We start from the raw sequence: 103,706 nt of genomic DNA on the forward strand, positions 1-103,706 counted from the left end.
AGTGGGGTGGGAGCAGCAGAGAGGTGTCTGCAGACAGGCAGACAGACAGACAGACACGGATAGCTGTGTGCTGCTGCCCTTTGGGAGGTCAGAGCCGGTTCTGCAGCTCTGGGCTCAGTCCTGGTCTGCAAAAGGGCAGTGATGGCACCATAGGAGTTGTGTGTCTCATCCTAGCAGGATCTCATAGACCCCCTCAGTTAAAACCTGTGGGCTTTGGGAAAAAAAAGGCTCCGTCTGCTGGAAGTGCTGGCACGCATCTGAGCACTGCAGAAATCCCAAAGTAGCCCCAAACGCTGAGCTGTTGTGAGTGAAAGGGAAAGAGTTACTGGTTGTAACGCTGTAAATCGTCCGCATTTGGCAGCCGCAGCAAACATGCATTCCTGGAGGGTCTGCAGCAAGGCAGAGCTGGAGCGGGCAGCTCTGACATTTCAGCTTTGTCAATGGCTGCCAGTGAGCCAAAGGGCAGACGTGGATTGTGCTCTGTGCAGCCATTGAGGCTTCAGACAAAGAATCCCGCACCTTGCTCTCTTCGGATACAGCAATTAACCAGGGCACCACGGCAGGACTGCAGCACGCGTTGAGGTTAAGCCTTCAAACAGACGGGAGGAAGATGTTGGAATCCGGCAGGAGCTGCTGCTCCCAGGGAAAGGTTTCACCTCTGCCATCTACCGGCACACAGCGGAGATCTGCCACCACCTCACTGCTCATGCTGTGCACACAGCTCCTGTCTGGAGCTGTACGCTGGAAAAACACCTCGGTAATCTTTAACCCCCCAGAAAACCATCGCAGGGCTCTTGTCGGACTGATGAGCCCAAGGGAGGGCAGCTGAGATAAATTGGGATCACTCCAGCTGCACCCATCAGCTGAAGGTCAGCTTTCAACAGCTCAACCTGCAGCAGAAACTTGTCCTAAAGGAGCATAGGAAGGTGTGAGAAGCGATTCAGGTGGAGAGGAACCATCAGTAATCAGACCCAGAAAATAACTGCGATGTAAGCAGTGCACAGCAAAGCGCTCTTTATTTTGTATCACACGTTTTCTTTGAAGGCAATAGAGCAGAAAATCAAAGGTTTTTGTAAGTAGCAAACGTTTACATATTTAAATGAAATGGTGATCTTAGTGTGTTCAACGTGTTGTTAACTTAGTAATGGTTATAAATACCTCAACAGCTTTCTTACCACGTAGGCAGGGGAAGGACCTGAAGGCACCTTCAGTTTTGGGAAAGAGAACAATGAAAACGCCTCAGGTAGTCAAAGCAGTTCAGTTTCTTTTGGGAATCACCTATTTCTGCCACACTGAACATACGAGTGGAGCTCTTCTGTTGTACAATGCAAGAGTTACTCAGAGGGACTGAGGCAGACTGGAAGAATGTGGCTGTGCTTCTCTAATTCTATCTTTTTTTTTTTCTCGCCGGATTCCCAAGAGAAAACACAACTAAAAGATCAAAATGCTTTTAGTTCTGACCTAAGATAACATTCTTTGCTTCATGCATGTGCATCAAATGTGAAAACTGTGCCATTTTTATTGCAAACATACACAGTGGGAAAAGAATGTGGTTTATGTTCCCAATGCTAAGGGCCCTGACCCACTTCCTCAGTGCTGCTGAGTGTGAGGGGCAGAGCTCCAGAGGAGCAGAGCGAGAGTCTGTGAACTCCACAGCATCAGATGGTGCTGCTGCCACTTCTCATGGTCAGGTAGAGTATTTCCTTGTGGAAGTTAGCTTGTGCGTTTACAAGGTGGAACAGATTCAGAAAGCTGACGTCCTCTTGGTCGCGATTCCCTGTCAATACAAAGGAAAAACCAACTAAGTGACTTCTCTGAAGACAAATCTTACCCGTCCTGTGTTTATTGCAGAGGCCAAATCAGCAATTTCCACTTAGATTTATGAGGCATCAGCTACGCTGCACCTGATGGTAGGACAGCTGTGAAATAACATGGGAGACTCTCTCCAAAATTCCTTTGCTGGCTCATCCAAAGATGGACAAACAGGAACACTTGTGTGCTAGGATGAAAACCTTCCTAACCAAGCTTCACAGCTCACTGTCAGAACCAGTGCTGAGCTCTTACTGGGGCTGACAAGATGTGCACAGGCCGTTGTGCCACACGGAGCTGCTCAGTGCCAGCTCCTGCTGAAGGAGCTCATCCTGCAGGCTTACCGGCCAGCACTGCCTGCAGCATGTCCATGACCATGTGAGCAAAGGCGTTCTCCACGCTCTGCAGGAAGATGTTTCTCTCTCCCGGGGTGCTGAAAACTTTGCAGACCTTCTGCATCATTTTTACTGCCCAGTCCATGCAGTACAGGTCCTTCTCACAGACCTGACGTACACATGAAATATCAGAAACGTGGTTTTTTTGTGACAAGAATGACACTAAAAAGGCAAGATTACATCTTAGCTTTAACAACTGACTCTAATGAATGACTGCACTGGTTGCAACCAGAGCTAATTGTGGGGACATACAAGTTATTGTTGGGGAATCTCCTCTGCCTTTTGCCAGAGGTCCCTCTTCTCAGGAGCAGGCTTGCAGGCTTGCTGCCTTGCAGAGGTGTGCTGGACGTGTTGCAGAGGGACCAGAGAGGGACAGAGGACCAAGTCTCCTGCTGGACTTCTCAAGGATCACAGGAGTAGATGGGGAAACAGATTTCAAGTCTAAGAAAGCGAATCTGGGAGTAAAGAGACAGAAGGGGCTGCTCAGCAGTACTCACTAAGGCCAGGAAGACCACAAGTCTGGCTAATTCCACAGCTCTTCCATTCACAGCTTTGCTGGCCATGAAAGTGAAGCAAATGTTGTTTCCACTCAGAATGAGGAGCCGAGCGTTGTTCTCCAGCAGCCACTCCCGGGGAACCACTTTGTAACAAAATTGGGACAATCTTAGTGAGCTTTAAACAAGGGGGAGCACCTTTATGGGCTGTTCTGGAAAGTGTGAATTTATAAATTGCTGGCTTTGGTGGCTAAGAAGAATTTGTGGGGGGCTGCCCTCAGAAATACAGTTAGCCAGGGCTTGAATTTTAAAGGACTTCACAGATTCTTAAAATACTTCACAATGGGGAAAGACAGCCTGGGTTTATAAGCTGGGTTTCTCTCTTCCTCAGCTTCCAAACCTAATGACTTTTCCAGCTACCCCTCAGCTACTGCAAGGAATATTGCAGTCAGTTTCCCAAGGCACTGTGCGTCTGGAATGCAATTAATGCTGGGAGATGTGAGCATGTAATGCCATGGATTAATGAGAAAGGTAAAAACACACCTGACAGCTCATCCACAAGGCTGATAACATCATCTGCTGTCCATTCTCTTGCTTCTGCATCGTACAGGAGCTTAATGGCATCTGCTAAACCTTTCAGACTGGTCTCATCTGTTGGTCCTTCTATCATTTTCTGCCAAACCACGTGTCCTGAGCAATATTAATCACAACTGCTTGTAAGGGACAAAGTAATTTTTTTAACCAATGAAACTGGGCCTTGAAGAGGAAGGGAGTTCAGGTAATGTAATTCAGCCTTGGTGACAGTGAGATTTTTCTTCCATCATTTTGTAGGGGTCGTAGCAGCAGCAGTGTGAATCATGGGGTGATTTAAAGAAAGTCTGGTTTAATAGCAGTGAAAAAGGTTGTTTTTCCTCAAGGAAGCAAGATGCTTCTTTGAGGTGTGTTCAATCTAACTCTGCTCTAAGCAGGGTGCAGTTTCCTCATTTAATTGTAACTTAATATCTACATTTGTCACGTCAAGCTGAAGATTTTTCTCTAGGTGATACGATTACATTTGATTGGCACAAAGCCTGGGATCAGAAACGCTACACCCTAAAGGAAATCTGGCTCTCGAGGAACACATTTTGAACAGTGACCCCCCCAAAAAAAAAAAAAACTACTTGCCATCAAGAGAGGACACTGGCCCAAAGATGATGTAGAGCAGGCGAGCTTGGTTGACCATTGGCCACGGCTTTAAAATCCGAGTCAACCAAAAGGCAGAATCGCTGCGATGAACCCAGTGGTTCAGCAGGACGCTCCTGCAGAACAGCCTGATCCTCAGCTCCAGCTTCCTGGCACTTCCTGGGGGAACAAAGACAGATATCAGCCCCCTGTCCTTCCCACATCACAGGGATCATCTTCTAGGAAGAGAGAGAAGGGATTTCTGAAGGAGGGGGCATTAATTCTCAGCTGTTTCTTGCTGAGTTTGGCTCCTTTGGATAAATTGCAGTAATTCAGTGCCCCCTCTGGGTACCCCTCTGCAGCATCTCCTGTAAGTGTGCATTCAGCTCTGCTGTTTGATTGCTCTGATCTTTTCTCTCTGATGAAATCAGTAAGTGGAAACGGGAGGAATTGTGTATAAAGTGTTCCACAGGAAAAACCAGAGCAGTGCTGGCCAACAGGAAAGCTTCTTCAAAGTGCATTTCAGAAATATCAGATCTAATTATTACTGCATCACTTCTCTCTTGGTTGATTTCTCTTTGATTTCCCTGGCAGTGCTGTCCAGGAGATACTCAAGCCTATGTTTTGAGTTCTGTGTGTAACATCTGTACTGCTTTGATAATGCAATGATAAAATAATCTAAAAAAAAAGGGATGGCTCTCAAGAAATCTCTCTCAACCAACCTTTGGTTTTGGTGGGAAAAGAAATGTATCTCTATGAAGGCAAAGTGTTTGCTTTAGAATGCCCACTGTGTGTGACAGCAGGGCTGCTAACATACATGTGAGTCAGGATCAGTGCTTCAGCTGAGTTAAATTGCTCTCTAGTCTTGATGAGTGCTGTTTGCAGCCATCAAGATCCATTTTCTGGCTTCTCCATGGTGCACTTTGATTTCGGAGGAGCTGCTTTGCTGTTACCTGGCTTGCAGCTGACAACTGCCTGTACTTTCCTGGGTAAACTACTGAGCTCACAGAGGAAGTTGAAGACCCGGTGACATTCCAACTCATCCCAGCCTGCTATGAGGATCTGGAGATCACAAAAAAGAAAACAGGGGGAAATAGATGGATTGAACTGCAGGTTTAGACACAATTGCAACTTCTCATGTGAAATAAATCCAATCTGTCCCCTCCCATCCCAGCCAAGGCTTAAATATTCTTAGGCATCTAAACATATTGCAAAAGCACAGATTAATTGGTAGAACAAATTCTTTTTGGTGATACTTGCCTTCTCTCCAGAAAGGTACCATACCTGCAAAAATACCCCATAGCATTGTAATCCCACACAGTGCAAAGGACTCGGACAGCCGTTGAGTTTAAAGCAGGAAACCTGTAAGCACAGACAGAACAGCAGTAATTAGCAGTAAATAACAGAGGTGGATTCCTGGGATTGCAAACGATCATCTTTCCTTGTGTACTGATCAGAGGGATTCAGAATTCAAACTCATTGTACTGTGGGAATGACCTCCAGCATAGAGACAGTAAGAGACCATTCCACCACAAATTACTGTAAAGAAATTCAGGTGAGGGTTCAGAGCAGGTGGGCTTACTTCAGAGAGAACCTTGTGTATGTACTTCAGCCTGTCTTTGGTAGGCAGCAGAAGGGTGCACCTCTTAAGCAACAATCCTGCAAAGGAAATAAGCACAGCTGTGAGAACCTCACATGGCACACAGGTTACTGAATTGCCTGAGCTGTTTGTTCAGAAGCATTTTTTAGCAGCTTGCTCTTCAAAAGCTTCTATTGGAATAATATATAGAGTGGTAGAATTATTGAGGTTGGAAAAGACCTTTAAGATCATCAAGTCAGAATAAGGCATGGATAGTTAATTAACCAAAGAAATCTGCAGAAAATCTGCTCTGACATGGGGCTCACACCCCCATTTAAACAAGTTGCCATTTCATTTGTGGTTACTATGCCTGAGCCAATTTCAATTAACAACAACAAAACAACAACTTTAGGGTATCAGACTCATTTTAAAAACAAGTCAAGCACTGAACTTATTTTAAGATACCTTACAATCTACGTGGCTTGCTTACAATGAGATGTCTTTGATCTAAGTAACTGTAACTGCATTCTTTTGCCCTGTGTATGCCTTCAAACTTACAGCTGTAATCCTACATCTAGCCATCATGTCATTTTATTTCAAACGAGCAACAACTTTTTTTAATCAGCTAAGTTAATATGGGTCAAATTAAGTTTTAATTTAATTTGTTTGTCTGATTGATTAATGCTTGTAGTGGATGGGTGAAGGAATTTTTGGATGCTTTATATGCATAAGAAAGTGTTCCATTTCTCAGTGGTGGGCTGAGTGAGTTAGAACAAATGCTTTAAAAAACCAGCAGAAAAAGTGAGAAAGCAAATCCTAACACAAGGGTGTACAATGCTCCTCATTACCATCAACTCTATGTCATGTGGATCTTGGTTTCTACCAGGTTATGCTAAAAGAGGTCTGAATAAAGAATTAATGAGCTTTTCCACCCAGCAAGGCTTTGGTTAACACCCTGTGTGCCATGACAGCCAAAATGCAGGCATTGCCCATAACTGGGGTTGAGGATAAACTCTTTGTGCCCATTTCAGCCTGTGAACTCTGTTACAAGGCTGCCAAAGAGAAAGCTCATCATTCATGGTGAGGATACTTCTCTTCTAGGAGGAGGGCTGTGATCTGCAGTGCATCTCCAGCAGGCTGTCAGCCCCTCTGGTGGCAATGGCTTTAGAACCAGGCTGCAATTAAGCACAGCAGCAGCATTTCCCAGACTGAGGAATGCAATCTCCTCCAAACTGACACAGGAAGGCAGTCTGAACAGCCACATTCCTCCTGTGAGCGTGGGGCCTGGGAGCCCTGCAGCTTTCTGCTGCAGTTTCCAGTTGTGGTGTCCAAATAAACTAAATTTGGAAAAAACCTGCTGTTGAGAACAGAGCCAGCCCCTCTGCTTTCCATTTACTATGAAAAAAAAAAAAGATAAACATTGTGGAGGAGGCCGAATATACAGTATTTTATCCAGCACTGAGGGGTTTTGGCATCATTTCAAGCAATCCCCCCCCAAGTTAATGGTATCTGTGTGGGCCATTTGGCACAGTGAGGAACTTTACTTCCATAGGGAGCTGCACAAATGTTTTGGGCTGTACCCTCAGCGTTTTGCTAACCAATGGATAGAACAGAAGAACTCTTTTAACCAGGTTTGGGTCCCCTCTAATTGTTACCACTTGCATTAAAGGATCACCTAGAGATTTGTAGTGCTCTATTATACAGGATCCATCTCTCTTGCCAGGCAGTTTGATGTTATGGAAGTCTTGCAGTAAGAACCTTCTGTTTCCTGATGGGGTTGAGATGTAATTAACGAGGCGGTTGCTGATGGCTTTTGACACCATGCTCAGCACGCTGATGTCCTTCACTGAAAAAGCAAAACCAGGTGTAAGTCTTTACTGCAAGAGAAATGCTGATCAGCAGTCAATAACTTCCCCTTCAAAAGCAGGTCAAGAAATGATGTTTGTAATTAATTCATTAATTTCCGTTTAACTCATTTCCCAACGGACTGTGATTAATTAGAAATGTATTGATCTAAGGAATACTTCTCACACAATAGGCAAAAAGTAGTTCCAACAGTCTGCAATGATATTTTACTTTTAGTCACGTGGTTCTTCATAGACCTAAAAGCTGAAAATTCAGATAATGAGTCACATAAAATGTCCTCAACTCACCAGAAAGTAAAACATCTTAAATAATAATAGCTTTTTAAGTGGTAATGCTCAGGTATTGGAAATAAAGCCTCTTTTATCAGAGTCTCACCTGAGAGATAGCTCAACAGCATTTGAAAGATCTCTAATGGCAATGTTTTAAAGTATCCAAGTGTAGACAGAGATTGGGAATCTGTGTCCATAGTGCTGCAGCTCTGTCTGCAGTGATGGTTACTGCCTCTGTGCTTCTGGTTTGGGACAGAGGTGCAGCTGCTCCTTGCAATGGATGTCATTGTTCTGCTGGTCTCACACATTTATCCTGGGGAGAAAACAGGAGAGTCATATTTTCAGATGAGGAAATTATATCCAAATGTAAGAAGAGGAAATAGCTGTTGGCACAGCAATGGAGTGTGAAAATGTTGGTCGGGGTACACTGCATAAATTTTAGTTGGAAAATAGACAGGTTGCAGTAATCAGCAACATTCCTTTGCCTTATCACACAGATTATTCAACAGAATAAATAACAATAAAACAGTGGTAGTGATGTTACGAGAAGTATTCCTGCTTGCTTTAGAGCAATAACTCCATACATGCATGCTTGCATCCGACCAAACCAAAAGATTACAGGTACAAAGTTGCAAACTATCTATCTTCAGCAGCATTTAAGCTGATAGGTGGCTTAATTCAGTATAATAACTATGTGTGGTATACAAAGAAATGGTGGAGTATTGGCTAATTCAGTGACACAGGTCTGGAAAGTAATGAGCTTTTAAAAAGAACTGTGTTTTTGGTCTGCCTTCTGGTCTGAGTCTCGAGGGTGGGTGCACTTCAGGCTGTCAAACAACAAGATTTAGTGATTCACTACATCTTAACATTTAACTTTTGTGTGTGTGTGTGTGTGTGTTTTAACACTGTGTCTTGATTCTGACAGATGAGGATTCAGGGAAACTGCCAAAGAGAATGAGTGCTGCTGTGTAATTAGAAGAGCTGGCAGCACTGGTAGTAACACAACTGGAATCTGTCCAAGCTGCAGCGCAACATCCCAGTTACTATCAGTGGGAAACGTGCTCGGAGAATAAGACTTCATTGTTTGAAAGATTAAAAATTTAGCGAAATTACAGAAAACAAGTTCCAAACATCCCTCGTATTTATTGCTGAAGCATGCAAGCCAGGCCTCTCTGCTACACCACGTCCACAATGGAAGCTCTGTTCGCACTGGAGGAACACGGGGCATTCGGTGGCAGTGTTACAGATGGGTTCCGCTGTCAGTGTGAGGAAATCCTATTCTGCTGGAAACATTTTTAGTTGAGCTATGTTACAATCTTAGCGAAGACAGCTTATATTTTGTAGCCCCACAACCGTCAGAAGCAAATGTATCTGCACCGGAATGAATGTTTCGCTTGGCTTTGCTTAAGCAAAAGATAGAAAATTGAGGCAATTTCCAAGAATCCTGTAAGAACCTTCAAGAAATCACCACAGATAAACAGAAAAGCTCCTCTTTGCTTCCTCTCTGGCTCGACTTGGTTTTTATTTCTTAGGGAATTCAGCCAGAGTGGTGCAATGGTCTGTGTACCTCCATCTGCTGCTGGGACTCTGCTTGTTTAGAGAACTGCTTAATGGAGACTGGAAATTGAAAGGTAAACGTTAAACATTTAACAAGCTCAACCCATAGCACTGTCCAGGCAGGTTCACCTTATTTGTTGCTATAACCTAATTTGTTTACAAGGCAGAAAGCATCAACTTCCTATCTTCTATACAACCTTCCTGGTCCGTTAGCAGTCGCTAAATTCCTGCTAATGGACGCCCCTCGGATATTTTCCTGAGCCCCCCGTTAGCCTTTGGCAAACACTAATTACAAAAGCTTGTTTACTTTTGGGATTGCTTTGGATCCTTTCCCTTCCCCTCACTCACAGCGACATAAAACCGATCGCCTGAAATATTAGCAGGAATTTACTGCTTTTCCCCGTGTGGAAGTGCGTGAATTCAAGTGAGGAAAGGCAAAAAAAACCCTCTTGGGTGTCAGTGCTGTTACCCAGCGGCCCAGACTGACGGCTCACAGGTTCGTATTGGTGCTGTTTGAGCACTGCAATTAACACCCCAATTAGCGAGCGGCTGATGAGAACTGTGAGGGCGGCGATGTGGAGCGACAGTGCGGGAATCGCTACGGGAGCAAGAAAACACCCACTTCTCTCATTATTATTATTACTGCTGTTGGTACGGGGGTGAATTTTTGTCCGTTTGCTGTGCTGGCTGGGTTTTGCTCGGCCTTTTATTGCTGCTCCTCAGGGCCCCGAGGCGCAGCGCAGGCCGCAGGGCTCCCACAGCGCAGAGCTTCCTCACACAGCTGGCGGGGAAACGAACCGCTTTATTCACACATCTAAAGGCGTTCTGTCGGAGCCCTGGGCCCGGTGTGGGGCTGTGCTACACGGGTTGTGCCTGCGTGCTTCGGTGTTTGTTTATTCGTAAACACAAAGGTAGATTTGATGTATCTGTAGGCCCAGCTCAAACACTTCCCATCTCAGGGCGCCGGTTCTCTGTAAGGCCAGCTTTGTAACGCCAGGCGTTTCAGAGGGCGCTGAAGCGTTTTATTGTAGCTTTTCGGAAGCGTTAGCCATAATCCTCCCCTCCTAATTGCGCTAATTGCAGGCGGGGATGACTTTCCCGCCTTTTCCCCTCAGCAGCGCAAACCCCTCTGGAGCCCTTCCCGCCCTTTCGGCCCCGCCCTCTGTTTGATTCGAGGCCACGCCCCCTCCAGCAACGTTCCCGCTTGACCACGCCCTCTCATGAATAAGCAAACATTTCAATACATAGTCCTCTCGCGTGGCCACGCCCCCTCATGAATAACCAACACCCAGCAACTCAACGTCGTCTCACGTGGCCACGCCCCCACTCTCATGAATATTTAATACCATGTAGCGCTACGTCGGCTCACGTGGCCACGCCCCCTTATGAATAATCAATACCCCGTAGCACGACGTCGCCTTAGGTGGCCACGCCCCCTCATGAATAATTAACGCCGGGCTGCCGTTGAGCCTCCATTTCAGAGCTCAGCGCCATGAGGCGGCTCGGTCCGTGCGGTTCCCGGCTCCCGCAGCGGGCCGAGGAGCCCTGCCAGGGTTTTCTGGTGGCTGCGGATGCGTGCTGCCCTCGTCTCGGCCCCAAATTGCAGCGGGTGGCTGCTGTGAGGCCCAGTTGCGTCCCCCAAACGCACCACGTGCGTCCCTCGCAGGCGGTTGTTGGGTTCGGCCGTAGCAGCAACGCGGCACCGTCCGCCCCTGCTGACAGCTTTCCCTTCGTTGGGGCTGCAGGGGTTACAAACCGCCCTGTTGCGTGTGCCGCAGGGCACGGTGCTGCTGCGCGGACGGGGAGCCGCATGAGATGCTGTTTCGTTGGAGCAGCGAGCCGTGCTCAGCGACAAACTGATGCTTAGTGTTATTTCTTCTTAGGGCCGTCTGGAAACCCGCATCTCTCGGGGGGGGAGGGCGGCTGGAGCCCTGGGGAGGCGCCTTGCTGCTGCTCCTTCCCATACGATGGCAGCAGAGGGCTGCGGCTGCTTTAGTGCTGTTCTCCCAACGTGCTGACACGGTTACGTGTTGTTTTGGGTTTTTTTTGGGGGGGGGAGGTGTTGGTTTGTTGTTTCTTTTCCTCTAGAACTGTATTTGAATCGTAATGGTTAGAAAAGAGCTCTGAGATCGACCACGGGACCCCCAGCCCCTCACCGTCTCAAAGCAGTTCTAAAATGGTGGCTGTTCTCCAGCTAAGCAGGTCCTGACTGCGAGATAAAGAGAACCGAAGGGTTAAAATAGTGACACAGCTGCATTTGAGGGATGCCGGGCCACCAGCTTGCCCCACGTGTCCATTTGCACCGGTGCTGCTCGGGGTGGATACGGAGTTCCTTTCTTCTGCTGTGTCTTTCTGGAGCCTGGCAATGGCTTAAGGGCATCTTATGTCCAGCTATTTAATGACTGGCTTAATTAACGATAGCAACGGTGGCACCGGGTCTGGAAATGAAGTCGTGTTGTGTGGTGACGGTGTTATCTTGTGTTTGTTTTACTCTGGTTGAGTGAGTCACGGCGCTGTTGGTTTTCCTTATTATTTGAGGTTCTGTAATCCCAGCCCGTGTTTGTAAGCTGCTTTGGGCTGACGGGATGAAAGCTAATAAGGAAAAAGTACAGCTAAGCTTTGGAAAGGAGGGTAACGGTGCTGCTGGAGTCATGGGAAGCTGCGAGGCGGATGGGAATGCTGCGTTCAAATTGTTAAATTCCTTCATCCGTGGTGGGCATGGTCTGAATTTTTGGCCCCAGAAAAACAGGGCAGTTCTCCATCACTGCACGTTCAAGGCAAACGCCGCAGAGCCTTTGATAATATCAGTATTTAAACACATAACCAGGTGCAAATCATCTGGTTAGCTGGGGATCCCTGAGCAGGAAAGCGTTGGTGCTTCAGGGTGGGATGATAGAAGCAATTAGCAGGGGGTGGTTGGTTCATGCAGCTCTTCTGTGCGGTGTGCAAGGATGGGGGGGGGGGACGGAGGCCCTGTTTTGTACAATGCCTTCAATGAATTCACATTACCCGTCCTCCTGGGTCTGCGGTTCTCTTTGAAGGCAGATGAATGGCACATGTCTGAGAGGGGCAGTGCTGTGTGCGTATCCCAGGGTCCTGGCCCAGACCTCTGGAGCTGTTGGATCTGCTGAGAAGATGAATTCTGATAATGCAGCGTCCTGTTTTCATGTTATCTTGCTTACAGAACGCGGCAACATGGATGGGATTTGTGCAGAGGAATTTAAAGAAACAAAGAGAAATGGAAACACGACAAAATAGGTAAACAGAAAACAAGTTACGAGTATTTACTTAATGCATTCCATGCACTGAGTGGTGGAGGTGACACCTGGCCTGGTGCTCTGTGTGCTGCATCATCCACGTCCTCGCTGCAATGTCAGAAGAGTGGCATCCTGTTGACACTTAGGGCTACAGAAAAGCATAACAGAGCCTTCTCACTGCATGGAATTTCCATCTGTCCTTGTTCGTTGCTGGGTTTTAGGTGCCTTAGTCTTGGGGCTTGTGAGGAAGGAGGGCAGGAATGGGTTGAATGCCAGGACTTGCCATTTTTTTCCTCTCTTCTACCTCGCTTTGGACAGTGGTTGCAGCTGAGAGGAGTTAATAATGCTCTGTCCCCCTACAGTGCCTTTCAGCCAAGGGTCTGGAGCTGCTCTGTGTGCCTTAAAGCACGGAGCTGCTCACAGAACCTTTGGAGGAGAGATTCCCTCACCCAAACAGAGCAGGCAGGAGGGCTGAGGGTTTCCTCGGGGTCACTTGGAAGCAGCGTGGCAGCCCTGAGCTGAGTGTTCAGGTAGAGGAAACGGGCTGAGAGAGGACGAGGTGGATGCAGAAGGGCTCAGGTTTGTCCCCTCTGTGTGTTGCTCATCCTTGGTTGGATATTTGGGATTCGCCTCACACCTCAGCTTTCCCTGAGCTGGTCCCTAAGCCTTCCAGTCTGCTCCTTCCCTAGAAATAATCTTTATGTTATTCCCATCTTTGGCTTTTCTGCATCTTCTCTGTTTGCAGAGAAAAAGAGAAAGTGCACAAAAAAAAAAAAAAAAAAAAAAGAGAAGTGGATTACCAGGAATTAATTAGCATCTCCAATCGTGTTCCTTGGGTTTTCTGAAGAGCTGAGCAAACCTGTCAGTGTGTAACTGGTGCTCTTCCTTTCTGTTTCTTTTTAAGATGCAGCGTTCAGCCCCAAACAGATGGGAACCTGTCAGCACAACATGGAGATAATTATCCATTCGAGCCATGGGAAGCTTCACGGCTGAGAGGAAGTTATTGCAGCCAATACAGCTCTGCTTTATCATCTTAGCAGGTTTTTTTTGGACAGAGCACGTTGGTGAGTTCCATTATTCCTTTGAAGAAACACCAAGAACATCCTTGTTTCCATAGGGGGTGCATTGGTGATGTAGGAAATTGATCTTCTGTGGGTGTTTGGGTGGCATTTCAGGAAACGCTCCATTATGGCAGTGCAGTGCTGGGAGGTTCTTGTCCTCCCTCTGGAAATGAGAAACAGAACCCATTTGCTGGTAAAGAGAAGAGAGAGTGTTCTTCAGACCCAGGAGGAGGTGGTGAATCTCAAAGTTCCACATTACACCTCAGTCTGGAAGGTTACCTTGGTCACACCTAGCTCTGTTCTTCGCTTCTGAGCCATCTCTGCTGCCACGTTAAATTACTGCCTCGTGTCTCTGCTTCATTAGTGCTGCTGTGCTCCGTGGCAGAGCCCAGTGCAGCTCCCCAGGCAGCAGGGAGATGTGCTACAGGCATTGCTGATACAGGAGCCTGGCATCTTTCTGGGTGAAACACGCAGCAGAAATATAACAGCTGCGGTGGGAGTGATTTTTGTGTGAGGTGGGTGTGAGAGAGGTCAGCATCTTTAGTGATGCTCTTCATTACTGAAAACAACCCCTACCCATGCACACGTGTTGATCTCTGTTTAATCTGTTGGTTCCCTTTTGTGGGGGTTTAGAAAGAGCTGAATTCCCAGTGGGTTTTTTGGGGTGATGGAAACAGCCACCTTCTGAGATGGGCACACGAGTGATGCTCGCTGTCACCTAAGCAAGTAATACTTTTCCCCTTGAAAAGCAAAGTACTGACAGGGGTGGTTTTATGTTAGTATTACTGCTAGCAAATCTACCATTTGTGAGAAAGGAAATTATTCCCATTCCTGCTTTCTAGATAAGGAAACTCAAATCACAGGCGTTTGATACGAAGCAAGGACCTCAGGAGCCCTAATATTCCCAGCTGTAACCAGAGCTGAATTCTGTGGCTCTTGCAAAGTGCAGCTCCAGATCTGTGCATCTATTCAGGGTTTCATTCCCCCACCCACGGGCCCTTTTGTAGCAATCTGCTCCCTGCTTGCTTCCAGAGCTATTAATTATGGCTCAGCCTGCTCAGTACCTGAGCTGACATTTGCATTTCCAACATACGAACCCTTGTTTGTTTGTGGAATGGCTGAAGTATTTTTTCCCTGCTTTGGGGGTGATGCTTGGTGTGAAAGCTGTTTGTTTAGGAGAGCTGATTTTTTTTACATTTCCCCCTTATTTGCATATTATAAAGTATTTGCTCGCTGTCTGTGTTCCAATTATAAATCTGCTACTTCTCTGCTCATAAAAATAACCAGGATTGGTGGAGTTCTTTGATCACATTTAAGCTCCCTGATGGCTGTATTGTGTGAGCACTGTTCTCCCAAAGCTGGAAAAGGCACCTGGGGAGGGGGATGAAGAGGATGGGGGGCATGGGAAGGTTGGTTCATAGCCTTCCTGTTAATCCACGGTGTTGATTTGTTCTCCTGTGCAGCAGTGAAGGGAGCCCAGAGCTGGAGGTGGGAACCAGAGCTCTCAGGTAAGGGATTTTTAAGGTGATTTGCATTTATGGAATCGTTTGGTGCTGGGGCAGAGATCAAAACACTAAACCTGACTGGAGGAAGTCAAATGGAACAGGCAAATCTCATTGTTTGAGCTGAAAAGGCTTCTAAAATCCTCAGCAAGTTGAGCAGATAAAATTAGAAGAAAATTACAGCCTTGGTTCAAACCTCAATTACAGCCCTTGTTATCCTTGATATGTCCTGGGAACACCTCCTGATAAGATGTGTTATTACTGAAACCCAAATGCCTTTAGAAAAAGGTCTTTGCATTCTTACAGTGGCCTTTAAGAGCACACAGGATGAAAATAATTCAGGCTGCGCTTCAAAGTCTGCATAAACATAAGCAATAATCCTTAATTTGAAAACAAAGCAGTCCAAAAAGGGAGATTTTTTTTTTTTAATATTAAGACTATATTCCATGCAGATAATCCACAGTAAATACATTGCATTGAAAGACAGATAAAGTGCCTTTAGTCCCCCTAAAGAGTCCGACTGTGCTGTAAATTCAAGTATGTGGAAGGCAGGCCTTCAGTTATTGAGAGAAGCCGTGATGGGAAGGTTCTGGTTTTGCTTTTCCTGGTTATCCTCCTGTGTTTTTGCTTCAGTACCTGAGGGCAGGATGCACCCCTATCCCAGAGTGGAGATGGGATGCACAGGGCCAGCAGGAGAGCAGTGCTGGTAAAGACATTTCTCTCTTTCTTCTAGGCAACAGCAACATGAGAGCTGGGTTTGAATGGAACAAACCAACTCTTCCATGGCAAAGCCACGTGCAAAGGAAATGCAGGAGATCCCTGCTGACTCATGGGTGTGAGCTCCGAGCACCCAGAGCTCATGGAAGGTAGGATGGGTGGCACAGCACGGCGAGCTGAGCGCTCCCTGCCAGGACCCCAACCTCTGCCCAGGGCATCACTGCAGGCACAACCTCACTGCTCTGCCCCACACTGACAACACAGAGCACAGCCTGCTTGGTTTCTTTGCTTTAAGGAGGAAAAAAGAAAAAAAAACCCATAAATAAACCCCTCAAAATAAAGCCTTTCTGACTGCAGGCACTCAGAACTTGACGTCTATCCCGCAGTGCACTGCACGTGTCTCAGTCATTTCTATGCTATGGCACTTGGATGTTGTTTTTTCTCCACCTGAGTATCTGATCCTCTTTGGAACCCTTTTAAGATTCTGGCTGCAGCGATGCAGCAGTGATTTATACAGCTCCATTGCACTCTGTTTAAAGTCTCTTTTCTTTTAAGCATGCAGCATTGCGGACGTGTTGGATGTTACCTCGCATCTTAGAGACTGTAGGGGAAGAGGAACACCTATAAATCTTCTTGTTGTTGTGTATGCATATCAAGAAAATCACTAGAAATAAGGCCATTATTTGAAAAGGTGGAAATGCAGAGAAAATTCCTTACCAGCTCATAACCATCCGGGGCAAAAAGTAAATGACAGCATTCCTCTGAATTGTTTCTACTTCAGGGAAACGGGGGAACAAACCACCTTCCCATCGAAAGCTTTACTTGGAAATAAGGTTTATCTTCAAAATATGTCTAAAGAGAGACTGCCTGGGTCATAACAACTTGGCACGACCCAGCCTGACTTACCCTGTAAAAGCATTTGCTGCCTTTATGCCATAATAAGATGCAGCGAAAGTCTCCCTCGTGGCTACGTATGAGGAAGTATAATCTAGGGTCTAAATGCCACAAAGCATCCATATTTATCTTTAATGGCTATATAAATTCAGCAGATGAGAAGGAAAACATTAATTAGACAGACCCTGCCTTTGGCAGCGATCACCACCGGTGACAGCTGAACCAGCCAGTGGATGAAATATGCTTCAAAGATGATATCAGAATAAATAACAGAGGATCAAAAGATAAGGGAAAAAAATAAAAATAACCCATATAACCAATGCTCTTTTTTTTTTTTTTGGTGGGAGGAAGAAAACTTCACCTGACGTCGGACATTGGCTCCTCTCTTTTTTCATGCCACCTCTCCCCAGTTTGGGACCCAGTCCTGCACTGATGGCTGTGGAGGCAGGGTGAGCATTGCTGCAGCTTGCCATGAGCTGGATGAGAGCAGAGCTGCCTGGGAGGCGCAGAGCTGAGCCCCTGAGTGAGGGTCGGATTCTGGAATCATGGTGTTGGTGTCAGTGCAGACCAAGGGCCCATCGCTGACACAGCAAAGAGAAGTCATAGGAAATGCACTGACTTCAGCAGACTTGAAATACGAGGGTGTTAACGAAGCATTTCTCAGATTTTCAGTGATATCAAGGCACGTATGCCTTCATTACTTATTATGGGAAGCACCCGTGAGTGAGCCTGGGTTTTCCTCTGGGTGTCAGCATGGCAGAGCTCTGTCCCCATCCTCTGCCTGCAAAACCTCCCCTGCTCCTGCTGGACGTGTGGCCGTGCCATGAAGATGTTTGGAAGGAACAGAAGATATTGTTGTTTTTTCCCTCCAGCCTCTGGTTCCTTTAGGGTAGGAGTCACAGCTTGTAACTAATCGGATGGCAGAAGGTGCCTCAGAGCCAATGGCTCACAAACATTCTGAAGGTGAATCCTTAGGAAGGTTTTGCTCTTCGAATAAAACAGGTTTTCCTTTCTTCCAGAGCAGAGAAGAGAAACTGGTGCTTGGTTGAGAGAGAAAAGAGCCCCGACTGCTTTTCCTCCGTGCTCCATTGGGTCTTTTTCCTCGACTTGCTGTTTCTTTTCCACCGGGGGAAAGACTTTGCAATCAGATAACAGAGCACTCGAGTCATGGCAGGTCAGAGGTGCAGGGAGAGAGGTGCTCAGCACTGCTCTGCCTCCACGAAGCCCTCCTTCTCATGGCTGGCTGCCTCCACCTCGGCGTACGTGGCGTGGTTGGTGTGATTGCGGAATTTCATGGCAGGCCAACGATGTGGCCTTCGCTGCGGATGGGAACAAAAAGCTATCAGAAGCTGTGAGCAGCATTTGAAGCCAAGCCTGCTGGAAATTCAAAGCTCAGCCCCGAAACAATGCTATCTTTGTGAAAGTTCGGAAAAGGGGGGAGAAAAAATGATTTATGCTTGAAAGAGTTTGTTACAGTGCATCGGTCTCGCTGATAGGGTTAACAGAGGGAGCTGGGTAGAAATGGAAACTGGAAGGGAGATCCCACATCAGTGCCAGAACAAGGATGTGCTGTTATGGGGAACAGATGGGGCGGCCACAGAGGGTCACCCCTGCACCTCTCCCCCATCTGCAGCACAGGCACTGCATCCTGGTTGGGTGCTGCAAGGATAAATGCACCAAACGTTGTAATAAAGGCCACGGAGATTGATCCTTTGCAGCTGGGACGGATGGAGGAGAGATGAGTGCTTGAGGAAAAAAGGCAGTGGGTGACAAGGAGAGGTGAGGGCTCTGCATCGCAGCTCCCATGCCAGGACTCAGCCTGCTGCTGCCCTGCACCGCGCACTCCTCGGGCTTTTAGCAGCAGATGGAGATTGTCAGACCCCCCATCTTCCTGAGAATTAAAATCTGCCATTTCGAGCATTCACACCACCACTGCCACAGCAGCTGATGGCACGACATCTATCAGCAAAGCCTGACAGTTTTAGTCGACAGAATCCAGCTGGGCAACCGAAAAGGCAGCAATCCCAGGCAAGGGAGCTGCTGGTGTGAGCAGGCAGGAGAGGCTGAGATTGAATGGGGAGAAAAGGCAAGGTGTGAATGGGTGCACATGAGAGCACAAAGCACAGCAGTGTGGGTGGGAACCAGCCTAAGTTTAAAGCGTTTGGGACGTGGCTGTGACTGCAGGACAACGCAAAGAGCCTCGGATGTGCAATCTACCCACATCCTCTCCTCTGTGCTCTGCTCTGGAGGGTTGGGATGGGGCCAGAGGAAGGTTCCCTGCTCACCTCGATGAAGAAGAGGGCGGCGTTGGAGGTGGGGTGGCTGTTGATGTAGATCCCAGCGAGGATGATGGCTGCAATGAGCAGCACAGCCAGCACGATGCCCACGATCGTCCCGGTGTGAATCGGGGCACCCACTGCATTGGGAGGAAGGTCACTTCCCACACCTGCAAAAAGGGTTCAGCTGGGCTTAGAAGTGGGCTGAGGGCTCAGGAAAAGCAAGGCAGGATGCTTGGAGACCTGTGTGTAGGGCTGAGCACCGAGCCTGGCTCAACAAGAGGGCGAGATGCATGGGCTGAGCTCCAGCATCCCTCCTAGATGATACCAATAGCTGGCAAAGAAAGAGGATTAAACGATGACCACATAATATTTCACCCCTCCATCCAATCCCTATCCCTTATACATTGGCTGCTCACTCACACAGAAAGCCATTAGCCATATGCTGAGAGCTCCTCAGCACCTCACCCACAGCCCTGCAGCTCACCCCGGCCCTCAGCTATGGACACAGAGCTCCAGAGCTCTGTACATGGCATAGATCAGCAGTGACATTACCAGCCATTCGGGGAGCAATTTGGCTGAGCCTGGGAAGCTCATGCATTTCAAAAGCCCCGTGCCTGCACTGGCACTGATGCTGCACCCACTTGTTAGCCAATTTAACATCCAGGAGCTGCTTGCAATGAAGAGGGCTGGGCTCTTCGGTTGCAATTCAGGGGAGCAGAGATGGAAGAGGCAGAGCTGGGCTCACAGAAAGGACACCTTGTGTTTGAACTTCACAGCTTTAGCACAGCTGGGGAAATTCAGAAGGAAAAGGACCTGGTGTAAAAGCTGCAAAGAAAGGGAATTGCATAGAAAGAGAAGGTCCTCCTTCACCAAGAAAAGTGGGAAGTGCAGACAAAGGCATCAGGGTAAAACAGATCAGCCCCAGCTCTCACATTACACAACCTGAAGCAGTATTCATCAGAGGAAGGACAATCAGATTCTTATCTTGATTGCATCTTTCCAGTCCCCATTTCACCCTGCTGACTGATCACAGCTCCCCAGGCAGAGACACGACGGTGCCTTACCTTCACTGCCTGCGTGCTGGTTGAGCTTCGTGTCGTCTGAAAGAAGAAACGGAGGGCAAAAATAGCTAACAGCCTGCTGAGATGCTCTCTGTGCTTCCCCCCTCGCTCCTCTCCATACTGCAGCACTGCCAGCACCCACCCCCAGCATTTTCAAATGAAAGGACAGAAGGACCCCCCAAGCAATAAAACACCACCATAGGCTCACACTGCTTGGCATCCCTTCCTTCACAGAGGTGCCACCTGCAGCACAGACACCTGGGGAGCAGCCCTTGAACCCAGCAAGGCAGAGCAACGAGGGGAACTGGGCTGACTTGGCTGCACTGCTGACACTCCCCACCCAAGCTGGGGGGCTCTGCTGCCCCACAGTTGTTTCTCATGGGGGTCCAACACTCAGTCCCGTTTTCCCTCTCATTCAGGAGCCACCAGGCTGCACAAAGACGGGGCTCAGCCCCCCGTGAGCTGTGGCTCAGCACTGCAGATCTGGGACTCTCCAAAGGACGCAGGGTGGGAGATGCAGAGGGGTGGGGACCCATCCTCATCATCCCTCCGCTGCGCTGCTCCCATGGAATTCGCTGCCCGACGCAGCTGGCTGTTTGTTTGCTTCCAAGATTACAAATTAACTTCATGCTTGACTATGTCACAGAAAGGCTCTTGTTCCTTTTCCAAGAATCGCCGTGGAGTTGGAAAATAACCAAATAATCTCAGTGCTGGGGTTGCGTTCCCCCCTCCTTCCATTGCTCCTATCAAAGTCAGCTCCATCAGCCCCACACTCCACCCCCCCCCCCCCTCAGCTCCTTCCCCATCGCTGAAGGACAATTACTAATGTTCCTTTCTATTTATTCTAATTAGCAGTTTGCAGTTAGGGACTATTAAGCAGCAAAATTGAAGCGATACCTGCGGAGGAGCGAGCCCTGCGTTAATGGGATTATCAAGCTTTAGCACAGGGGCGTCTCGGGGGAAATGGGGGGCCTTTATTTGGAGCTTATTTGAGTGCTCCCAAGCAATCACACAGCTCTGCTGCACCACTGCCAGCCCCGACCCTCGGAGCATCATCTTCCCACCTTCTGTAGTGAGGCTGTCGATGAAGAGGGAGGCTGTGGGGGTGGTGATGTCCTCATCCAGCGGCGAGGAGGAGCCGTCGGGGGGGGGCGAATAGTGATTGTCCTCTGCTAAGTCCTCACAGCTCTTGGCGTCTGCCTGGGGGGGACACAGCAGGGCTGGAGGCATCGCCGTGGGGCTGGAGAAGGATTGGGAGGATGGATAGAGGCCAGAAGGGGCAGAAATTGGGGTGTGGGAGAGGTTTGGGGGGCAGCGGTTTGGGGGAGGTGGTGGAGGTTTGGTGGCAGCCTGTCCTGCTTGCATCACAGGCCCTCAGCATCCCGTGACCTCCTGTTCCCTCTCTCTTGGTAAACAGAGAACGAGGATGAGTGTTCATTGGGGGAAAATGGAAAAAATATATATTATTAAAAAAAAAAAAACAAAAAAAACCACCAAAACGACAAAACACCAAAGCAGAAACAGATGTTTGGTTAGATCTTTCCAAGAGAAAGAAACAACGTGGAGATGTGCTGACAGGGACACACACACACAAAATATCAAATCCTAAAGGCCGACTCCTCCTTTCTTAGAGGGGATCAGAGTCACAGAATCACAGAATTGCCAGGGTTGGAAGGGACCTCAAGGATCATGAATCTCCAACCGCCCTGCCACCAACCATCCCACCTAATGCTAGACCAGAGTCACATGTAGGGAGGTGAGGAGCAAACAGTGTTTGCTTGGGGGGGTGGGCACAGCTGGGGCATCTCTGGGCTCTGCCCATGGAGGAAGGGGGGATGTCTGCTATGCATGGACATCCTGTACCAGGGCAGGGCAACCTGAAGGGATGCTCTGTGCATCCTGGGGCCAAGCAGAGCTCAGAGTGCGTTTTGGCACTGGGTTGTGCCTGCTGTCACCCAGCCCCATTCCCAGCACGGAGCCCCAGCCCTACCTGCTGGGCGCAGCCATAGGACAGCCACTCCTCACGGTGCCGGTCGAAGCCACTGGAGCACCTGCAGTGAAAGGGGACATTAAATCCCAGCAGGTGGGATGCAGAGCAGCAATGGAGTGAACAGCAGTGCACATCTGCTGCTCTGCTGCAGCCCCTGCGAAGCCCAGCAGTGCCACAGCAGCAGTGAGAGGAACGGCGCAGTGGAAGGGTTACATGCAAGCTGTTGGGATTCCAGTGCAGCTGTGCTGGAAGGACCCAAACGTTCCTCCTTACGGAGGTGGAAAATGGTCAGCGCTGCTTCTCCAAGGAAAACAGAGAAGCGGAGAGATAGGAAAAAGATACAGAGACAGTGTGAGTTTCCATTCCCTGCGCTCTGCGCCAAGGCTGCGAGCTCCAAAAGGGTTTGTTTGTGGTTGTTTTTTTTTTTTTTTTTCCCTTTCCCCAGAAACATCTGGGCAGGAAAAGCACATTAAAGAAGTTATAAATGGTGTGAGGGAAGCACCAGCCACAGAAACAAGGGCTGAGCCCTTGGGAGCCCCTGGGCAGCGAGCTGTGTCACCATCCCATGGGTGATAAGAGCAGAGCCAGCGAACTGCACGAGGTGCCCCCAGCCCTCCCCTGTCCCTGCTGAGGCCTCATGGAATCACTGCACGTGTGATGGGCGCACAGCCAGGATGCAGCCTGAGCAGGGCTGGGTGAAGCAGCCCCTGCAATGTGCACGAGGATCTGTGTTAGTGGGTCCCCTCCCCTGCTGCCAGCTCTACATTCCAATGCTGCACAGCCTCGTTGTGGCTCTCCTGCTGTGGCTGAAGGAGGGCAGAGCAGCGTCCCAAGGGTTGGGGGCTGTCCCCATGGCCGGGGGGCACCGCAGTCCCTCGATGTCTGGGACCTGAACCCCACCTGGTCAAAATCCCAACCCCAGCATGGAGTGGATCCCACCCAAACCCCACTGACATCAGCGTCCATCCATCCCACTGCTGTCCCAGCTCCGCACCACCGCCCTGGGACTGAGCCCCACCCTCGGGAAGCGGCTCCTCTAAGTTGTGCCCTGAGCTCAGACCACCACCAAACCACTGACCGTGAGCCACTGCCAGCATCACTCCAACAAAAAAAGGAAAACCACTAAAAACCCTTCAGCAACAGCAGAGATCGGCCCTGCAGCTCAGAGTGCTCTCCTGGCTACAGGAACATCTCCAGCAAGAGGAGAGGCAGAAGTGACCCATCCCAGTACCTCTGCAGGACGTGGCACCAGCTGCAGTTGAAGGTCAGCGTGGAGCTCACACACAGCTCACAGCTCCGGTGCTGGAGACAAGCTGCAGAGAGAGCACAGCAACAAGCTGGAGGTGTCTGCAGCACACGGTGGGACCGGGCTGCTCCCAGCCCAGCAGTAAGCATCCTCCCCTCCGTGGTGACCCCAGGACAGACGTACTTCCTGCTCCATATTCATGGACTGCTCCCCCCCACGTGTGTAGATGTGAGCACTAAGAGCGTGTCTGCTCAGCAGGATGCTGGAGCCACACAGCACCCACAAAGCGCCCCGTGGGACAGCCCCAGTGCCACCCTGCCCCCATGGCTTACTGGGCAGTGGGGTGAACTCCACAGCAGACATGTTGGTGATCTTGCTGGTGTCCAACTCCACTCGGTGGTACTCATAGATGGTCCGGCGGCGCGACTCTGCAGCGGGAGCTTTGCTTTAGGTGTGAGCCCCCCCTCGGCCACCCCCTGCCACTGGGGTTCTTCCTGTGGGACAGGGCAGCAGGGGAGGCCGAGTGGCAGCACTGTGGGGTCAGGGTGGAAATCCCCTTCCTCACTTCTCCATGAGCAGCTAAGAGCTCTCTGCTCCCTCTCCCCAGAGGACTCCAGGGGGGATGCATCCAGCCCCGCACAGCCCATCCCCATCCCTGCCTCCCTTCCAGCTCCGTTCCCTCCCGCATCCCTCAGTGCTCCCCAGGAGCCCACGGGAAGGGGGGGCAGCATCCCCTGAGGCTTCCATGCAAACTGCTGTGAATGGGTAATAAACGAGGGCCAGATGGTTGGCTCCAGAAATAACGAGCAAAGCGTGGCGCGGGGCGCAGCACGAGGAGCGTGGTTGGGTGTACAGGAGGGGAAGGGAGAGGATGCAGCAGCCCTTCCATCCCGCTCGCCCCGTGCCTGGAGCGTGTGTCACGTGTGGGACACGTGTGCAGACACGTGTGTGTGCTGCGTCCTGCTGGCACTGGAGCTCACATCACGTGCAACAAGTGTGCACACACATGCATGTGCTGCGTCCTGCTGGCACATTTCCCAGCCCAGGGCTGCATGGTGCATGTGCTGTGCTCGGGGCGGGCAGCACCCCAAGCTGCTCATCTCATCCCTCTGCACTCCTGTGGGTGCTGCTCTGCCCCAACCTCGCAGCTGGATGCCCGCAGGGTGATTGCAGCTCACATGCAAGCAGCACAGGGTCTGTGGAGCACAGCGCCCCTGGGCCAGGGCTGCAAGCTGGGGAGGAGCACAGTGCATTTAACCAGGGGATGTGGGACGCAGGGGAGGAGATGGCACTCACCAGGCACCTCGGGGGATGGGTTGAGGACCATGAAGGCATCAGACAGCCCAGCCTTGACAGGGTGCTGCGCAGCACTGATCTGCAGGACGGGCACTGGGATCTGCACAGGGTGAGGGTGAGATAGAGACGGCCCCACTGAACCCCACAGCACCTCAGTCCCCAGACCCGATCTTCTCTCTCACCTCCTTGTACCCGAAGACGATCCTGCCGCTGCTGTGCAGGGCAGCCTGGAAGGTGAAGCTGCCCACGTCCTCCTTGCCTTGGAGGTAGACCTTGTCCCACTGTACCACAAAGACCGTGCCTGGGGGGACACCACAGTGGATCACTCCTCTCACCTCTCCTCACCCTGCGTTGATCCCCAGGCCGTTTCCCCACACCCTCACCCCTCTCTTTGCTCCAGGAGGTGCTCACCATTATCCAGGTACTGCACGGTGGAGTTGCGGGAGTAGCTGGGGTTGAAGTTGGCCATGAGCGGTGCGATGTACTGCGTGGCCGTCAGCATGCGGTGGATGACGTCCCCCATGAAGATGAAACCTGAGCGAGCAGAGCAGAGGGGTCAGCTCAGTGCCTGTGCCCAACCCCGGGTCCCTGGCCCCACTCACCTCCAGTTGCTATCGTCACCTGCCGCAGGAGATGCCCGTAGAAGGGGAAATCGAAGGAGAGGACGATCCTCTGCAGGAGGGAGACGGGGTGAGGACAGCATCCAGAAAAGGGGAAAGCTGATGGGGGATGCTGGGCACCCCCAGCTCGGAGCAACCACCGAGGCTGGCACACGGAGGGCTGGGAGGGAGCACCCCACCCCCACGGCTCATCCCCTTCTGCCCCACAGCGATGGGGCTGGGGAGAACCAAATGCCTCCCCTAGGATACGGGGCAGCCGCTGCCGCCATGGGAAGGATGGATGGCAGCTGGGACCCTCCTGGCTCACCGAGGCCTGCCGGTGGGTGTTGGAGAGGATCCCGTGGACCTTCACGTGGCTGCTGTCAGCTGCTGCCATGTCCACCCACAGCCCCTGGCGGCGTGCAGCCCCCGGCCCGTAGGTGCGGGACACGTAGTAGCTGTGGTTGTCCTCCTGCAGTGGGGAACAGGGACAGAATCAGCAGCGTGTAGCTCAGCAGGGATGCAAAACACACGGGCACCATCTCAGTGCAGAGCGATGGAACTGGAACAGAAACGCCCCGTGCGAAGCAGTGCAGGAGCTGAGCAGTTGGAGAGGAGTGGAGGAACCACGAGTCCGACGCAGCGCTGGCAGGAGGGAGATGTGACTCATGAGGGACTTCAGCACAGCAGATGCAGCCTTCCTGGGAAGGAATAGCTGCTTTGGAGCCAGGGGCTGGGAGCTGTGGCTGCAGTGACCGCAAGAATAGGAGCAAATAAAGGCACCAAAGTCTCCAAAAGTTTCCAACAGCCAATCCTGGTGCCAGGCAGCTCAGGGATGGGAAACGGAGGCACAGGGATGGCTGTGCTGGAAGCTCTGTGTCCCAGTGCATGGGACGTGTGGCTTTTGGGACCCCAGGATGTGGGGTGTCCAGGGGCTGAACCCCCCACACAGAGCCCCATAGCCAGCAGATTCCAGTGCATTTCCAGTAACCCAGGGGGAAGGAGCTGGGATGGAGCGGAGGAGCTGGGGCAGCACAGAGCATTTGGCTGCTGAGTTCCTGAGCTCATCACTGAGTCACCAGGATGCCCGAGCCCACCACCTTGCTTTGGTCACAGCAGCAATTAGGAGGGAGTTTGGATGCTCAGTCACATGGAAACTCACTGAGCCGCTGCACCCAGAGCCTGCATTGCTTGGGGTGAGGTGCAGTGACCCCAAACCCATGCAGCCCCAGGAAATCCCCTTTCCAGAGCCACGCGAGCAATCACACCCTTCCCAGTCAGGATTTGGTGGTTTAGGGTTTTTTTTTTCTTTCTATTTTTTTTAAACACTTCCACTCCCTCTGTCCCAAAGCACAGAGCTGCAGCCTCAGCAGGGGTTGGTGGGACCCTGCAGAGCTCCCCCTGGGGGTCCCTTTCCCCAGAGCATCTCCATGCATGCTGAGAATTAATCCCCCCGAATCCACACTCAGCTGCCACAAAAACACCGGAATCACTCGCAACTCAACAGAGTAGGAACCCTCATTGCAGGGAATGCACCCCACACCCCCGTGCCCCCCACAGACAGCAGTGAGTGCAATGCGGGCAGCAATCAGGTGCAGCCAGGAGGTGAGAACTGAGTGCCACCCCCAGGTGACACCGCTGCCATTTGGTTCCAATAGCACAACGGAGTCTTCCCCATAGAGCCCCCCCAGGGCCCCCCCAGCACAGCAACGTGGCGCAGCCACGAGCAAAGCATCCCCAGTGCTGACCCCCAGCTGCCCCTGGGCACGGCCGCTTCTGCCCAGGCTGTAATTACCCCCTGTGCTGCCAGGATCCGGCCCCACAAAGTAAACCAGAGCCAGAGGTTCCACCAGAATGGAAAAATGGAAATAGTTCTGGTTGGTGCAGGGTTGGACCCCCCCCCCCCAGCTCACCACAATGCGAGTCCCGTTGTCCAGCAGTGTGTCGATGACCAGACTGCGTCCCACCAGGTCCTGGCTGATGTGTGTCCCCTGGGGCTGCCCGGCCCCACGCTGCCCCTCCGGGGGTCCTGGGGGGAGCGGGGAAAGTGTCAGAGGGGGCCCGCAGTGGGATGTGACCCCAGCAGTAACACAGTTGGTGACATGAGTGTCCCAACCCCCAGTGAGCAGCGCTATGATGGGGTGCAGGGAAGGGATGTGAGGTGGCCAAAGACACGGGGACAGCCCTGGGCAGGGGGACAGCTGTGCCAGAAAGGTGAATGGAGGCAAACCACCCCCAAACTGCCCCCAGAGCAACTCAGAGCCCCACAGCAGTGTGCAAAGAGGAGCACGAAGCTTTGGGAATGACAGCAGCCGCAGGGCTTCAGCAATGGGGCAGCGGCACAGCAGCGTCCTTGGACGAGCAGGGGGTGGTCCGAGCTGGGAACATCCCCGACCGTGGGACCCCTCATCCACTCGCTGCTTCTGGGGCACCCGCTCCAGCGGCTCCTTCCCCATCCCTGCCCTGGGACGGAGCATCAGGGGGTGAAGGGGGGGTTGGGGCCGAATCCGCAGCTCCCCGAGGTTTTGGGTTTCTGCTCCCAGCGCCTCTGGAAGGGGAAACTGAAGCACGAGGGAGCGGGGCTGCGCGCGGGGATCCCCGGACGGGCAGGGAACGGATTCTGCAGCTCCGCGTCGCGCTCCCTTTGGGTGCGGGAGCCCCACGCCGCGGGCGGGTTCAGCGGCTGCGGGCATCCCACGCACCGGGGGCTACGCGGACCCGACCTCACCCCCAGGATAGGCACGGCCGGAGCCGCACTCTGCCCACGGCCACGCGAGACCGCGGCCACGAAGCCCCCCGTTCCGGCAACCCCCGACCTCACCCCCCCCGCCCCCCCCCGCGCCGGCCCCTACCTGCGCCCCGCGCCCCGCGCCGCCCGCACAGCGCGATGAGGCCGAGCAGGATGAGGCCCCCCCCGCGCATCGCGGTCCCCCCCGCGGCCGGCACCCGCCGGGCCCCCCGCCGGGCACGGGGCTCCGCCACCGGAGCTGGAGCGGAGCCGGGGGTGGAGCCGAGGGGTGGTGCCGGGGGTGGGGATGGGGCCGGAGGCAGAGCCCGAGCCGGGGGGTGCTGGGCCCGGTTCTGCCGGCGCTGTGCCCTCATCCCTCGAGCGGCATCCTCTCATCTCACGTGCAGCGATCCCTCATCCCGCCTGCGGTCACCCTTCGCCCCACGGGCGGTTCCTCCTCACCGGCATCCCGCAGCCCCAAGGCTGCTCACCGCACCCCCGGGCTCCCGCAGACCCCCCCGGGCCGGCACGGCTGTGCGGAGCAGCCCGGACCCCTGGGAAGGGCAGAGGGGTTTCACCCCAAAAACGCGCAACCCACACCCTGAGGACCCTCCGGGGGCGGCTTTGGGGTCCTGACCGAGGGGCGGAGGCAGCGGCAGAGCCCCGCATCTCATCCCCACCGCCGGGACTGATGAAAGCGATGAATGGCACCGGTGCTGCAATTAACTAACGAGCCGAACGCGTGCTGCCCGGCCCGGTGCCCGCTGCCCTCTCCCGCAGGCATTTCTGTGCAGGGACAGCGGGATGCGAGCGAGCACCGCGCGACCACCGCTGGTGGGGGGTGGAAGGGAGATAAAAGGGGTCCAAAAAAGAGGAAACCCCCCATAAAGGAAAAGAAAAAAAAAAATGAGGGGGCACCCGGATTTGAACCGGGGACCTCTTGATCTGCAGTCAAATGCTCTACCACTGAGCTATACCCCCGCCGCTGCACTACGGCGTCGGAGCGCCCAGGGATGTCCGCGGGCTGCGCTGTGCCGGCTGCAGGGCGCGATGCGGGTGCGGGTTTGCACACTTTTGCACACCCTTGCACACCCTTGCACACGCATGCATGCACTCTTTTCCTCATCGCTCCAGCAGTGCTGCCCTCACCGTAGATGGAGACCCATCCCCAACCCTCAGTGGCTGCAGTTTCGAGGCAGCAGCGAAGCGGAACCGAATCCCGGAGCCGTGGCGGAGCTGTGCGGGACCGGGGGGAGCGCCGGACCACCCCCCCCCCCCCCCTCGGGGCTGTGGAGGGGGGGGATTAACCGGAGCCAGCGGGGGGCAGATGGGGGAGTACGGACCTGAGGATGGCGGGTCAATATTTGCTCCCTGAGCCGCTGCGCAAACACGCGGGGGTGGGATGGCGGGGGGGGGGGGTCCGGCTGAGCCCCGGGGAGCTGCAGGTGGGATCAGCTCGCAGCGCTGTGGCTCGGGACACCCCTGACCGCGTCAGCCGTCAGCGTCCGTTGTGTGTGGGGCGGGGGGGAACTGAGGCCCCGGGTAGAGGGACGGGGGTCACCAGGAGGACGGACGGCCCGACGTGTCCATGAGTCCGATGGAGGGGCACCGGAGCGCAGCACCGCACCGGGACGGGCCCCGCACCGCTCGTCCCACTGCAGAGCGGCTCTGGCGGCGGTACGGCCCGGCACTGCCTGCAGCACCAGCGGAACCCGTCTGAGGTTTGCTCACGAGACGAGAGCCGGGCAGCGGACACCTCGTTAGCAGAGCCGTTAGGGAAGGTGCAAAGCTCGTCACCCCCGTGGGCGCTGGGGGGGCTGCACCGAGCGCAGGGACAGCGCCGGAGTCGCGCGGCGCCGGAGCCAGACTGCTCCGAGGGGGCGGTTTGCTTTGGGGCTGTAGCACCCAGCGAGGGGAAGGCTGCAATTACGTTAATCCCTTAAACCCTGATTGCCTCCTCCTTCCCCATTAGGCGTGCAAACATACGGAGCAGCGGGGGGCAGCGGGGGCCGCGGGTTACAAATAGGCAGCGCCCACCGGGAGCCCCTCAGTGCCACCGCCGTCAGCGCCATGCAGCCGTTCCCGGCGCTCCTCTGCCTCCTCGCCGCGCTTCTGCCCGCAGCCGCCGCGCACCTCTGGGCATGGATGTACGCTCTGCCCCAACACCCGCCCGATAGAGCAGAGCTGGGCAGAAGCGCCGGTCCGGGGGGCAGCGCGGAGGAGGTGAGCGGGGGGAAGGACGGAGAAATGCAGAAGCGACGGAGGAAGGATGGAGGGATGCGGAAAGGATGGACGGGGGGAGAGGGATGGGGGGAGTGGATGCGGGGGGGATGCGGGGTCGGGTCGGGAGGGGGCGCGGGCGCGGCGGGCGGCAGCGGGCGCTCCAGTGGCGCAATCGGTCAGCGCGCGGTACTTATAGGGCAGTACGCGGAGCAATGCCGAGGTTGTGAGTTCGAGCCTCACCTGGAGCAGGAATTTTACGGGCTGCCAGAGCGATGATGCTGGGACCCCCGCCCCAAATACCGTCACGCGTGCGGTGGGCGTTATGCTCGGGGTTTTCTTTTCCTACGAGAAAACCGCATAGAGCGGCAGTGCCCTTCTTCCAGGGATGGGTCCCTGTGAGCCAGCAGCCCCTTAAAGCCCCCTGGCACCCGAGGCTCCCCATTGACCATCCTGAGCAGCCCCAGCTCCATTGCCTGGGGAGCTGGGGTGGGGGACAGACAGACAGGCACACAGAACCCAAACCCAATCCCACCCCGTGCTGCCCTCCAGAACCATTTCTGACTCATCCCAGAGGTGGGGATGGATCTGGGCCCCCCTGACACCACGCTGCTCTTCCCCCCATGCAGGTGACACCGTGTGGCCCCACCACCCCCTGTGGCCACGGACACTTCTGTGATGAACACTTCGGGCTGTGCCTGCCCACACGGCCTGCTGGGCAGTACTGCCGCCGTGACACCCACTGCACCCACGGCCTCCTCTGCACCTTTGGGAAGTGCCAGCAGCCCGTGCCTGACGGGCAGGAGGGTGAGCAGCAGATGGGGGTGGGCAGCCCCATAACCACAACCCCGGAGGGATGTGGTGGAGGTGGGGTTGGTACCACCATCCTTCATCAGATCCATTGCAACCCCAGCTGCAACATGCATGAGGCTGAGTGACTTTGCAAACTGCACGGGGTTGGGGGCCTTTAATCTTTAACCCCTCTCTTTGTCGTCCCCCCCCAAAGGAGCACGATGCCAGCAGGATGAGGACTGTGGGCCGGGTGGCTGCTGTGCGCGGCGGCACGGCGAGATGCTGTGCCAGAAACGGCTGGAGCTGGGGCAGAGCTGCCATGTGCCCCCCGGGGGTTTGGCATTCAGCATCAACCAGGTGTGCCCCTGCCAGGCTGGGTTGGTGTGCCGAGCATCGCCTCCACCACGAGAGTGAGTACAGGCCCTGAGCAGCCCTGTGGGGAAGGGACTGATGTCCCCATGTCCTGGGGGGGGCTCAGGGCAGGGACTGATGTCCTCGTGTCTCCCTGCAGGAAAGCATTTGAGTATTGGCCAGAGAAGAGCGAGTGGAGATGCCGGCAGCCCTGAGCCAGCAGCGCTGTATTTATTGCCTGTAAATAGCATGTACAGCCCCATTGCAGGACGTGTCCCTCCCCAGGAGCCAGGCAGGTCCTGGCCATTTCCAACCCCCTCCAGGAGATGCTGCAGTCACTGCAGAGCAAAGCTGTGCTTGGTCTCAGCCCCCCACCCTCCTTGTGCAGCCCCACCAGGCACAGCCACGGGGAGATCTCACCGAAATGTTTATTACAAAGAACCAAGCGAGCGGGGCGAGTCCCCCCACACACCAAGGAGAATAAATAAATAAAATACACTTTGTCGGGGTCTTTAAATAAAGTTTGTGGGATGACATAAATATGGGACGTCCCTCTGCCCTTCAGGAGAGCTGGGGGGTGGGGGGGGCCCAGCTGCCCGGCCCCGGTGGGGGCAAGCACCGGGGCAGGCGGGTCTCAAAGCACTTGGCAGGCAGTGACACTGAGTTCCCCCCAGCAAAAAAGGGGAAACTGAGGCACACAACGGGCGGAGGCGGTTTGGCAGCAACAGAGCTGAGCACCCTGGAGCCCCCCCCAGCCCGGGCTGGCAAGGCTGGTGGTGTGGGTAAGGCAGCGACCCCAGGGCCCCCCCAGCATCACCCCAAGGTGGGGGGCGAAAGGTGAGCCCAGCCCCGCTGCAAGGGTTGGCCACGGGGTGTTCCCACCCCAGTGCTGTGACTCTCATGGGGGCACAGGGATAAGGGACACCCCAGGGTGGGCACAGGTGAAGGCAGTGCCCTGGGGAACTGGGGTGGGGGACAGACAGACAGGCACACAGACAGACAGACACAGCTGGATGGGGAAAGAGCAGACAGGCAAGGAGAGGAGGTGGCACAGAGGGGGTTGGTAGGGGCCAGGGCCTGGTGCTGCTCGGTGTGTTCCCATGGTCCCAGGGAAAGAGGAAGGGGGAGGGGGTAGCACAGGACCCCCCGGGACCTGCTGGGCACTGTGGCAGGCCAGGGCTGGGGCAGCTGTTAGCACATGTTAGACACCCCCCCACCCCAATTGGCTCAGATTTCCCCCCCACCACCAAAAACAGGCAAAATCCTCCCCCACTCCAATGCAAACACATGCAAAAACCATGCCCCCCCCTCCCCAGGCAGGCAGCACTCAGTGGGTACCCCAAAACCCTGCACACACAGCACACGCATGCACCCCTCCCACAGCTGTGGGGCAGGCACTAGCTGGGGAGGGGACAGCTGGCAGGGAACCCCTCCACCACCAGCTCAGGGGTTCCCCTGCAGCAGGGTGGCAAAGAGCACCATGGAGAAGCGGGTGCACCCTGGGGAGGGGGCTGCAGGCAGCAGGCAAGGGCTGGGTATTGGGGAGAGCGCAGCCCCCAACCCTGTGCCGTAGGGGATGGGGATACACCAGCCACAGGCACGTCCCCTTTGGTCACTCGCTCTCCCTGTGGGACAGGAAAAGCCCGAGGCACCGCAAGATGCTGGGGGGGCTGCGGTGGGTGGGAGACTCCCCCCTTAATACCAAGAGTGGGGTGGGGGACACCCCATGGCACAGCTGAACAGGCTTTGGGCACGTGGCCTGCAAAGACACCCAGCTGGGTGCAACCCCTGGCCCTAAAGCCAGCACTGGGGTTGGGGGGGGGGGCATCCCTGCCTACACTCCCCCACCCTAGCGGATGTAAACCTCCTGGCCCCAGCCCTCTGTGTCACTCTGGTCCAGACCCAAAGGCTCCGGTGGCTCTGGGCAGTAGCGGTCGTGGCCCTTGGCACGTCCCCGTGGTCCCCGGCCCCGCTCCTCATCCCATGCACCGCGGGGACCAGGGGGGGCACGGGGGTCCTCCTCACCGGGATCGGTCTCGACGTCCATGCAAGAATTGCCAGGCTCTGTGCAGGCTGAATCCCGGCTGCCGGGGGTCTCCGAGTCGAAGGTGTCCTGGCGGGACAGGCGGCGGGGGGGGGCCGAGCGGGCAGGCGGTGGGATGGGCCCCCCCTCCCGGACGTTCCCCTCGCCCGGCGGCTCCCCGTGCACCAGGTATGGACCCTGGTTGGGAGAAGCAACCACACCGTGCAAGGACAGATGGACGGGTTAGTGGGGGGAAGGGGGGGGTGTTAGCTGCACGCCGCGGGGTTTGGTGAGTAGGGGGGGCACATGCGCTCCCGCCCCAGCCCAGTCTGCACACTCCGTGCCATGCAGTCCAGATGTGGGTCTCATCCAGCGCCGGGGGGGGGAGGGAGGGGGGCACCAGGGCAGGTCCAGAGCAGTGGGAGGGCATGGGGGAAGACGGAGCGGGGAGGTGGTGGGGTCAGGGTTGGTGCAGAGCAGCGCCCTGATTGCTGAAGGAAGTAGCGACAGACAACACAGGACACACGTCCTTCCTCTGCCTGATGTCCTGGGGGGGCTGTGGGCCCCCCTCGGCTTGGACACAGCTGGACCCAGGGGGGTCAGGGGCGTCCTGGAGCTCAGCCCCCCCAGGGGCTCCCGTAAGTCCTCGCTATAACCCAGGAGAGCTCTGCAGAGCTGTGTGGAGGGGACATGGATCCCCAGAGAGACCCCAACCCCAGGGGGCAGATCCCAAAGGGCGGCCCTGATCCACAGAGAACAGAACCTCACCACAGTGGGATGGCCCCAAACCCGGGGTGGGGATTAGATCCTGGGGTAGGGGGGGGGATGACTTCAGGGGCACAGGGCTGGCATCAACCACAGAGCAGGGAGCACATCCCCAGAGGAAGGGGCAACCCTAGGGAGGCAGCTGTTCCCCGGGGTGTCCCCAAAACCCAGGCTGTCCCTGATCTTTGGGGGTGTCCCTGATCCCCGGGGGGAGGTCCCACGGGTGCCCTGCCGCCACCTCACAGCGCGTGCTCCTCCTGAGGGCTGGGGGTGGTGTCAGTGCCCCCTCGGCCCCAGAAGCCCAGGTTCCTGCGCAGGGAGGTGAGCACCTGTACCTGCAGGTTGGAGACGGGCGCAGGGCTGGCGGCCAGCGCGGCTGTGGCCATGGTGCGGTTGAGCAGCGGGTTGGGGGGGTTGCTGCTGGGGGGGTGCGTCGCCTTCCAGTAGGCCTCCAGGTACTCGGCCAGGTGCTCGCAGGCCTCCTCCAGCTGGTTCTCATCCAGCACGATGTCAAACATCTCCTGGGGGGAGGAAACCGTGGTGGTGGGGGGCGTATGGACACGGAGCCTAAAGGCCAGGATGGTGGGAGGGCGGGGGGCGGAGCCTACGGATGCAAATAAGGTGAAGGGCGGAGCTTGCACACAGGTGGGTGGGACCTATGTGCCCATATAAGGAAGTGGGCAGAGCCTGTGGTGCATGGGGCGGAGCCCACATGCCCATATAAGGTCGTGGGTGGGGCATGCGCACCGAATAAGGTGGTGGGCGGAGTCTGTAGCACACAGAGGGGTGGCCCATGTACCCATATAAGGTAATGGGTGAGGCCGGTGTACACAAATAAGGTGCTGGGCGGAGCCTACGACACGCGGGGGTGGGGCCTACGTAACCAAATATGGTGGTGGGCGGGGCCTACGTCACTCGGTGGGAGGAGCCTACATAACCAAATATGGTGGTGGGTGGAGCCTGGGGCCAGGACAGGTGGAATCTCTATGCAAAGAGGAGGCGGTGGGAGGGGCTTCTGCCGGAAGGGGAGGAGCCAAAGGCCGCAGGGTGGTGGCAGGGGTTGGGTTGGGGTCACTCACAGGTGGGCACTGCGCCAGCTTGTCGGAGGCCACCATCTGCACGTTGAGGTGCTTGGCCTGAGACTTGCCCCGGGACTTCACCAACCGCTGCAGCACCTGGAGCAGGAGGGAGGGAGGTGTGGGGTGGGGGGCACAAGAACCTCAGCCCCATCGCTGCCACCTGCCCGCCCCACAGCCCCCACTCACCTTTGGGGAGGCGATTTTGATGTAGACGATGATGGGTGCCAGGGAGGTCTTGGCCAGCTGGGCCGGGTGGTTGATGGTGTCAGCATCCAAGGCCACCAGCTGCAGGGTCCGGGCCAGCTCAAAGATGCGCTCCGTCTCGCTCTGTACCTCAGCTGCCAGAGTGGGGGGACAGAGGGAGTCACAAGGGCACGGAGACAGCAAGGGGGGGCTGCAGGGACGGCTGCTGGAGATGGGACGTGGGGAGTGGGACAGGGCCAGGAGAGGCTCAGCCACACCAGCAGCACCCCAGTCCCACAGATGGGAGACAGTGGGCTCTCAGTGCTGGGGGAGGAAGGGAATGAGAACCCCCAGACACATGCATTGGGTGGGTGCTTGCAGAGGCTGCACTCAGACCCTGCAGTAGAGCACAGCTGGGGGGACAGGGACCCGTGGGGCTGCATCCCCTGCTGTCTCCCACCCCGCGCTACCCGAGAACACGCTACGTACCCAAGACATCTGTATCAGGAGCAGGGGAGGAAGGAAGCGGTGCAGAGGGGAGGAACCCCAAATGGGAAAGGAGAAAGAAAAAAAAAAGAAGAAGAAAAAAAAAGAGAGAAGGTAAAAGGGAGGAGGGGAAGAGAGACTGAGTCAAACTGACAGTGGGAGCTAAGGGTCCCAGGTGCCCTTCGCCCCATGCACTCATCACCCCACAGAGTGGAGGGGCTGTGCAGGAAGGAGGGACACGCTGAGCATCCCAGGAGGGAGGGGAAGGGAGCAGGAGGCTGCTGGGCTGATACAGATGGGAGCTTGGGGTGGCCGAGGTGCTGCAGCCGCCTTACCCAGGCTGGAGCGTGTGCTGGAGCGCTCGATGATGGTGTGTTTGCTGGGGTTGTTCAGCACAGAGCGCTTGGCGAGGGAGATGTCGGCCGTCACCCGCGTGATGGAGATCCTGTGAGAAGGACACAGGCTGGCGGGGGTCCAAACACCCCCATCAAACATCTGCTCCCCACAAGAGCCTCCCCCCTCCCCTCCCCAGCCATTCCTCCCACCCCAAGCATCAGGATGAAGTGGAGATTCCTTCTCCTTGGGGGCACTCAAACCAGGGGGTCTCCAGAGAGCTAAGAGTCCTTCATGGGAGTTAGAGGTCCCCTGTGGGGTGAGGGCCCCTCTCGTGAGATTAAGGGTCTCCCACGTGCTTGAGGGCTCCCCCATGGCTTAAGAGCCCCCCATGGGGTTGAGTGCCCCCCACCAAGGGGCGGAAGCCCCCGCTGCCTCCTGCCTCACCTGCCATCAAAGCGATGCTTCAAGAAATCAAACAGTGCTTTCTGCATCATATCTGTCACCTGCGGGAGGGGAAGAGGAGGGCATGGAACTGCTGGGGCCTTCTGTGTGTTCTCCCACCCTGGGGTCCCCTCCCAGCCCCGCTCCTCACCTCATAGCCCTTCAACGATGGCCCCACCAGGATGATGGGCCTCATGGAGGGAACCACATCGTAGGGTGGCACGTGCTCAGCCTGCAGGGCAGCATTGGGGTCAGGGGGCTCACGCTGGGCCGGGGGGCACAGCAGGAGCCCAGGGTGATGCCAAGGGACGGGGAGGCCCCAGGAGTGGCAGCAAACCTATTCCCCCCTCCTCCCCTGCCCCAAACCCAGGGGTCCTGACGCTACTCACCGATTTCTGCTTCTGCTTCGCTACATCCCGAGGCGCCGGGGCGGGCAGGGGGAGACAAACAAGGCATGCGTGTTACTGTGGGAGGGGGATTCAGGCCCCAAACTGGGCTGGGGGGTTACCAGGGAGCCCAGGGGGGGCACAGCTCCAATGGCAAAGGGAGATCGTGCCAGTGGAGCTCGTTCTGTATTAATGCTGCCCTACTCTTGATTAGCGTTGGGGTGTGAGCAGGGGCTCTGCGAGGCTTTGGGGGGGCGGGCACCTCAGCACCCCCCTACCCACGCAGTGGTTGCACCTGAGCCCCCCAGCACCGTGCCCAGTTTGGGGGAGGAGGAATGTTCCACTCTCATTTGCGGGGGAGACAAACACAGCTGTGCCACACACCATGCGCACACCGGGGGGCCCTGAGGGGGGGAGGGGGGGCACGGACTGATCCATCCAATGGATCAGGGGGCACACAGCCATGGACTGAGCCATCCCATGGACCATGGGGGGATACAGCCACGGAATGATCCATCCACGGACCATGGGGGGATACAGCCACGGAATGATCCATCCCATGGATGACAGAGGGATACATCCATGGAATGATCCATCCTCTGGATCACAGGGGGAGCAGCTATGGACCAATCCACCCCACGGTGCCCCCGCAGCCCCCGGCAGTGTTAGGGCAGGCAGGGTGCAGCAGGCAGGCGTGGGGCCAGATTGGGCTCTGTTACCTTCCTAAAGAAGGGGATGCGCTTGGAGTGGGCGGGGGGGGTGGTGACACTGCTCACACTACTCTTAGGGGAGCAGTGGGTCTCCGCAGCCTCCTCCTCCTCTAACTCATCGGGCTCAAAGGCAAAGCTAGGTGTGTCCAGGGCACCTGGGGACACGCCGGGGCCGGAGGGGAGAGAAGAACAGCGATAACGGTGGTGAAAGGGGGGATTGGATGGGAGCAGGGGGTGTGAAGAGTGCAGGGACACAGGGCTGGAAGGGCACCCCGTGCACTCTTATTTGGATGTGTGCATGAGTGTGCAATGTGGGGCTGCACTTCGGTCCCACACGGGGACCAATGGGGCTGCACGTCCTTCCCGGTGCTGGGGAAGTAGCAGAGAGGACCCAGCTGCAGGAGGGGCACTGGGAGGGGTGTCCAGTACCCAGCAGGACAAGGCCCCCCCCCCGTGCTGGGCCAGCCCTGCTCCCCATGGGGAGCCCAGACATCCTTACCACTGGCTGGAGGGGTGGGCCTGCGTGTCCCTGTCACCACGTCACCAAGGCTGGAGCTGGAGTTGTCACCTGATTTGCTGGGAGGGGAGAAGCAGAGAGGGGTAAGCATGGGGCTGTGTGAGGATTCCAAGGGGCTGGAGAGGGTGGGAAGAACCTGGAGCTCAGTCGGTTCTGCCTCATCTTCTGCTCCTGCAGCAGCCGCATGTTCTCCAGTTTGACAGGGCTGGGGATGAAGCCGACCTCGCAGCCCTCCTTCACCAGCCGCCCGATCCACCAGTCGTTGTTGTACTTCTGCACCAGGGGAGGAACACAGAAAACACCTCAAAGCCGGCAAATGGACGGCACACAGCAGCCCCACACCCTGCCACCCTCAGCCCCACACCCTGCCAACCCCCACCCCCAAGCCCGTGCCATTCACACCCTCCTCCTGCTCTGCTCCCCCCCAGCAGACCCTCACCTCCTTGATGTGTAAGAAGTCTTTGGGCTCGAAGCAGATGGCCATGCCCTGCACGGGCACATCATCATTGGCCGATGGGTTGTAGCCGACATTTGTCCGGACAGCAAATGCTACCGGCTTCGTCTGCAGGTGGGAAGGGATGAGTGGGGGCAGCATCCCCCTCCAACCCCACAGCGAGAGCCAATGCCCCAGGGAAGGCTCGCAGTGATGAGGGTCCCAATTCCCCTAATCCCACCTTGGCTTTCTCCAGCTGTGCCAGTGCCTGGCGCTCAGCCTCTTTGCGCAGCGCCTCGCGGTCCTCCTCCAGTGACACATCCGAGTCCGAGGGGCGGCTGGTGTAGGACTCAGCTGAGCCCTGTGATGGTGTGGAAGAGGCTCAGCCCCAAGCCCCACAGAAGGGAGAATCAGCCCCAGCCTCAGCCCCATGCTGAGCAGCCCCGGTGCCGACCCCGGTCCCGGCAGGCAGCCACCACTGCAGCACTGAGGCATCCCCAAAATCCCGCACAGTGGTGCCCACCTAGGGGACACCCCGTGGCTGAGTTCCTGAAGGACCCCATGCGTTGCCCCCAGCCTGTGCCTCAGTTTCCCCTGAGCCAGGGGGGCCGTGCCGGGGTTACGGCAGGCCGAGCGCCGGCGCAGCTGTTCCCATTGCTCCGGCACGGAACGTGACACCCCGCTCCCGTCCTGCTGTCAGTGGGCTCCAGGCCTCTCGTTAAACTGTGAGGGGGATGAGGACCCCCCCAGAGCCGGCAGCACCCCAGCTGTCCCCCCGTCCTGCACCAAGCTGGGGGAAGTGCAATAGTGACAGCTCTGTTCCAGCCGCCCAGGGGTCCTGCAGCAATGGGGCTGCACGGTACGGGGGGCTGGGGGTCACCCCAGGACAAGGCTGCAGCTGGGGCCTCTGCTCACCCCCCACGGCCCCTCACTTCACCCCATGCTGCAGTTTGAGCCACAGAGGGGGTGGTGGGGAGACCCTCAGGGCCGTGACTCCCATGGGAACAGCAGAGGCACCAACGCTGCAGGGTGCTGTTCCCCACCCAGCTCCTCCGTAATCCTCGCATTGAGGCAGCCCCCACCCTTCCCACAGAGCAGGGCAGCCCCTTCCCAAACACCATTGCACAGACACTACCACCGTCCATGGGGCAGCAGACACCCAGGAAACCCTCCCCCCAAAAAATCCACAGGGGCAGAGATCAGTCACCCCCCATCTGAGCCACCAGTACATCGCAGCCTGGGGTCGAGGGGGGGCAGAGGAGTGGGGACTGTGGGGCAGCAGCCCCTGGGGTGCCAGGCTGGAGGGGCTGCTGGGGGGTGCTCACCCTGCAGCTCTTCTAAGTCAAGGGGGACCCCAAACCCTGGGACAGGGAGGAGGGGCAGAAAGGGGAAGCAGTGGTGGGGGGGGGGGATGCTCACCGGGGCGGCGAGGTGGTCTTTGCCGGTCATCTCCATGGTGGCAGGGCTGGGGGCAAGTGGGCCGGGGGAGGGGGGGGGGGGCCGGGCGTTGCGTGCTGGGGCGCCCGCGGGTCGGGTTTCAGACACCCACAGCCTGCCGGGGTATATTTAGCCTGGGGCGGGGGGGTGGGGGGGACAGTGCCAAGCCAGCGGTGGGTGGATGGGGCTGGAGAGGGCGGGGGTGATGCCAGGTGGGCTGCGTGCCCCCCCCCCCAGCATCAAAAGGGGCAGGAGACGCCCCAGGACCCCAAAGGCTCCTGATACGAGGGGGTGGATGCCCCCAGCCCCACCCTCGTGCAGGAGAGAGGAGGCACAGCCTTGGCTGGTGACCCCTGGTCTCTGCTTCGATTGGGGGGGGCACAGATGGATCTGGCTCAGATATTACAACAGCTGTGTCCCCTCCCCCCCCCCCAGTGCTCAGCTGCAAACCAGGACCCCCTCACATGGCTCCCTGGGGGTCAAAGGCCACCAAAGAGGCTGTCCCCATTCAGCCTCAGAGGATACCTGCTCTGGGGGGTGGGAAGGAGCCAAAAGGGGGGTCTGTGTCCCCCCCCCCCCCATCAAGACCCTCCCGTGCTCACCTGCCGGACGAAGCTGTTGGAGGTGGTGTCAGACGAGGTGCTGCCGTCGGAGCGCTTGAAGCGGCTCTTGCGCTTGCTGTACTTGCTCTGTGGAGTGGGGTGACAGGTTGGGGGGGGGGGGAGGTGGAATTATGGGCATCACTCCCCCCCCAGCATCCCCAGCAGCATCGTTTCAGAACAGAGCACTGGGAGCTGCTGAGATCTGCCCCTCCTGCAGCCACCACCCAGCATCCCCAGACCTCCACACACCGGGGGGGGGGAGTAGGATGCTCTGGGGATGGGGGGGCAGGGGGGCTGGGCCCACAGCAGCAGCAGCAAGCACCCCCCTTCCCCCCCAGTCATCCCAATGCCACCCCCTCGCTGTCACATGCTCCAGCCCCACGCACATGCAAGCTCCCTCAGCAAGAACGAGCCCCCCCCACTGCATCCACGGTGTCCCCCATGGGGGCTGACAGTGCCCCCATAAAGGCTGTGGGAAATGGTGGGGGGTGAAACACCGCAGCACACCGGGGGGGGGGGGGTGCTGGGTGTGAGTGGCTGGGCTATGACCCCCCCAGAAAGGACAGCTGGGCTCAGCTGCCACCAGTGGTCCCCAGTATTTTTAGGTTCTTCCCCCCCCCCCCCCGCAGCTCCATCCCTCTGTGCTGCAGGAGGTGAAGGCCCCCGTGTGGGGCAGCACCACAGAGCCCCCCCACAGTGATGGGCAAAGCCTTCACTGCCCCCCACCACCCCAGGGCCTGGCTGTGCCCCCACACACGCTGTCACCACTGCCTGACCCTCCCCAGCCTGGGGGGGGGACATGAGATGCCCCCACCCCAGAGGATGCATCCCCCCCCCACCTCACACCCAGCAGATGGAGATTTTTTTTTTGGGGGGGGGGGGGAGTGGTTCCCACTACACACTGACTCTGCACAGTTTGCCCCATCCCCAAAAGTTTCCCTGTGCCCCCCTGGCACTGTGCACCCACCCCTGGACCCGGGGTGCTGCGGGGGGGCAAACGGGGGGGGCACAGCCGTGAGGAGGTGATGCAGTAAAGGGGCTCGCTGTCGTCCCCCCCCCACCCCGACTTGGGGGCTGCACCCCCCCTTCCCACTGTCTGCTTTGATTTGGGGGAGCAGTGTGGCTACGGGGTGGGGGGGAACCGAGCTATAGGAGGTGGAACCTTTACTGCTAGGACGTGGGGAGGGGATGGAGGGGGGGGGGTTCTAAGCACCCCCTCCCCCCAGGGCTTTCTCTGACCCCTTCTCCACCCCCAGCCCCCCCCCCCAACGGTGGTGTCACCTGGAGGGCTGCGTTGTCGAAGACGTCCATCTGGATGTCCTGAGCTGAGCTGTAGGGCGGGCGCGCCATGCCCCCCTCCCGCACCATGGAGCTTTCGGGGCAGCGCGGGGCCCGAGATCGGCCTCCGCCGCACCGACCCCCGCGGCGACGGGCGGGCGGCCCCGGCGTGCGGAGAGGGGAGGAGGAGGAGGAGGAGGAGGAGGAGGAGGAGGAGGAGGAGGAAGGAGAGGGGGGGGGCGGTCGCTGCCTCCGCCCCGGCCGCTCCCACCGCGCTGCTGGGAGGGATGCGGGATGCTTCCCTCCATTCTCTCCCCTCCTTCTTTCCTTCCTTCCCTCCTTCCTTTAGAAGAGGGCACCCCCACAGGGGCCCCCAAAAGAGGGGGAGAGATGAAGGATTTCTCCCTCCACCCCCAAAATAAATAGCTTATATATATAAATATAAATACAGTGGGAGGGGGGGCAGCAATGACCTGCACGCAGCCTGCACCTCGCTGCGGGGAGCTCCCCGAAAATAAAAAGAAAACAACATGGGGGGGGGGCACAGCTCTCTCCCCAAAGTCTGGGGCTAAACCTGGCTTCCAAGCCATCCCTGGAGTGGGGGGGGTCCCAGCTGAGCCATCCGTGCCCCTTCCTCCCCCCCCCAGAGCCCACCTACCCACTGTGGGGTCCCCCCTATGGCTCCCACACCTCCCCTACTGATCACACAGCAGCCACCAGCTGTTGGAAAGTTCCGAATTCCTGGGGGTGCCCCCACCCTCTGCGCTCCCAGACAATGTGCCCAGAACAGCTGACGCCACGTTTTCCATTCTTAGACCCCATCCATCACTGTAAGGTGCCGACGACGGCACCTGTGCAGCCGGATGGGTGGCACAGCCCCAAATGCAAACAGGGACCCATCTGCAGCCCCTCGAACTGGGGGTGCAGCCCCGAGAGGGGGGGCTGTGGATCAGCTGGGAGCTGGAGGTGGCTGTGCTGGGGACAGCGTGGAGGTGGTGGGGGCAGAGGATGAGTGCTGCATTCATCCCAGAGCTGCGTGGGAGCAGAATGCAAACGCGGTGTCACTGCTGGAGCTGCAGTGAGGGAAGATGGGAACGGGGGCTGCCTGGCCCCAGCACCGTGCTGCGATGGTCCAAATGTGGGGTGAGAGCTGTGCCCTCAGCACCACGGGAAGCACACCGTGTGGGGCTCAGGAATGCACCCCCAGGTGGGAGGTGTGAGTGACAGAGGCATGGGCTCCATTGGTATGGAATCCGCAGAGGTGTAGGCTCTACAAAGATACACGATCCGTAGGGGTTGAAGCCTCCTCACCATCTCCACCCCAAACATGGGCCCCAAAGCCTTACGGGACATCGATTTGCAGCTGCAGGTTCACAGAAACACAGATGGACAAAATCCCGCTGCAGCTCCAGGGCAGGTAATCAAACAGCAGCCGCTCTCCTGCCTCAGGAGCCTCCAGATTTTGACGTTTTGTTGTAGGAAAATGATGAGTCAGTTTTTAAACAGCAAAAGCCTGTGTTTATCCGTGTTTGTCTCTCAAAACGAACCCAAAATCTGCCGCCACCAGCTCCCTGTCACACACCATATGCCGCCTGCGTTCGGCCGCCAGAGCCACGCATGGCAGCAGCACAGACTGAGCGCGGAGCCGGCAGCTGCAAGGGAAGGGGCTGCAGCAGGAGGGCGGGTTTGGCGTAAGGCAGGATTCCGCTGGGGCGGGTTTGCAGCCAAGCAGAAAGGCGCACCGTGCTGCTGGGGGAGCCCTTAGCAAGGAGCGTGCTCTCCTCGGGTGTTTGAGGCCGCAGGGGGGGACGTGCTGCCTGGCGCTGGGCTGCTCCTCACGGCACACAGTGGGTGCCCGGCCATCTGCAGGCCTCCAGGCCTCGCAGCCCCCCCAGGCCTTGCAGTGACCCCAGGCTTCACAGTGACCCCAGGCCTCGCAGTGACCCCAGGCCTCGCAGCCCCCCCAGGCCTTGCAGTGACTCCAGGCCTCGCAGTGACCCCAGGCCTCGCAGCCCTCCCAGGTCTCGCAGGCCCCCACAGGCCTCAATTCACACCAGGCCCCATATCGGCCCTAGGCCTCACGCTGACCCCAGCCCTCACACGACCCCCTGTATCCCTACAACAGCCCCACAGCCGTACCCCCACACCACACCCCCTCCCACCCCCAGGCAGACCCCGCCCCGCCGCCCCTCGCCGCACCCCCCTTCCCAGCCCCCCCCCCCTTCCCAGCCGCCATGCACTCGCGCTGCCCACGCCGTGCCACTGCGCATGCGCACACCACCATCACAGCCATTCCCACTGCGCATGCACTCACCTCTCCCGACTGCCACATCGCGCATGCGCAGCTTGGACTGTACCACTCCGCGCGGGGGGGGTGCGAGGTGACGCGCGTCCGCCTCCCCAGCGCCTCGAGTGCGGCTCGGCGCTCCCTCCCCGCTTCCCACCCGCGAGCGGGGCTCGGCGTTTCTCTCGCCGCGTTTCGATCCGCCGTGAGGCCGCAGAGCCGCGTTGTTTCGGGGCGGTACGGCGGTGGTACGTTCCGCTCCCCGCGGCTCTGGCGGTGGGCGCGGCCACGTGCGCAGTCCTTTCCGCCCGGCTCGGCCGCAGCCGCCGCCATGAGGTGAGCGATGTGCGCCGCCGGGAGCGGCGAAGGGGGACCGGGGACGGGGATGGGGACGGGAACGGGCCGGGGCTCGGCGGCCTCAGGGCGGGGGACGCGGCCGGTGCTGCTCCATCTTTCGCACATCGCGGGGATAAGGGGGAAAATGGCGGTGGGGAGGAGGAGGAGGTGGAGGAAGGGGGGGGAAATGGCGGCGAGGGACGGGAAACGGGGCGGCTGCGTCGCAACGGGAGGCAGCGCGGCGCCGAGCGCTGAGCCGCCCGCCCGCCGCCCGCAGTATGCTACGGCTGCAGAAGCGCCTGGCCTCCAGCGTGCTGTGCTGCGGGAAGAAGAAGGTGTGGTTGGATCCCAACGAGACCAACGAGATCGCCAACGCCAACTCGCGTGAGTGGGGCGGGCGGGGACGCGAGGGGGGGTTTTGTGCTCGTTTGGTGTCGTTGATGCTGGCTGAGGTGGAGCTGTTTGATGGCTGCCCGGGGACGCCGCGGGTTTTGCTTCTGTGGAGATATTCCAGACCCACCGGTGCTGCCGTGGGGCTGCTTTGCAGGGGTTGGACGCGATGATTTCTGGAGGTTCCCTTCCAACCCCTTGAATTCTGTGGTTCGTTGTGTTTTGGAGCTGACTGGGCTCCTCCATGCCCTCGCAGTGTGGGCCAGTGCATGGTGCTTTCCTGGGTGACTAATAAGGAAAACATGGGATGATGGGGAAAGAGCAGCAGCAGCACGAGGGGGGCTGGGGGTTTTCCTTCTTACACAAACAGATTACAGCCCGCACTTGGCTTAACGCAGCCTCATTCACGTGAAATACTGAGCGAAATACTGAACGTGGTTTGTTTTGGTTTGTTTTTCCTTCCAGGTCAGCAGATCAGGAAGTTAATTAAGGATGGTCTGATCATCCGCAAACCTGTGACCGTTCACTCTCGGGCACGATGCAGGAAGAACACCCTGGCCCGTCGGAAGGGCAGGCACATGGGCATCGGTGAGAGCTGAAGGCAGTGCTGCACCCACAGCTTTGTGTGGGGCAGAGTTTGAATAATCCTGTTCCTGAAGTAAAGAGAAGGATTGGACGCGAGCAGAAGCCAGGCCACCTTCTTACCATGTTTTCTCTCTCCCTAGGTAAGAGAAAGGGTACAGCCAACGCTCGTATGCCAGAGAAGGTGACCTGGATGAGGAGGATGCGGATTCTCAGGCGCCTGCTCCGCAGATACAGGGAGTCCAAGAAGATCGACCGCCACATGTGAGTCTGCCAGGCCAGCCTGCAGCTTCAGGTGGTGGGCAGGCAGTGGGGAATGTGTGCGTGTGCTTACCTGGCTCCTGCTATGTGCAGCTTCTCAGCCAGCTCCTTGGCGTAGAGCTTGGTGATGGAAACAGATCCTCTCCAGAAAGCACAGCTTAGCCCCTGTACTCCTACAGTCGGTCCCATTGCCTGTGCCACTGCAGCAGCTTCAGAGCTTGGGGGTCAGCTGCTGTCACAGCACTCACGATCCGTTCTGCTCCTTTAGGTACCACAGCCTGTACCTGAAGGTCAAGGGTAACGTGTTCAAGAACAAGCGGATCCTGATGGAGCACATCCACAAGCTCAAGGCAGACAAAGCTCGCAAGAAGCTCTTGGCGTAAGTCACACTTCCATTTTGCAGGCTGGGGAAGCAGTTGTTTTTAAGGAAGCGCACGCAGATTTGGGGTGGCTCTACCCAGAACCCTGGTGAAGAATCAAAACAAAGCTGGGTAGGGCTGGCTTGAAGCAGAGATGCACGTAATCCTGGCAGACCAAATTGCTCATACTGCTATAAACTGACCCAGTGATGCAGCCATAGTAAATGATTGATAAGGAGAGCTGTGAGTCATTGGTTCTCAAGGCTCCCAGTGGTGGGGGGCAGGAGCAGCTTTGTGCTGCACCCAGCAGTGCAGGGAGCTGCACGTGGAGCACGGCTTGCCCGGCTCAGCAGCTGGCATGGCAGACCAGTGGAGCGAGGAGAGCAGGGCTGGCAGGGAAGGCTTTCTCTGGGCTGTTTGGAACAAACCCCAGGCATTCACAAACTCTTCTTGCAGTGACCAGGCTGAGGCTCGCAGGTCCAAAACCAAGGAGGCTCGGAAGCGCCGTGAGGAACGCCTGCAAGCCAAGAAGGAGGAAATCATCAAGACCCTCTCTAAGGAGGAAGAGACCAAGAAGTGAACAGTGGCTGGCTTGTGTACATAGTGCTTTCCATCCACGAGGACTCAATAAAGCACATCCAGAAATAACTCCCACCTGTTTGTTTTCTTCTCTGGGGTTGGATTGGGGATGAACTGCTGATGCCCAGCTCTGTGCTGGGTCTGCTCCACATGAGATGGGGCTGTGAAGCAGTGGGCAGGTGGCAGAGAACAGCTGAGAACAAAATGCAGACCCTTCACAACACTGAGAGCTGTTCCCTTAATGCTGGACCCCAGTTCCACCCCTCACCTTGCTGCAGCTCTGATCCCAGCATGGCGAGCTGCCACTGCACGCAGGCTTTTCTGCTTTATAAGGATGTTCCTCCAGTAAGACAAGGTTTGGAAAATGGTCTTTATTGGTATTTATTTATAAATACAAACATAAGGAAGAGTCCATTTAGAGACGGATAATTGACTTAAAAGGACACTGTCAAGTAGTTTGAGCTACCTTACGCTGTTACCCTGTTTGAAAACAAACAAAGCTTTGGGTTCTATACTCTGAGTTATCTCTTAAACTCAAACCTGTTAAAAGAAATCAGTCCGTCAACCACACCCTGGCTCATAAATCAGTTTTGGCTCTCTTGTGCCTCAGCATGAACTGAGTGCTCTGCCAGAGCTGTGCAAACCAACACCCATCACTGGTGGGACCCCTCGGCCATCATCTGCCACCCTGAAAACTGGAGGAAGGAGTTCTGCAGGTGAAGTATAGGAGCATGCTCACCGAGGAGAGAGAATCCACGGATTTGAATAAATAGAATGCATTAAAAGCCATCTATAGGAAAGGAATTGACAGTATCCTTTTAAACACAGCATACGTTGGGTTTCCTCCCACCAGTCAGTGCATCTGCGAGGCGTTAAATGCGCACCGACGGGTCGGGGAATCTGAGTTGGAGGGGAAGGGGAGACGGCTGCTGTACAGCCCTTGGGGTGGCTCTGGCCTCAGGGCAAACCCGCAGCCAAAAGCTGCAACCCCTGGGGCCACACAGGCAGCCCTCCCATATCAACCTGCAGCAGGAAGGTGAAGCCCCGCTCCCAGGGCTGTGGGCAGCTCAGCTGCTTACCAGACCCGCTCCTCTCAGGTGAGATCCATCCCATAAATGTGCCCTCTCCCTTCCATCCCGGGATGCAGGCGGCAGGAACAGAGCCGTGATGGACCCCTCAGCTCATCCCCACCAACCTGCTCTGCTCTGGCCATGCTCTGCCCCATGGCACCCCTGCGTTCTGCCCCAGGAACGGGGAGCTCACTGTGCCCCTGCATCAACCTCACCCAAACCACCACTGCTCCCAGCACAGCCCGACTGCTGCGAGGGGCACAGTGCAGCCTCTCTGCCTCCAGGTGGTTCTTCCAGGGCAGCACTTACCTGTGGGCAATGCAGCAGAACTGCCCAGCGCTGCTGCACAACAGGACAGCGATCGGCGACGAGCTGCGGCTGGCCCTGCTGCTCCTCCTGCTCCACGGGCACAGAGAGTCAGCAGCTCTTGACCAGGACAACCAGCAAAAAGGTTCTGTGTTTATTTTCCTCACGGGAAGGGGGTGAGGGATTGGAGGGAAAGGGCAGCAGAAGCGCTGGAGCAGAGGCTATAGCTTGTCCCCTACAGCAAAGAGTTACGTTCTCATCACTGGGAGAAAACCTGGAATTCCAATCAGTTTTTCCATCAGCTCATTGCAGGCTCAGGCTGCCAGCAGTTAAAAAAAAAAAAAAAAAAAAAAATTTAAATGGGTTTCCCTAAACTTTTTTTGATTTGGTAAATCTCAAAGTTACCAAATGACAATCAGGAAGAAAAAAGAAGAAGGGGAAAAAAAAAAACAACCAAAAACCAAAAAGTGGGGTGTGGGAAGGGCAAAACCAGAGCCTGATGGTACAGATCCCAAGCTACAGCACAACCACCTCCGCAGCCTCTGAGCTGGATGCTACGGGACACAGAAGCAACAGCTGAACCTCCGATGTGAGCATGCTCAGGGGGTCAGCAGGGGGGGCTCACATCTCACACGCTGCTGCTCCTCCATCCCCTCACTCAGAAACGGACACACAGCTTGGGGGCTGTCAGTTTGTTTCTTTGCCTTTTTGTTTTTTCACCTGGACAACGGATGCAGGGATAAAGCACGTCCCTTTCTCTCCCTATTTCCAAGGGTTGCAATTACTTCTCTAACCTCTACAGCAGCAACAGTCGTTTTGGGTTTGCAAACATCTCCCCTCCTCATTGCAATGACTTCGTCTGAGCATGCCCAGCAGGAATGGTTCAGAATGATACCAATCCACCTACAGAAAAGCCAACAGAGCTCCAGCTCCAGACCGCAGAGTTCATCCTGGAACAGGTGGGGTGTGAATATGGATGCGTATGGGTGGCTACAGGGGCTGGCATTGCTGCCCGCTGGCTGCCCCTTGCAAACGACACTGCATCGCCCTCCTCGAAGGTACAGCTGTCCACCATCACTCTAGAGGTGTAATTAAATACTCAGTTTGCAGGGATGGCTGCTTCCAGTGTCATAGGATGATGCAACATCTGCAGAAACGCTGTCGGCTGCCCCCGACCGACGGAGGTGGTGTCACCGGTGCGAAGTAGGCGTGGACTTTAATGTTGGGTAAATGGGTCTGGAAGAGAAACACAGCAGATGAAGGGACAGCAGCAACGGCATCAGCAGCAGGTAACCCTCCTGCACAGCAGAGCTGGGTGGTTTTGGTTCAATCGCTGTGAGCTGTCTGAGTGTCACAGCACAGGGTGCGGCGCACGGTGAGGAGTGTTGTGCTGCACTGCTGGGTGCTGACACACAGCCCTGGTCTCCAAAAGCACAGCCAGGGGTGAGTGCTCGTGGAATGGCACTGCACACTGAGTCCCCTCTGCCTCCTGCTACCACTGAGCAGGCAGAGCAACAGGTGTAGAATGAGAGCAGATGGCCTCAAGTTGCAGGTTGGACTTTAGGAACAATTTCTTCCCCAAAGAGCAGGCAGACACCAGCACAGACTGCCCAGGGGGTGGGCAGGGGGGGGTCACTGTCCCAGGAGATGCTCCAGCACTGTGGGGTTGTGGTTCGTGGCATGGAGGGGGTGGGTTGGACGTGGGGGTCTCAGAGATCTTTTCCAACCTTAACGATTCAGTGATTTCTTTCTTTCCAATCACACATGAGTTAGGGCTCATCCCACATTCTGAACGCAGGACTGCCATGCATTTTGCAGGTGATGGCTCTCAGGATACTTTAAAGAAGGTATCCACCAGAGCACCAGCAGACCACAAAGAATCCCACGCCACAGCCCTCTCTCTTCCCCCCAGAAGCCTCCGAGCCGCCCAGCTCCAGCCTCACACTCCTACCCTGAGTCTCTTGATCCCCGCCCGCGTGATCTGCTGGCAGTCGTACAGCTCTATCCTCTCCAGGCTGTGGCAACTCTTCAGGTGCTCCAGGGAAGCGTCGGTGATCAGGGGGCAGTTGTCCAACTCGATCACCTCCAGGCGGTCGTGGGCGCAGGCGCCGTTCCCCAGGTGGCGAATGCCATCGTCCGTGATCAGCTCGCAGTGGGACAAACTCTGCACCCAAACACAGGCTGTGAGCCCCCGGCAAGAGGCAGCCAACGCTCTGCTGGGGGGCACTGGGGATGAGAGAGAAGCTGGCCAGTGCTCTGTAAGCACACGTGGGTGTTTGGCACAGATCTGGGCTCGCTCTGCGCGCCGGAGCCGCTGCAAAGCTCCAGGTGACGCAGCAGCGCCTGCGAGGGGGAATTTGTGTGGCTGAAGGGGAGTGGAGAGGCGGTGACAGGAGAGACCCAGGAGAGAGGGCAGCAGGCACTTACTGCAAGGAATGGGATAAATACCTCTGCTATCAAAGAAACCAGCTTTGTAAAATCTCTGTGGCCTTGCACATCATAGCCATGGCTCTAAACACCTGCAGAAATAGAACGTCACCTGCTTTGTGCACTTCTGGGGGCTGCGTCCTAAAGGTCCTGGGAAAGGAAGCAGGGCTTGAGCTGGGGATGGCATCAGCCCGCAGCTCTGCAGGGGCACAGCTGAGGGGAGAGCCCACGGGCTGCACCCTGTGCCCTCCACCACGATGGCAACGAGGCAGAGCTCATGGGGTGGGGGGAGGAGGGGGAACAGAGATGGAGACAGACTCAACTCCCAGAAACACAGCCCAGGAGAAGCATTGCTCTCCGGAGCCTGTGAGCTCTGCAGCCCTCAGGCGCCCAGCTGTGTCAGAGGTGAGAAGGGCTCTGTTCCTCCAGACAGACTGACGTCCACCTTAGGGACAGCTCCTATTGAACAGGTGGGGAAAACCCTACCAGGAGCACCCAGCATCCCAGAACTCACTGCCTGGCAGCTGTGGGTGCCTGGAGGCCAACTACTGCCAGCAGCAGCAGCAGAGGGACAACGGGTTCCTAAGGGTCAGGTGTTCAGCTTTGTTCTTCATGACGTGTCCACAAAGTCAAAGAGACAAATTCCCACAGGCAGTGCATGAAATCCCTCCGTTTAGTGGAAGAAAACACTGAGAGTGTCACTCTACTCACCAGAACCTGGAGCCGTGGACAGTGTATGGAGAGCTGGATTAGCGTGCTGTCTGTTATCTGCAAAAAGAACAGGGCCTCTTCACGCTGTGTGCTTTGCATGAGGACCTTTTGCCCATCCCTACCAAGGAACAATGGCAAATAGGTGCCCAGTTTGCACCTCCCAAACCCCTCCTGTGTCTGAAATGTCTGTGTGTGAGTGCAGGAGGTGTTCAGATCCCTTCCACCAGGAGGGGCACAGCAGCACTGAGTCATACGAAATACAAAGAACTCAACTACAAAGGCAGCATTTCCTCATCCAGATTCTGTACGATCTTTTTTTGCCCAGGATTCAAAGGGAAGCTCCATTTAGACACAACCTGCTGCTTTTTCACCACCCTTCTGCACTGCTGCCATTGTGCAGTAAGTGAGGAACCAGCAGTGTGACTGCAGAGCAGCAGCTCCTACCTGGACACACTCCTCCAGGTCCATTTTTTCAAGCTCGTGGCAGTTCTGGGAACAAACAGAGGAGCAAACACAGCGAGTGAGTGCAAAGTTCAGGCAGCAAAACCAAACACCTACAAACACAGACAGCCCTCGGCAGGAGCAGAGGTTTTTCCCCACGGAATAGCAGGAGAGAAAAGAAAGTTTGCTGCTTCTCAATGAACACCATTAGAAGAAATCCAGCAGAAGTCACTCATTTCAATGAGTTTTTGTTAATTCATGGAAAGAGAAGGAGGTTAAACACAGGGTTGTTCAGCCCTGAACAACAAACAGCATTTGGTGATGGTGATGCACCCAACGTTGCCCTCAGTTGGCTGTGAGGTGTGTGGGATGCACAACACCACACTGCACACACACTGCCTCCCACCCACACCACACAAAGCTGTGTTCAGAGACAGGGCCACGCAGGAAGCAAAGCTTCCCCTTCTATGAAGGAGCACTCACCCTGGCCAGAGTCGTGAAGCCCACATCTGTCAGCTGGGAGCACCTGGCGACTTCTAATATTCTGCACAGAAAGAATGGAGAGTGACTGTGGTGGAGATCCGCCTTCAGAGCACCCACCCACAGTACCTGGATATGAGAAACACCTGAACGCACAGAAATACCCCAACATACAGAAATATGGGTGTGGAGGAACAGAACTGAATCACAGCAAAGTCCTCCAGGAGGAACCTGCCCTGATAAAAAGGTTTTAAGCAGAAAGCAAGAGGCTGCGGAGCTGGGAGCCCACTCCTTCAGCACAAAGCCATAAAATGTCAGTCACACCAGGAGGAAACAGTGGTGTTTAAATGTGTTCTCAGCACAGAACTAACCTGACCTCAACTGTTTTCCACTGAAAAAAAAAAACAAAGCAGACACAGACGTGCAAAGGTTTAAAGACAGACTGCTGCAGCGCACCGCCGCGGCACGGAGCTCTCCTCCCACTGCTCTGATTGAGAAAGCAGAGCTTGGTGCAATCAGAACCAGCTCCAGTAGCACCAACAGCAGACTCAGTGCAATCAGGAGCAGCTCCAGCAGCAGCCTCAGCACGGAGCAGCCCCACACAGCCCTCAGCTCTGCAGCCAGGTCTTACCTGAGCCTCGGGCAGTTCTGTCCCAGGGCGTTCAGGATGGCATCTGTAATGTTGCAGCAGCCCGAGGCACACAGCGACTGCAGCTTGTGGCATCCTCTGCATATTGTAATGAGACCATCATCTGTTATTTGCTACAAGAAAAACAACAACACCATCACAAGGAATAACAGAGGAGTGGAGATGCGCTGCGCTGCATGTTTTCCTCTTGGGTTTCCAACCAGGAACGGAACTGATGCCACGCTGTGCTTCTCAAAATGCATTCAGCCCTGCAGCCCAAAATGCATTCAGCCCTGCAGCTCAAAATGCATCCAGCCCTGCAGCCCTGTTGCCCTGCTGTTGCCCTGCTCTGCCTGCAGCAGGCACACAGTTTGCACACAGCCCACCCCAACCATCTCTTGGGTGCAAACAGACGTTTGTTCTGGCACTGCACTGTCACTGCCTGGAATCCTGCACAGGGATCTGCTGCTCTTGGAGCAGTGCAGGGCTGGCTGAGCACCGCCAGCATTCCAACCCCATGGAAAGAATGCTTCCAGCACAGGAGCTCAGCAGCCCTGCAGGCAGGGCAAGGAGAACAATGCTTCCTCCACCAAACCCAGCGCTGCTCCTAGGGCTTATGAGCACTCCCAAAAAGCTGTTTCAAATCAGCTATTTTTAAAAGGTTTGGCAGTGCACAGCTGTGTGCACCACGGCTGTGTGCTGGGAGCACAGTGTGGTACTTACTAAGCATGTCTGGAGGTTTAATGTCACCAATTCAGGACAGTTTGCACCGATGTATTTGAGAGCTTCGTCCTCGAGCTGGGAAGAAAAATCAGAGAGTGAAAATCAGAGAGTGAAGCTGCAATGCTTGAAGCAGTCCTCCAAAGGAAGATTTGGGGACAAAAAAATGCAGGGATGGGGGGGCTGTGTTGGGAGGAGGGCAGTGCACTGCACAGGAGGAGCACAGTGCCACTTCCACTGCTGCAGGAATGGATGCAAAGACCCACAGCCCAGTGCTGACTGAGGGAGAGGCAGACCCAGGCACACACGTGGCAGGAACAAAGTGAGCAGTGGGGTCACAAACCCTGGGAATGTGGGCTGTGCTCTGCCAACGGGGGACACAAGGGACACCACGTCTATATCGCAACAGGGGAGCTCTCAAAAAAATCAAGAGTATTATTTCAGTTTGAGGAGCACAAACACACCCAGGGTTCCTAAGGATGATTAAAAAAAAAAGATAGCTTGCTATTCTTAAATCCATAAGAACAGATGGCAAAGCAATTGATTACGAGGATGTATTGCCATCAATATTACTCGTGGCTCCGTAAATGAGGAGAAACTCAAGCTGTTCCTACGACCTGAGCCCTGCAAACAGGCTGAGATGCCACCAGCTCCAGCCCTCGCTGCTGTCTGTGTGACACACGAGGGTGTCTCCCTGCACACACCACGTGTCAGTGCTGCCCTTATCATGGTCACCCTTCAGGACTCGGCGTCCTTGCGTGGAGAAATGCGCTTTTTGTACCTACAGCAGTTTATCTATAGGCAGCAGATGGAAATGGCAGTGACTCATGATTGAGGAATGCACACCCCAAGAGAAAAATAAATGCAAAACACAGAGCCTGGGCACCAGGAGGAGTTTGGCCCAGCTGCCAGGTCTACCCAGCAGGTAACCCCAGCCCCAACCCGAGCTGCCAGCAGCTCTGGGGCAGCTTTCAGCCTGCTGTGGTCACTGCTGCTCTCCTTTCCCAAGGCTGAGACTGAGATGTGACAAGGTGCAAACCAAGAGGCAGCTGTAGGAGCTGGCAGGGCACTCACACATCCCGAGGGAGCAGCAGAAGTCCCTGCCACCCACAGCCAGGGACCAGCCAGCCGTTGTCCCTCGGTCCCATTGCCCCATACCTGTGTGCAGCCCTTCAGGGACAGCGCTTTGAGGCCCCCGCAGCCCCTCACCAGTGCCTGGACACCATCCTTGGTCACTTGGTCACACCAGGAGATGTTGAGCTGCTCCAGCAGCAGGCAGCCCTCGCTGGAGAGGTGAGAGGAGAAGGCTGGAAGCTTTTGGCTTTGTGTTAGAAGAAAATCCTTCAAGCCAGAATCCAGGAAAACCCCATTTCTGAGCACCACCTGCACCCCGCAGCAATGGGGCCCCTCCACCAATGCTCAGAGCCCACAGGGGCAGCAGCAGGAGCTCAGAGCAACAGGGCCAGCCCTGAATGCTGTACCTCATTCTGACACCTCCTGGCTCCTGCACAAGGACAGCACAGCCGTGTGCATTCTGCACCTCAACACACCCTCAGCCAAAACCCAACGCTGGGCTGATTTCCACCAGCAGCTCCCATCCAGGTGGACTGCTGCAGCACAAACCTGCCCACGTGAAATTAGGGATGCAAATGAAGACTCCCAAGGGGGGGCTCCAAGTATTTTTCATGGAGCTACAAAGATAATTTAACTGTTAAGTTATTCTTTCAAATCTGCCTTTTCCTTTTGGTGTCCAGACTAATCTTCAGCTTATGTCCCCTGTAATGCTGTTTTCTTGTGTTTGATTGCTGGCATATCAGTTCAGACTTTTTTGGTAACACCTCAGCCCCTGTTGTTCCCTTTGGGAGTTTTGTGCCTCCCAACACCTCCCACCAAAGTCTGCCTTTCCCTTCCTTTCCCAGGCCACTCAGCCACGCCATGCAGCAGATTGGGCAGCGCTGTGTCTCCTAAGCAGTTCAGAAAGACAAACAGTCACACGTTCACCTCCCAGCTATGTAAACACTCAGCAGCACCCTGACAGAGCAGGAGATGGCTGGAAGCACAGGAGGAGCATTTAAGAAAGGCAGGGTGACTTTTTGGGTTCAAGTCCTGAACGCAACGTAACACTTCTGCTAACAACCACCAGGACAGACAGAGTCAGCTGGAATCCCCAAAACCCTGCAGGGATCTGAACTCTGCACAGCCACAGCTCAGCTCCCATCTCCTCTGCAGGACCACGCAGTGCCACCATCAGCCCCCTCTGCCCTCCCACCCCAGCACCTTTGGGTCAGGTTGGCCGTGCCCTCCTACCTGAGAGCCTTCAGGGACAGGTTGGTGATGGAGGTGCAGGATGCCAGGTCGAGGTGCCGGAGCTTGGAGCAGAACTTACTGAGGCTGGTGCACGTGCTGGAGGAGAACAGCAGTGTGATGGGTTTACCCCGAGCCCTGCACACTCCTCGTGATGCACAGTACAGAAAAGGATAAGGGGGAAATGGAGAGGAGCTGGCACTCACGCATCTGTGATTTTGGTGCAGCCGTTCAGGTTCAGCACTTCGATGTTCCTGCAGTTCTGTGCAAACGTCCTTTAGGAAAGGCAAAACAAAGCTCTTGTCAGCCAATGGGTTTCCCAGTGTTCTGCTGCGTTTAGTGAGTGCAGCAGCTACGACTCGACCAGATGGGCTCAAATAAAAGAAATAAACACAGAATGAAATGGATAATTTGTGTTGGCCCATAACTCGCCCTGGGATCTCCCACTCTTCGTCATTCAGCCCTGAGGACAACGTGTGAAGGTGAGGTGATCAATGAGGAATGCAGACATCACTGTTCTGAGTGCTTTATGTCAGACAAAGCACTGCAGATCCCCTGCTCTGCTGCCCCGAAAACCCACCCCCAGGGCTGCAGGGCCCCTCTGTGCCATGACTCTACCTCAGTGCGTTGTCCCCAACTCCCTGGCAGCCACGCAGGCTCAGCTTCCTCAGGAACCCCCCACACCTCTTCGAGATGTTCTCCACCACTCGGCCCTGGTGAGGACAGAAGGAGTCACGTTAGCATCCCAAAGAGCCCACAGCACCAATGGAGAGTTGTGTACATTAAGCAGTTTGTCATTCTAGCTAAAATGGCACATGGAGAACAAAGCTCCCTTAGGACAGCCTGCAGCAGGGAGAGGGGAACCACTCAGCTTCTGAAGATGGACAGAGCACAGCCCACAGGGCAGTGATGGAGCTCGGGAGGCTCCCAGGGCTGCAGGTGGGCTGAGCAGGGAAAGCCTGAGAGAACATGGGTACAGCGTGCAGCAATCCCAGCTGCTGTCCCCTGCTTTATCCTACAGCTGGTCCCCACAGAACAGGAACCCTTCTCCATTCCCCAAGCACTGGGAGGCACTGAGGAGCCTTGCAGCACTGAAAATGTTTTCCTAGAATCTTTTTTCAATCAGGGAATCAATCAAGAATCCAACACCAGGCCAGGCGCACAGCTGGAAGTGGGACAGCAGCTCCAGTGCAGCTGTGTGTCAGAACATCTGGTGCCCACCTCTATGGGATGTGCAACAGCTGGGGGCACAACTGGGGAACATCTGGGGCTCTGGGAACAGCTGGGGCACAGCTGGGGCGGCGTGGGACTGAGTGCCCTATGGCTCCAGGAAGGGCTGAAACAGGACAAGCATCTCTGCAGCTCCTCTAGCAAGCCTATGAGTTCCTGCTCTTCAACAGGAGGATCAGAGTAAGTCTGACTACAGATGGAGTTTGTGTCAGAGGACAGAGTGACACAGCTTCAGAGCAAACATAATTTAGGCCACCATTAAGCCCAGCAGGTGCCTTGAGGTTCCGTGCCATGCGTGGCAGTGTTTTGTCTTAAAAGGGGAATTTGGTGCTCATGGAGGAACACATCTGACATAGGGTGCTGGTGGAGATGTTCACAGCACCCAGAAGGTGAGCACCCTCCCCCTGCCCCACGGAGAGGGCAGCTCTGGCTGTGGGATGCAGTGCTTCCATGGGGCAGAAGGCACAGGGCACCTGGGAGATTAGGATCTGTTATCAGGAACAGCAATCACAACGTGTGCTGCACAGTGTGTGCTTCCTGCAGCACTGAGGGGCTGAGCCCAGCCCTGCAGGGACAGCACAGGCTGCTTTAACTCCTTCCTCCACAAACACCATCTGCACCTCCCCACTCACCCACGCTGCTGTTACCATCCACCTGATACCAGCCTCTGCACAGAGTCAGAATGAGACACTCCTTACCTCCCTTCTCTAAAAGGTTTTCAAGGGAATATAAATGTTCCAGGAAGAAAAGAGGGATTTTGGTGCTGCACTGGGGTCTTTTATCCCTATAAATGCAACTTCTCTGTTTAAAACAGCGTGACAACAGCACCCCATCCACATCCAACAGATCAGAACAACAGCAGGGGAGAACTAACACTGCACCTATGGGGAAGGGCTCTGACCCCAGGCAGCCTCCCAGCACTGCAGGTTTGGGTACTGGAGACAGGGAAGATGTGCAAGTCGTGCTCCAGAAGCAGCACAGCTCTCCCAGCAGCACAGCTGCTCCACCTCTGCCTTCACAACGTCCCTCCTATTGCCATCCTTTATGCTGTGATACAGATATGGAATTCCATCCATTTTCAAAAGCTGAATGGGTTGTGAGCCCATAACGACTCCCCGGGGCCACGAACTGAAATTAATGATTTCTGTCTCCGGGGAAGGCAGGAAGGGCTGTGCTGGGAGCATTAATCTGTGCTAGGCTGTAATTACATTTCAACAAGAAAAATGGGTTTGTATGTCACTTAATTATACCTCAATATCCCTCTGGAAATCAAACAGGTCAATTCGCTGCCAGTTACTGCCATCCAGGGCCAGAACATTCCATGCCTTTATTGGAGGAAAAAATGTAAATGTCTGGTTAATACGAAAAATACCAACAACCCAACAGGGGGGACCCAGTTACAGCTTGTTCCTTTTAGAAACAACCGTTCTGCCTCAGATGACAACACAACAATTAGAGCCAACAGGAACAGCTCGGTCAGTGCTCATTGTGAGCACAGTGTGTGTGGGACCTCACAGCCCATGGAACCACCAACAGGTTTGGGTTGGATGGGACCTCAGAACTCATGGAACCACCAACAGGTTGGGTTGGATGGGACCTCAGAGAACCATCAACAGGTTTGGGTCGGATGGGACCTCAGAGCTCATGGAACCACCAGCTGGGTTGGGTTGAAGCCCCCCATCCTGCCATGGGCTGGCTGCCTCCACCAGGTCAGGTGCCCAGAGCCCACCCATGACCTCAGGCACCCCCAGGGATGGGGCACCCACAGCTCCAGGGCTGTCCCACCCCCATCTTGCCCATGCAAGAACCAGCAATCAGTTATTTTACCCTTAGTAAACCAAGAAGGTTTTCAGCACAGTGCCATATTCAAAGTTGTAATTACATCAGCAAAGTCAACAGCTGGATCTCATCACAGCCATCAGTCCGTCGTTAAGAAAGAGTGCACCAATGTTTGTGCATAGGTGTATCTTTGTAGCACACCCATTGTGAGCACTGGGCTGCACCTTCAGCACAACAGCAGCTCTTGTGCAAGCCAGGCAGGCTTACACCAGCAGAGAGAACTGTGAGAGCCCATTGACTCCCTGCAGTATAAACCTGTTACGGGTGTTTGTTTTAAGGTCTGGTTATTGCCAAAAGGACGCCCAGCAGCTCCAGAGGTAAAGGGCACTTATCAGTGGGTGCAAATCTCAAGGCATTTCACTGCGTGACGGAGGGAACACGGAGTGCTGCAGCTCTGCACCGACTTTACAAGGCAGCAGTTGGAGCAGTCAGTGTGCAAAGCTCCCCAGCACAAAGCCCTGTGTGGGTGCTGGGGTGGCCCTGCAGCAGGAGGAGGTTCTTACCCGGGAGACCTGAGCACAGCGACACAGGGTGACCACGTCCAGGAAAGAGAAAATTCTGCAATGGAAATGGAAAAGAGATCTTTGTGGTTACCTGCATTTACAAGGCAGAACATGTGGGAGACAGAGGGGGAAAAAAAAAAAAAGGGGGTTGGAGCGAGCAGTAATTTCCTGATAACACAGCATCCAAGGGGAACTCTGAGAGCAATGCCCCACTGCCCCAAAAACTTAACTCCTCACCCAGCCCTCCCTTGGATTAAATGCTATTTGTGTGTGCCCACTGAGGGTGCATTCAGCACAATGTCAGTGCACAACAATACAAGGAAAGCTAAGGGAAATGGGAGAAGCGAGGGAAAATTCCTGCTTTTACCCCAGATTCCCACCAGAGGAACACAAAAACCCACCCCAGGTCCACGGGAACAGCAGCAAAGCCAATAACAGGGCTCAATTTCTGCACTTTCATAAAAATCACTTTCTCCATGGAAATCCCAGGCTATTAATAACCTCCTCATCCTCCTGTCAGTGCTTTGGGTCCTGGCCCAACTCCTTCCTGCTTCCTGCTCCTCCCTTCCCAGCCTACGCCCAGCACAGGGGATGCCAACACAGCACTGCACAGCTTCCCAGTGCAACACCTGGGAGCTCCAGCAGGGCCCAGGGCTCCTCCTTTTGGGGATGCAAACCTTTCTGCCTGCTCCTCGTTTCAGGGATTCACAGCCCCTCCATCCTCCCTGCCCTTCCCCTCCGAGCCGTGTGCTCACAGACAGAGCTTGGGGACTCCTGCCTCCGAAAGCACTCAGGGAGCATTCCTCTGTGTTTTCTGCACTGCTCTGACGTTGGCTCAGGAGTGGAGCAGTGACTCAGCAAGCCCAGCCTCACACATTGCTCCCAGCAGCGGCCGTGGCTCCGCTCTGCACTTTGGTCAGTTCAGCCTCAGCCATTGGCACAGCCCCAGGAGAGCAGCAGCACAGCTCCATCCCGCAGCACAGCGCTGAGCTGAGCTCCTGGGAGCACTGCAGGGACACAGCTGGGGCGTGCTGCAAAACCCCCAAAACCCCACCAAGGAGCTGCACGTGGGGCTCAGCAACCACTGAGCTGCAGCCCTCCTTCATCACAGCTACGGCGTGTGATAAGAGCTGGGTTTCTTCCCAGCAACCTGCATGGGGTACAACAAGCAAAGGGAACCTTTGTGTTCACTTGAACTCAGCTCAAGGAAAGCCAACCTGGCGAGTGGCACTGGGGGTGGAAGGGAGCCTGCATGGCACTCTGCTGAGCAGCTCTGGGTGTTGTCATAAGGGTGGGACAGCAGAATTCCTCCTGGATCATCCCAAGGCAACTCCACCATCGGATGGGGATCGGAGGGGAGGGCTGAGTGCTCCCAGCTGGGACTCAGCTCTGGTGCTGTATCAGGTGAACTATATAATGGTGAAGCAGCTCAGCATGGTGAGGATGGCTCCAGCAGCACAACCAGAATGTGATGCAGTCAGAACACTTTTCAGCCCCTTCATCCATCAGGGACTGCCTGGGACTCCTCACTTTCCCACCGCAGCCAGCTGAGGGTCAGCACCTCCCTGGCAGCAGGGAGAGACCCCAGCCAGGAGCAGGAGCTCCTAACCCAACCATAACCCAGGCAGGACCTGAGGGGTACAGAGAGGGGCTGGCAAGGTTCTGGAACCCCCCACACTCCTCCCACACCCAGCCCAGCTCCCAGGCAAGGAGCCACTGCTGGAGCCACACATTTCTGGAGCTCAGGGTGGGACAAAGGCCACTGTTCCCCTCTTTCACATCCACCCCCTCTTTATTTTGCTCAAGCACAGCTTTCTTCCTTTGCAACCACATACATGAGGCATCGATGCCATCTGCAGAATGAACAAATTGGGGAACAAGGCACCACGCTGTAGTGCTGCTCAGACACACACGTCTTTGTCTCACAGACAGTGACACATTTACAGGAGATTCCTGCAGATAAACGCATCCAAGTTTCTCTTTCAAAGGCCGCACTGTCAATCCACGCTGATTAATTTGCACAGTATGCTAACAGTGGATTCCAGCTCTCCAAACCATTACGTATGAACCTTAACGTTTATAAACTCCATCTCCTCCTATTGCCCAGGTGCCACATGTGGCACAGCAGTGCCACAGGGCCACCAAAGCCACCCCTACACTCCCACCTCCTCACCCCATTGACTCCCTGTGCTCCCCATGATGCTGCTCCTCTGTCCCCATCCCAACCACATCTGCTCCCCATCCCTGCCTGCTGGGTCAGAGTGCCACACTGCTCCCTCCATCCACTTTCATTAAGGAACCCGTTCAGCCCTACACCTCTCCCACCCACAAAAGAGGCACCCAGCAAACCAACACTCAGCACAAAGTGCTGGAGCACACCGTGCTCTCTTTGCTTGCAGCTCTGCCAGGACCTGAGCTTGGCTGGTGCATCACACTGACAGCACTGAGCACTGACCCAGGGAGGGTCTTACCGCAGCAGCAGCTCTTTGGGAAGCTTCTTGTTGATCACAGCTTCATCATTGTTTGAGAACATCTGTAAGAAGAACAACAACAGCAGGTTGGCCATACATTTTCCTCGTGGAAACAAAACCTGCTGCACTGCAGGGAGGGAGCTGCTGGGACAGCCCAACCAATGTGCTCAAGGGAAACTTTGTGCATGAGTTATCAGACTCTCAGGAGGGACCATGACTGGATGGAACACTGCACCCAACGCAGACCCTCTGTGGGTCGATGGGGGAAGGGTGAATGGGGAGATGCTCAGCACCCCCCTGTCCCAACCCTGCACAACTGCTTCCAGCCACGGGAAATTGAGTAATCAAAAAGTGGGCTGCGATCATTAGAGGGTAAATAACACATTCTGGAATTTGTTTTTAAGCAAGGAAAGGTGGAGGGCCAACAATTGCCATTATAAATTAGGGATTACAAGAACAGCTGCATGCTTTGCCTCTTACATCCCCACCCAGCCCGCACGGAGATGTGTCACAAATCCACCTCCCCAGCTCAGAAAGAATCTTTTGCTGCTCTGAAATGGAAGAATCAGAAACATCAACGTGGATTCAGCCTTGGCTGTGCTGCACCCATGTGCTTTGGGTATTTGGGCTCAGCTCTGCTCCCAGCAGAGATGCACAGAGCCACGGTGGGAGCAGGGAACGTCCCCACAGGGTGCAGAGCAGCAGCTGCCTGTGCACACAGGGGTTTCCTGCAGCCTTACAGTGAGGGCTGTGCATGGATGCCACGGAGCCCCGCTGCTGCTGTGTGCACCTCTGTGGCACCACTGACCCTGGTGTGACTAAGCAGGGAGAGGAGAATCAGCTCCTGACCGGCCAGGCTGATTATGGGCTTAATATCCCTAAAAATAGCTCTGTGTGTGATGTGCCCAACGTACACCATCACACTGCTGCTTCATCTGCCTCGGAGCAGCTCTGCGTGGAGGGATGGGGTGAGGAGCTCCCTTCCTGCAGCCCAACCACGGGCTGCATCCGTAACAAAGTCAGAAGGAGCAGTGGGATTGTAGGGCACACTGAGATGCAGCAGCCCATAAGGGCACAGCTCTCCCCCTGCAGAGGGCACACAGTGCCTCACACAAACCACACAGGGAACCCAATGGGAACCACAAGGACCGCCCCGTGCTGCCACCAAACGCAGTCCTGAGCACCCATTATTTTGTGTTTTTTATTTAACCCAGTATTTTTGTGCTGCTTTTTCTTTTTTAGCTCCATCAAAAGCCCCCAACGTTTGGGCCCATAGGGTTTTTCATCACCCATCAGATCTGATTCAAAGCGGTGCCGCCTCTTTCCACGGCCTCCAGGTGCTGTGCTGGGCTCACATCCGGCTCTGACTGCCAATGATGATGATGATGATGATGGTGATGCTATGGGCGCAGATCCTCACGGACACATCCTCACCCCACCTGCAATGGGTGTGGGATGGCCCAGGTGGGACCGGCTCTGCTGCGCGTCGCATCAGCTTTCCCAATGCAGTGACTCAAGCGCAATCCCAGGCAAGGCGATCCAGCAGTGAAAACAGTAATTAGGCAGCAGAGCCTGGGCCCCAATTAAGACTGGTATCTAAACCAGCACAAGGCATGGCGACACGCAGGCCAGCCCTGTGCCTGTTGGGCAGGCTGGGAGGCACAGCACGGCCAAACCCAACAGTGGCACGGGGCTGGGAGGTCAGGCTGAGCATCCTAAGAGCAGCCAGCAGCAGCACAGGGGGGAATCACTGTGCCCAGAGATGTTCCAGCACTTGGGTAAGTGGGCACAGTGGGACGGACCAGGGTTGGCCATGGGGGTCTGAGGGCTTTTTTCCCCTGACCTTAATGACCCTGTGGTTCTCCCCCTCTTCTCTTGCCCAATGATCCCAGCTGGGAACAAACAGCCCACACTTGCGACACAGGCAGCTCCTGCAGGTGACACTGCGAGGTCGAACAGCTGCTCATTTAATCCATGGCTCGTAAAGCTCTCCCTAATTACGGTGGGGCACAAAGCACCGGGAGGCCGAAACCCGCCCCAACCCCACCGAACAAAAGGATGCAAATGAAAAGCAGCCCAGGTTGGTTTCCGTGCTGATAAAGAGAAGGCAGCTCGTTTCCCAACACTGCTCCCCAAACACCACCTGCCCCATAGCACAGAGGGGAGCACCGGGTAGCTGAGCTGCACCCGACCCTCCTGCAGCCCAAAACCCCCCCCCCAAACCCCCCCCCGGCTGTTTGCAGCTCAGCTGCTCAATGAGTGCCACAGGTGGAGCCACCAGGTTACATTCACCACTCCTTATCTCCACTGCCCAACCACTCATCTGCAGATGGATCCTGTAGGAACTTTGGTTACTTCTCTGCTGCTTTCAGGAGTGTGGGCTTACAGCAAAGCACAGCACGAGGCAACACAATGGGGATGACAAATAGGAGAGCAGGGAAACGCTCAGCTTCCAGACCCCCACCCCAACTTTGGGCACTGACTGCCCTCCCCACTGCCCCCCTCCACCTCCCTGCTGTAGGAAAGCTGCTCTGACCCACGAGCCCCACACTGCCTTCACCTCAGCAGGGCTTTCTCTTCTCTTTTGCCACTTGTCAGACACGATGGGTTCTGCTCCATTCCTTCTCTCCCAGCAAGCAGAGGCTGTGGGATGCCCAGTTACACACCCTGCTCCTGCTGTGCTCTGCTCACACAGCCCCAGCACTGCCACAAAGCCCAGACTGGAGCACAGCAAACAAAGAGCCCCAAAACGGAAACACGGGAAGCACGTGGAGATGGGAGCCCTGCACTCCAGATGGGATTAGGGAAACTGACATAACCCTGAATGCAGACAGCACTCGTTACTAAGAGGCAATTCGATTCCAGAGCATTTTGAGCTCCCCATCCTGCTCACAGCTTACCTCGTCCCAGGGCAGCCCTGAAGTCAAGCGAGCCCCAGGAGCTGCGCCAGCCTGGTCAGAGTCCTCCCAAAGTCAGCATCCTAAATCCCAGCTGAGGATGCATCCGTCCCAAGGATGGAATCTGCACGGCTCCCACTCCCTCCCACAGCTTTTCTTTTTCCACAGCACAAACTGCCCCATAAATGCTCCGCAGCCCAATTCGGCTGCAGTTAATTGGAGGTTTCGAAGGCTCCTGCAGGAAGCCGGGACGGCTGCTGCTGGTTTTTTTTTTTTGTGTGTGTGTGTTTTGTTTTGCTTTTGTTTGAGGATGTAGTGGAGACTTACACGTATTGCTCACAGCCTGGAAATAAAACAGCTGTAATTACTCCGGGCTGACGACGTGGCTCAGCGCATCGCAGGGCAGCGCTGCTCACACTCCCAGCCCCAGGCCTGGTACCCAGCACTGCTCCTGGGTCTGTGCCGTGGCACAAACAGCTGCTCTGCTCTGAAAACAGTGCTGGGAGAGAGGGGGGATCTGAGTGCCTGAGTTGTGTGCACCCCATGCAGGTGTGTGAGGTCAGAACAGGTGCAGGAAGCGATGGGAAGCAGGGGCTGGAGGAGCTCAAAGCTGCTCCCCTTCTGTCCTCCCCCCGTCTCCCCTCTCACCCGCTGTGCTCTGGGAAGCACAGGAAACCCCACATGAAATCCAGATCACGATCTGCTCCAGATTCAACCAACGCCACTGAAAATTCAGAGTCAGTCTGGGCGAAGCTCACCCCTTTTGTTTGCTTTGTTGGATTATTTTCTCTTTGTTGTCCATGCGTTCAGGACGGGCTGTGCTGTGCTGGGCACTCACAGCTCCTGCTCTCCTTTAATACCAACCCCCCGCTCGTGCTGCACACACAGAATCCACACACACCTCGCAGCAAAAGGCGCTCAGCCCATCACCCACCACCCCCCTCTGTGACTCCAATAAGAACCCATGAGGACCCCCAGCCCCCCCAGCAGCGCCTCGCTCAGCAGATTTCTGCTCCATTGTCCCTCATTGTCCCCACATCACATGAAACAGCGGCTCTTTGTCAACAAACAGCTCTGGAAGCAGCACGGCGTTGCCTGGAAGGTGCCACCAACTCCAGCTGTGCACCCTTCTGACCAAAGGGGGGGGGGGGCGGAACGTTTCAGCCCTTCAGCCCCAAACAACCGCAGCACAAAGGATTTGTTTAAAGGTGAGGAGCGCTCAGCTCCCCCCAGGGCAGATTTGGACACGTGGGGTGGGGGGGGGGGTCAGGGCTGTCAGCGCACACAAACCTCACTGCTCTCAACACAGCCGATAGGGAAGGCCTCGGGCACTGTTTGGGTGACGGCTGTCAGCACAGACCCCCCCCCCCCCCCACCGTCCCCATCGGAGCATCTCGCTCAGCGAGCCGTGCGGGGGGGGGGGGAGCGCTGGGAAAACAACGCTTCTTATTTTCTGAGCGTGTTGTGACCAAAGGAAAAGGACAACGCAGCTCCGGCCCTCAACCACCCCCAACCAAAATTAAAACCGGAATAACAAAAGAAATCAAATAAAACCCACTGCCCTCCCCCCCCCCTCCCGCAGCGATGGGATCCATCCCCGCAGCGCAGCCCCCCCCCCAACCCCCCCACCCGCAGCCGTCACACCGCACCGGTGAAGGCCGCGCCGCCCCGCGCCGCCCTGCAGCCCGACGGAACCCCCGGGGCTGCGGGGGGAACGGAACCCCCCGCCCCCCCCCACGCAGCCCCGCTCCCCCCGCGCCGCTCCCCCCCCCCAGCCCGCAGCCCCCCGTGCCGCGGCCTCACCTCGAAGCGGCTCTTGGTGACGCCGTTCATTTCCCTACGCATGGCGAGGGGGGGAAAAGGGGGGGGGCAGGGGGAGGAGGACTGGAATTGGGGGGGGGGCCCGGTGGGAGCCGAGCTCCTACGGCCTCAACTTCAACCCCAAACAAAAACACGGGGCACCTGCCAACAACGCGCGCGCTCATTGGTCGGCGCCGGGGCACGGCTGGTGCTGCGGCGGGGGGAGGGGTGCGAACGGAGGAGAGTGCGCGGTTCTCATCGCCCCCCCCCCCCTCCACCAACCCCTCCCTTCCTCCACCCCCCCCCCCCCCCCCCCCCCGGTGCCCACCTACCCCGCAAAGCGCCGCCGCGCCCATCGCGCCCAGGTGCTGCCGGGGGGCTTTGGGGGTCCCCACCCCTTCCCGGTACCGGGAACCGCGGGGTGCTCCCCTCCCCCCCCCCCAATACACACACAGACACCCCCGGGGGAGCGCTGCAGCCTCTACGCGCCCCGCCGCACCGGGGGGGCTGCAATGGGGGGGGGGGAGGGGGGGTTCCCGGGGGCAGAGCCCCCCGCCCCGCCGTTCTCTTCCGGGAGGAGCAGACGGGGCGCGGGAAGCGGCCAATGGCGCGCCGAGTTGGTGCTGCGTCACAGTGACGTCATTCGCGCGGGAAAATCGAGCATGGCGAAAAGCGCCCCCTGCCGGCAGCGCCACGGGATGCGCGGGAACCCCGAACACAATTCAACACCCCTCCCCCCCCCCGTTCCCCCCCGAACGCGGATTTACAGAACGACCACTTAGAAAAAGAACCATTTTCTTTTAATCTCAGCGTACGCTCTTCCCCTTGAGATTAAAAGGCTTGGCTTTTATTCTGTGTACACACTGATCTTTCCAATACTGAAAGACGTATCGTCGAGAATAAGCAAAAATAGTTAAAAAATAAACCATTTGTAAGAGACCAAGCATTTACACATCACTCTGCTGTCTGTGGAGCAGTGACGGTGCCCTCACCTCACCCCGGCTCCCCTCCCCCAGCACCCTGCATGGCGCTGGGGGTCCCGCTGCTCACCCCCTCCCTCGCCCACAGCTCGGGGTCACACTCAGTGCAGCAGAGGCCGAGGGGCAGAGGCGTCGCCCCCCCGTGTCTGTGTGGGTGTCACAGCACCCACCTCACGCAGGAGATGTTGAATTTTGAACGTTGAACTTTGGTCTTGGGCAAGCGGAGAAGGAAACGTGTTCAGCTCGTTGTTTTCTCACTCACTGCTGTAGGAATGCTGCAGCTGAATGCTGTTTCCTTTTAACTTTTTCAGGTTGGTACACCATGACTCCCATCAACAAGTCCAGCCAATCGTCCTGTGGAACCCCCAGCCCTGATTTGACTTTTAAAAGCGCTTCTTTTACCTCCACACAGCCCAGGAGGGACCAAAGGGCTTTAAAAACAAAACGATTTGAAGATGGAGGGGCAGAACTCAAACAGCTGTCGGCCTGCTGAGCTGTGCAGGCATCGCTTCCAGAGGCAGCTGCCGCAGCAGGGGCTCAGAGAAAGTCAGCTGGTGCTGTATTTCTTACATCCTCTTCAGGGACAGCCCTCAGTCACACGATTCTGATGCTGTGTAAGATAACGTCATTGGCTCCACGTTTAATTACTGCTTTTTTATCATCTCAGCACAGGAAGGTGGGAGGGGGGAGCTGTGGTTGGAAAATACACTGGACAGCTCTCCAGTTTGGGAGCGGGGTGGAGAAACTCTTGGTTCCTGCATCCTACAGGAACCTGGGAATGAAGCTGAAGGCAGAAGGAACAGGTGGGAAACCCCTACTATCAACTGAGTAACTGCCACCCTACTGAAAGGCATCTGCCTCGCCATGGCTTTGAATGAGCCAGAAAAGAAACTGCTTGCCTGGAATATCACTGGGGTCAGAGTGCCAGCAGAGCTGCAAAGCTCTGTGGTTTGTGAGAAATGTAAATCCTTGACATGCCATCCCCAACTGTGAAGCGTAATCTCATTCCCACGGGTGGAATCCTGGCCTCCAGGAATCACAGGCAAAATCCAATGGGAGCAGGATTCTGTCCAGTACAGAATTCAAAAGATGTGTTCACATAACACTTGGTTTCTTCTTCAGCATATTCCATTTCACTGCTTTTAAAAATAAAACCCTCTCCTGTGTCTCCTTTCCTTTCAGGGACCACAAGATAAGACCGTAGAGGATGCCTGAGTCACGCTCTTAATTCCAGCCAAAAGGGGCAAATCCATCATTTAAGGAAATCACTGCTCCTGCTGCAATCATTACCCAGATGAACCAGCTAGGGTCTGTTTTTCCAGCAATGTAAGTGCAACCACGAGGACAGGAGTGACTCACACTGCTGGGCAAGCGCCTCCCAGAGAGAGGAGGGAACGCATTTGTGCATTACCAGAGAACCCTTAAGTGCTTCAGAATCAGAGATTGAGACAAGGCCCATTGTTAACCATGAACACACAGCAGTTGTTCCATCAACACGAAGGGAAGCATTGGGTGTGGATAAAGCACAGTTCGGAAGTGTCTGCAGGGCTGAGATGCGTGTGGCTCACAGCCTCCCTCTTTACCAGCACAGCTCAGTGGGTTCTGGGGAAGTTCTGTTCGCTTGGTTTACAAGGAAGCAAACCTCCAATTAAGACAGTTCCTCATAAGCTTAGATTTGCTCCAACGCACACCAGAATTTCACCAACATCACCAAAGCTGCGTGGTGCAGAGCTTTCCAAACCCACGGGCTCTATCCAAATCCAAGTTACTTTGGACTCTATGTCATACCATTAAAACAAAGATCGCATGAAGACAAGCATCACAGTGCATTCAGCTATGGACATAAATAAATAACTAAAATGAAAGGGAGGTGACAAATCATACAGCAATCTTTCGTCACTTTGACCTGGAATAAAAATGCTGATGTCCACCTGAACACAGAGCCTGATCCTGCGGCACACACCGGAGGAAGATGAAGTTCCTCAGCACCGCCCTGAATCAGGCACTGCATGAAGAAATGCCAGAGAAATAATTAAAAAGCACTTCTTCTTTTTCTGCCAACCACCCTTTAAAAAGGAATAAAACCCAGCCCTAAAACGTACCCTAAAATAATTAGCTTAAAACTTCCTAAAAGCAAAAGCAACTTTGTCTGAGAGGGAAGAGGGGCAGACGAACTCAGATCCTCCCAGAACAGCCTGCCTCTGTTGCATCACTTTGAGGTCTGCTCCCGCACTTACACACATACTTAGCTTCACACCCATTAAGTCTAATGGGCCTATTAATACTTATAAATTAAGAATGAGTGTAAGTGTCCATAGGATGAAGGCCACAGTCAGGAACCTGGCTCGCACAATGAGCTGCTGGCACTCACACATATTCCATGTAGTCTTTGGAGATCCTTGGAAACACCCTTTTTCTTCCTCTTAACACACCTCATAAAGGTCAGTGTGTCAGGCTTGCAGCGAGCGGTTCCTTTCTTTCCATCCCTAGAACCTGCAGGTCCTGTGTACAGCTCATCTTCTGAAGATACTGAGAAAATTAATTGCCAATTAGAGCCACATCCATCAGATCATCATCTTCTTCCCCAATGAGAAACTCAGGGCTTGGCCGGGACGGCCGCTCTGCCGAAAGGATGGCACTGCTCGCCATGGAGAGGGACTGGTCAGCTGAAATGGGGGATTTAGACCAGCTCTCTGGCTTCATGCTGTGAGATTTCTTCTTGTCTCTGTCTTTATCCCGATCCCGATCTCTGTCCCGGTCCTTGTCTTTCACTTTTTTCTTCTCTTTTTTGTGCTTCTTATGTTTTTCTGAGCTGTATTCAGGCAACGGCCTAATGCCATCATCAGAGCTGGGGCTGTTCTGATAGGACTTCTCTGCTATGGAAGAGCCCGACTCACTCTCACTGTCTATGTTTTGGGGAGTGTATGCTGGTGACTTACTGTGGCTGGGAGAGCAGCGTTCATGTTTTGGAGTAGATCCACTGATTAAAGGGGATCCATAGCTTTTGGACGAAGCCATCTGAGGCCTTAAGCTATCCCCGCCTCCTTCCCCAGGTTTCTGCAAAGTTACTTTGGCTTTAATACTAGGGGAACCGCCATCATGCTTGCTGATGATAATTTTGGCCACTCCAGTGCTTCCAACATTTTTGGAATCTGAAGTCTTCTTGGAAGAGTCAACGGATCCTCCAGAAACAGAGACTTTAGATTTTTCTTTGTCGCTCTTCTCTCGCTTGCCCTGGAACTCACCCCCAGACATATTGTGTTTGGAGGACATAGTATGGCTTGAGGAATTGGAACTTGGCCCCATTTGTCCATCCATTGGGTCATCTCCACCAGGCCCGCTAGTGACAACCCCATGTTTCAGTTTGTCTATGACTGCAGTCAGAGATGGCTTCTTATTTCTGCTAGGAGACTTGCCTTTGGAACTTCCATGCTGGTTTTGAGATGAAGACATGGAAGACCCACTGGATGAAAAGGAAGATGAAGATGCCGTGGAAGAATTTGATGATGGAGGTGGCTTCTGTGACATAGACCCAGAGGATCCCATTCCTGAAGACGATTTCATACTCGAGCTTGACCCAGTCCCAGACATATGAGAGCCTCCAGAACCCGAACTGATAGGTGACTTTGCTTTAGATGATGGGGGAGTACCTGGAACAGGCTTCATGGGAGAAGCAAGCTTGTCAGAACCTCCTGAGGGTCTAGAATGAGATGGAGAGATGTTTGGCTTACTCATGGAAGGGTTCATAAGTGATGATGGCTTTCCTTGAGGTTTCATCTTGGTACTCCCAGAACCGCTGCTGAGGCCGTGTTTGGTGATGGGGGAGGATCCGGGTTTTCCCACTGACTGAACTGAGCTTTTGGACGGACCTGAACTTGAGCCACCCTGGCTTGAGTAGAGGCTGCTGCTCATCTTTGAGCCAGAAGATCCTTCTGATTTGCTGCTTTTAATTTTGCCTGAGGTTGAAGAAGAGGAAGAAGAGGAGGAGGAGGAAGAATGGCTATGATGGCTTTTGCTGCTGGAGGAGGTGACAGAGCCGCTGCTTGTATACTGGCCATGAGAAGACGGTTTGCCAACAGTCACGGTTCCTTTTGGGATCTGGATTGTGATTTTTGGAATAGGAGGAGTAGCTACACCAGGAGGAGTCTGAGATCTGCCTGAACTCCCAGGAGATTTGGACCCACCAGTGCTTGCTGGTGGTGTGAAAGGCCTGTTGGACGAACTGTGGGACGGAGACTTCCCATCTGTCTCCTGCTTCTTCCTCTTTGGAAGCTTCTCTTTACTTTTGCCATCACTGGAGGGCGTCCGGCTGCGCTTCCCTGGCTTCCCATCTATTCCAGAACCTGCCATGTTACTTCCTGAACCATTGCCTTCTTTTACCCGTTTCTGAGACTTTTCTTTCCCTAAATCCCCTGCATTCAGTAAGGGGCTCTGACCTCCACTGTGATGCTCCATGATGTCAGAGGACCCCAGTGCTTTGCTTGCAGCTGCTATAATGCTAAAATCTACTGTATCAGATGGATTGCTCCCCTTAAACTTATTATCCCCCCCATCGCCCCCCAACACTTGGACTCCCAAAGTACTCAGAGCCTGAGATGCATAGCCCTTGAAATCATCCGTGTCCCCGCTCTGACTACTCTCGTCAAAGTACTCCTCCGCAAAACCACTTTGGCTCTGACTGTTTAGCAAGTCAGGATTGAAATCTACCCCATCTGGAAAAAAATGGTTTGAAGAATCACTGTTGGGGCTCACAGCAGCATCTGCTATCAGGTCTGCTGGATCTGTGTATGGGTTCTCGCTATTGTTCGTCTGAAAAACATCTGGGTCAAAGAGGGCACTTTGTGAATGTCCTGAACTAGAAGAGTCTCTTACGGGAGTGCCAATGGGTGGACAATCCTCGTTAGTGGCAGGTAGCTTGGAAGCCTCCTCTGCTATATCTGAAAGGATATCAGTAACATCGGCTCCAATGCTGTCCGAACTAGAAAGTCGAACCATTCTCTGAATACTGGGCTGCGAGTGAGGTATAGGCTGTGGGTATGTAGTAGGAGGAGTGCTGCATTGACTGGGTGCTGGAGTAATATGAGGGGTGTCCAGGGTATCTGCAGTCATGTTGACATCAAAAATGGGATTCTGGGAGTCAACATCCATTGAAAAAAGCTCCCTCTGGAAATCATCCTCAGTCTGATGCTTGGGCTTGTCGGCAGGCATGCGGGATTTTTTTTTCTTTTGCTTACTCCCCCCAGGGCCCACTTCCATTCTGGGAGAGCCAGAGGAAGAGTTCTGCCTTTCAAGAGGGCTGCTCCCATACAGAGTGGAGAAATCCTGAGGAGGATTCTCTTTAAGAAGATTCATGAGCATGGGGTGGTTCTTGGTGTTGCCTGCTGGTGAGGATAATGGTGGTGGTGTGTGATGGGGAGGGGTAGGACTTGAGCCAATGGCAGACCCCACATTCCCTGTGATCTGTAACAAACTAGTAAGAATTGGGTTCTGAGACACTTTGCTGAAGTCCTCCCCGTGGCCCACCGAGTCATGCCTCTCTTTCATGCTTATGCTCATGTTAAACAAAGTAGTGATGGGCCCCCCAGGAAAAGTGTTGGTTGGGGTAGTGGTACCACTCATCGGGTTGCTGCCTGTGGTCATGCCATACCCTGGGCTGCTGGCTGGGGGAAGGTTTTTCTTCACCATATCTTCTACTGTCTCTGCAATGAGGGACAAGGCCGGTGTATCTGCTTGAATTGTTTCTGCTTTCCTACGAATTGCTCTCATGGTCACGGGAATGGACATACATCTGCAAGACACAAAACAAAGGGTTTAGCATGTACCTTGCTGCCTCACAGCAATGCTTTCTGAGCTAGTTTTAATGACTTCATCACACGTAAGGCAAGCAGTAAGGCTGTTGGGCACAAGAGAGCAGCAGGTCCAGCCTCTGATCCCATGTCTCACTGCTCTGAGATGGGGATATAACGATACTCTTTTGGAAAATGCTCCAGATAGAGACCAATTGTCCTGATCACTACATAGGAATACTGGAAAACTATTCATTTTTAGCTGTCCAGCCACTGATTTCTAGCTGCTGCTAGGTTACTTTTGGAGCCTGTTTTCACATTGCCAGTTCTTCCCCTCAAAGTTGAGCTTTCTGTAGTATGAAAAACCGGGTGTGATGCCATCAAAGGCACTTACATATAACTGTACTTGCTAGTTACTGCATACTGGCTTACAGGCAACACTCAAAGCAACACCAAATGACAGAACAAAAATATCCAGCTTACCTTTGAACAACTTTGGCAATGAAATCATCTGTACAGATCAGAGCATCAGATAGCCCTTTGTATAGCTTACAGTTCACATGAGTAGAGTCTTGCACATCCATTACCACTGAAAGAGAGAAGGCATTTAGAAGAAATCAAAATCCTGGTTACAGTGGAAGCAAGTGCTGCCATCCTCCCTCTAAATACATTATGCTCTTACCACACACCAGGGAGTCATTCACAGGATGCTGAAAAGATACACTAAAACAGGAGTCTGAGAGAGGACAAACTTCAAACTGCAGGATCCCAGGAGAATCTGAAAGACATAGGAACTATTAAATCAGGGAACACAGGAGATGAACCAGAGGTACTGGCTCAATACACTTCAAAAAGGGGAAAAAAAGAAATGGAAAAACCCAGGGTTCTTTATTATTTGCACAGTATATTCCACTTGTTGCAGTACCCACCTTCTTTTAAAACTGTTCGCTTGACACAGCTGCCAATCAGTGTGTTGTATGCCACTTGGTGTCTGATCAAATTGAGGATAAGAGGAACCCGGCCGGGGTGCTGGAAGGCGATTTTGCTAATCAGTGTTCCTTGAAGGCTTCTTCCATCTGGGAGAGGAGCATCCTTGTTCAGAAAGTAACAGTGCTGCTGTCCTGGAAGAGCCTGATAAACAATTTGTGCTTTATTCCAGCTAGTACTGAGTGCAAGGCAATAAAACTGCTGGAAGGAAAGTGCAGTCTCCAGAATCAAGTAATGCCAAGCCACCTTTCTGGCAGAAAATGTACCAGAATTCCAATGACTGAATAGCACAGCCTTTAACTATGAATAAACGCTGTTTCCTTTATCCTGCTTGAAGGACACCTGAAACAAACAAAAACCCCCACGCTGCTCGTATATAAGCATAGCACCCTGATTGTAACAACATACTTACTGCATAGAAGCGCATATTGTGGTTTAAAGGGATGGGATCAGCCTCTTTAGATAATTCAAACTGCGTGATCAACTCATACAGGGGTACAAACGTTGGCGCTGTGTCAAACAATGGAATACCTGGAAAAAAATGGCAAAGAACAATAGCACCTGGGAGCTGGAAAGAGGTGAAGGGCCAGGGGAGTTGCTGTCTAGGAAAGGAAGTCTAGTGGGTTCTTACTGAAAACAGGGCTCAAAACCTTAAGTAGCTTTTATAGCACACTTTAAAAAATAGCAGCAATTTATTAATAAAAACCTAGGGAGTATCTGTCTCGCAGATCTGCAGCTCACCTGTGCAGCTCTGAAGTTTCTGAATGAAAGCTCGGGACACGGGAATGGGACGTGGGAATTTCAAGAAGAAGCAAGCTGGTAAGTCCACGCTGTTGGCACTGGTGATTGATGAGAAAGATGGAGTTCTGGAATATTGAGTTAATACAAGGTCTTATTAGATGCAGGGCATGACTCTGGTTCCTATGAGTGCCAGACTTGCAATTTATTCTTTTCTCAAATACAAGCAGATCATTATACTATCTTAAAAAGTAAAAGATGCTCCTCAAAAGTAAACCAGGTGCCTAACACACACATTTCTCAGCTTCATAAAATGCATTCATGCAGTCTTCTCCCCATCCTAACTTCACAAGAAGGCTGAAAGCTGGATTTGCATCAAGACTACCGAGACAGGCCTGGCTGACAGGCCCTTTGCTCACCCTTTGCTGTCCACTGGATGAGAACCCATGATCAGCGGTGCGATGGGAAGTTTGTACATCGCCATGGTTCCCTCAACTGTCACTGACACGTTCATACCCAAAGATCGAGGAACTGTAAGACAAGGCAAGAAACAAAGAATGAAGGAAGCTGATGAAAAAAACAAAGCAAACTTTATGAATGATCCCAAGTGGGAATACATCACTTTCTCCACGTAGCAGAGTAGTCTGCAGTGGTTTTGACAAGTGACCTACCATTGCTCTCATGCAAAATAACAGGGGCTCCAGTGCCATCTTCAAATAAATCATAGGGCGAGACGTAATACTTGAGATTCATAAGGAGACCTGAAGGAGAGAGGCTTATGAACAAGCATCTGGATGATGTAACTGAACCCAATCGTTAACCCTTGTAAGCACATAACATATGCACTGTAACTCAGCACATGCTGCACGGAGCTTCTAAGCACCCTGAAAGAGCTGTCAAAGGCCAGACGTGGCCAACTGCCACAGTATTGCTATGCATGGCTTTGTAAAGGAGAAACAGCTTTATGGATCACGTGGGACTTACAAATACTTCACCACCTTGTCCTTCTCTGAGTTGCATTTTTCATCATTAACATTAACTGATGATAATAAAGGGAACCCTGGACAAAATCATCTTTTCCTTTCTTTTTTAAGTGTTAATCAAAGATACCTCCACTCCTCGGGGTGAGATAGCCAACACTGCCATGAAGAATCTTGTCCAGTGGGTTTGCGTTGGTGGCTTGCCTGCAAGAGAGGCCATCACCAGTTTGTAATGAGCCAAAACCACATCTGAAGCCACAACTCGTGCTGATGGAAGTCTGAAGATCTTAACTCAATATATACTCAATGCTCAGCCACTTATCTTAAACTTCACACAGTTACAGGCAAAGCAGAAGTCACTTCTTATTGCTACAGCACAGATGGTTTATCTCCTGATTCTACAGCAGTAAAAGATGAAGAAATGCAGCTCCATTTTTGACTGTAAAATATCATTATCACTAATTCATCTAGTTATGAATATTTTTTTTGTTTTCTAGACTTTTTTCAGTTGAATTCTGTAGTTAAAAAGGATACTGGTAAATTCCAGAAAGCTCTGAGCAATAATTTCAGTCTCTCTTTATCACTCTCCTCTACTAGCACAGTCTTTCTTAAACTTCAGTGTTGTACTTGTTAGCAATAGTGCCACAATATATAGGCATTGGTACGATACTTCATGGATATACAGTGCCTAGCATGATTAACAATCAGCCAACGTGATACAGCAGTACAACAAAACAAGCAGCAAATCATAGCAATGTGCTTACCAATACATCCCTGCCATTTTTGAGAGATCTAGCTCCAAGGACTGAAGAGCCAAGTACATTTTAGTTTTGAGTTTGCTGAAAATAAAATAAGGAAAAAGAAGAAACCGTAAGAAAAATTAAAAGGAACCGTACAAAAAAATGGAACTCCCAGAAGTGCTGGCTGAGAAGCTGCAGCACATTCCATAGATAAAGCATTCTGAAATGTTAACTTTTCAATCTGCATTCCCACTGTGAGATCAATACTCCTCATCCACTGTGTACCATGCAAGACACAGGAATGAAGTCAGCACGATCAAGGAACAGCAGGAACAGCGAAAAGTTACACACAGAACTACAAGCTTGAAGGCTTGTTCACTTTTACACATGTGGATGTAAATAAATACATCGCATATTCTAGACTTACTTGTCTCCTGGCAGCTTATACAGGTTCACAAGCCCCCTTAGATGTTTAGAAAATTCATCAAAATTTTTCTCTCTGAAAATAAAAGGGAGAAAAAGTAGCATTTATTCAGATCTGTTGCAGATAAGGCTTTGTTTTTAAAAGTTACATTAATACAAATAGTAGGTCACTTCAGAATAGATTTTTGCCATGTGAAAGCTAAGTGACGCATTCTTTAAATGATCCAGCTTTAATGACTCTGATGAATATTGTGCTGTGACTTCCAAGATATCATGCACAGCAGTCAGGATGAGAAACATCTGAACCAAAGCCAGAAGACCTCCTGGAGAAGGGGAGAGTCTTTGTGGGGAAAGAACAGTTGAGAAATGTTTGGTGTTTCCAACACAAAACCGCATCAGATCAAAATCAGAACATGCAACAGCTCTTGTTGCTCACCTCAGATGTTGCACCAATTCTGGACAGCTCTGAAAAGGAAAGAACACACAGCAATATCAGTGTCAAATGCATCAGTGTAAGTGTTTGTGCAGCACAGCAGCTGTAAAATATCAGCACAGTGAAGTCTGTGAGCGTCAGCTTTTGATGAGAAGCAACCAAATGCTCACAACTACACAGTGCTATGTTTCTAGCTCTGCTTTTCAACCCTCTTCAGGATGAGAGCAATGCTATTTCTTCTTAAACTACTAATTTAGAATAAACTTTTGAGGATTGTGATGCCTAAGGTTGAAAGCCCATGATTTTATAACAGACATTACAAGCAGTCTGATTTCAGAAGAGCAGCTACATCAATGAAAACTGCCAATTCAAACTTCTACACCTATGGAGGAGGGAAGTAAAGCCATTTTCTTACAGACGTTTTCTTAACCACAACACTTCACACTTTAGTATTTTTCCATTCATAGAGCTAAGTTTTGTAAGACTACTTTCCCTATTCTTCCCCCAAAAATGAAACTTTCAGAAACACACCCGTAACTTCCTCAAATAATTTTTTCAGTTGTAACGTTACTCAAAGAAAAAGAGAAAACCATCAGTAAAACTGTCCTTGCACAAATAAACATTAAACCAAGAAACAGGTTACTCCATGGGAGCTTTGATCTTCCACCAGAACAAGCAGCAAAGGTATAACATTAGGTTTGGTGGAATGTTCAATATAATCCATTTTCTCTGCTCAAGCAGAAGGGGAGCAAAACTGCAGTTCCAAACACAAAGGCATTTTTCTTGTCTCTCTCAGTAATACGTACCACAGGGTTTTCTCCATGGTGAGCCACCTTGACATCACACAGCAGCCCTGTAGGATCTAACTGGACTTCCACATAGAACATGTCTGAAGTGATGTAACATTCAGTGCCGTTAGCACTAAGGTGAGATCCAAGGCTTACATACAAAACAAAACAAAAATTGCTATGAGATGCACACAAGAAACAGTCAAACCAGCAGTGAGATTACGATGTACAGATAAACAGGAAAGGCTTCTGCTGTAAAACAAAGGAGAAGCCTTACCCGTTTTGTCTGGCTATGGACTCCAGGCGATCTGTCATGGCAGGCAGAGAAGACACTGGACAAAGAAAGCAAAAATAAGGCTTAGTGAAACAACTGAACATCTCTCCATGAACGATATATCAGCAATAAAAGCAATCTCAACTCCCCACTCACACCCACTCCACACTCAAAAAACAAGCAGAATCATTTTGCGTAGAGAAAAACAAACATTCTCAAAAGAAATGAGAGAGAGTGGATTTTCATCCACAAGTGGAATTCAGGTATGGGCAATAAGAATAAAAATAACACAGGCAAGCTTCACTGATAATGACTCATGAGAAATAAGCACATAATCGTGAGCACCACGAACACAGTGAGCTGTGCAAGCAATAACCTTGCAGGTTCTCTAATGTAGAGTATTTCACTGTATATCACTATTAAGCATTTCCTAAGTGCAGGCACAGGATGTACCAACCTTTTAATGCTTTTTGCAAGGTCTCCAAACAGCTCACCAGATGTTGGTGCCCCCCAGAGTTCATCACAACTCGCTTTTCCTACGTCAGAAAGAAGAAAAATGGTCTTTTAAAATTTCACTCCATGAGAGAAAATTACTGCAATTTTCCTTCAGTCGAGTGAGGTTTATTCAGGTAATTAAAGGCAGATTAGATCCCAAAATTACATCCTCATTTTGATTCATGTACCAGAATCATCTCCATATTGGCAGCGGGTAACAAAGGCAGGTCTGGAATTGATTTATTTTTTTTAAAGCAACTTGCTCATGTGAAAGACCAGACCGTAACAACTTCTTCATCCGTACAAGCTAGGAGTCATATGAGAGCAGACAGAGAAATAAAGAGAGGTTAACTTTTAACACCACAATACACACAGCAGCCCTTGATGATGCTCTTCCCTGCCTCCCGCTCCATTCTACCCTCACCAAGGCCAGTATTTCAAAGCCACATCTGACTGAGCCAACACTGAGTCGTGAGCATCACTGAAAAGGAAACTCCAGAGCCCTCCTGCTCAGAGCCCAGCGCTTCTCACCATGACTTGACGGACCAGCTTCATGGTTTCTGTCCAAGGTCTGTTCTGGCTGTACTTTGTGTGAAGCCTTTCTAAGAGAGTGCTCATCTTATTCAGCTTCTCTGCCTCTGTCAGACAAACCACAAAGAAAATGTAGAAAAAAGAGAATATGAGCTGATAGCACAGCCCTACCAACCCAGGACCCGCTCAGCCTTTACAAATGCTTGCCCTGCCCCACAGATTCCCATCTATACGGTGTGGGGCTCTACAAACTCATTCTGGTGTACTTTAGAAATTCCCACTGTTATGGAAGATATCTCCCTGATGAAAGGGGACACGGGGCAGAACTCTGGTGTTGAATGGATCAACTACAAGAGTCCCGTGGGGAAAGAGTTTGTTTTTCTGGCAGTGCGTACACAAAGGAATGTGAATTTCAGCAGCATTATAATCCAATGCTTTTTCGCCCTTTTTGCCAAGGATTTTTTCTATAGGTGCATTTGACCAAACAGCAGACATCACCACCACCACAAACTGCTGTAGTTCTGACTCCAAGGCAAACGTGAGCCTGCAGCATCATAACTGCCACAGCAAACGGCCCTGCAAGCCCTCACCTGCAAAACCCGAAGGGTTTGCTTTCTGACACACACACAGTGTCACGGACTTAACGCCGACCCCAAGCGCAAGAAACAACCAAACGTTTATTAAACGCTTTTGGACACTTCTCGCAGCTCCAGCACAAAACAGGCTGTGGGAGGTCGCTCCGGGCCCAGCGACGTGCCGGCAGGACGGGGCACTCGGCGCAACCAACGGCGGCGGCGGTTTCGTGCGGCGGCTCCGGCTGTCCCGGCACGGCGACATCGATCTCCGGAGCCGCGCAGTGCCGCCCTCTCGCTGTGTCCGCACACAGCTCCCCGCAGAGCCTCGCACGTCGCGACGTGAGGAAACCCCCCGGCCGGGCCGGCCCGCCCAACGCCTCCACACAGCGGCCGCGCCCCGCTAGGCGGCACTCACCCTCAGCGCCTCCCGGCACCGCCTTCATGCCGCGGGGAGGGGAGGGGCGGCCCGCGGCGGAGCCGCAGCGCCGGGATCGCCTCGAGAAACGGAAAGGGGACGGGGAAGCCGCGGCCGGGCCGCTCCGCTCCGGCCTCACACGGCGGCGCCCGCCGCCGTCTCTCCGGACGCGGCTGCGCCGAGCGCGCGGCGCTCCCACTTCTCGCGAGAACTTCCGAGTCTCGCGAGAGGTAGGGAGTTCGTGGTGGAGAGGCGGGGCGTTCCGTTCAGGCCCCGCCCCCCCGCTCCGAACCGCCTTCCGAACGCCGATTGGCGCGGAGAGGCGGAGCGCGCGTGCCTCGATAAAGAGCCGCTTGTACGGAAGGGGCGGGGCTTTGCCCGCTCCCCGTGCCAGAGCAAAGTTCGTTCGCAGCTCTCGCGAGACGACGGTGCGCGCGCGCACTCCCCTCCGCCTTTCCTCTTCTCGCCACTTGAAATCTCGCGGGGGAGGGCTCGGGTTGATTCTCGCGAGAAGCGGCCGTCATCTCGCGAGACTTGGCGGGTGCCCCCCTTGGCCGCGGAGCCGTTTCGCTTTGGGAAGTGAGCGGGGGGCGCTGGGGCCGGGCCGGGCCGGGGCGGCGCGGCGGGGCCGAAGGGCCGCGCGGTGAGGCCCGGTGCTGAGGGTGGGAACAGGGCGGGCGGGGACAGGACAGGACGGGAGGGGAGGGATCGTGGGCCCAGGTCCCGCCTTCCCGGGGCTCCCCCCGCGGCGGCGCTGCCCTCCGGGCCTGGGCCCCTCGGATGAGGCGCTGAGGCCCGGTGCCCTTCCCCGCCCCTCCCGGTTCCGCTCCCCCCCCCCCTTCTCTGTTCTCCCCTTCCGCCCCGCGCTCTCCGCCCCGCTCCCCATGCGGCAGGGGGTGCCGGCGGCAGGGGGGCGGTGAATGGTGCGAACGGAGGGCGCTGAGGGAGTTTGAAGTTCGGGGGTTTCGGAGGAGCGCCCCCCCCTCCCCCTGTCCGAGCACAGTGGAGGAGGAATGCCAAACCCGGAGAGACATGGGGGCAAGAAGGATGGGGGCGGCGGGGGGGCCTCGCAGCACGCGCCGGGCAGCTCCAACAGCAAGGAGAGGCACCGGGTGGCTTCCAGGCACAAGAGGCACAAATCCCGGCACTCCAAGGAGTCACCGTTGGCCGCCCAGGAGACGGCGGCACCTCTGGGAGCTGTGATCAAACCGCTGGTGGAGTACGATGACATCAGTTCGGATTCGGACACCTTCTCGGATGATGTGGCCCTCAAATTGGACAGGAGGGAGAACGAGGAGAGGAAAGCGGATAGGAGCGAAAGGACGCAGAAGCACCGGCACCACCAGCACAAACGCATCCGTGAGCTGATGAAGAGCAAACAGGCAGAGAAAGAGAGGAAGTTGGAAAAGAGCCTGGAGGCCTCCAGCAGGTCCGGGTCTACCAAGGACAGGGTATCGGGGTCCTCCAAGAGACTGCTTGAAAGCGGGGAGCACCCGAAGGCGCTGTCCTCAAAGAGTAGCAACAAGGAATCCCGCTCAGCCAAAGCGCACAAGGAGAAGTCCAGGAAGGATCGGGAGCTCAAGTCCAGCCACAAAGAGCGCAGTAAAAGCCATCGCAAAAGGGATGCTCCCAAAAGTTATAAAACCGTTGACAGTCCGAAACGGAAATCCAGAAGTCCCCACAGAAAATGGTTGGACAGCCCAAAATTGGACGACAGCCCTTCTGGAGCCTCCTACGTCCAGGAGTACGACCTCAGCCCGCCCCGCTCGCATACGTCCAGTAACTACGATCCCTACAGGAAGAGCCCCGGCGGCTCGTCGCGCCGGCAGTCCATCAGCCCACCCTACAAGGAACCCGTGGCCTACCAGTCCAACACACGGTCTCCCAGTCCCTACAGCCGGAGGCAGAGGTCCATAAGCCCTTATAACAGGAGACGCTCCTCGAGCTACGAGAGGGGGAGTGGATCGTACAGCGGGCGCTCACCGAGTCCCTACAGCCGAAGGCGCTCCAGCAGCCCTTTTGCTGCCAAGCGCTCCATGAGCCGAAGCCCCATAGCCAGGTGTGTGCTCTCAACAGTGACTTCTTCCTCCTGGGGAATGGGGGAGGGAGTGGGGGGAGAGGATGCCTTGGGGTGGCTGGGTGTTAACCCCCCTCTGTGTCTGCTCTGGAGCAGCGCCATGATTTGGCAGCACGGCGCTCGGTGTGCAATTGCTCTGGGGCAGGTTCGTTGCTGTTTCCTGCAGAGTGGTGTTCACACTTGAGGAAACACCTCCTGGCTGGCACTGAGCAGCATCCATGTTGGCTCACAGCAGTGGCCAGGGAAGGAGCGAGCCCCGGGGATTGAGTTACGCTCACCTCTGGAGGTGGCCCCCTGGCAGGGGGGGAGCTGAGCTGTGTGCAGCACGGGGCCCGGATGCTCCTCGCTGCTGTGCAGCTCAGTGGGAGGAATGTGTTCACCTCTGCTGGAACCCTTTATCTGTTTGCTGCGTATGGAAATCTGATCACGCTCTTCAGGAGGGTTGTCTGTGTTTTGCTCTTTCTGAACTGACTTTTTTTTTTCTCTCTCCCTGAATTAGATGACCACATGTAAACTCCGTCTTTTCAGCCTAAACTTTCTTTTCTCAGTACTAGAGTTACTGCTTTCCCTTCTGAAATTGGGGCATTCTGGAAAAGCAGGTAGAAATCCATCTGCATTTTGTCTTTCTTGAGACAGTAATCTTGCTACGGAGGGAAGCTATTATTTGAAGGCAGTGTTAACTCTGTTTTATTTCAGGTGTTCATTAATCTTCCTGTTATGTACACAAATATGTGGTCTAATGTTGTTTTTTTCTTTCTAGCTTCAGATTCTGTTAAGTGAGTTTCCTGTTGTCACCGTGGGTGCTGTGGAGCTTTGGTTGTAGCTCCATGGCAATTAAGATGTGACCTGGAATGTAATAACTATAGAACTGCTCTGCATTGTGCTGCATCCTCTGCTCCAAATATGAGCTGTGCCTGAGGAGGCTGCTCCAGGATGTGCTTGTGAGCAGTGGGTTTCAACTGCTTGGGGTTTCTTGAGTTGAGCCTTTACAACTAAAGCTCTTCCGTTGAGGAATTTTGTTGTCCATGGGGCAGTTGAATTACAGCCTTTGTCCTCACTGTGAGAGATGTACTGTTTCTAGCTTCCTGGAAGCTGTTAAGTAAAATCTACCTCTTCTCCTATGATTTTCTGAAGCAGAGGTTATCTTGGGCCTCTCCTAAATCTCAGAGGTAATGAGGGATAGTCCTCAACATCTCTTTTCCCTCCCCTCAGTCCTTTCTGCTATGGTGGCACAGCTCTTGGAGGCTCTTTGCTAATGCTTTTGGAAGAGTAAAACCAGCAGGTATCCTTCCTTCATGGTGTGGTTGTGTGTTGTGGCATGTGTTAAATGTCTACCCTCAGTCCTGTGCAGGAGGAAACCCACCTGGAAACTGAAGTGTGTATGAGAGGCTCTGTCCCCAGGTTGTTCTGTTGCACTTCCCAACCCGGAGCTTGCTCTTTCTGTAAATGGCTGGTTGCATCTGTCTTGAGAAATCAAGCTGTTATCTTTTCCTGATCTTAATTATGGGAACAACTTTGAAGCACTCTGTGCTGCTCCTCTGTACTTGCATACTGATACAAGAAACTTTTCCAGGGTATCTTTGATTCACTGACGAAATGCTTGGAACCCCCAACCACAACAGATTCCAAAGGTTGCTTACTGTTTACTCTTGGCTTGTATCAAGTTCTTTGGGTCTCTGGCTTCAGTTGGTAACCTCCTGCTCTTCTCCCTTTCCTGAGCTGATGCCGCTTTGTATGATGCATCCTTGTGCAGCAGAACGAAAACTGATGTATCACACCTTCAGAAAATACTCTTCTGAAGTGAATCCTAGTAAAGGACAGAGGGAATTTAACATGTTTTCCATATGTTAGGCAAATTGTAAGTTGTAATTCACACGTTGGTTTTGCTTTGTTGAGCTCATAGCCTGTGTGCTGAAGCAGTTGGTGTAAGTTTATGGTCAGACATCTGTGCCAGAAGTCACAGATGCTCCCAGCTGCCTGCTGCCACCCCTGCAAGGCTGCTCAGGAGCTCACCTGGAGGTAGAGATCAGCTGAGCTTCCTTTCCACCACCTCTGAAGTTGGCTTTGGTTGGCTGCTGCAGATGAGTGGATAGAGGCAGCTGAGTACCCCAGGCAGCTGGTGCTGACCACTGATCCTGTGGAGGGACAGGAGTGGTTTGGGAGGAGAAGCATCTCAAATTGGCACACTCATGCAGTGAACACCTGACTGTGGCTTAAGTCCTTCAAAGGAGGTAACACAGGCTTTTCTGGGGCACTGCATTATTTCTGCTGGCTGAAAATACGAGTTGTTTTAGTTTGTCTTAGCACATTCTGTGTTTTCTTTAATCTCCATGTCCAATCTACAGTGTTAGGAAACTGAATCAAAGTGCTGTGCTGGTTGGAGAGAATACAGAATGTTTGCATTTCAAATGGCTATGCAAAACAACTTGCTTTCAATTTAGGAGAAAATAGGGATGATTTGGTCAGCAGGGAAAATAACAGATGTGGTTTGCCATTCCTCCTTGTTGTTGCAGCTAAAGCTAGAAGAAGAAATTCCGGAGTTGTTCAGCTTGCTGAAGGTGGGTTGTGCTCTTTGCTAAGTATAGCAGCCAAGTGTCCGTGTGCACATGTGCTGCAGGCATGGGTCTGTAGGGCACCAGCCTCTGCATGACTCGGGGTTGGGCATGTAGGAATAACAGCCTTTGTTTGGGCTTCTTTCTTGAGCAATATAGAGTATGGGCTGTGCAGTCTGACTTCTTGGCTACCACTGCTCTCATCTGTCCTGGCTTGCAGCAGTGCTGCCTCCAGGTGTTCCTGGGAGTTTGTACATCAAGGGGTATGGAAACACATGGATGTGGGGATTCCTGCCCAGGGCTTCAGCACTGACAGCTGCTAACTGTGGTCTTTCTTGCAGTGTGAGATCTAGGGGGGGGTTCCAGTGTGCCCTCCCCCAAAGCCTCTTCTAACTTTCTGATTAGATCAGATTTCTAAAGGATTCTTTATTGCCTCTTTATAACTTTATGCTTATTCACAGTCATCATGGTTGGTTTCTTGTGTCTCTGATTTCCATTGCTCAAGAGACAGCAAGGTGCTCTTTAGCTCCAGAGCACCTTTATCCAGATGGAGATCTGCATGTATGGTGGAAGAGAAGAAGGGCAAGGGGTGCCTGTAAGTGGAGGCTGTTAGGGTGAGAGGTGGGCAGGCTGCAGGTGGAGCAGCACAGGCTGTGTGCTGGCAGTGGGGCTGTATACAGCTCTGCTGGCTTCACCCTTCCTTCTGGTGGCCCTGCAGGTGGCTGTGTTCCTATCCAACACTGTGACAGATAAGGTAAAAAAAAGAATTGACTGCTGATGCAGAAACTTACTTTGTGTGCTGTCTGTTTACAGAATGTGGCTCTGCAAGCAGGTAAATTGGTTTAACTGGTAGGGGTGGGAGGCACAGGAAAGTGAGTGTTGGAGAGCCTTAGTGTATCCAAAAGAACTGCAGTAGGGAATGCTAATCCCAAAACTACTTGTGGTTGTAGTAAACTGCATCCTTACAGAGTCCATTAGGGGATGTCTTCCTTAGCCTGCAAATGTCTCTGGGCATAGTGAAAACATAGTAGCATTTTCACCTCCTGGCAACTTTGCTGGTGAGCTGCTATCTGGGCAGCAAGCTGTTAAGTTGAGACTGTTAATTCATCAGGCAGAAACCTTGGAAAAAGCCATGATCCTGGGCAGCACCACAGAGCAAGGACTGCCGACAGGAGCCATTCTCTGACCACAGTGACTTGAGATTTGGGCTGGTACCTCATGGTAGGGATGATATGCCTGCTGTTAGGGCAGCGAGGGCTTATAACTCCTGCATTTCCAAAGCTAGATGTGCTCCCAATAATTCATCATGGAATAAAAGTCACCTCAGAGCTCTTCTCTCACTTTCTTGTCAGCTGACACAACTCCACTGGTTCTTCCCTAAGCAAAGTGGACAGCCCTGTCTCATGGTAACTGAGGGCATGCACTGGAACTACCAGTTTCCAGTTCCGTTGTGGTTTTAATGTTGTTCCTCCATCAGCCCCCACTACACTGCATGTACCCCAGCGCTGCGAGGTGTTTCCTGCTTGTTCCTGAAAACCTGTTCACAGCACAGGTTTTCAGCAGAGTTTTCTCTTTGTGCAGATATACCAATGTAGAGCCCTTCTGTTGGAGGTGAAGACTGAGACCCTCCGAACATACCTCAAACAGAATTAAAAGTCTTTTTTTGGTGTTTTGTTTTTCCTTCCTGAATCACAACATGCAAATGTAAGTTCTGATGGTGGTAAGTAAAAGAAGCAGGGGAAGAATGAGCTTGAAGTGAGACGTTTCCTGAGGCGGCGTTCCCATGGGGGCAGCCATATTTTATCTGTTGTTTCCTCTAAAGCTGTACATAATTACTCTGAAAGATTTGTAAACTGCCAGCTCGTAATCTCGACTGAAGTCTTCTGTTTGGTGCGTGCAGCTGTGATCTCATCTCTACCTGGAGACTTGTCTTCCCTCGTTTGCCTTAGCAGTGTGGCTGTAGGTGTAGGCTGGGTGCTGACATGGAGCTCACGCTGCTCTGCTCAGCAATCTGGTTCTGCTGCCTTTATTCCCTCCTGTAGGTGCAACGACCTGGCTGAACGGAGCTGACCAGCAGTGGGTCTGTGATGTTTCATAGAGAGCTGCTGACGTTGGGGAGCAGCTCAGAGTTTGTGAGATGTTCTGTTTTATTTCTCTTCTTCTGCTCGCAGGAAGTCTGTGAAGTCCCGAAGCAGAAGCCCGGGATATTCGAGGCACTCATCTCACAGCAAAAAGCAGAGGTCTGGGTCCCGCAGTCGCCATTCCAGTATATCACCCACAAGGCTGCCTCTGAACTCCAGCCTGGGGGCAGAGCTCAGCAGGAAGAAAAAGGAACGAGCGGCGGCGGCGGCAGCGGCTGCGAAGGTGGATGGGAAGGAGGTGAAGGGCTCCCCTGTTTTCCTGGCGAAAAAGGAGAATAGCTTAGCTGAACTGAAGGAGTCTGGAACGGAATCTAAAAAGGTCGTCAAAACTGTTAGATCTGAAAAGTCATCGTCAGATACAGAATTAGTTAATTTACTGTGTTCAAATGCAGAGACTAAAGCACCTGCAGAGACAACAAAAACCAAGGCAGAGGAGAACTCGGAAAGGAAACATCCTGTTCCAGTTAGAGATTCGAAACAGCTGGGAACAAAAGACTCGAAGCCTGTAGCAGTGACAGAGGACCTTCGATCTCCAAAGGAGACAGACACAGCAGAGAAGGAGATTCCACCCCCGCTGCCCTCCATAAAATCACCTCCTCCACCTCTGCCGACCACCACACCGCCGCCTCCGACTCCACCGCTGCCACCTCTGCCTCCATCACCTGCTGTTCCACCTTTGCCTCCATCCCAACAGACTCCCGTTCAGGTTCCTCCTTCAGTCCCAACGTCTTTGTCATCATCTTCCCACCCAAGGACGTCTACTTTATCCTCTCAGGTGAACTCCCAGTCCTCTGTCCAAGTCGCTACAAAAACACAAGCATCTGTGACGGCTGCTATCCCACACCTGAAAACTTCAACGTTGCCTCCGCTTCCGCTCCCCCCTATTTTAGTTGGGGAAGATGACTTGGATAGGTAAGGTCACACAGAGGGTCCTGTCTGTGCTTCCAGGCACAAAGTCACAAGCAGGCAGGTTCTGGTGGTTGGTTTGGTGGTTGCTGGCTTGTCTTGCAGAGTGCTTTGAAGACTGTCCTATTGCATGGCCACTCGTGTTTTTGGCTTGTCAGCTCTTTGTGGAGACTTCTATCATCCTGTGTGGGTAGTTACATGCTTTCTCACTGAGGAAGGGAGGGTTGGCTGCTCTTAATGCTAGCTGGTAAAAATTTCACATTGCTTTGGCTTTATTTATCGTAGTAATGAAGGATCCCAAATTAAGGACCCCTTTTTGTTGCAGCCATTTGTACAAAATGCTTTTTTATTTAATTTGCCCCAAACCTTACTTAAGTAACAGGAAAGACCTTAACAATTCCAACACAGGAATATAGTTTAGAGCTATTTCTGGTCCAAATTCATGGAGTGTGCAGGCCATGCCCACATGTTGAAGAACAAAAGGCATTAGTTCAGCTTAAGTTTTGATTACTTAAGCAATGGATATTTTATTAATGATTAAGAAGTAGATATTGTTTGAAAATAGAGTAAAACTGCACCAGCTTCAGCTTTTTTGTCTATCAATATATATGTGTGTCCAAGAGCTGATCTCAGGAGATGAGCAGGCATTAAGTTGTGGCTGTAATGTTTGCAGCTGTAACTGATGCCCGTCCCCCTCTTCCATGCAGTGTGCCCTCTATCTCTGTTGCATCCTGCATGTGTATAGCATTGCAGGGTAAGCCTGAAGTGGAAGGAAACCCGTTCTCCTATCACTTCTAATCAGAACATGCAGACTTAATCCTGTCCTGTAATTGTATATCTTGCTGCTCTGGATTTTGGCTGGCTGTAGCTTCTGATATGAACTTGTCTGGAGAAACTTGCTCTACTTTTTTAATTGATGATGTACCAGTGTTAAACACAGTGAGTGGATGCAGTGAGCTTTTCCCCATGAAGGGATGGGAATTCCCACATTATCTGCTGAGTGGTGGCTGCGTGTGGCACTGGCAGTTACAGAACTCACTCTTAATCACTGACTTTGTTCTTATGAACAGATCTTCTTACAAATAGACTGTTTTTCCATGCTCAGCCTGGGCAAACACTAGGCCGTGCAAAGTGTAGGATTTGGGAACAGGCTGTGAAGTTCAAGCATACCTTCTTCACTTAGGGAATCTTCAGCCCTTTCCTGATGCTTGCCGAGCTCCCAGGGATGATCTGCCTGTGCAGTGTGGGGCTCCCCAGCAGCTGAGGTGTGCCATGGCTTGCTCCCACTTGCAGGAAGCGTGGCAGCAGGAGGAAGCAGCCCCATTTAGAACCAAGTGGCATCAATGTCATACGTGCTTGTTTGGTGTTGCACTGAAAAATCCATTTGCTTGCATAGGTTTTTTAGGAACACCTGGCTGCCTTCACAGTGCTAACAGTTAAAAATACAGCCTGATTGTGTTCTTAGTGTTCTGGAGCGTGGAAGACAGGGGATGGTGTCTGTGTGTCTGTGTCAGGCTGTTGGCATTCATGTTTTTCATCCTTATGCTCGGGCAGCTCTGAAGTGTCTGTTTGGCTTCCTCACTTTGAAGAAATCCTGGTGAGAAGTCCAAATGTTCTGGCGGTAATTAAAGCTATAGTGACCAGCTAATAGTGCTAATAGGAGATAATGAAGTGGCTGTAAAGTGCTGAAAGAGAGCAGTGTGTCGAGGAGGATGTGCTGGGTGTTGGTCAGAGGGGGAAAAGGGAACCCCAGGCAGTGTGGGTGTCAGTGCCACAGCCCCACCAGCACATCTGTGCCCTTCCCAGGGCAGTCCTCTGAATAAGTTTGTGTTTGATGTGCATTGGGAAAAGACTGCAGCTTTTCTTTTTTGTCAGGGTCAAAGAGTTCAAGTGTAGCATGTTATATTTATATAGTATCAGAAGCAATTGGTGTGCCAAGTAAAAGTGGATCAAACATGAAGCCAGGTAGCTGCTTGTTTGTTACCATGAGCTTATGGTCGGTTAAGAGCTGGGCATCACATTAGTGATTGGTTTCAACTACGTATACAAAATCAGCGAAGAAAGCTCTGTTTGAACACAGTTTCTGACTTCCCAGGGCTTCTCTGAAGGAATTTCTCAGGTTTGCTGTGCTTCGGTGCCGTGCCCTGTCAATGCCATCCCACACACTGAGGCTCCCAGGCAGTTGGGGCTGAGGGTCAGGGCTTACAGCTCTCCTGCTGCTTCCAGGGCATGTACTGCCCATAGCAGAATTCACAGTGAAGGTTTTCCTCCAGAAGAGTGAGTGTGCCTCGTTTAGCTCTGCAGCTGAGCGGTGACTTCTGCAGCAGCAGGATAAGATTACTCCCCATTCTTTCTCAGATATCAGAGCTCAGTGCCTGGACTGTATCTTGCTTTGTCTTGCTTGCTTCTTAATGTATTTCACAAGAGATTTTCAGGTAAATTTGGCAGTGTCTGCTAGGAAAATCGGAAGAACAACCTGCTTCCAGATCTTATTGATGTGGAGATCTCAGTGCTGATGAGTGTTAGATGCTGACACACAGCAAGCCTCCTGCTGGCTGCCCAGAAAACAAGCTCTGCAATTGTTTGTATTGCTGGGATTTACATATAGGAGAATTCCTGACTGCTCAGACCTAGGAATTCTTCCTGCTGCAAGCAAACATGAGAGAGAAATTAGGCTCTGCTGTTGAGACTCCTGCCAGTCTAAACCAAGCTTCTCTGACATCCATAATTTAATTTTTTAAAGTCTGATCTCAATAATATGCACAAGTTAGAGCTCTGTTTCAGTCCTTGCTAAGAAGTTAAGTGACTTTCAGAGAGGTCCAGTTGTGGTTGTTTGTGCAGCTTGAGCAAGTGCTGCTTGCAGCGAGCAGTGTGTTTTGATTGAAGATGGTGCATTCAAATGTAACACTTTCCTGACTGATCATTGTAAAATGTAAGACTGTTTTCTGATTTTACCCTTTGCTATGCTAATTTTCCTAAGTTTATGCTCTCAAATAGAGAGCTTTTGTCCTACCGTAGGATTTTGTTTGCTTGTTACCTCTGAAGTCTGATTTCTGTATTGTATCGACTTTTCGGAGTTTAGTCCAAAAGAGATTCTTCCTCCAAAACCTGTGAAGAAAGATAGAGAGCAGAGACCACGGCATTTACTCACGGACCTCCCGCTCCCTCCAGAGCTCCCTGGAGGGGATCCATCTCCTCCTGACTCCCCGGAACCAAAGGCAGCCACACCACCTCAGCAACCCTTCAAAAAGAGACCAAAGTAAGGCTGACTTTCTTTCTTCAGCTTTTCCAAGTTGTTGGTTTTTCTGTTTCTTAGCACTGCTGTCCGTCGAGGTTTCTAAAGCTTTAAGGTAGAGCTGTGGTCCACGCTGTAACTCCAGAAGAGCTGACTGCATGTCCTGTGCTCTGTGTGGAGATGGTGCTCTTGAAAGCTCAGTTAGTTCTGAAATTGAATCTGGCAGCTGCTTTGCCAGCTCTCCCTGCTGTTTGTTGGATGGAAAGAACACTTAATGTGTGCTTATAAGTCTTCAGCCAGACTTAGTTCCATTTTATTGCAGTTCTTCTGGCCTCAGACTGGGGGGTGCTGTCTCCATTGAGAGAAATGCAGCATGGAAAAATGAAGTTCACATTCCTGTTTTTGTACATTATCTTATTTCTTGTGGGTGGTTTTGTATTTGGACTACTCACAGCTGAAGGCTACTTGCCATCTATTTTAGAATGAACAGCACACCTATCAGGTAAGAAGGGATGGTGTATTTCATGCACCAAATGGGGGTGGCAGTTCAGGCTGTGTATTGAAGCTGTAACAGGCTGTTGTCCCTCCCCCTGATCCTTTCAATGTTAGAGACAGGTGGAATGTGCCATGTTCTGATACTCAGCGACATCTACCCTGGAAGCTGTCTCAATCTTCTGATCAACTGTAGCCTTTACACCAAAGAAACTTCCTGATGAGTATCCCTGCATAAAGCTCTTGGTGCTTCTGGGAGGAGGTTATTCACGATAGAAGAATACAGACTATTCTCAGTCAGAATAATAGAATTAAAGTGCATAATGAGGTCTTGGTAGAAATCTGTGCAGCTACCTGCATGGGTGTCAGGGTAAATTCTGCATTTGTTTCTTAGGATACTTCCTAAAACCATCAGATGGAGGATTATGAGGGGTTGTGGGTGAGGTGGAGCACATGGGTGTGTAACAGCCTGTCAGATGGGTGTCTAACAGCCCCCTCTTGCTTCTTTCAGAATCTGTTGTCCTCGGTATGGGGAAAGGAGGCAGACAGAAAGCGACTGGGGGAAGCGTTGTGTGGACAAGTTTGATATCATTGGAATTATTGGAGAAGGGACGTATGGGCAGGTGTACAAAGCCAAGGACAAGGACACAGGTAAAGGTGCCACGTGGCTTCAGGTTGACCCCACTTCTCCAAGGCCTCGTTACCATGGGTATGCATAGAACACTCCGGTGTTAGTGATGGGGCCAGGGAATGATGAATACCTGTAGAACTTGAAGTGGCTCTAGTGCTGGAATGGATATTTATGTAGCGTGTTTTGAAAAAGGGTAAAAGAATAAAGGCTCTGACATGCTATTAACTGAGCATCCAGCTGCCCTTTGTGTCTGTGAAGCTGTGTACCCAACATGCACAGCTTGGCTGCAGCCACAGGTGCCAACTGAGGCCCTGCTGTTTAAATGTGTTCTTGTTGAGTTTTACTGTAGCAGAGCTTGTAAAAAGGGCTGGAGCTGTATGGGGTAATTTCAGTTCACCTGATTTTTCCACTGAAGCAAACTAGGAGGAGCTCCGGTGTCACCTGTCTCGAGTTGCTGGCATGGTGACTTCAGTCAGAGTGGTGTTACACAAAATAGCTGAGTGGTAACTGAAGCAGCTCTTTTGTTTCTTAGTGGATGTTGACCGTGTCCATAGTTACTTCCTGCTGGGAACCCTCAGAGCTGTTGGCAGTGATGTATGCAGAAGCTCTGACGCTGGTTTGTCCTGGCAGGTGAATTGGTAGCTCTCAAGAAGGTGAGACTGGACAATGAGAAGGAGGGCTTCCCCATCACAGCCATCCGCGAGATCAAAATCCTTCGGCAGCTGATCCATCGTAGTGTTGTGAACATGAAGGAAATCGTCACGGACAAACAAGATGCACTGGATTTCAAAAAGGACAAAGGTATTTGCTGCAGGGTGTGGTTTCAATTAGCCAGAAAGGTGATGCAACTTCATTTGTTTGTGAATGTAAAACTAAAAATCCTTCTGTGTGTGTAGATGTGTTGTTGTGTTCCTCCTTGATGTGTGGTTCCAGCACGTTTGGCCTCTGGATTTGACCTCCCAGCAAAGGATGGATTCTGGTTTATATGAATTTTCACCATGCAGAGGTAGAAGCAGGTTTAAAAGGGTGCATTGCATTTCTTCCTGTAGAGTCAGAAAAGCAGTTGCAGTAAAAAGCATATATGGGATGCATTGTAAATCCCATGTGCATTAAAAAATAAATAAATACATAAACAGAGCACATTGAACAGCACACACAAAAATGTTTCAACGAACTGGAAGTGCTTTCATTCCTCTTTTCCTTGATCTCTCCTTTCTCATCTTAATTATTTCTTTGTGTTATTCCAGGTGCCTTTTACCTTGTATTTGAGTACATGGACCACGACCTAATGGGGCTGCTAGAATCTGGCTTGGTACATTTCTCAGAGGACCATATCAAGTCTTTCATGAAACAGTTAATGGAAGGTCTGGATTACTGTCACAAAAAGAATTTCCTTCATCGGGATATTAAGTGCTCCAACATCTTATTGAACAACAGGTAAGCTGCCAGGGGTGGAGTTCTCTTCTGGCTCTTTCCCCTGTGCTGCCCCTGGGTTCAGCTAAAAGTACCCACTTGTCTTCACCTGGAGTTCTGCTCAGTAATAAGAGCTGTCTGTGCACCATAGAAACAGTCTTGTGTGTTTCCACCAGTGGTGTGACAGATTGTGAAGTGGTAGGTTTCCTGGGTGCTGTCGTTGGCTGGGAGCACAGCTCTTGAAACAAAGGGTGAGCAGCCCTAACTGCCTTCTGTGGAACTTGCTGGTGGTAGCAGTCTGTCCACATGAGACTGATAGCTTTTGTGTTAGCTTAAATTAAATGGGTCTCTTTGTGTCCTTCGTCTCCATGGCATTTTGGCAAAAATACTGTTTATTGGAAACCATTGAGGGTTAAGGTCGAAAGCAGCAGATCTCCACGAGTTCTCTCTTGTTTAGATAGCAGTGTTTGACAGTGACATGGTTCATCACAGAGTGCTTCACAATTATTAATTTCTGTTAATTATCAAGATGCTATCTGGATAACCCTAAGAAAAGCTTGTGAGAGTAATACTGCATGTAATTGCATCCACGTGCCTGGTTATCCTTCTGAAAAAGTTTCTCTGGGACATTGGTCTGTCAGGAGGACTGTGATAGAGATGAGACTGAAGTATCACACTTCATTTCTTTGAAGCACTACATAGGATCTGGTGTAGCCAAAAGTCACTGCTGCTCATTTAGGCCTGTCTGCTGTACTGAGGGATTTCCTTACCTTTTACTGCCTGCAAAATGTGAGCTCAGCTGCAGTTCAAACCAATGATTATTTTTGTCTTTCAGTGGGCAAATCAAACTTGCAGATTTTGGACTTGCCCGACTCTACAGCTCGGAGGAGAGGTGAGGCAAGGGGAGTGGAGGAATTAATGATCACTCTTTGTGAGGGTTTCGTGGCTCTTGATGCCAATTTACATTTGCATGTTCCCTTCCAGCCGTCCATACACAAATAAAGTCATCACATTATGGTATCGACCTCCAGAATTGCTGCTAGGTGAGGAGCGTTACACGCCAGCCATAGATGTGTGGAGCTGTGGGTAAGTGCCTGGCTTCCATCTTCTGTCGTGGCAGGGCTGGGAACCTCGTGCACATAGTGGTTGCAAGGGGAGGTAGCTTTTGGCTTGTGCTAATCTCTAAAGCTGTATCTGTAAACGTTCTGTACATTTTAAGAGTATTCCCTTACTATAAGCCAGCAGTGACTGTCACCTAGCTAAAGCTACTAGTGAAAGCTCCTGGAATAAGAGTATTTTTTGTATTGTCATAGAAGTCAATATAAAAGGGACGATAAAAGTATCTGTTCTTCCTCTTTAAAAACAGAACCAGCTGACCTTTGCTACTAACGTGCCATTGAGATCAGGAAGGGTGACAAACCTCTACTGGGGCTTAGTATACAAACAACAAAGAAGTGAAAGTCAGGCCCTCCCAATTACTGCTGGAAATTTTGGCTGTGAAGTCCAGTTGCGATTTGGTGTCCTGTGCCAAATGAGTGGGGTTAGCCCAGCTCCAGCAGACAGGTGTCTGTATCAGTCTGCAGCTATCTTTGGCACTGCTTGTCATTCCTGCCAGAAGGCCTGAGGGTAGATGTTAAGGACTGGCTGAGTCAGAGCTGTCCACTGTCTCGTTCTCTTTCCCTTACAGCTGCACAAATGTGTGTGTGCAAGGCTGTATGTTGTGCTTGGCAGTGACCAGCAGCTTACTTGCTGACAGCTGAGGATATTTGGGCCAGCAAATATCCCCCAAATTTTGACAGTAAAGTTAGAAAGATAAGTGGGAAGAAAATGAGACGCCTGCCTGTTTTTCTTATCGTGGTATTAACACATCCTACTTTCCCTGCAAAGAGTTAAAGTGTGAAGCCTGTGACACGTTAACCAGGCTAGTGTTTTTTCCCAGCTGTGTAGAAACTGGTGACTGTACACACAGGTTAGTTTGTCAGTTCTCAGCTACAAGCCCTGATGCAAATAACTCTCCTTGGGCAGATCTGCTTCCGAACAGAAATGCTGCAGTGTTCAAATGATCATCCCAAGGGTTTTCTGTCGTGACCTCTTGCTTTTCCTCTTTCCAGCTGTATCCTCGGGGAACTGTTTACAAAGAAGCCTATTTTTCAAGCCAATCTGGAACTGGCTCAGCTTGAATTAATCAGGTAAAGCATTGCACATGCATGCCTATGAGAAAGAGGTACTGCAGTAACTGCTCATGCACATAGTTGCTGTATTATAAAAGCCCTCTTTCTCTAATCTGCTTGCAAAATAGGACTAGTAAATTATTGTAACTGCACATGTGAATAGTTGGGCATCTAGGTGTCTGCGCCACCCAAGTGTGTGGCTGCTAAAGCATGCACCTGCAGTGAAATCTGTAGCTAGCTGAATGCAGAAGTCATGGCCCTAAAATGCATCTCTCACTGAAAATTCAGTTTGATGATTGCTTATAAGCTTAAGTGAGCATTTTTCCTCTTCCTTTTTAACTTGTGGTTTATTTAATACTTATTATAAGCATGCCCAGACCTCGGCTATTGGTACTCCAAGTTGCTTGGAAAGGCAGTGTCTTCACTTGAGCCAGTGACTCTTCTCACTGTTTCACCTGCTGATCATACTCTGTTTTTCTGGTTCTCAGCCGGCTCTGTGGGAGCCCCTGTCCAGCAGTGTGGCCCGATGTCATCAAGTTGCCCTACTTCAACACTATGAAACCCAAGAAGCAATACCGAAGGCGCCTGCGTGAGGAGTTCTCCTTGTGAGTTTCCATAGCAGAGAGGACGAGCAGCTGTGTGGGGTTATGGCCTTCTGCTACACTGTGTGACAGATCTGTCCTTTGGCTCTAGTCTGTCTGGCAGAATGAAGCAATGCTTCCCATCCTTACCTTCTGCCCTCAGGCAGCCCTCACCATGAGGGTTTTTTTCCATTTGTGGAAGGCTGGAGTGGACTCACTGTGCATTAACTGCCTCATCTGCCTGAGGTGCCTTCTGAAGGGATTCCCTGCCTGTGCACACATGGGACGCTCCTTGCGAGGGTCTGGCCTTGTCAGTCTGCACCTGGAGAGCACACTTGACAGTATGGCATTCTCATGGCGCTGAGGCTGTCTCACTTCAGAGATGTGCTCTCTGGGGGGAGAGCATAATTGTGTGATTATCTTGTGGGATTCATAGCAAAGTTGCTCTTTGTAAACGAGGAAACATTAGACTAAAAATATTGCATGTCTGTTGCTTGTTCTGATGATGTCTTTGGGCTGCGCATCACTTAGATATTTGTGCAGTCCAAATTTATTGCTCTTGAGCATGAGGAGGCTCCCTGAAAGCCTGTTAGTTCAAAACAACCGCGTAGCTCAGCCATATTTTCCACTCTCTGCACAGCATTCCTTCATCTGCTCTCGACCTGCTGGACCACATGCTGACGTTGGACCCTGGCAAGCGCTGCACAGCAGAGCAGGCCCTGCAGAGTGACTTCCTTAAGGATGTTGACCTCAGCAAAATGGCACCTCCAGAGTAAGTTCCAGCTGGCATCATTTGCTGTGGTGGGCACTGCTAATGAACTTCAGGAAGGAGCCACTTGCCTTCTTGGTTGGAATTAAGTTATGATTTCTGTATTTGTTTCATTTTGCCTGCTTTAATAAAACTCAGTTTAATACTTGTAAAGTGCTCCAGAACTGTTGGAAGATATGGGAATAGCATGCAGCAAATCCCTGTCCTCTGTGCCATGGAGGATGGGCCAGCTGTGTTGATGACGATGCTTGTTAATTGGCTAGAAGAGTGCAACACTGCTCAAGAGTCACTACTGGCAGCTCTTTTCTCCCACCTCAGTCAGGCTATAAAACTCTGCTCTAGCTTATTTGCATGCAAGGATAGCAGAAGCTTTTGAGATTCCCATTTCCTTCAGGGTTATTAAAGGCAGCTGCTTTCCTCGAACCACCATACTCTCAAAGCTGAACGTACGTTTGCTGGGGGATGGGAGGAGGTGTATGGTAGCAAACCCAGTCCATTCAGGAGTGAGACTCCAGTGCAGATTACATGATTCACGTGCAATTGGGCTGCCTTCCCTGGCATTCTAGCATTCTCCCCTTCTGGCTTTAGTAGTATGGCTGCATTTAGAGGAACAACTGCACTTCTCATACAGCGCTAATAATTTTCAGTTGTCTTCAAATCTGCTTTTGGTGCTGTGTTTTTTACCTTTTAAGTCTTGTTCTCTTTCAGCCTTCCCCACTGGCAGGATTGCCATGAGCTGTGGAGCAAGAAACGACGACGGCAGCGGCAGAGTGGGATTGCAGTGGAGGAGCCACCATTATCAAAAGTTTCTCGGAAAGAAACTACCTCTGTTACAAGCACAGATACTGTCAAAAACAACAGCAGTCCTGTGCACCCACAGCCTGCCCAGCTCAAAACAGAGGCTGGTGCTGGAGATGCAGTAGGTCAGTGCCTTGTCTGGCCTGCAAAAGGCTCCTCTTGATGTTAACGTCATGCTGTCTCCAGTTTGTAGTGGGTGTGGGGTGCTCACTTTCAAGGCAATCTGATTATTTGACTTCTATAGGAAGGGCAGAATCTTTCTGTTCTGGCTTTTGTTGGCTGGAGAGCACTCTATCTGGTCTTCAGAAGTTGTTATTGGTTCACATGCTTGCTTTCTTAGAGAATAATTCAAGGAATCCCTGAGTCTCTGACCAGTGAGGTAATAGATAACAGGCTGGTGGGAACAGCCATCTAAACAATGTGCAGATGAGCTGAAATTTGATCCTATTGATCAAATATATAAAGATGAGGAGAAAAGACTAGTGTCTGATGGGCAAAAATGAATGTTATTGCCCACTGTTCCTTACTGAAGAGATCAGTTGATCATAAGGATTTGCTTGTGCACTGCTGCCAAAACCACATTCAACATTCTGATGTCCCAAAAATAGTTGGAGGGGAGGTATTTTGATTCTTGGGAATGCAGAGATATCCAAAGCTCCCCAGACTGTGCTGATTGTTCTCTAGAAGCCTTGCACAATACCAGATAGGGCTGAAGATTCCTTTGTGTCAAATGTTCTACAGACGAGTAGCAAAGAAGACAGTTCTTGCTCCAGGGAATGTGCAATCCATGTGTTCAGTGAAACATGGCAGATGGACAAAAGGCTCTGGCTGGATTAACAGACAGTCAGAGGAACAGTATTAGTTGCCTACCAGTAAGAGGGGGCTTAGTTTGAAGCTTCTAAAACCAAACCTGTGCACCTTGATTGCTAAGGAGTCTGACTTGCAGGGTCAATGTAAAGGGTCATCCTTGTCACCCAGGAGGCTCTGGTCCAGCATGATGCAGAGGGGAGGTGACACTGTGTGAAGATTGTGTTTTAGGCTGACCTGGCTGCTTGAAGGTCAGGACAGAGCCTTCTGATCCCAGGCCAGCTTTCAGAGAGGAGCTGCTTTCTGCATGACCTATTTTTTTGCTGCACTGGTGGAACACATCCTTCTTCCATCCCAAACAGGCTCTATCCTGGGAACATGGTTTCTAGTGCAGGAAGGAATGCTGCTTTGATTACTGAGAGATGAGCTAAAGGCTTTCAGACACGTCCCTGAGCCTGCTGCCCTGACTGGTGTAGCTGCTCAGCAGTGTGATCCTTGGGGTCCCCTCAGTTAGGGGAAGGTTTGGTCCAGCTGTGCTGGTCTGAACAAGCAGCTGTGTGTGTTTCTGTTGGTGGCAGACCTGGGGGAGGGCAGTGACAAAGCTTCCCGCTGCTGCTAGCAGAGCAGTACTGAACTGTAGCCTTGGGTGAGTGCAGTGTGTGAGCAGTACCACGGGGTGCTGCTGCAGTGCTGTTCAGATCTGATTGCAGGCTGGAGGGGGCAAGCTGATGGTGGAAAGCTGAGCAAACTGTCTTGGAATCCTTCTGCAGCCTGCATGCCTTCCCCAGGCCCACGGAGAAGAGGGGTTTGCTGGTGTGTGCAGTGTCATGATTACAAACTGGTCAGATGCAGCATTCTCTGACCTTTCTGTGATGTTCCTTGTGTTTCCAGCAGGCCTTGGAGAAATCACCCAGCAGCTGAATCAGAGTGAACTAGCTGTTTTACTGAACTTGCTGCAGAGCCAGACTGATCTGAGCGTCCCACAGATGGCCCAGCTGTTAAATGTACACTCTAACCCAGAGATGCAGCAACAGCTGGAGGCTCTCAACCAGTCCATCAACGCTCTGACAGAAGCCACAACTCAGCAGCAGGAGTCTCAGGCAGCAGCAGCAGCAGAGGAAGCCATAGAAGAGCCACCCACGGAGGCCCAGCCACCGGAGGAGCAGGTGACTCCAGAAGCAGCTGGTGCTCAGGGAGACATGCAGAACGTGCTGGCCGTTCTGCTCAGTCAGCTGATGAAGAGCCAGGAGCCTGTCCTAACCCTGGAGGAAAGCAATGGGGAGAAGAGCAGCGAGCAGCGGGGGCTGAGAAAAACCCCTACAATGCATCAGGAGGAAAGCACAGGTAAATAACCATGAGCACTGCTTGTGCATCTCGAATGCCATTCACCTGGTTGAAAAAGTCAAGCTGCCATACGAGTGCCTGTGGCTCAGCTGTGACCAGGAGGAGCTGAGACATCTGAGAGCTGTTCAGGGGGAGGCTGGTGAAGTGGGGTGTGGGGTGAGGATGGGAGGAAGAAAGTGCTGAGTGTTAGAATGTGGTCAGGGCTTACACACCCAGGTAGGCTTCTTGCACAGTGCAGCTATGCAGATTTCCCTGTCTTACTCGTCCCAAATATTTTTTTTTACACTGTTACCTTCCTGCTCAATCAAAGAAAAAAAGAAAAGTAGTAAAGAATGTGAGAAGCAAAATACTGGAGAGCCCTGTGAGGGAGGGATGGGTGCACAGCTACCCAGGTTCAGTGTGCATAGGGTCGATATGTGTGAGTGCAGAAACTCTGCAGCTTTGGAAGCTGAGGCAGCAGGTTGTTGTCAAGCAAGTTAGAGGCATGCTTAAAGACCTGCCTAAAAGGAGCAGCGAGCTCGTGGATTCCATTTCCAGAGGTGAGTGTAAATGTCTCCATGTCTTTTTTTTTTTTTCTTGTTGATTCTTTGAATTATTAGCAACATCCTGTGACGACCTCACCAAATTGTAGAAGCGTCTCCTGAGTATGTCTCAGACTCTCCAGGGAGCCTCTTTTGGCCCGATACACAACTCCTCTGCAATGTAGCTGAACGTGCTGTGTTCTCGTGCCTTCAACACACCCGCCCACCACAAGCCAGTTGTGATTGTGCTTTTTTTCCTTTTTTTCTTCTTTTTTTTTTTTTTTTTGCCCTAGTACTGGAATATAATTAGGTTATTGTAGAGCAGATTCAATGAAATAACATTGTTCTCTGTTTATTTTAAATGCTGCGCTGTCCCCAGATCAGCTTAGCTTTAAAATTACCTGAAGATTGTTTTCTGGATTTAAATACAATCTAGTTTTAAAGTGGACTGATGGATACGGGTGGAGGGGTGGTCCTGGAAGACTACTGGTTTTCACAATAAAGTTTGACCTTTTTAATAACCACTTTTGCACATGATTTGAGGATCTGATTCGAACAAGGTGTTGGTGGCCTCTCACATCATCGCCAGTAATTGCCTTATTGCCCCGTGGCCGATGCTTTTGTTGGTGGGTGAGACCAAACCAGTGCAGTGGTGTTGCTCTGTGGGTCAGGGCTGGTTTTGTGAACGTGGTTGGTGCACAGTGTGTCACCTCCTGTGCGCGGTGTCACCCCTGGCCGTGGCACTGCCCGAGCAGGGGGATGCCCCAGCTCTGCTCTCAGCTTTTTGCACCGTAACCAAACTGCTTTGTGAGCTGGTGGGGACGCCCTGCGAGGAGTGCTCACGTTCTGATAGGAGGGATCCTCTAGAAATAGGAGTTCTTGTTGCTTCAGGTCTGCTTTGGGGAGGGTGAAGCGGGGGGGCTGATCCACGTGTCGCAGTCGGAACGCTGCAGATAGTTGTGGGTTGAGATTTTTGGACTGTACTTAACAAGGTCACGAAACCAGCGAAGTCCCCGTGAGCAGAGAGAGGGGCTGCTTCGTGGCTGGGAGCTCAGCAGGGCTGCAGACAGCAGCTGGCACTTGGGGTCGGGGCTGCTTCTTGCCTTACACCCTCCTGCAGGGCACACGGTGGCACACAGTCGGTGCCAGGCAGCACAGCACTGGGGTCCCTCTGCTTTCCAGGAACGCTGCTCCGTGCTGCTCTGCATCTGGCTGCCTCCCCGTTAGCCTTTGATCCAGGAGCAGGAATTCCCTCTGCGGATGCCCATGTGTTAGGACAGCTGTTGCTGAGCGCTTGGGAGTGTGGGGGACTGGGGTGAGTGCGGGGAGAACGTTAATGAACGTGAGCAGTGATCTCACACCGAATGGCAGCTTTCAGAATTCTCCGCCTCTTTTTCCAGTGCTTCCTGGAGAGCGGATGGTCTCGGCAGGGCTGTTTGCTTTTCGTTTTACTTGGTAGAAATGTATTGATATCTGCTTCGCGTGGTTGTTAAGATGTTGTTTAAAAGGAGTAACCCTTCCACAGCATGTCCTCCTCGCGTTCTCCCACCAGAGAAGAGGCCCCCCGAGCCCCCAGGACCGCCGCCGCCGCCTCTCTCCGAAGCAGACCTCTCCAGTGCAGCCCCGGAGCTGAACCCGGCCGTGACAGCTGCTCTGCTGCAGCTCTTTTCCCAGCAAGAGGAATCTCTGAGCCACGCCGAGCACCAACCCGCCCGCTCCGCCGACTACAGCAGGTCCCACTCATCCAGGACTTACAGCACCGAGGGCTCTGATGGGGGATTCGGGGCCGAGGAGCTGAACTCTGGCCAGACGCTGTTGGAACCCTCTGCCCAAACTCTGGGGAAAAGCAGGACCTTTTTGGGCTCCGTGAGCCACCTCGGGGAGACGAGCAATTACCAGGGCATGGGCTCTGTCCAGTTCCCAGGGGACCAGGACCTCCGCTTCACCAGAGTCCCCGTCGCTCTGCATTCGGTCGGGCAATCCTTCAGCAAAACCGAGGGGAGCAACAACACGCTGGTGCACCCGGAGGCCAAAATTCAAACCTACAACGAGCTGGGCGTGGGGACGGCCGGTTCCAGTGGGGCAGGAACCGGGCACGGCTGGGGGGCCCCGGCCCAGGCTGCGCCCTACGGGAAGGCGTACCGCGGTCCGGGCCGGGTGCCCTCACGTGGGGGCCGGGGCCGGGGGGTTCCTTACTGATGCTCATCCTCTGCCATCACCTCCCTCCCTCGCTTCTGACCGTAGCGATGTGATGTTGGCCGGCTCTCGGCCACGCTCAGCTGCTGCAAAGCTCTCTGTTGCATCCCTCGCTCGCCCGGCGCCTCTCTGCAGCGCTCCGGCCAGACCTCTGTGCTTGGTTAGCGACAATAAAACGGCGCTGAGCTTCGTGCCCTGAGCCAGCAGATGGTGGGGGAGCTGTGTAAAATGGGCTGAATGGAACAAACCCGCCGCGGGGGAAGGAGGAAATAAAGCAACGAGGGCAGCGGTGCGTCGTGCAGGGAGGAGCGGGGCAGGGTTCAGGTAGGGCCAGGGGACGGCCTGATCCCAAAGCAAAATGTTTGGGTTATTATTATTTTTTTTTTTTTCTAATCCCCTTTAAAAAAAAAAAAAATAGAATAAAGAATAAAAACGAAGCTGTTGTTGCAGGGACCCACAGCTTGGGCTGCACAGCGGGGCCGTGGTGCTTGGAGCTGTGTGACCCCCTCC

At 53.3% G+C, this 103,706-nt stretch overlaps 8 protein-coding genes, 1 long non-coding RNA gene and 2 other non-coding genes across 29 annotated transcripts; 5 read left to right on the forward strand and 6 right to left on the reverse strand.

The window, feature by feature from the left end:
• Positions 1-969: 969 nt before the first annotated feature.
• On the reverse strand, positions 970-10,408 carry FBXO47 (F-box protein 47). 8 transcript variants are annotated; one of them, XM_090125317.1, is made up of 12 exons: positions 9,479-10,408; positions 8,687-8,853; positions 7,680-7,886; positions 7,114-7,284; positions 5,442-5,518; positions 5,144-5,221; positions 4,813-4,921; positions 3,863-4,039; positions 3,242-3,388; positions 2,702-2,844; positions 2,154-2,313; positions 970-1,777 (listed from the first exon to the last, which is right to left on the reverse strand). In XM_090125317.1, exons 3-12 carry the CDS (start codon positions 7,879-7,881, stop codon positions 1,659-1,661), a joined length of 1,383 nt encoding a protein of 460 aa, XP_089981443.1. In that variant the 5' UTR covers positions 7,882-7,886; positions 8,687-8,853; positions 9,479-10,408; the 3' UTR covers positions 970-1,658. The 8 variants fall into 8 exon arrangements, with proteins under 8 accessions (XP_089981443.1, XP_089981440.1, XP_089981441.1 ...); XM_090125314.1 differs by having other exon boundaries at positions 9,438-10,408; XM_090125315.1 differs by having other exon boundaries at positions 8,687-8,856; positions 9,438-10,408.
• Positions 10,409-10,559: 151 nt separating this feature from the next.
• Positions 10,560-15,813, forward strand: LOC116233707 (uncharacterized). Of its 2 annotated transcripts, XR_004167990.2 has the most exons (6): positions 10,560-10,781; positions 11,014-11,152; positions 12,315-12,388; positions 13,292-13,451; positions 14,912-14,956; positions 15,684-15,813. It is a non-coding gene; the product is annotated as an uncharacterized LOC116233707 (long non-coding RNA). The 2 variants fall into 2 exon arrangements; XR_004167991.2 differs by lacking the exon at positions 11,014-11,152 and having other exon boundaries at positions 10,565-10,781.
• A 95-nt stretch (positions 15,814-15,908) lies between these two features.
• Positions 15,909-27,999, reverse strand: PLXDC1 (plexin domain containing 1). 2 transcript variants are annotated; one of them, XR_016460056.1, is made up of 15 exons: positions 27,885-27,999; positions 26,946-27,061; positions 25,361-25,504; positions 25,036-25,105; positions 24,845-24,967; positions 24,616-24,734; positions 24,434-24,533; positions 23,470-23,565; positions 23,123-23,204; positions 21,892-21,952; positions 20,966-21,101; positions 19,905-19,940; positions 18,847-19,007; positions 16,923-17,880; positions 15,909-16,268 (listed from the first exon to the last, which is right to left on the reverse strand). XR_016460056.1 is itself a non-coding variant. In XM_031600697.2 (14 exons), the coding sequence occupies exons 1-14, from the start codon at positions 27,952-27,954 to the stop codon at positions 17,761-17,763; spliced, it is 1,434 nt and encodes a 477-aa protein (XP_031456557.2). In that variant the 5' UTR covers positions 27,955-27,999; the 3' UTR covers positions 15,909-17,760. The 2 variants fall into 2 exon arrangements, 1 of the variants encoding a protein (XP_031456557.2); XM_031600697.2 differs by having other exon boundaries at positions 15,909-17,880.
• A 670-nt stretch (positions 28,000-28,669) lies between these two features.
• On the reverse strand, positions 28,670-28,741 carry TRNAC-GCA (transfer RNA cysteine (anticodon GCA)). Its single transcript has one exon. It is a non-coding gene; the product is annotated as a tRNA-Cys (tRNA).
• A 574-nt stretch (positions 28,742-29,315) lies between these two features.
• Positions 29,316-31,607, forward strand: LOC149914986 (dickkopf-related protein 3-like). 2 transcript variants are annotated; one of them, XM_090124950.1, is made up of 5 exons: positions 29,316-29,541; positions 29,733-29,983; positions 30,610-30,787; positions 30,987-31,182; positions 31,284-31,607. In XM_090124950.1, the coding sequence occupies exons 2-5, from the start codon at positions 29,831-29,833 to the stop codon at positions 31,336-31,338; spliced, it is 582 nt and encodes a 193-aa protein (XP_089981076.1). In that variant the 5' UTR covers positions 29,316-29,541; positions 29,733-29,830; the 3' UTR covers positions 31,339-31,607. The 2 variants fall into 2 exon arrangements, with proteins under 2 accessions (XP_089981076.1, XP_089981077.1); XM_090124951.1 differs by having other exon boundaries at positions 29,316-29,481.
• TRNAI-UAU (transfer RNA isoleucine (anticodon UAU)) lies at positions 30,141-30,231 on the forward strand. The gene is given in 2 exon segments: positions 30,141-30,178; positions 30,196-30,231. It is a non-coding gene; the product is annotated as a tRNA-Ile (tRNA).
• Positions 31,608-31,613: 6 nt separating the features above from the next.
• Positions 31,614-42,004, reverse strand: CACNB1 (calcium voltage-gated channel auxiliary subunit beta 1). Of its 3 annotated transcripts, none has more exons than XM_090124948.1 (14): positions 41,803-42,004; positions 40,522-40,608; positions 38,724-38,843; positions 38,489-38,611; positions 38,186-38,322; positions 38,032-38,108; positions 37,542-37,687; positions 36,588-36,668; positions 36,440-36,498; positions 35,995-36,104; positions 35,177-35,328; positions 34,991-35,086; positions 34,247-34,432; positions 31,614-33,344 (listed from the first exon to the last, which is right to left on the reverse strand). In XM_090124948.1, the coding sequence occupies exons 1-14, from the start codon at positions 41,887-41,889 to the stop codon at positions 32,973-32,975; spliced, it is 1,833 nt and encodes a 610-aa protein (XP_089981074.1). In that variant the 5' UTR covers positions 41,890-42,004; the 3' UTR covers positions 31,614-32,972. The 3 variants fall into 3 exon arrangements, with proteins under 3 accessions (XP_089981074.1, XP_031456546.1, XP_089981075.1); XM_031600686.2 differs by lacking the exon at positions 37,542-37,687 and adding an exon at positions 36,826-36,845 and having other exon boundaries at positions 41,803-42,003; XM_090124949.1 differs by lacking the exons at positions 40,522-40,608; positions 41,803-42,004 and adding an exon at positions 39,902-39,952.
• Positions 42,005-44,261: 2,257 nt separating this feature from the next.
• On the forward strand, positions 44,262-46,659 carry RPL19 (ribosomal protein L19). The gene is made up of 6 exons (XM_031600751.2): positions 44,262-44,419; positions 44,697-44,803; positions 45,275-45,397; positions 45,535-45,655; positions 45,921-46,031; positions 46,468-46,659. The coding sequence occupies exons 1-6, from the start codon at positions 44,415-44,417 to the stop codon at positions 46,589-46,591; spliced, it is 591 nt and encodes a 196-aa protein (XP_031456611.1). The 5' UTR covers positions 44,262-44,414; the 3' UTR covers positions 46,592-46,659.
• A 287-nt stretch (positions 46,660-46,946) lies between these two features.
• Positions 46,947-66,883, reverse strand: FBXL20 (F-box and leucine rich repeat protein 20). Of its 3 annotated transcripts, none has more exons than XM_090124838.1 (15): positions 66,750-66,883; positions 61,721-61,782; positions 59,250-59,304; positions 58,158-58,232; positions 56,296-56,390; positions 55,884-55,952; positions 55,681-55,776; positions 54,532-54,658; positions 53,377-53,451; positions 52,657-52,787; positions 52,029-52,089; positions 51,549-51,593; positions 51,105-51,161; positions 49,918-50,130; positions 46,947-49,202 (listed from the first exon to the last, which is right to left on the reverse strand). In XM_090124838.1, exons 1-15 carry the CDS (start codon positions 66,771-66,773, stop codon positions 49,095-49,097), a joined length of 1,293 nt encoding a protein of 430 aa, XP_089980964.1. In that variant the 5' UTR covers positions 66,774-66,883; the 3' UTR covers positions 46,947-49,094. The 3 variants fall into 3 exon arrangements, with proteins under 3 accessions (XP_089980964.1, XP_089980963.1, XP_089980965.1); XM_090124837.1 differs by lacking the exon at positions 66,750-66,883 and adding an exon at positions 66,421-66,514; XM_090124839.1 differs by lacking the exons at positions 46,947-49,202; positions 66,750-66,883 and adding exons at positions 50,415-50,485; positions 66,421-66,517 and having other exon boundaries at positions 49,995-50,130.
• Positions 66,884-67,194: 311 nt separating this feature from the next.
• Positions 67,195-80,770, reverse strand: MED1 (mediator complex subunit 1). Its single transcript, XM_031600639.2, has 17 exons — positions 80,563-80,770; positions 79,573-79,679; positions 79,004-79,082; positions 78,550-78,604; positions 78,291-78,423; positions 77,488-77,516; positions 77,056-77,127; positions 76,653-76,727; positions 76,019-76,092; positions 75,580-75,669; positions 75,328-75,439; positions 74,912-75,036; positions 74,583-74,701; positions 74,113-74,314; positions 73,866-73,961; positions 73,667-73,772; positions 67,195-73,185 (listed from the first exon to the last, which is right to left on the reverse strand). Exons 1-17 carry the CDS (start codon positions 80,588-80,590, stop codon positions 69,936-69,938), a joined length of 4,752 nt encoding a protein of 1,583 aa, XP_031456499.2. The 5' UTR covers positions 80,591-80,770; the 3' UTR covers positions 67,195-69,935.
• A 162-nt stretch (positions 80,771-80,932) lies between these two features.
• CDK12 (cyclin dependent kinase 12) lies at positions 80,933-103,395 on the forward strand. Of its 5 annotated transcripts, none has more exons than XM_031600643.2 (14): positions 80,933-82,621; positions 87,363-88,244; positions 91,321-91,497; positions 92,477-92,616; positions 93,227-93,397; positions 93,844-94,033; positions 94,845-94,901; positions 94,994-95,095; positions 96,121-96,198; positions 96,669-96,785; positions 97,402-97,533; positions 98,239-98,453; positions 100,027-100,479; positions 102,526-103,395. In XM_031600643.2, exons 1-14 carry the CDS (start codon positions 81,576-81,578, stop codon positions 103,197-103,199), a joined length of 4,434 nt encoding a protein of 1,477 aa, XP_031456503.2. In that variant the 5' UTR covers positions 80,933-81,575; the 3' UTR covers positions 103,200-103,395. The 5 variants fall into 5 exon arrangements, with proteins under 5 accessions (XP_031456503.2, XP_031456505.2, XP_031456504.2 ...); XM_031600645.2 differs by having other exon boundaries at positions 102,553-103,395; XM_031600644.2 differs by having other exon boundaries at positions 100,030-100,479.
• The last annotated feature ends 311 nt before the right edge of the window (positions 103,396-103,706 follow it).

The sequence above is a fragment of the Phasianus colchicus genome, chromosome 26, assembly GCF_987193195.1.
Source record: "Phasianus colchicus chromosome 26, bPhaCol1.hap1.1, whole genome shotgun sequence".
Taxonomy (NCBI): Eukaryota; Metazoa; Chordata; class Aves; order Galliformes; family Phasianidae; genus Phasianus; species Phasianus colchicus.

Excerpts from the sequence above, each read along its gene's own strand:
- FBXO47 (XM_090125318.1), bottom strand. The coding sequence starts at position 7,881 with ATGTGTGAGACCAGCAGAACAATGACATCCATTGCAAGGAGCAGCTGC. Across the intron at positions 4,922-5,143 it reads GCTATGGGGTATTTTTGCAG|ATCCTCATAGCAGGCTGGGA; the intron begins GTATGGTACCTT and ends TGTGATCTCCAG. Across the intron at positions 1,778-2,153 it reads GCTGCAGGCAGTGCTGGCCG|GGAATCGCGACCAAGAGGAC; the intron begins GTAAGCCTGCAG and ends TTGTATTGACAG.
- PLXDC1 (XM_031600697.2), bottom strand. The coding sequence starts at position 27,954 with ATGCGCGGGGGGGGCCTCATCCTGCTCGGCCTCATCGCGCTGTGCGGG. Across the intron at positions 27,062-27,884 it reads GCGCGGGGCGCGGGGCGCAG|GACCCCCGGAGGGGCAGCGT; the intron begins GTAGGGGCCGGC and ends CGCTCCCCCCAG. Across the intron at positions 25,505-26,945 it reads ACAACGGGACTCGCATTGTG|GAGGACAACCACAGCTACTA; the intron begins GTGAGCTGGGGG and ends TCCCCACTGCAG.
- LOC149914986 (XM_090124950.1), top strand. The coding sequence starts at position 29,831 with ATGCAGCCGTTCCCGGCGCTCCTCTGCCTCCTCGCCGCGCTTCTGCCC. Across the intron at positions 29,984-30,609 it reads CGGGGGGCAGCGCGGAGGAG|GTGACACCGTGTGGCCCCAC; the intron begins GTGAGCGGGGGG and ends CCCCCCATGCAG. Across the intron at positions 31,183-31,283 it reads GCATCGCCTCCACCACGAGA|GAAAGCATTTGAGTATTGGC; the intron begins GTGAGTACAGGC and ends GTCTCCCTGCAG.
- CACNB1 (XM_090124948.1), bottom strand. The coding sequence starts at position 41,889 with ATGGTGCGGGAGGGGGGCATGGCGCGCCCGCCCTACAGCTCAGCTCAG. Across the intron at positions 38,612-38,723 it reads CACAGCTGGAGAAAGCCAAG|ACGAAGCCGGTAGCATTTGC; the intron begins GTGGGATTAGGG and ends TCCCACCTGCAG. Across the intron at positions 36,669-37,541 it reads GCATCCCCTTCTTTAGGAAG|GCTGAGCACGTGCCACCCTA; the intron begins GTAACAGAGCCC and ends GCTGCCCTGCAG.
- RPL19 (XM_031600751.2), top strand. Across the intron at positions 44,804-45,274 it reads GATCGCCAACGCCAACTCGC|GTCAGCAGATCAGGAAGTTA; the intron begins GTGAGTGGGGCG and ends TTTTCCTTCCAG. Across the intron at positions 45,656-45,920 it reads AAGAAGATCGACCGCCACAT|GTACCACAGCCTGTACCTGA; the intron begins GTGAGTCTGCCA and ends CTGCTCCTTTAG.
- FBXL20 (XM_090124837.1), bottom strand. The coding sequence starts at position 66,462 with ATGCGTAGGGAAATGAACGGCGTCACCAAGAGCCGCTTCGAG. Across the intron at positions 51,594-52,028 it reads GCTTCACGACTCTGGCCAGG|AACTGCCACGAGCTTGAAAA; the intron begins GTGAGTGCTCCT and ends GTTTGTTCCCAG. Across the intron at positions 49,203-49,917 it reads CGGGGATCAAGAGACTCAGG|ACCCATTTACCCAACATTAA; the intron begins GTAGGAGTGTGA and ends TTTCTCTTCCAG.
- MED1 (XM_031600639.2), bottom strand. The coding sequence starts at position 80,590 with ATGAAGGCGGTGCCGGGAGGCGCTGAGG. Across the intron at positions 78,605-79,003 it reads CTTGCAAAAAGCATTAAAAG|TGTCTTCTCTGCCTGCCATG; the intron begins GTTGGTACATCC and ends TTCTTTGTCCAG. Across the intron at positions 74,315-74,582 it reads ACAATATGCGCTTCTATGCA|GCTCTTCCAGGACAGCAGCA; the intron begins GTAAGTATGTTG and ends ATTGTTTATCAG.
- CDK12 (XM_031600643.2), top strand. The coding sequence starts at position 81,576 with ATGCCAAACCCGGAGAGACATGGGGGCAAGAAGGATGGGGGCGGCGGG. Across the intron at positions 94,902-94,993 it reads CTCTACAGCTCGGAGGAGAG|CCGTCCATACACAAATAAAG; the intron begins GTGAGGCAAGGG and ends GTTCCCTTCCAG. Across the intron at positions 95,096-96,120 it reads ATAGATGTGTGGAGCTGTGG|CTGTATCCTCGGGGAACTGT; the intron begins GTAAGTGCCTGG and ends TCCTCTTTCCAG.